General features: G+C 41.5%; 2 protein-coding genes and 1 pseudogene across 4 annotated transcripts; 1 reads left to right on the forward strand and 2 right to left on the reverse strand.

Annotated features, from left to right (window-relative positions):
• Positions 1-22355: 22355 nt before the first annotated feature.
• On the forward strand, positions 22356-84701 carry ZDHHC17 (zDHHC palmitoyltransferase 17; the record flags this gene model as incomplete). Of its 2 annotated transcripts, none has more annotated exons than XM_080935077.1 (17): positions 22356-22448; positions 44397-44500; positions 46773-46895; positions 52855-52932; positions 53399-53543; positions 58156-58220; positions 58849-59011; positions 65345-65470; positions 70061-70203; positions 71297-71397; positions 74942-75069; positions 75972-76034; positions 78273-78366; positions 79174-79257; positions 80206-80363; positions 80980-81074; positions 82000-84701. In XM_080935077.1, the coding sequence occupies 17 exons, from the start codon at positions 22356-22358 to the stop codon at positions 82136-82138; spliced, it is 1902 nt and encodes a 633-aa protein (XP_080791203.1). In that variant the 3' UTR covers positions 82139-84701. The 2 variants fall into 2 exon arrangements, with proteins under 2 accessions (XP_080791203.1, XP_080791204.1); XM_080935078.1 differs by having other exon boundaries at positions 74942-75066.
• Positions 84702-86291: 1590 nt separating this feature from the next.
• Positions 86292-103896, reverse strand: CSRP2 (cysteine and glycine rich protein 2). Its single transcript, XM_080935647.1, has 6 exons — positions 103832-103896; positions 93127-93239; positions 90017-90185; positions 87689-87818; positions 87058-87151; positions 86292-86559 (listed from the first exon to the last, which is right to left on the reverse strand). The coding sequence occupies exons 2-6, from the start codon at positions 93236-93238 to the stop codon at positions 86483-86485; spliced, it is 582 nt and encodes a 193-aa protein (XP_080791773.1). The 5' UTR covers position 93239; positions 103832-103896; the 3' UTR covers positions 86292-86482.
• A 21788-nt stretch (positions 103897-125684) lies between these two features.
• LOC308434949 (high mobility group protein B1-like) lies at positions 125685-126313 on the reverse strand (annotated as a pseudogene). The gene has a single exon. The product of its transcript is annotated as a high mobility group protein B1-like (transcript).
• Positions 126314-144179: the final 17866 nt, after the last annotated feature.

Genomic DNA, 144179 nt, shown 5'->3' on the forward strand with positions numbered 1-144179 from the left:
GATCGATGAAGGCAAGATGGAAGCCAACGTGTATGCTTCTCTCAGTGCTTTCTAGCTTGATGAGGTTGTAATGATTATTTCTAAGGGTCTCTATGGGTCTAATTTTTCTTTTCTGGATGGGCAGTTTATATCTTTGTCTGCTGGTTGTAAGCTTATTGTGTAGAGTGTTTGTGGATTGAGAATTTAACATATAAACCTGTTTGATAAGTTGATGGTTGTGAGTCATGTTTGTACTGGGAGGTGGAGGAAAGGAACACGCTGGGGTGGTCATATCCACCTGGGACAGAAGCAGCAGGGGCAGGGGAGTGAACCATGCCTGAGTTCTTAGAGGCGGTGTAGAGCACAAAGTTAGAGATCCCCGCCATGCCAGATGGCTCCGAGGGTGCTGATACTAGCTCGGGATAATAGAGATAAAACCCTAATTAAAAATTAAAAAAAAGAATTTCTAAAATCTTTCTGGTTCACAGAAGTCTTCTGTCAATTTTGCCTCTTCATTATATTTATCATAGTATACAAATGGAACTTACACATATGCAAATAACTAAATTGAAACTTCTATGTCCTTTCTGCTAACCCTCTTCTTGCTGCCCAAAGGAGGAAAGAAAGAGATGTCCGCTCAATTTAATACCGGTGATGTCGCTTTTAGTTAATGGTCATGTAGTGACAGGAGTATCAGTATTTCTCTAAGATTTCCTGTGATAGAATTATCAGCTGTAACCTCTGTGACTGGATGTCTGTCCCTCTAGGTGTGAAAAGAAGAGTTTCTTTGGGTTTTAGTGGCGCTGAGGTTGAAGGTGGGCTCAGTGATTCAGGAAAGTAAATGTCAGATACTGTGATGGATATACAGTGGAAGATCCTGAGAACACGAACAACATGTTATTTTGTGCAAATGTTGAGGGGGTCTTACTCAATGCAAAATGTTTTATAAGCAAGTACTCTGTTATTAGAAATAATGGGATCCTTTCTGATCTGGCTGTGTGGTTTTAATTGAGTGTGTACACTGCTTTCCTTAGGTTATACAAGGAAACAAGACTTCCCCAATAAACCATGCTACAGAGATGGCTAATGAGTCAAGTCATGTTTTTCTTTTCTTTTCTTTTCCTTTCCCTTCCCTCTCTCCCTCCTTTACTTCCTTCCCTTCTTTTTCTTTACTTCTCCTTTCTGTCTTCCTCCTCTTCCTCCTCCTCTTCTTCCTCCTTCCTCCTCCTCCTCCATCTTTGCCTCCCCAGTCCTGACATACTTTTGGGACCTGGATACGTCTTCCTTCAAATCTCCAGGGATTCTTCCTTCTATGGTTCATTCTTGAGCCATTCATTATCCACATCTATAGTTGATGAATGCCCACCATGAGGCAATTGTCACAGGGCTAGCTGAATCTAAGGAAGATGTGGAAGCAAATGGCTGAGCAGAGCTCTGATGTTTGGGGTTAAATTTTTTTCCCTCAGTATCTCAGTGCTTGCTGCCTTTTTCCTCATCCAACCTCCTACAGGTACACAGGGGGCAAAGTTCAGACTCCCTCACTGGGGGAAGCATATTGTAGTATCTTATACCCTCCTTATTTCTCTATTTACAAGACAGAGGACATTCACTTGCCCCCACCACAATGTAGGATTCTTTCCTCTTCAGACACAGCATTTTATCTAACCCAGGGAAAATAAAGACTCCAAATGATCTGTCTTCTAAGGTAAGGACAGGATGTAGGGAAAATTCCACATACCTTGTAAAATAGTTTCTACTGACCTACTAAAGATGGCATTAGAAAAAAAATAGTTAAGTCAAGACTTGAAGCCAAGATATAGAAACCCTTGAAATTATCCATATATATACCTATAGCCAATTAAGACCACCCGGATCTAAAACCTTCTCCTGCTCCATCTTGATTCACCTTGCTTCCTCCCCACCTCTCTCCTCCCTAGACTTTTCCCCGCCTACCCTTCTTTTTCATCCAATGGTAGGCTCCTGGACCTGCCTTGCTGCATAATGACATCATCCTATAGGTAATTTTAAGACAATCTATCCTTTTATTCTCACTTAAACTCGACTCCCGACATAGATTTGGTGGCTAACACCTGTAATCCTAGCACTAAGAGGGCTGAGACAGCCATGAGCTACCTTTGCCAGCATGGGCCATATAGTGAGTTCCAGGCCAGTCCTGAGCACACAGAGACCCCATCTCAGACAAAAGAGCAAGCAAGCTGACTCGACAAAAACATCTACTTTTCAGAGGTCAACAGCATTTCTCTGTCCTGTTGATGTTTACTCCTATACAGAATCCCCCCCCCCCCCACATAATCTTAGAGACAGCTTTCTCCACCTAACACTCTGCCCCACCACGCACCTCTTCCACAACATAAATTTCCTATATTAAACCATTTCCCTGCTGAAATACCATCAGAGTGAGTTTAGATTTTTACTGTGACAAGCTGCCATAATAAATAAGATATGGTGATATATAAGCTCTTTCGTGCGTGTGTGATGAATCTGTATATTTCTAGAAATGGAATTTCCAGGTCAAGGAAACAGATTTGTTTGAAATTTAGATAAATGCTACAAAAATGCCATCCAAAGAGCTTATGCTGACTTGAATTTTTCCCAGCAAAATATGTATCTGAGAGGGTCTGTTCTTGACCTTTGCCGATCTGTTAGTAAGATATAGTGTGCTATTGTTTTAATACATATTCTTATAATCCTGGTTGAGATTTAGTACTTAATCATTTATGTATAAGCTGTTTTTGTTTCTTTTTCCCTGAACTATATTTTTATGGCTATATATATGTATGTTGCAGATCACTTCCAAGGAATAATATACATGTTTTTGAATTTCATACCAACTTCAGGAGTTTTTAAAGCACGCAATTGAATTTAGAATTGGATTGGCAGCAAGGTCATATATAATGGATTTTTTCATACAAGAAAATATGCTCAGTTCACATTGGTCCCCAGGGAGTCTTCTCTTTCCCACAATGCACAGCTGTAGTCTTCTTGCCTCTTCTCTGTTGTTCTTAATATCCAAGGAACCACAGTCCCAAATTCACATGCTTTTAAAATTTACCACCTCTCCAAAAACACCACATAACAATATGGTTTACCGTAGTCTTGAGACTCAAAAATATGAGAATTATAGAGAACGGGTAGGCTGAATCCCAACGTCATACAGCAGCTTGTGAGAGGTTACATAAGAAAGAAGACTCCAAATGTGTTGCCATGCATGTCAAGCTGAAAAGCTGGGGTTGGTCCAGATCTTGAGCACAACTGAGAAATATCCCTGAGCAAGATCTGGAGCAGTGGGGGTGGGGTGGGGAGCCTGACCGCTGGAGCGCCGCGTGAGGACCAGAGGAAGGTCCTATTTAAGGTTTCTTTAAACCACGATGAATACATCTCCGAAGTGGTGTTGTGGAGTGTGACAAACCACTGGTTTCAGTTTTTGTGTGTGTTGGTGGTGACAGGTTTTGTAGCGATCTTAGAGGAGCCTGACTCAAACTAGCTGTGGCTAAAAAAAGGATTCCCCCGATTATGTAAAAGGAAGTTAGGGGATTAACCACGTTCAAGCATCAGCGACCCGGGCTGGCTCATTAGACCTCTCCTGGGTCTTCCAACTCTCACCTGCTGTTTTGTTTCCCTCTCAGCAGAAACTACAGGACAGCCTTAGAACTTTGCTGTGATGTTAGCCGTCTTAAATACTTTGAACATACAGTTTAAAAGAAGGAAAAAAATCAGTCTATATTCTTTTTTTGTTAAATAAAAATGTATGATTAAGTTTATTCCCAGAGAATTAAGACTGTTGTTACTTACCCCAGGGATTCCTTCACTTTGCCATGTGTTAACCCCCTCTTCACCTGGGAAATTTTAACGGAACTCTGGATGTATCGTTATATAAAATAGGTACACAAATCAAACACTGCTGAAAATAAAGAAATTTATTCCGAAGCAATTATTTACCAGCTGTGGTGGTGCATGCTTTTAATCTCAACACTTGGGAGGCAAGAGGCAGGCAGATCTATGTGAGTTTGAGGCTAGCCTGGTCTACAGGATGAGTTTCCAGACTGTCAGGGCTACACAGAGCAGCACTCACTGACACTGTATAGTGGAGGAATGAACGGGGCACAGCCTGTGTGTTGAGATTCCTAACACTTGATTTTGAATTAAGCTGTGGTCACTGTGCATTCAGAAACCTTTGGCTCTTACCACATCACTCTCTACCACCACGTTCGGTCACATGATCCCACATGGAGTTGAGATTCTCAGTTCAGGAAACTTTCACGATGAATGTTCAGTCTCTTTCCAAATGGTAGCACTATAGTAAATTCCAGGATATGTAGAATTTTAATGTTAAAACAAAAGTAATGCCTACCTATATCTATGAACTCAACCAAGATTCATGATCAAAGTACAATTTTCTTTAGGAAAATATATGTCTTAGAGTGAAGGAACTCTTCTAAGCAGGATATTCTGAATTGTTAAAGGAAAAGACGGTACTAGACAGCTTAAAACCTGCCCTTGCTTTGTCCCCCTCTCAAACATACATATACTGTCTTCTATGTGACAGGGAGCCTTATGCTAGGTGCTTAAGATAGATATACAAAAAGCAATATATACATATATATTATATAGATTTATATTTGTATACATAACCACATAAGTATATATGTTAAAGATTTAATATTCTTTTGGACATAATTTCACAGTATCCATAAAAAAACATATCAAATATCATTCATATATTTATTTTTTTTCTCAAATTCTAAAAGTTTTACTGTCACTCTGTATTGGGGATTTCAGAGACAATACCCTTTGTGCCTAATAGATCATGGTATATAAAAATGAGGACCTTCTCTAACAATCCACAATATAATAGAACAAATCAATTCAAAATACATTGTCTAACCTATAGATTATACTCAGACTTCATTGTCCCAATAATGTTTGTTTTGGCAAAACAAAATCCAGGCTTAACATCACATTTGCTTTTCGTTTAGTGAATCCCCCAGATTTTTGTCTTTCAGAACAGTTACATTAGGGGAAGGAAGAGCTCTTGTAGAAGGTATGAATTTTGTCCCTTGGTTTGTTTGCCAGACATTTCTTCCTGTGTAGTTCTGGGTTTTGGCAGGAGCGCCACGGAAGTGCTATCGTCTTCCCAGGGCTCCCAACGCCAATCCATCCCATGTTTCTATTTTTAATGTGTTTAGCGTCTGAGATAGGTGGCAGGCACAGAGGACAGCCGTCTGTCAACACAGTAAGGGAGGCATGAGTGTGTCGACTCCTTTGATTTTTTCCTCATATTTCTTGCTCCCCTCTCTGCCCTTTGCTGTGCCTTTGGTGCCATGGCAACTGTGCTCTGACATCATTTTGCAAGTGGATGAAGTGTCTCTTGCGTTTTACTCTGTGTCTTCTTTGACTGAACACGAAATGCTTGGCAAAACTTGTCTACTTCCTTTTCTTGCAGGCATCCAGTGGGTGCGGGGGTGGAGTGTGCCACCACCTCAGCACAGACGGTGTCCTCTTCTGTGCCACCCGCTTTATTCTGACACTTCTGAGGCACAGTTCACCTGGGTGTTCAAAGGTCCCCAACAGGCTCCAGGTGCCCAGTGAAACACATCTTTAGGAGTTCTTTCCTTCCCTCCATTTACCTTTTTCTCCTGTTGTTCTTTTCAATCATTTCCCAAAGTGAACCAATGATATGAAAACCTGTGTACCAGAGTCTGGCTTTTGGAGGGACTAAGATATTTGATAGTAAATGTAGACTTGAAAGCTTCTCTGCCTTACCCAAGGATTCTAGGGGTTGGAGAGGTGGCTCAGTGGTTAAGAGCACTAACTGCTCTTCCAGAGGTCCTGAGTTCAGTTCCCAGCAACCACATGGTGGCTCACAACCATCTATAATGGGATCCGATGCCCTCTTCTGGTGTGTCTGAAGACAGTAACACTGTACTCACATACATTAAATAAATAAATAAATTTTAAAAAGGAAAAAAAGAAAAGAAAAAGGACCATGGAGGAGCACTGCTTACTGGTTTGCTTTCTAGTTTGCTAATCTGGCTCTTAAATTTTTTTTTTTTTAAAAGGATTCTAGTACTAATGTCTCAAGGGTCAGAACTCCTTCCACTGCTGGTGGGAAGCATGTATGGGTAACCCTGTCTCAGTCACGTCACTTAGACTTTCATCGATAAATCACTGGAATAAGGTATAGGTTCACTAGTGTGGTGTTTGAATCAGAATGGCCCCCATAGGCTGACATATTTCAATTCCTAGTCATCAGGGAGTGGCACTATTTAAATGGGTTAAAAGGGTTAGGAGGTGTGTCCTTGTTGTAGAAACTATGTCTCTAGGGGTGGGGTGGCGGTGGGCTTTAAGGGTTCAAAAGCCCATTACAAGCAGAGAGACAAGCCCAGAGTCTGTCCCTGTCTCTCTAGCTCTCCGTCTCTGTCTCTCTATCTCTCCGTCTCTGTCTCTCTCCCTGTGGATCTGGATGCAGCTTAGTTACTGTTCACCTGTCACCTGTCTGCACGCTCGCCACGCTCCTCGCCATGATGATGAAGAACTAAACCTCCGAAGCTGTAATAAAATGCTTCCTTTGAGAGGAGTGTCCTTGGTCACAGTGTCTCTTCACAGCAACAGAACAGTGACTAAGACAAATAGGGACATCTTTGAACTTTTGAAGGTACAGGTAATTATGGGACCTATGGGGTGGCTAGCTTTGGACAAGGGAACATTTAGATTAAAAACAAAAACAAGGGCTCAAGTAACCAATTTGCAGTTCTGGGAAAGCCATGAAAAAAAAAAAAACAAAAAACAAAAAAACAGAAAACCTCTGTTTTAGTTTTATATCTTGATAAAAAGTGACCTGGGAGAGTAAAGAGTCTGCCGTTCATCTTATAGTCCGTCATTGCTGGGTTATAATCACAGTGGTAGGAACTTGAAGCCACTGGCTATTTCATATCTGTAGTCAAGAGCAGGGAGCAATAAATATATGCATGCTGCTTGCTAGCTTGATTTTCTCCTCTTAGACAATTCAGGGCCCCCTGCCTAGAGAATGGTGCTACCCACAGTGGGCTGGATCCTCAGATTAATCAGCTTGAGATAGTACCCAAACCTTTATATCCACAGGCTAAACCAAATGTAGACAATTTGTCACTGAGACGCTCTTCCCAGGTGATTATAAGTTGTGTAAAGTTGGCATTTAAAGCTAACCTTTATGGCTTCCGGGTGGCATTTAAGCAGATGCTTGTTTTCTGTATTGGTAGAGCAAACTATGCTGGCAGCCAGACTCAAGCCTGAACAACATAGTAATGGAACTACCAAGGAAACAAAATGAGCAGCCCAGACAAGGCATCGCTGGATCTATGGCAGAATCCATGTCAGAGAAAGAAAGAGAGCCTGAGGCCAAGCACGATAGTGTTCAGCCTGTGACATTTCTACTTACACATTCCAACATGCATGTTCTGTTGGGATAAACAGTTCTCTCTGCTTTGCCTAGAGAAGTGGTTCTCAATCTTCCTAAACCTGTACCCCTTTTGTACACTTCCTCATGTTGTGGTGAACACCCCATCATCATTATCTTTGTTGCTACTTCACAACTGTAGTTTTGCTACTGTTACAAATTGTAATATAAATGTCTGTGTTTTCTGATGGTCTTAGGTGACTCCTGAAAAGTTGTTGGACTCCCATAGGGGTTGTAACCCACGGGTTGAGAGCCACTGGCCTAGAGAGAACAGCCTCTTCTTGCCTGGGGCCTCTGCACTCACTCTGATAAGGTGAGAGGCAGTATTACTTGTCTGAACAAAGGTATGTGGTGGATCTTGATAGTAATAAGCCAAGGAGGGCAGGATATAAAAGTGGGCAGTTATCACTGACAACATAGGTTTTTATGGTGAAGTGAGACCATCTTACTACATGGTGGAAAAGGGTGCCTGGAGCATAGATGAAGGGAATGAAGGGGACATAACAGTGCCTCGATTTAAGGAAGGCATCTACAAGAACTTAGAATGATGGGGAAACATAGAAGACCTGAGACTCACCGCCTAACTGTGTTTCTCTAACTGAGCCCAGAGGACACACTAACCTCTAAGACAGAAATTCTGTGATGAGGATGCCTTTGGCTTCTTTGGGTTATTCAATGGTGGCTGTCTACTGTATTTGTGGTTTGAATAGATTTGACTTATAGACTCATGTGTTTGAATGCTTGGCCCCCAGGGAATGGCACTATTAGGAGGCTTGGCTTTGTAGTAGGTGTGGCCTTGTTGGAGGAAATGTGTCACTGTGGGGGTGGGCCCTAAGGTCTTCTTTGCTTAAGCTCCACCCAGTGCGGAATTCCAGTCTCCTTCTGGCTGTCTGTAGATTGAGATGTAGAACTCTTGGCTCCTCCAGCAATCTTTCCCGCTACGATGATAATGAACTGAATCCCTGAAACTCTAAGCCAGCTCCAATGAAACATTTGCTCTTATAAGAGTTGCCTGGTCATGATATTTCTTCCCAGCAACGAAACCCTAACTGTGGCTCTGCCACAGAACTGGATTTTCTTCATTCAACCAATCAATACCCATCCAAAATAGCAGAGGCCAGATGGCCACAGCCCTTGTCAGACAGAACGAGAGGGAACAAAATTACAGTAATGAGCTGCAAGGCCAGAGCGGCAAACACCGAGGACCTTGCCCACAGGCTTCTGAAATAATGGCTGCCAGGGTGGCGTCCCTTGGGGAGAGTTAAACGAGCATCCCCTGGAGTGCTATCTGACCCACATATGTCACTTAGAATGTGGACAGCTGGCAAGCAGAAGACCCAGGGCCAGCTGTCACCGCAGAAAAGCACAGCTCCTTACCCATTACATGGCTAAGCAAGCTCTGGACCCAGAGCTCATTCTGCGGAGGGGAGGGTGATTAAATAGCTTGTAGTTCCAGCACAGACATGTATCCTGCATGTTCTTCCAACAATCCCCAGATGTATCTATTTATGGAGACACTACATTGAGAGAAGGAAAGCAGGCAGACACTTCAAGGCCCGTGGAATACAGTTCTGAGCTGATGTCATATTGGAGACAAGAAGCACCGTCATAGCCTGTAGGTAGAGAGAGCATTCATGGAGACCAGCTAGCCCAGGCTCACCTCAGGGGAGTCAGAGAGTCATCCCACATTTATACTCCTAAGTGCCAAGGTGAAATGTTTATGTTGTGTATGGAGCAACTGGCAGAATTCTTGTATTGGTTTCTCTATTGTGTAGCAAAGAATTATTATGATAAAGAAAGAAAGCAAAAGGAAGCAACAGTGGGAAACCCTGAAACCTCATACCTTCCTCTGAGTAAAACAGTAAATCAGAATGACTACGGCAGCCCGAGGGGAAACAGAAACTCCTATCCCTGCAAAAGACTAGCATGTAGATTTGTTGGTATTCATTGTGTTCTTTTGTTTTGTTTTCTAAGACAAAGTTTCTCTGTGTAGCCCTGGCTGTCCTGGAATTCACTCTGTAGGCCAGACTAGCCTCGAACTCAGAGATAGCCCTGGCTCTCCCTCCTGAGTGCTGGGATTAAAGGGGTGCACCAGCACCCCCTGGCTAGGCATTCATTATATTCTTGTTCGAGTCAGTTATGGGGCCTGTTTGGCCACTGCCAAGAGCAAGCCCCACCAGAGAAAAACGTGGTAGACTACTGGAAATTCAACCCAAGAACAGCTCCAATTTCTTCGGCTATGCTGGGTGTGCACTACTTACTATAAAGTAAGTTGCCTGGCATCTGGCTGATGCCCTTGGGAGTAGATTCTTCTCAGTCCTGCCAATAGAGACAAAAGCTGCCTTTCATGCAGGAGGCAGAGCAGTGTACTTTATTGCCACCTAAGTGGATTAACATTCCTGTCCTCTGCCACAATATCGATAGTTCACAGGACTTGGAGCAACATGAAATTTGGTAGATTACCTTGTGACAACAATGTGATGTTGACTGGGATGCTCAGTGCCACCATGCTGAATGATAAGTCTAAGTGGGGAAAGGCAACAGTTCATTACTCAGTAAGGCTAATTGCTCCATGAGACAAAAGGCAACCTAGCCAGGCGGTGTGAAAGAAATAAAAACCCAGCCTTGAGTGAAAACAGTCAAAGCTTGTGCCTGTCTCTCCAGTGCTACCAGATTTGCTCTCTCTCGGACGTGTTCACCCGCCACGTTTAAGGTGCTGTGACACACAAAGGCTCCAAGCAGATTGAGTAAAACACACTGTGGAATGGACAAGACACCTTATAGTCACCTTGTATCCATAGTTACCAGTAGAGCCAAGATGACACAGGACCACTGCAGTGGGCATCTTTTGTTTCCAACCCTAAGGCTTCGTTTTCTATGCAGACATATAATTGTAAAAGCTCAGACAAAGAAGAGTGCAGAAGTATCTGTTCTTCTTTGAGCAAATAGTTCTGAATTTTCCGTGCTTGGAATCTCTCCAGTAGGATGCAATCTCCTTGCAAGTTACAGTAAATGCATTCTGTAACTGGCTGCCCATTTTCATTTCCTTTCTACTGGTTTTTAATTTTTGATCTCTCCTCCCCAATTCTTGTTCCCTGGAATCATATTATAAAGCAAATAAATATAAGGAAGTTCTTGTCTCTGGCTCCCCCCCCCCCCATCACCAGTGAAACCTTGCAAAGATAGCAAAGTGAAGTCGAATGTAAGGGATGTTTTATATGGTTCTTCAAAGGCAGTGGCATGTGAGTTGGGCCTTAAAGTTTCATCTAAGAAGTTCACCAGTTAGGCAAGAGGGAAGTGTGTTCCAGGCAGCTCTTTCAGAGGACCCGGCTTCAGTTCCCAGCTTCAACATGGCTCTTTGCTACCGCCCAAAACTTCAGTTCTAGGGAATCCAATACCTTCTCCTGGCCTCCCTGAATACCGGGCATGCATTCAGTGCTCTTACATATATGCTGGCAAAATACACACACACACACACACACACACACACACACACATACACACACACACATACACACACACACACACACACACACAAGAAATTAAAGTCTTAAAATTAAAGACACAACACCCATAGGTCATGGACTATGCAAAAAACAGAGACAGATGTAGACATTCCAGAAGCCCATCTCCTGTTCATTTGGCGTGTCTTCGGTTCCTTTGCCAAAGATTGATCTAGTATCCATGTGCATTTATATCTTGAGGAACGAGATCTGGCTCAAAAAGGAGACATACAAGAAGATACCATCTTTTTCTTGCCTGCCTATGCTATTGTGTGGTGAGTAGCAGCTACAGCTGCTAGAGTCATGTGGAGAACATGGAATCTCTCACTTTCTATCCAAGAAGAGCCAAGCAGAGAGGGGAATCTGATAGACTCTTCATGACAGCACTGAGCCGTTGATCTAACCTGAAAAATACTTGGATCTTCAAATACCATCAGACTGTTGAACCACATCGACTATAGACTGCTTGTAAGAAACAATAAAGGTTCCTACTCTATAAGCAACCTCAAACACGCTTTCAGTCTCTTAAAACCAATATACTCTGCTATCGATAAACGATGGACAAGATCTAAGGTGATCATCATAAACACTGAATTTGAATAATATCTCAGAATGAATAGAACGGTGGCATATTTTACACAGCTAAGATGCCATATTCTCAGGACACGTGTGCACAGATACATATGTACTTCTCAGACTGGGAGCATGTGGATCCGTTTCATCATTGGTGACCGTCAGAGGGCACTCACACAAACCTGGTATTACGTAAGTAGGCTATCTGGTACAGCCATGGTTCCTGTGTCACAATGGGTAAAATGGGAGAGCAAACTACTCAGGAGACATGAGACAGTCCAGTGTGACATACGGGAGATGCACAGCTGCTGGTGTGACTTGGCCTGCTAACTTGGCAGGATCCTTTTCCTCATCAGTGTCAGGAGTACATCCTATGGAGTTAGAGAGACCGCTCACTGCTTAAGAACCCACATCTCTCTTCTAGGACGCTTGAGTTTGGTTTTCAGCACCCATGTTGGGCAGCTAACAACCAGCTGTAACTCTGGCTCCAGAGCATCCAGTGCCCAGTGCCCTTGTACACACGTATACAGGCACACAGATAAAGAGAGACAGACAGAATTATACACACACTTTAAAAGACAAACATGGGGGCTGGAGAGATGGCTCAGTGGTTAAGAGCAGTGACTGCTCTTCCTGAGGTTCTGAGTTCAATTCCCAGCAAACACATGGTGGCTCACAACCATCTGTAACAGAATCTGATGCCCTCTGGTGTGTCTAAAGTATATTCACATACATAAAATAAATAAATAAATAAATCTAAAAAAATGAAGCTTTTTAAAAAAGATGTATTTATTTGTTTTACATAAGTACACTGTACACTGTCATTATCTTAAGGCACACCAGAAGAGGGCATGGATTCCACCATGTGGTTACTGGGAATTGAACTCAGGGCCTCTGGAATAGCAGTCTGCTCCTAACCGCTGAGCCATCTCTCCAGCTCGAAGCTGTTTTTTTTTTTTTTAAAAGGGTCCATTATAAAATAAGCTTGAACAGGGATAAACCAGTAACGTAGCAATCTCTCATCATTATTCAGTATTAATGACAACGGGCAGCACAGTTCATCCCTGCACACCACACCAGTGACACAGTGCATTGCAACTAGACAAAGGCCACAGAGCCAGTAGAGAAAGTGTTCAGCTCCCTCGGGATCTAATGGAACCACAATCATTCGTGTGTGTGTGTGTGTGTGTGTGTGTGTGTGTGTGTATAGATATGTACACTATGTAGCCTGGGCTAGCCTTCAGCATCTTTGTGTCTCCATTCCTGAGGGCTGGGATTACAAACATGCACCACCATACCTGGGGTCTTAGTCAGGGTTTTTATTCCTCCACATAACATCATGACCAAGAAGCAAGCCGGGGAGGAAAGGGTTTATTCAACTTACGTTTTCCACACTGTGGTTCATTACCAAAGGAAGTCAGGACTGGAATTCAAGCAGGACAGGAAGTAGGAGTTGATGTAAAAGTGTGCTGCTTGCTGGCTGGCTTCCCCTGGCTTGCTCAGCCCGCTTTCTTATAGAGCTCAGGACCACCAGCCCAGGGATGGCACCACCCACAATGGGCTAGGCCAGGGATGGCTCCACCCACAATTAGCCCTCCCACCCTTGATCACTAATTTGAAAATGCCTTACAGCTGGATCTCAAGAAGGCATTTCCCCAAGGGAGGTTCCTTTCTCTGTGATAACTCCAGCTTGTGTCAAGTTGACACAAAACCAGCCAGCACACCTGGTTTTAGTTTATTCTCTTTATATTTCTCTTTATATGTGATACTTTCAGCCACTCTATCCGCTCTGTGAATGTATCCCGGAAGCATATAAACCAGCCCAGGAAAATGGGGAAACCGGATGATACGCCCACAATGCTTAAGCTTCTCTTATTTCCCCCAGAGACAGAATATCCAATGGGAAGCCTTTGAGCACTGGATAAAACTGGGCTTGGTGGTGAAGGCCTATCATCCCAGACACCTGGCAGGGTGAGGTCAGGGGATTGTAGGTTCAAGGCTAGCCTGGGCTACAGAATAAGTTCAATGCAAACCTGGGCAACTTCGAAAGACCTTGCCTCAAAGAACTCCAGAGGGGAGGGTTGAGAAGGATATTAAAAGAACTAATGAAGAGGAAGAAGAAGAAGAAGAAGAAGAAGAAGAAGAAGAAGAAGAAGAAGAAGAAGAAGAAGAAGAAGAAAAAGAAGAAGAAGAAGAAGACTCACAGAATGAAGAATTTAAGATAGAAAGAGGAGGACTGGAGAGATGGCTCATTGGTTAAAAGCACTGGCTGCTCTTCCAGAGGACCTGGGTTCAATTCTCAGTACCCATGTCACAGCTCACAACTGTCTGTAACTCCAGTGCCAGGGGATTGGACACCTTCACAGAGACATACATGCAGGTCAAACTCCAAAGCACAAAAAAGTAAATAAATCTTAAAAAAAAAAACAAAAAGAAAAAGAAAAAAAAAGAAAAAACAGAGGAAACTTTTCTGAGAGCAAAACCCACAGAAGAATAAAAGTTGTTTGCAGGAACCATGGGCATCTCATTGTGGATGTTCAAAGGAGAACAGTCTAAGGGATGGTTCTTCTGACCATTAAACCCCCAGGCCTAAAAGGGACTCCAGAGAGCTCCTCTCTTGATCCCTTTATTTTACAGCTGACAAAACAGGCTGAGAAATCAGGTCAAATGACAGAGGTTATACTGCTAATGAGCTTCCCAGCCAGAGCCAGCATCCTATGATAGTTTGTCTTCTACATTACATTTGCTGAGGACTACTTGTCTGAAGACAACAGGAGAGATGACTTGTCAAAGTCCTTTCCAGGTTAAGGGCATTAGTCAAGAACCAAACTTGTAAGACATCACTTGGGGGAGGGGCTGAGATGGCTTGGCAGAGCTTCATCTCTGGAACTCACGTGAATACCCTCAAGTTTCAGAGGGGAAATAAAACACCTAACACCTCTGCATTCATTCTCTTATGCTAAAATATTAGAAAAGATCACAAGAAAGGCTGTTGAATTTGGGAACACTCGCTAGAGTGTCCAGGGATACTCACTGAGCTTGGGGAGCAAGTGGCTATCTGGAGATATTTTTCTATGGAAAGGACATAGAAACTTCACCTAAGTAGAGCACACAAACCTCAGAATGCAGGCTCAGGCTTTCTTCTTTTGTCCCTCTTTTTCTTTTGTTCTCTGTCTTTCTTTCCTTCCTTCCTTTTTTCTTTCTTTCTTTCTTTCTTTCTTTCTTTCTTTCTTTCTTTCTTTTTTGAGAGGGTTTCTCTATAGTTTTAGCTGTCCTGGAACTCTGATCCCACCACTCAGGAGGAGAGGCAGGGCAAACTCTGAGACCATGGACAGCCTGGTCTACAAATCAAACTTCAAGCCACCTAGGACTACAAAATGATACACTGCCTAAATAATAATTTAAAAAAATTCCCTGATTTTCGATTCTAGTTTACTCTCAGGTGAAGAGGTCAATCTAAGAAAAGTCTGAGGTTCCTAATATAATATGCTCCTCGAATAACAGAAGCATGGAGAAAGGGCAGTGCTGGAGAACTTTCTAGAAATGATAATGAGATCAGCTAGCAACCTGCAACGCTTCCGGAATATCCATACTATCCTAATGAAGTCTTGAACATGAATACCTGCAGGGGCCCAGCATGGCCAGACCTAGTCACCCTTAGCTCCACAGCTCTAGCACCTTCTACTCCTAAATTAAATACACATGCTTAAAGCTCAGGCTCATCCTGCCCTAGAATCATGAATAGTATGGTGGTTTGAGTAAGAACTGCCTCCATGGGTTGTTATTAGTTATTAGGGAATGACACTATTTGAAAAGATTAGAAGGATTAGGGGGTGTGGTTTTGTTGGAAGGAGTGGGATTTGAAGGTTCAAAAGCCCATGTCAAGTCCAGCGTCTGTCTGTCTGTCTGTCTGTCTGCCTGTCTGTCTGTGTCTATGGGTCAGGAGGTAGCTCTCAGCTATATCTCCAGTGCTGGCATGCATGCCGCCATGCTCCCCAACACTTAGTCCCTTCACAGTGACTTAGACAGCAGCGAAGAGAGTGGATGTCAGATAGCTTGGGGCGATTCCTCCAGAGCAGCCAAAGGAAGAGCTTTCTGGCTCGGTGATGGTTCATGGGCATTAGCTCTGTAGACCAGGAGTTATTGTGAAGAACACAAGTGACTAAGAGGCAAAAATAAAAGCTGGGTATTAGCTAAAGAAAGGGTGTGGGCAACACTTGGAAACATGTTGCTGCTTTCTCCTAAAGGTTTAGTTATAATGTGTATTTTGTTTCCTCCTAAATGGCCTTCTTAGGTGCTTATCTTCAGCCATACTTTGACTGCGGGGAGAAATGGCTCACGCTTCAGTGTTGGCCCCATGACTCCTTGCCTCCACTTGGTTCTCAGAGGCAGTATTTTCTAGTTCTGATGCTGGCAGTTGCAGTGACACACTTCTGTAGAAATCTTACCATCAATTCCACTTGAAAGAATTGAAAATATTATCATTACCTAACAGAATTCAGCCGGTCCAAATAATCTAAGGACCCAAGAATTTTAAGATTAAAAATATCTCTATGCTAAGGTTACTATTTCCAACATTTTGTGCAGAAAAAATGTTTAATTGTCATATGTTATACTAAAAAATAAAGCTGCATGGTACATAATCAGCAACTGAAAATCACTTGTCAAGTTGGGTGTAATGGCTCTAACTCTAGTAACTCAGGAAACGGAGGCAGGAGAATTGCTCTGAGGTCCAGGCCAGCCTTGGTTACAGAATAAGACCCTGTCTTCAAACAAACAAACATCAGTGTGTTTATATGCACTAACAGTAAACTATCTGACAGGAAAATTAAGAAAACAATACCATTTAGGACAGACATCAATAAAGAAAAAAAATGAAAACACTAACTAGGAAAATAAAATAAAATTCTGCTACACTAAAAAATTATAAATAATTGATAAAAAAATCAAGATAGACACACTTAAATAGAAAGACATTCATGTGTTTATTTTGGAAAAAATTACTACTGCTAAAAATCTCTATACTACTGAAAATGCTGTACAGCTTTAATGCATTTCTTAAAAGCCCAAAAGATTTTCTTTACAAAGTAGATACAGAAAAATCCTAAACTCATAATTCATATGGGACCCCAAAATATCTCTACATAGTCAAAAAACACTCCAGAGAGACAGAGACAGAGAACAAAGATGATTCTGGGAAAAGTGCATTCCACATTCAAAAAAGAATGAAGTTAGATTAATAGTTTGCACAAAAATCAACTTGAAATGAGAGGGACATGCAATAACTCAAGCTCCACAAACTTGTAGAAGGAAGCATGTGAAATCTTCATGATCTTGGGCTTGGCACTGACTCCTCAGATAACACACAGAAGCAAACAACAAAGGCAAAACAAGACAAGGAGGATTACACTGAGCTAAATGCCATCCTCTCAGAGGCAAAGAACAAAGCAAAAACAAACCCTTCAGAAATGGGAGGAAACACTGTAAATTCTATATCCAATATAGACAGTGAATTCCTCAGACAGCTCAGTGGAGAAACCCCAGACGACCCAGTAAAAATGGACCACAGAATACACATTTCTCTAAAGATATGCAAATGGACAATGGTTTTATGAAAGGTGCCCCAAAGTGCTAATTATTAGGGCTATTAATACGCACATGTTAGTGTGGACACTGTCAAACATCAAAAAGCAACTGGGCACAGTGGCACTCTCCTGTAATCCGAGCACTTGAGAGGTGGACAGAGGAGGATCATAGGTTTAAGTCATCCTCAGTTTCATAGGGAGTTTAAGGACACCCTTGGCTACATTAGACTCTGCTTCGAAAACAGAAAAACAGTGCTGGAGAGATGGCTCAGCGGTTAAGAGCACTGACCGCTCTTCCTGAGGTACTGAGTTCAATTCCCAGCAACCATATGGTGACTCACAACCATCTGTAATGGGATCTGATGCCCTATTCTGGTGCGTCTTCAGACAGCTACAGTGTACTCACATACATAAAATAAATAAATCTTTAAAAACAAACAACAAAACAAAACAGAAAAACAACCGTATGTGGGTGAAGTCGCTGTCAGTGTGGATACTTCTCAAAACACTCAAGATAAAACTACCACATGACCTGATTACTCTATCCTGAGCCTGCACTCAAAACGTATCAAAGCCGTATCCTACCACAGACATCCACACATCCAAGCTTACTGCTGCTCTATTCACAATAGCAGGAAAGGGAGACAGCTTAGATCAACAAACAGATGAATGGGTCGTGAAGACAGGGTATTTATACACCCCAAAATTTAAATGTAGTCATTAAGAAAATCAAACTTTTGAAATTTGCAACAATACGGATGGAGCCTGAAAGTATTTTTTATTAAGGTAATCTAGGATCAGAAAGACAACAAGTAACATACGTTCTCTACCATATGTGGATCCTTTAAGAGCTTCTCATTGTTAAATATGAATATGTGGGAATGAATGTGGATGGAGGCCAGGAAGCTAGAAAACGGGGAGAAGGAGGCTTTAAGGGAGGAAGGCGGAGAAAGCCATGGAGCACATGTGGTATGACAATGGAAGAAGCAGAGGGGTTTATCAGAGAGGTGGGAACAAGAAGTGGGACAGGAAGAGTGGGAGGGAAATGCTAGAAGAAAACCTGTCACTTTGTAGCCTGATAAATAAATAAAACACTTAAAAAGAAAAAACCTGTAAAACCCAAACAACCTACCAGACACAGAAACTGAAGAAAGGAACATGTGTTTTTGTGAGGATACGGAGAAACGAGAACCCTTGTAACGGCATGGCTTGGTTGTCAACTTGATCGCATCTGGAATAAATGAAAGTCCAAGCATCTGTGCACACCTAAGAGAATTTAAAAAAAAAATTATTTGATGTGGGAAGACCCGCTTTTCATCTGGATCTTTTGAGTGGGAAGATCACACCTTCTGTGGGCAGCCTAAAAGACATGAAGAGGGAAGCTTGCTCTCTTTGCCTGCTTGCTCTTGCTGGCCATTCCATTCCTTCACTGGCTTTATAGCCTCCTTCCTCAGAGTTCTGGAGGATACTGAAGACCAGCGGAGACATCCAGCCTCGTGGACTGAACAAGTGGATTCTTAGACCTTCCATTGGGAGACAGTCATTACTGGACTAGCTGGGCCACAGCCTGCAAAACATTCTAGTGTGTGTGTGTGTGTGTGTGTGTGTGTGTGTGTGTGTGTATTCTGTTTTCCACGTTGACTGCATCATTTTGCATTTCAACCAACATGGCTCACAGTAGCCAAGATATGAAGAGCATGTAAGCACTCTCTGAGGGGCATTCGTAGATAAAAAAAAAAAAAAAAAAGGAGCACATACAACAACATAGATAAACCTTGGGTTTACATTGTGTTAAGTAAAATAAGCCAGTGGCGGAAGGAATACTGCGGGCCTCTGCTTTCGTGCAGAATATGAAGACAGTCAAACCGATGGGAGCACAGCAGGGGGTTGGCAGGAGCCAGGGAAGGGTGCAAGGGAGCCGCTGTTCTGTGCGTACAAATTGTATCAGCTGCCAGATCTAGGGAATCCATCCCACAACATTGTGCTTAGCACAGGGCTGTGCTAAGCAGTCAACAGTTCAGACCTCCTGTTAAATGCTCTCACTATGATTTAAAAAACAAAACACTGAATAGGGGTTAGAGAAATAGCTCAAAGGTTAGGGTTAAGAGGGTTGCTGGCTGCTCTTTGAAGAGAGGACTGGAGTTTGGCTTCTAGAACTAACATCTGGCAAAACGTCTGTAATCCCAGCTCCAGGGGCTCCAATGCCTTTGGCCCCATGGACAACTAGACTCTCTCATGCACATATCCACATGCAGACACACATACCTACACATTTTGTTTTTCAAATAACCTAACAAATCAAACAATCCATTGCAGCTAGTTGTAAGAGAAGAAATAAGGGATGGCGGTGAAGGAGCTGACCAGGAAGTTCAGGCGGCTCCCTGATATGATTCTGTTACAGCCCTGGTTCTGTGACTTTCGGTGGGTTTCTAAATTCCCTATCATTTGCCCATTGTGAGGTGGTAAAACTGGAGAAGTACTAGGCGGTGGCTAAAGGTGTGTTTAGCTTGAGTTGTTTCTCAGGTTCCCTCCAAAGCCATGTCTACACCACCGGAGCCCATTCCTTCCAATGTCGCTCAATCTAAATTCACTTCCCCATTCTTCCCTTAATGAATGGATGGCTCTCTTTGAACATTGTTTCTTTTTTATCTACAAATGCCATTCTTCCATCATTCTTGGGATCAGTATACTTATCTGCTGTACCGACGTCTCTGGGGAACCTTATCAGATTTAGGCTGTGTAGATAAAACCCCGTGATTCACAAGGAGGAGTCTGAATAGAGCCAACTGCTGTTTTGCTCCCAACTAAACCTAGTTCAGTTTGTCAGGCTTTCTCAAGACCTGGTGCTCTCTTTTGTTCTTTTCATTGTTCTGAGACAGTCAAGCAACAAGGTCCAGGCTGGCTTGTAAAGACCACCTCTTGAGTGTGCCTCTCTATTCCTGAAAACGGACACGTTTGCTCCTGAATTGCTATGTGTTCCTTCAGTAATTATTTATTTCAGCTGTACTGCAGTGAGGACAAAGACACGGAGTTTTCACTTTCTGCGTTGTTTTCCCCTCAGCTTCTTTTAACAGTAATATTTTCACTTAGAAGCTGTAGGTTTCTCAGAAGTGACAAACACAATTGTCCCCAGTAGTTGGTCAGATAACAACAAGGAGTCCGGCAGTGGCTGAGCAAGAAGGCTCAGGTGCCCTGGGCTATCCGGATAGAGACCTAGACCTTTTTTTTTTGTTTCCTTTCAGATGACGATGGATTCATTTCAGGCTAGGGTTTCATAGGTTTCAGTCTTTGTCTTCATTGATTCTTGGCCTGAGTGAGGCCAAGCACTGTGGCGGCGAAAGACTCTGGGGAAGGCAGGTTGACTTATAATGGACAGAAAGAAGGAGCCCCCTCCCCCCAAATCCAAAATCTACATTAAAAAAATTGAAATCTTTTGATTTACTTAATTTTGTTATCTAGTTAAATTATGTCTTTTAAATGACCAAACTACCATGTGGGCTAAACAGTGGATTTTGCTGATTCAATTGACTTTGACCTTTCTACCAAAGTCTTCTGTGAACCCAGGGTTCCTAGGTTGAACACCTTTTACGGATATTCCCATCATATACCTGCACCAATACTTCTAACCCATGGGCTCTCACGTAATTTTGTTTGTTTGTTTTTGTTCTCCATGTCTAGTTTTGTCGTTCACTTCTGGTTTGTTTTAATGCCACAATCTCGCAACTGTTTCTTTCCTCTTTTTTTTCTTTCTTTCTAGATTTAAGTAAATGCAAAAAAGACCAAGGGTAAGGTGATTGTGCCTGTAATAGCTCAGTAAAACGGATTCTATCCATGCTGACACGTCACCGAAAAACAATTTTGGTGCTGTAAACGGAGAACTAGAAATTCTGTTTAGGTTTGCTTGGTTTCTGCCAGGACTAAAAAAGAAAAAAGAAAAAGAAAATCGGTCCGTGCCGGAAGGAAAAACCGAGCTGAGAGGACACAGAGATTCAGCCAGCTTCACAGAGAACAGAGATCGCTTCCTTTCCCTCGCCAGAAGCAGCTGTAAAATAGCATATTCATCCTCTTCTGAGTGATCGCTGCCTTTTTACGGTTACTAGGTCTACTTTGCTATTTTCATTTGTTACTGGGAGAGCCCAGTACTGAACTGTACTAGCCTCAGGATCTTGTCCAATGCCTTGTTACTCCCCGTTTTTCCTCACCTCCTCAGAATGGATGATGTCCAATCCAGAACCGATCTCAGCTCTCCCTAGACCCTCCTCAGATTCTTTTGGCGGGAACACAAACCTTACAAAGGGGTTTCCTCTTCCATCCCCTATTCTTTTTTTCCTCTGGTGTGTCTTCCTCCCGATTTACTATCAAATCTGGTTTGGTCCGACTGCAGGTTTTTCCTCCCTGGTTATCTTTGACTGATTTTTGCTTTGACAGGGGACTGGTTAGTATCAGAATCTCTCATCAGTCCTGTTTCACGATCGCTCTGCTCAATGCGCCTTGGCGCTGTAGAGATTTACAACCCCTAGTAGCCAAAACCAGAAACAAATCCTTTCTACAATTGTTCCATCAGCCCCCTCCCAACCCCAATATCCTCTTAGAGACGGCTTTAATCATTTTTATCTAGGTCACACTCTAGAGCTTTCATGTTAAAAGGTTTCACTTTTCAATTCCTGGGTCCTATTAAAATGTAGCAGATGGGAACGTGTGGGACTTTGACCTTGTCAAAACGGTGATTTAAAAATGTCTCAGCTCAATCGCAAGGAGGGCATCACATAACAAAAGCTTTTCCAGGAAGCCGGATTTTTTTTTTTTTTTTGTCCTTGTTTCTCCCGGTGTCCCCAAGGCACGCACGGCGAGGAGAACGCATCCTCGGCCTCCGGGGTCACACCCTAAGCCCACGGAGGGGTCCGGATCCTGCCCTGCGCAACCCTGGATCTCGGTGCTGTCTCGCGCGCGGCCTTTCCCGGGTGGCCGGAGCCAAGCAGCATCGGCCTGCGACCCGGACCCGCCCCCGGGCCGCTGCGCCCACGCCCAGCGCGGTCCGCTGCCCCGGCGCACTGCAGCAGAGAGCCCGGGCCGGGCCGGCGCACGCGCATCGGGACCCGAGCCCTCCGCGGCGGGAGGGGCTGAGGGGGCGTCCCGGGGGCTCGGGGGAAGAGGAGGAGGCGGCGGCGGGCCGTGTCGCCCTCATCCGGGCTCGCGCTCGCCCTCGCGCTCGCCCTCCGCCTTGCCGAGCCCCGCGAGGCTGAAACGCTTTCTCCCAGCATGCAGCGGGAGGAGGGATTTAACACCAAGATGGCGGACGGCCCGGATGAGTACGATACCGAAACGGGCTGCGTGCCCCTTCTCCACCCGGAGGTGAGGGACCGCGCCGAGCGCCTTCCCGGCCCTGCTGCCCCGCGGCCCCGCTCCCTCAGCCTCGCCCGGGGTGGCGGCCGATGCGCCCGCGCGGTGACCTGTGCGGGACCCGGGGAGGCTGAAGAAGCGAGTCCAGGCCCGAGCGCGGCGGCGAGCGGATAACGGGGGAGGAGATAGCGGGGCGGGCCCGGCCGGGGCGGGCTCTGGGACGCCGTCCCTGGCGGTGCCTGGAGGACAGAGGTGGGGATGGCGATGGTCCTGTTTTGTCGCTGCGCTGCCTGCGGGTGCAGAGGCGACGGGGGCCTGCTGACACTTTGGAACCCCGGCTGAAGCCCCTGGTCTCGCTCCAAGCCTCTCCAGGGAGAGGAGGAAGCCTGTCTGCTTTGGATTTTTCTCTTCCCCTCTTTCTTGGTGAATGACACTACCCTTCCCATTAGTTCACTCGTACCCGGGGGATAGTAGTTTCTTGGGCAAAGTGATGTCCTTCCAGGATCTGCCATAGCAACCAGCTCGCCGCTGGGGACGGTTTCCAGTGTTTTGAGTGTTTGCTCTTAAGCCATTAAAAAAAAGAAAGAGAGAGGGTCAGAACTTTCGGGAATAAACCCACGCACACATTAGCTTGTCACAAAGTAGCGCTGTTTTGGGACGGTTGGGGAGGGTAGACAGTGCAACACGTTTCCCACCGTTTCTTTTGTATCTTCTCACGGAAGCGAACGGTTTTCAGAGCTAGATCTGTCACGTTCTGCAATTGTGATTTCCCAGTTTGTAGCTGAGTTTGTGTTTAGTTAAGGCCTGGAAGCAATTCTTTGTGCATCCAGGTTTTTAACGGTGCTCGGTGAGATGCGGGGAGGGCAGGGAAGAGGAGCACAGCTTCCTGCAGAATTCTTGTTTTGAGGTTGAGCATTGTGCACAGATCCGTGGTGTTCACTACACGGTGAACAAACGTGGTTACTTTGCGTTAAATTGATTTTTATTTCTTTCAGGCTTTTATGCTATTTTTTTTATTATGAATAACAAGGGCCACTTTCGTATTAATACTCCGTTATCTCATAACTTGGTTACACACACATACACATAGATACATACATACAAATATACTACACACGTAAATATATACACATATACACATAATACATACTTACATACACACATTGAGGCAGTATCTTAGAAACATATGCCGGAACAAGTCTCATTAGAAAAGGCTATTTTGGGTTTCTGACACAGCTATGCAGTAAGTAGAAACTTTTTGAAAAATTAAAAATTAAAGTGGTAACAAACTTAGAATTGGCATTAGAGAGATTTCTTTTGGTTTACACTTAGGCCCTAAAAATATGTCTTGAAAGTTTTCTGATATTATGTTGTAATTGGGGATAAGGAATATTTCTGTTCTCTGTTCCTGTGGGTATATTTCAAGCACTTAAAGTGGGTGTTTTATGTATTTTGGAGGTGGAGGGAGATGGATTAGTTCAAAGCTATCTTTGCTAGTATAATGAGTTGGAGGGCAGCTTGGGGCTCAATGAGACCAAACTATACACAGAACAGAAAACCTTTGCTCTTTGTAAAAGTGTATGTTTTTTGTTACCCTAAATGTAATTTTGCAGGGCGTGGCAATTCACACTGAGTACTTGGGAGTTAGGAATGTCTCTGAGTTTGAAGTCGGAGTAGTCCACATAGCAAGTTCCATGCCAGCCAGGACTGCGTAGTGACAATGTTTTTAACCTAATATTAAATGTAGAGATTGCTCGGTATAACAGAGAGCTTTTGGTGTCAGCAGTTTGCTATTTAACAGATGGAATGTTACTAGAAAATCACCTTCCCTACTGTTCAGAGTTGAGATTGGTAAGTTTAGATTTTGTTTACCAAGTTAGCACTAGGTCTAGTTAAGTTTAAGTTCTGGAACTTTGGGGACTAACAGAAATTGTCATTATTTTCTGTTAGTTTCTTACTGGTGGTGTACCATTCCTTACAGTGTGTTAGGAGCAGAACTGGATATGCTGTTTGTATAGAGTTTGTGAAATTGGTACGATGATGATGATGATGATGATGATACTTAACTAATGGTCCATTAAGGAGATAATGGAGAACTCAGGCTTTTGTGTCAGACTGACTGGAATTACCAATCTGTTGCTGTTTCTGTTTTATCTCAATGTCTTCCTCCTGCTCTTTTCCTTCTTCCTCTTCTAGGTGTGGGGTCTTGTGGCCTTCCACTTCCTTTGTATCCGATAATGACCTTGAATTTCTAATTCCCATACCCTGATGAGCTATGAGCCAGCTTATGCAGTGCTGGGGATTGAACCCAAAGCTTTGTGCATCCTAGGCTAACCCTGTCACTAGCCTCTCATCCCTAGCCCTAGATTATAATTTGGAATCCTCAGTAATTAAATGGTATGAAGTAAAAACTTCTTAAAGCTTCGATTTTTTCATCAGAAAATATTGATGTTTCCAGACTTTGTTTAACCATACTGGGGTATTTGTCAGAATTCATGGACACAGGCACTCTTTCCACTCCCACTACCAGAAGTGATGCTTTCTTGTTGAGTGATTTAGAAATTTATGTGTGTTGACTTTTTTGCAGGGGTGGAGTGGGGTGAGACAGGATTTCTCTTTGTAGCCCTAGCTAACTATCAGGAAACTCACTTTGTAGACCAGGCTTGCCTTGAATTTACAAAGATCTGCCTGCCTCTGCCTCCCAAGTGCTGGGATCAAAGGCGTATGCCACCACCCAATTTAATTTATTGGATTTAAATTTTGTAGAAATGTTTCATTTTACTTTTTTCTTTTGGATTTAATACAGTCACAAAAATAGTTGCTAAGTATTTGCTAACTGGATAAATGATTCGTAGGATAGACAGTTTAGCAGTTAGCAAACATGGCAGAATACAGCTATAACACATGTAGGTGGGGAACTGTAGCAAGAGGGTTATAAGCTCCCAGCTAGGGGAGAGCCACACAGTAAGGCTGTGTCCCTCCAGGTTAGATAGAGTCTAGATAGGTTAGAATCAGCTATTGCTAAGTCACAGTTCATATGCAAACTGTCCACTACTAAAGCCTTTTAAACAGATATGCAGTCATACAGTGAAACATTTTTAGAGGTACTTTTGGTAAGAAAAATCTTACTTTTTAAATGAAATGCCACTCATTTAGTGAGTCATATAAATACTTGCTTATCAGATTTGGACCATGTGTGACACTGTACTCAGAAGTGTGTGTGTGTTTGTGTGTGTGTGTGTGTGTGTGTGTTTGTTTGTGTGTGTGTGTTTGTGTGTGTGTGTGTAAGGTCAAGAAGAAGCACTATAGGATACTTTTTAAATGTGGATTTTGCTGTTCACTGTCATCAAGGTTGAATTATATTTTCCTCATTTGTAAAGTTGGGCTGCTATTTACTAACCTTGTAGAGTCGTTATGAATATTTGTATTAGATAAGCTACAAGCTGCTGCTTGAAAAACAGCCATCACATTGGGACTGACAAGCCCATGGCCTCTCCCGTAGTGAATAGGATAGGGAAGTTGATATTGCTGTTGCTCTGTTGAAATAGGTGCTAATTCATTTTAGCACAGAGGGAGAATTAAAGGCTATTTGGAAATAGATAAACTGGCCATGAGGGATTAGGGTGCTGGTCCTGGCTCTGTAACCCTGAGTTAGCAGATGCTAAGCTACTCTTAGTTTCTTTGCTTGTTAGATAAAGAGGCTAGATTAGATGATCTCCAAGATTTCTTTGAACTCTGTTGTTCTGATTGAACTTGTGATTTGTTTTTTGTTTTTGTTTCATTTTTTTTGGGGGGGTAGGATAATCAACTTGAAAATCTAACTGCTATGCACACAATATTTTAGATGATGTGAGTAACTTGACGGAGTTCAAGTCTGACAGCACTGGACTGGAATTACCTGGACTCTCACTTTTCTCTCTCTACTTCCTCCTTTTCAAAACCGGTACTGCATCTTCCTGCTTCCCGCTTCCCCAACCCGACCCTACCTGCCGTCCCACAGGCTTGCTTCCTAGGCTCCTGTTCAGGCTCAAGTCCTGGTGCCTTCCTTCCGTTTGTACGTTTCATCCAATTAAGTATGTAGAGCTAGTGTGTGTATAAACTAATGTCTGCAGACAGGATTTTCTTCTGTTAGGCTACTGGCAGCTCTGTCACTAGACTCTTGTTTGCAGACATTAGATAGTATGCCTGAGGGTGGCTTTTCTCTTTTTAGGATTTTTTTTTTTTTTTAAATTGGGTGTGGTAGTACACACCTTTAAATCCAGCACTCGGAAGTCTGGGCAGATGAATCTCTTTGAGTTTGAACCCAGCCTGGCTTTACAGAGTTCCAGAACAGCCAAAAACAAACAAACAAAAAAGATTTATTTTTATTGTTTGTGAGTGTGTGCTTAGGAGGCCAGATGAGGGGGAGCAGGGCTCCCTTTTGCTGGGCGGTTGTGAACTGTGTCCCATGTTGGTGTTTGGAACTGGGAGGCCTCTGGAAGACCAGCAAGTGTTCCCAGCTGAGCTGGTTTTCCAGCCTCCCCCTTTCTTTTTTTTTAAATTAAAGCAAAAATGCTCTAAATTATAATTGTAATTTAGAGTCTAAAGACATGATAATGACTGAGTCTATATAAAATGAAAATAAGGATCAGTTACTTTATGGAGTATAATAAAGCCAATTAAAATTAAATTAAAATTAATTAAAAATTAGCAGAACTGAATTTTTTACTTTGAGGGTGAAATGTCATTTTCTGTCCTTTTTTTTTCAGTCTTAATGTCATTTGTTGTTAAGATAGCGTCTCCTGTAGTGCAGGCTGGTGTCTAATTCACTGTGTAGTGTTGGATGACCTTGAATTGTGGGTTCTTCTGCCTCTCCTAAAGTACCCGGGTTACAGCTATGGGCTCTGTGCCCAGGGTGTGGTTTATTTAAATTGTCAACTTGACACAATGTAGTGTCCCCCAAAAAGAGTCTCACTGAGGAACTGTCCAGATTAGGTTGGCTTTGCAGGATTGTCTTGACTATGTTAATTGGTGCAGGAATACCCAGCCTGAAAGTGGACAGCAGTGTTCCCGAGGGTTTGGGTCCTGGACCTATAAAGGAAGCTGAGTAGCAGGCAGGTACATGGGTGTCCATCCTCTCTCTACTCTGATTGTGTATGTCACTAGGCTTCAAGTTCCTGATTTCCTGATTGCTCTGTCACAGCTGACAGTAGCCTGCAATCACAAGCCACAGTAAACCTCCTCCTCCCCTAAGTTGTCTTTTTGTCAGGGCATTTTCTCAAAGCAACAGAAGTGAAACTAGAATATCTAAATTCTCATCATAGTAATCTGTGTGAATTTTCTTAAAAGTATTAGTGAACTGTGGGGCTGGAGAGATGGCTCAGTGGTTAAGAGCACTGATTGCTCTTCCAGAGGTCCTGAGTTCAAATCCCAGCAACCACATGGTGGCTCACAACCATCTGTAATGAGATCTGATGCCTTCTTCTGTTGTGTCTGAAGACAGCTACAGTGTACTTATATATAATAAATGAAATAAATAAATAAAAAAGAGTGAACTCTGGAGTACATGAATGATTTTAGGATGATTGTATCCAAATCACAGTTCTGTTACTTATTAGATGCCTGGGCAAGCTTCTGCACTCTTGTGTTCCAGCTGTCTAAGCCAACATCAAGTTATAATATCATGAGATTATTGTAATAACTAAATGAGCTAATTTATGCAAAGTTCTGTGTCTAGCCAGTGATAAACACAGTTCAGTTTATCAAAACATTGAGAAACTAAAAAAAATAGATCATAGCTCTTAATGTAATAATAGATATCTCAAATTGAGCAATTGTGTGTGTGTGTGTGTGTGTGTGTGTGTGTGTGTGTTAGCCTTGAGATAACAGACTGACTGTATGACTACAGTAATAGTCTCAAGGATAGGTAGAGGACTTTGCTGATAAGCCCCTTTGCTTTGCTTTATGGTCTCAACAGTGTTTGTAGAACATGTGGGTTTGGCTTTGTCACAGACTTGAAGCCACAAGTGATGAAGAAGACTGTAGGTTTTCAGATAGTTCAGGATGAAAAAGATGAGTGAGATTGTGTGTGTGTGTGTGTGTGTGTGTGTGTGTGTGTGTGTGTTAAAGGGATGGGCTGTAGGCTATTAGAGTTCGTTGAGGGTTCTGTGGTGGGACAGTTAAGGAGCATTAGAAATGAAAGAAGGCTGAGCAAGTGAAGGCACATACTACCAAACCTGACAGTCTAAGTTCAGTCCCGGGGACCCACGTGGTGGAAGGAAAGAGTTAACTCCCGAAATTGTCCCCCACATGAGGGCCATGGCACCTTGTCCCAAAATACTAAATTCATGTAACAAAAAAAATTAAAGATATATTAAATGTAATTTGCTTTACACAGAGCTCCAAGTGATCTCATTGTCAGTCACAACAGTGTTTTACTGTTAGGATGCATAAATTCTCTTTAAAAGCATCATGCCATTTATATCACTAGTGTAAGTGTTGTTGCAGGTGGAAAGTTTAAACGTAAATAAATCAGGTATCTTAATTTTGAGTTTTGAAGGTCATGCTTTGGGATGATATCTATAAAACATGAATAAGAATTTCCATTCAGTGGCTTATTTATCCAGTTCTAGGACAATACCTTCTTTTAGGGTTTTGTTTAAAGAGAATTATTAGTGACTGAGCTGGAAGAAAGTTCAGTGAGCCCTCAGCCTTCTGAGAAGGAAATAACTTCAAGGAAGGTAATGCCTTGAATTGCAAAGGATTTAACCATATGTGTTTCTATGTGGAAGAATTGCTACACCAATTGCCAAAATTAGTACCACCAAAAAGTAAAAATTAAGGGAAAAAAGAAAGAAAAAAAAACCTAACCAAATGAATTCTGCTTCTTTAGAGTTGACAGTATTTCTTGGGTAGGTCAGAGCACTTCCCCGTGGGCTCCGCAGTGTCCCCGTGTGTTGATGTGGAGCTAGAGGAGGGCTGAGTGGGGCTGAAGGCATGCCAAACAGCTTGTTTTTAGTTGTTGTAGGGGAAAAACAAAGGAACGATTTTCTGATTATAGCCACTTTGTAAAGTGAAGGCTTTGATGAGAGATGAACAAAACTAATGCTATTAGTGCGATTTTCATAGGGGTGAAAAAAATCTCGGTTTTACATGATTATGGAGTTGCTCTTACTTATTAGGAACTTCTGTTTGCAAATGTCAACAAGTTAAAAATTAGCTGGGTAAAGGGCGGATCACTGTCTGAGATACCCCGTAGTATCATGTCAGCGCAGAGCACTGAAGGACAGCCACAGCCTGGGCCGAGACTCACCTCCTGCTTTCAGCTCTTCCTTTCTGCTGGAGAGCAGCTTTCTTTAGTCTTGTGATACAGACGCGGAAGCCGGCTTCATTTATCTTTACTTTTTGGCCAAACTGCTCAGACCATCTCAGTCGGGAGGAGAGGGATTGTGTGTTGTCTCTTTTTCCACACTGAAAAGTAGCATTGAATGGCTCAAATTAGTTTCTGGGCCTACTTAAGACCAGCGGTGTAGCTGTTGCTGGTAAGGCCGACGTGACGGGAGCTGGGGAGGATTCTGGGCAGACACGTGACTCACCACTGTTGTGGTCTCTTGTGTCCAGCTGCCGTTTATCCTTTACAAGCCAACTCTGAGACATGTTATTTAGTTGTGCTCACTATATAATAGTTTCTCATGAACGCGTACAATGAATAACCTGGATCGGGAATTTGTAAACCTTTTTGTGCACTGCCACATAGTTATAATATTTTTTCAAAATGTCAGGCTGTACAGTTACCATAACAATTGCTGGACTGGGCTGCTGTATAGCAGCTGTAAGCTGTATACATGCCGTGTTCCTGTAGCAGTTGATCCTAAACTCAGATGATGGGGCCACACCTTACTGACCTCTGATTCAGAAGAAGATGCATAGAAACTCCAAGAAATTTATGTTAAAGAACAGTCAGTATAATGAAAGCTCTTTATCTTTCTATCTCTCATATCTGTGTTAGAACTGTGTTCATGGGGACATGAGTTTAGATGAAAAATATATGTGTATACTCAAGCTGAAAGGAAACTTTCCTACAGTAAACATGCTTCCCCTACAGAATTCTTTACTTTATGGGCTTGTGTTGTATTTGTCGTTAAAGAGTTTCAAGGGGATTCTTATAAGTGCCCCTCTATTTCATTCTCCACCCTTTTTGATACTCAGGCAAAGTTATATACAAAAGGAGGAAGGGTACTAATTTGACATTTAATGTATGAGGCATTAGCCAAGTTAATGTTCCTGCTTCAGTGTGATGCATAGTAAACGCAGTAATTGCTGACCCCGACATTAACCGTGAGCTAAGTGTAGCACAACTAGTTCAAGCTTATCCCCACCTAGCTTACAAATAGTTGAGGCTCTAGCTTTGGTTATTTTATCTGGCTTTGACAGTTACTGGGGGAGGGGGGCAACCCCTAATCTACTTTTCTAACTGTTGGGCTGGCTACTTCCCTAGTGGTGTACCCCAACATACTTGCTGTTTCTCCTGGCCATGTGCTTATGGTTTCTTGGAGACCTCTTCTCACCTCTCACTGATTGCTTTTCTACCCTCAACTAGGAAGCTCCAAACCCACCTATCTCTAGTCCTTCCAGCAATTGGCCTAAGCCAATTTTACCTAACTAATAATTTTAAATTGAGGAACAAGGTTTATATAACAAAAGCTTGTAAATGTGAGAATTCACTCTTAGGTCTAGACCTTCTGGAACAGAATTTAGCATTATAATACATAGCAACAGACCAATCCTTAATACTAAGCATTTTAAACACTTTTACATACGTGTTATTTAATTTTCACTGCTTTGTGTGCCTATTTTACAAATGAGATAATTGATGTATGTGAAAGTCAGACTTGCTGGTAAGCAGCAGAAGTATATATTAACCTAGGTTCCCTGTATTTATATCATCCTTCAGTGTGATAGAAATGATGGAGTTACAAAGTTGATTATTGTTTGGTAGACACCAGACAGCTGTGGTTGCAAATGTTTTCATCTATGCTGTTTTTAATCGTGCACAGTTTTTTTTCTTAGTTATTTTAGGTTTGTCTTAAGTTATATTCTACAAAATTGAGCAGGAAGTACAGTGAATTCCCTTGTCCCTTTTCCCCTACTTCTTTGTAATCTCTCCACCCCACCCCCATTATCAGCATACAGCAGCAGAGAGGTTCATTTGACAGTAGTTCAGTTTCTATTAGTGTGCCATTGCCATTCAGTCCATACCTTATATTCAAGGCTCATTCTTGGGATAGTATAGCCTATGGATCTTAACAGATGTATGTTTACCATTACTGAAGACTCTCTAAAATTTCTTTTTTGCTTACTGTGGAATGCACATTAACTAGAAGCCATGCTTCACATTTTGTTCCTGGGCAACAGTATGCAGGTGCTGGGTTGTGATGCTCTTTATAGCTATGAGCCCAGTCATCCCGGCAGTCATTAGGGCAGATAATTAGTGTTTAAGCTGGGCATGATGTACTCACATGTGCTGTAAGCACAGAACTCGGGAGGATATGATAGGCAAAAGTCATTGGAAGTTCGAGGCCAGCCTGAGTTATAGTGTGTTCCAAGCCAGCTGGTGTTATATAAGATCCTGTTTCTGTTCTTAAAAAATGGAATACTATTGAGGAGCTCTAAAGAAAAATGCAGTCATAAAATTTGTAGGAAAATTACTGGACTTAAAACATATAATATTAAGAGAATTTATAGAATCTCAGAAAAAAAGGCCATATGTTCTCTCTCATATGCTGAATCTAGCCAACAGCATTGGTATATTTATAAGTACATGGTACATGTGGGTACAGTATAATATGCAGAAATGAGAACAAGAAGGGTTAACTATTAGGGGATGAGAAGGGCTGAGTGCAGGAATGGGAATGAGTTATGTCAGAGGATAAAAAAACTCATCTTTCCTCTAGTTCTCAGTCTGTCTGGACTTTTTGTTTTTGGTGGTGGATGATTGCCTGAGAATACAGTGAGAACACGATATCCAGTGTAGAACAGTGTGGCCTTCATAGAATGACTGCTGCACGTGGTGGAAGTTCACTGACATCTATAGACTGGACCTAGTTCATTTGGTGTGTGATGTTTTGTGTATGTGTGCTTCCTAAGAGAGGTCTTAACTATATAGCCGTGGCTGGCCTAGAACTTAACTATGTAGACCAGGCCAGCCTCAAATTCACAGAGTTCTGTCTGCCTCTGCCTCCCAAGAGCTGGGATTAATTAAAGGCGTTTATCCCTATGCCCACCTAGCTTGCGGTGGTTTTTTGCATTTACCAACGTTTTTACAATTAACTTTATAAAATTCTTTTGAAAGGCAACCAGTTCGGTCAGATTGGTATTTTGTGTGTGTGTGTGTGTGTGTGTGTGTCTGTGTGTGTGTGTGTCTGTGTGTGTGTACAGATGTGTATGTGTGTTGCATGTGGAAACCAGAGGACTGTAAGTGGTATTTCTCAGGAACTGTCCTTGTTTTTTGAGAAAGGGTCTCATTGGCACGAAGCGCAATGGTTAGGCTGGGCTGGGCAGAGCAGTGCCCCAGGATCTCTCCCATCTGCGTGTCCCAGTGCTGGTTATAAGTGCACTCATGCTCCTTTGTTATGTGGGTCTGAGGGTCTGAGCTTGGGTCGTCAGGACTGCATGGCATGAGTTTTATCGACTGAGCATTTCCCAGCCCGAACTGCATTTTAAAGTTTTGATGTCAGTCTGGAGAGATGGCTCAGTGGTTAAGAGCACTGACTGCTTTCCCAGAGGTCCTGAGTTCAATTCCTAGCAACCACACGGTGGCTCACAACCATCTGTAATAGGATCCAACACTGTCTTTTGATGTGTTTGAAGACAACGACATTGTACTTACATAAAACAAATAAGTAAACCTTTAAAAACTTTTTTGATGTTGAGTTTAAAAAAATGAAAATGGATATTGATGGTCCAAATTTAGGCACTCTTGCTTGTATAAGCAACATTACTTGACCACCCAAGCCATCTTCCAAACTGCGTGCACAGTTAAAATGAGAAAACTATGAAATGGAAAATGAACCTGTGGTTACCAGAGGCTAATCAGGGAAAGAGAATTGGTATTAAAATCCCTGTGTCCTCATGTGCACACCTGGTGTAAGGATTTGCCAGACTACATTCTTGTACATAAGAAAGCATTGAGTTCAAGAATTGATGTGTTCAACTGTCATGTCCATCACTAGGAACTCTGTTCCTGAACACATTACTTTTTACCTTGTGTCTGGATTTTCTTTCCTGAAAACACTAGGAATAATAGAAAGGATAAGAGAAAACCTTTGTTTTAAGGGTTCCTAATAATAGAATTGAGTGAGTTAGTATACTAAGTGCTTAACATTTTCAAACAATTGAGGTTTGTGTTTTGCTGTGAACGGTGCCTTTTGCTTTGGGCAAGTAGTAGTAGTAGTAGCAGCAGCAGCAGCAGCAGCAACAAATGGCTACTTTTGATTGTTCCTCAGGGCATAACTGTATACCTGCAGGCCTCACTTGAGTCAGCAGTCCATTGGAAGAATATTTGAGGGTGTGTGAGTAGTGGTTATGTTCAGACTAATATAGATAGACTGTGTTTCTAGTAAGGTCAAGAGAATGACAGCATTGGAACTGCAGTGTGGGTTGTAGTTCGGAAGGAGGGTCCCCTGCTGTGGGATTTATAGGTGGTAGGGACAACTGTAGAGTAAACAGTGGCGGATGGAGACAGCTCTGACCAGGGAAATTTAGTAGAACAGTAACCAGTTATACCTGTCTAAGTCTAGGTTTTGTAAGCACTGTAGTCCTTCAGTTCAGATGATAAGGTTGTAAGTGGTTCCACTGGAAGGTCTCTCTGACATAGGATAGTAATGGCGTGGTTTCCAGTAGCATCTTTAATTGTTTGAAACGTTGTCAATGTCACTACCCAAAGTTCTGGTAATTAGACAGAAGCCAGCATTCCCCAGGAACTGTGCTTCCAATCCCTCTCTTAAAAGCAGTTTCCTTTTCACAAATGGCTCTCTGTGGTGCCTCTTGGCCTCTTTGTCCACATCACCAGTAGGTGGTTCTCACCTCCTCCCATACCAGAATCTTCTTCAGTTCAGGAGCTCACTACACCTTATAGCTCAGCTATATTGGCTACCCTCTTCCCATGGTTCTTTCTTGGTCCTCCTCTCATTCCTCATGTGCCTGACCCCCATGGCCTAGTCTAGTGTGCTGGTCATGTTTAGTGTACTACCTCATCTCTGTTCTGGACTCTCAGATGCCCCTGGCTGCCCTCTTCCTCATGTCTGTAATAGAAACCTTCCCCTCGGGGATACCTTGGAGCAGTCTTGTTGGCAGTTTATAGTATAGTACCTAGGAAGTAAAACTACTGATTCTTACTATTTTTGTTTTTATTTATTTTTATTTTTAATTACTTATTTTTAAAATTATGTATATATGTTGTATGCTGGGATGGGGATTGTGCATATATGTGCAACCATGTCAGACTCCTGGAGCCAGAGCTCCTGGACTTGTGAGTTGCCTTAAGACACTGGGGACAGACCTCTGAAAGCTCTGCTTCTCCTACCTGCTGAGCCTCTTCTGTCCCCTGAGATTGTCTTTCCTGTGCATTTAAGGTGACTGCACAAGGCTGGTTTGTTAATCTTGCCTTCCTCTCTCTTTTTTAACTTTGACATTTTGTTTGTGTATGTGCCTTACCTGAAATTGTAAATATTCATCACTCTTCAATGGTTTTTATAGGTTTAAGTATGAATGAGTTGTAAACATTGATTTATTTGGAACATTTGAACACCATAGTATAGATATGTAGGATCGTATTTATTTAGAAAGTTAATTAACTTGATTTCAAAAGTTTCCATTTAACTTTTTTGTGTGTATGTGAGACAAAATCTCATTTAGTTTATTTTAGGTTTTGAATTTGTGGCCTTGAACTTTTGAGCCTTTTGTCTTAAAGTGCTCAGATTACATGTGATTTATTGGGGATTGAACCCAAGGTTTTATGCATATATTGTAACTCACTCTACCAACTGAGTTACAGCTCCAAGGCATTGCACACACTTACTTGAATAATTGAATGTAGTCTAGTAGAAGAAAAGGAACATTCTTAGGAGGAAAGTGAAATAGGCTAGGACCTAGCATTATAGCATAGTGGGCCAAATATAAAATTACACTTTCTGAATGATCCATCACTCTAATGTATGTTTTTAAAAATTGGATAGCATATGAATTTTGAAGATAGGAGAAATTAAGCCACAGAATTTTCTGAGCCTTAAGGATTAGCCACATAGGGCTGGAGAGATGGCTCAGTGGTTAAGAGCACTGATTGCTCTTCCAGAGGTCCTGAGTTCAAATCCCAGCAACCACATGGTGGCTCACAACCATCTGTAATGGGATCTGATGTCCTCTTCTGGTGTGAAGACAGCTACAGTGTATTACTCATATACATAAAATAAATAATTCCTAAAAAACAAAAAGCAAAAAAACCCTAAAGAATTAGCCACATATTTTAACAACTACAGAAATTTTAACAACTGCAGAAGGGTGTTTGGAAGCAGAGGGAGTCCTGCAGTGCCTGTCCCCAGCAGACACGCCCTGATCTGGAGGCGATGCCTCCACCACTGGGGGCATTTGCTGAGGTTTTTGAGCAGACAAAAATATTTCAAGCACATACTTACATAAAGTTATTTTGTCAACATGTAAGTGGTATAATATGTTTTAGAATTTGTAGTGTTTTTCTGAACTCTATTTGGGTATAATTCTATTTCAGAGTGTAATAATCTTACTTTGTGGTGTTTGAACTGTATTTTCCCATGTAGTAGCCCCTAGTGCTATGAGGCTGTTTGAAATAAGTAAAATTGATAAAATAAAAATCCAGATTTCAGTCATAAAACTCAAATCTTGAGTGTGTATTAGTGTTATGTGGCTAGCAACTATTGCTTCTGACAGTGCGAAATTGAGGACTCTCCTCAGTGCACACGTTCTATTGCATAGCATGCACCTGTGTGGGTCTTCTACATTTTCTGCATCTTCCACGAATGTCTTTTGGAAAAGTTTCGTAGTTGGTGAAAGCTTGTGTGTGCAGGGATAAAGACCTGAGTTTGACCCTGGTACCCACGTAAAGGCTGAGCTGAGCAGTGTGCAGTGTCACACTGGAGCTGGAGAAGAGAGACGAAAGAGCTCTCAGCTTGCCAGCCAGCCTGTCTATCCAGGTTCACTGAGAGACCCTGTCTCAAAAAGTAATGTGGCTAAGATCTTCCAGAAGGCCAGAGTTCAGTCCCACCACCTACGGTGGGTGGCTCACAAGTTCATGTAACTCTAGTTCTTGGGATTTAGCACCCTCTTTTGGCATCTAAGTATGCCATAATTAAAAATAATACATTTGTGAAAAAAAGAAAAAAGATGGAGAGAGTTGAGGTAGACACCCCACGTCAACTTTAGGCCTCAAAACCCATATACACATCTCTATGCACACCCAAATATGCACACACACATACACATATACACATACAAGTAGTACATAACTGGAATCATGTAGACTGTAGCCATACAGGATTGACTTTTTCCCCACTCAGCGTAATTGTTGGAGATTGTCAGGTACTCGTGGTGGTTCATTCCCTTTTGCTGACTACTGCTTATTGTACGAATAGACCATTTTATACGTACACTGTAAATGACCTGGGTCCCCATCTTGTAGTTACCGTGTTTGTTTTGAAAGATATATAACATACCTGTCATCTTTAGTTACATGGATTTGTGTACAGATATTGATTGTAAGCAAATTTTTAATTCTCCAGGGAAATGCAGTCACTGGGTCACTGTTGTATATTAATGTTTTTTAAGACATCAAGCTGTTTTCCAGAGTGGCTATGCATTTTACGTTCCCATCCGCTGAGTATGTACGATACAATCTCTGTGTCCTCGTTGGTATTTGATGATGTTGCTTTATTATTTCATTGTTCCGGCTTCTTTCCGATCTGATCTGTCTGTCTGTCTGTCTGTGTCTCTGTCTCTCTGTCTCTCTCTCCCTCTCTCCGTCTCTCTGTCTCTCTGTCTCTGTCTCTGTCTCTGTCTCTCTCTCTCTCTCTCTCTCTCTCTCTCTCTCTCTCTCTCTCTCTCTCTGTGTGTGTGTGTGTGTGTGTGTATGTGTTTTGATACTGTCTTTCCTGGTTGCTCTCCACCTTATAGTTTGAGGTAGTCTCTTGCTGAAACTGGAGCTCACCATTCAGTTAGCTTGCTGGAGAACCTGCCCCTTGTTTCCCAAGAGTTGGGGATAAAAGACAAATTTACCATACTCATATGGCTTTAAGTAATCACTTTATCCAAGGAACCATCTTCTCAGCCCGATGCCTACCCCCTTTCTTTCTTAGATAACATCTTATGTAGCCAGCCCATGATGGCCAGGAACTTGTACTGCTCCTCCCCCAGTGTCCTGAGTGATGGGATTACAGGATTGGTATGGGCAGCCACACCCCTGGACACTTTTAACCTATCCTGTTGTTTGTAACACCATTGCCTGTCAGCCACTTCCTGAGTGGCTGATGGTATTAAATATCCTTTCTCCTGTATGTTTTTATTCGTGCATCTTTGGTAAAGTCTCTCTTGTCCGGGGCTACAGGTATAAAATAACACAGACCAGATGGTTTGCACATGGAGAGCCCCCTCCCCAGTTTTGGAGGCTAGTAAACAAAGGTCCTGATTAAGTTGTTGCCTGGTGTGCTTTTTCCTGAGATATCTTTAGTGTTTAGATGTCTGTGGTCTCACTGCCGTCTTAAAGGCTATCCTTTTTAACATTTAGTTTTGTAGGAAGTTTTGAGTTGATTTCTATTATAATTTGAGTTTTAAAAATTGGGTTGATCTTTTTTATTTAATCTTAATTTTGCCTATAGATTTTCATCTATTTCTGAAAACTCTTTCCTTAAATTGCTTTTATATTGTTAAAAAATAGTTGAGCAGATACATGGGTTTTAATTTCTAAGGTTTGTTTGCTTTTTGTTCTGTTTCTCAAGTCTTTTTGTGTCTAAAACTAAGCCAGCCTTGTGTGATGTTGGTAACTTTTGCTTTTAATAGTTCTTAAAATTGACTTTTTGAAGGTAGCAGGTGTCTTCCTATATAAATTTAGAATAACCTTGTCTGTAGCTACAAAGAGTCTTGAGGGATTTTGATAGAAATTGCATTAAACCTATATATAAATTTGAGAATGGCATTTTTATGATGAATATTCTAGTTCATAAATATAGTATGTATGTCAGTTTATCCAGATTTTAATATATTTCATCAGTATTTGACATACAATGCCTCGTGTGATGGCCACACTGACTTGTGCCCCTTTCTTGCCGACATTTCTCTCTCTTATGCACCACCAACTCTGGCCTCACCACACCATTTCTACCAGTGAGGAAAAAATTCTCCATTTTTGAAACCAAATCAAACACTATTATTTTCCTTAGGTCTCATTTCTGTTCCGACTTCTGCTCTTCTTAGTAACAAAGCTTCCCTAAAGGAGTTGTATGTAGTCCATGTTCTGTCCATCCTTTCTAAAACCATCTCCAGTCAAGCACATACTCTCAGCTTGTCAAAATAATCTGACCTGGAACTGCTGAGTCCCAAGGCCAGTTTGACAAGCTCTCTTTGTTTTGCTGCTGGGAAGTAGAGGGAAGTGGAAGGGTTTGCATTGTTAGTGAAGGTGTGAAGTGGTCCTGCAGTGGAGAGCAGATCAGTGAAGTTCAGGAATCTGAGCCTTTACCACTGAGTGAAGGAGAGCCAGGTGTGTGAGTGTGTTAGTCTCAGAACCTCACCTCTGGTGTGAGAGAGAACTGCTCTCTGACACACTTGGGTACATAGGGTATTTGGTACAGCTTTTCGTGTCCTCTCAGTTTTTAAAGCGTACTGCTAACCATGGGGCCAAACAAGGGTTCCTGCATTTTAAAGAGAGAGGTTGAACTTGCTGGAAGCAGCTATAATCTACCCCTCAACTCTTTACCACCTCCACCCTGTCCAACATAGAGACAATTTAATGTGATAGGATTCTTTGAAGAATTTAAAGTGATTCTCTCTCTACTGACCTAATAGTATTGTTGCTAAAATTGGGCTGTGCAACCAAACAAGGGCAGGAGTCAAGGTCAAGAAAGGGATTCTACTGAACATTGTGGCTCACCCCTGTAATACCCCAGCATGTGGGAAGCGGCTTAAGGTTCACAAGTTGGAAGCCAGGTTGGGCTGGTTAGCGAGACATTGTCTCTGTGTTCAAAAGAGCTTAACTGAAGTTTGCTCAAGGAGAGGGCATCTATGAGCCCTACAGTGTAGACCTCAGAGTTTTCTAGATGTCCCGGTTGAGAAGGCAAGTCCTTGAATATCTCCACAGGTATCAAAAACTGAGAGAAAACTGCACACAGTGCCAACTCTGCAGTTTAGACTGTGAAGGAAAGTCTGCAGAGATGACTGAGGCTGTGATGGGGAGTTCTTCTTGCCTTTAGCAAACAGGAACAGTCGTTTTGGATTTCTGATCCAGAAGCCAAAGATCATAAATTTGTGTTGCTTTAAGCCTCTAGGTTTGTTACAAAAGAGATAGCAAACTAACCTTCCTTCACACAATGCCTAGTGCTTTGTTTGCATAGTAACGGGAGCTGGGTGTCTGAGTGAGCTAAAGTGATACTTGAATTGTGAATTGAAGGATTTAAAAGCTGACCAAATACTGAGTGCATCTTCTAAGTAGGATGACTAAGACGAACCAAGGTCTGAGATCGCTTGTTTTTTAGAGTGCACAGCTTGCAGATGTGTGGGTAGGTAGAGTAGAATGGTAGACACTAAAGTTGAGGAGAGAAGTAATCTGGGACAGGTCGTTGGAAGATCTGTGAGATTGCTCAATGTGCTCAGTTACTTGCTAAACCCGATCACAGAAATTGGAAGAGAGTAATGGAGGCAGAGGATGGACTGAGGTGTGAGGGTACAGAGCAAGGCCAGCAGGGGTCCCTCTAGAGAAAAGCTTGCTCAGGAGTCAAGGCGGAATGAGTTTTCTAGCCACTACTTTTTTGTCTCATTTCTGTTTGCTCTGTTTTTGACACGGAGTTTCTCTGTATAGCCCTGGCTGTCCAGCAACTCTGTAGACCACACTGGCCTTGAACTCAGAGATCTACCCGCCTCTGCCTCCTGAGTGTTGGGATTAAAGGTGTGTGCTACCACCAGCTGGCTGCTAGGACATTTTAGCAAACAGAAAGGTGAGGAATGTGTTTGTTTAAAACAAATGGGCCAGCACTAGTCCATTTCCCCAAGACAGGAAGAACAAAGAGGGTGTCAGGATCAGATACCTTTGTGGTAGCTGGAAGGATTGTGTGTCTAATCCTGTTATTTCCTCACTTAAATCTTACTGATCAAGGCTTTGGTATGTTGAGAACTAGATGTGTGATACATTCTTCTAAGAAGGTACCCAGTGTTTCTCAGGACTTTCCCCTCTGTTCCTGTACCACTCAGTTTACATTTTGGTAACAATTTAAATAGCAATGCATGTGTGTGTGTGTAACTCTTGTATTTTAAAAGGAAAGACAACTTAAAATGCTTAAAAGGTACTTTGTCATAATCTCTCAGAACCATTTTGTATCTGACTTGAATTTAGGGTGCTGGTAAGTACTGTTGTTCAAGAGGAAGGAAATGAGACATCCAAGGTAACTCCAGTTAACTAGTAGATGTAGTAAACGGATGCTGTTCAGAATCTTGAGTTGGATGATAAAACTGGTAACTGTTGTCAAGTGAAAAGCCAGAAACATAGTTCTCACCAAATTAAGACATAATTTACTTTTTTAAAGATTTATTTATTTTATGTATGAGTACACTGTAGCTGTCCTCAGACACACTAGAAGAGGACATTGGATCCCGTTATAGATGGCTGTGAGCCACCATGTGATTGCTGGGAATTGAACTCAGGACCTTTGGAAGAGGGGTCAGTGCTCTTAACAGCTGAGCCATCTCTCCGGCCCCCATAATTTATTTTTCATGTAAGCCCGAGTGAGTTTAGCCTGGAAATAGAGATTGAGATCACCCCAGGAACTATGTTCTAAGGTCATAACAAACCTCACCAAATTTTTATAGGAATAGAATGAAAAGAATAAAAAATCAAGACACCTTTTAATTAACTTGTGAAAGCATCAAGAAGTGGACTCAGCACATCAGGGGTGTTTTCCCCATAGACACTCAGGTACTATCCAATGTCAGTCTTAGTTTTGAATTGACAAGATAAACCAGGGCTCTATTTATACATTTCAAAAGGATTTACCTAATAAAGTTAGAAGGTGTTAGCACAGGTAGAAAGGTAGGCTGTAAAGAGTCATTTAGGGAGCTAAGCAAGTCTAAGATGATCTGTCTCAGGACCTGCAGCAAGCAGTCCACTCCATACAATTATTGGTTAGAACCAATCTTGTAAGATGCTTAGTATAGGTAATTTGATAATTTTTGCCAATGCTTGGGTGTGAAGATGAGAAAACAGTACCACCTATTCTTAGGAAATTAGGTTGTTCTCTAGGCTGTTTGTTCAAAGAGATATTCTGTGTGTGTTTGTGTGTGTGCGTGTGTGTACTCTTTTATATATAAAATAATTAATTGCTCATACAAGAATAAGAAAATGTTCTTATAAGAAATCTGCGAACATAAATTAGCAAAACCATATAGTAGTTATAACCATATTTTTAAAATACAGATGATTTCTAGGGTTCTATCTGTGCAGTACACAGATATCCACAAAATACACAGCTCTCATGATTGTATTACTTGGGATAAACAGGTTCTGCTGGTCTCAACCTTGAATTGTTAACAGCTTCACTGTTACTGGTTCACTATATACATATGTTTTAGGGTAAGCAGGGGCTAACTTTGGACGCAGAATTACTATTTTATCCTTTAGAAGGATTGCCAGTGACTGTGACCCAGAGAAAGTGGGAGTGAGGTATATATTTCTAGTTAAAAATAAAAACCTATCATTTACAGATACTACTTCAGATGGCCAGGGTTGTAGAATCTAATATTTGGTCAATAGCACTAATGATTGTAGTTGTATTTAAATATAAAAATCAAAATCAGAGAAGCCCAAGGAAAAGAATTTTTAAAAAAGATTTGTTTATTTATTATATGTATGTGAATATACTGTAGCTGTCTTCAGACATATCAGAATAGGACATCAGATTTCATTACAAATGTGAGCCACCATGTGGTTGCTGGGAATTGAACTCAGGACCTCTGGAAGAGCAGTCAGTGCTCTTAACCACTGAGCCATCTCTGTAGCCCCAAAGCAAAAGATTAATATATGTGACTATTAGTTGTAGAATGTCAGAGATACATTGAAGTCATAAATCAGAAATATTAGAAATGGGACAGATGTCTTTAAGAAAATGGGTAATATCTAATCTTGCATATACAAGCCTAATTCAAACATGTTTTGAATCTGAGGACTCTGTAAAGTTCTTCTACTCCAAAGTAAGTGAACAGGAAATTTTCAAAAATAATACAGTAGAAAGATGGTTATTTTAATTAATTATGTCTTTTGTAGACAGGTATTCTATGCAGTCCTTGCTGTTCTAAAACTGACTATGTAAATCAAACTTGCCACAGACTCACAGAGATCCACCTGCTTTGCCTTAGAGACTGGGATTAAGAGAGTGTGCCACTACAACCATCATGAATGTTATTCTGAATAGGGAGAATTTTAACATAATGTCCATTGCAATGGGAAAATAGTTAATAATATATTACAAATATTGTCCTGTAGCTAGAAATACTTAATATCCTCTTCAAGAAATAAAACTGAGTTAAATGTTAAAATTTTGTTTTGTTTTGTTATTTTTGTTGTTGTTTGGTTTGGTTTTTTGAGACAAGGTCTCTCTAGTATGTAACTGGTTGTCCTGGAACTTGTAATGTAAACCAGGCTGATCTCATACTTACAGAGATCCACTGCCTTTGCCTCCATAGTGTTGGAGAATATGAGAAATGTTCAATATGAGAAAAAATTACATCCATTCTTTTATTTCTTTTTGGTGTTACATGTTCAGTGCTAGTACTTGGGAAGTTGAGGCATTGTGAGTTTGAGTTCAGTCTGGGTTACTCAGTGAGACTCTTGTCTTAAAAAGAGGGTACTAGTGTGCTGTAGATGCTGTGATGGCGTTTCTACCCTGTTGTTAGCAGGACTAGGCTTCGAGTGCGGCCATCAGGGAGGCAATGCTGCAGTGTGTTGCAGTATGTAGGCGCAGGGAAGCCTGGAAGCTGTAGTGGTGATAAGAAGAGATCAGTTCTAGGATAGGTCCAGGCAGCTACAGCTTTGTGTGGCCGTCTGTGTTGACTGAAGTGCTATGCGATGCATGACTGGATTCAGGCAGTTAGACCTTCTGTTACAGGTGCTTATTTACCTCGGACAGTTAGGAAAACCCAGTACCCAAGCATAGGAGAGTTTTGCTTTTTGTTTTGTGAGATAGGGTCTCACTATGTAGCTCTGGATGCTCTAGGACTTAGTATGTAGGCCAGCAGGCCTTGAGCTCGTGAAGATCCAACCGCCTGGGATTGAAGGTGTGTTTGCCATGCTTAAAGAGGAATGTTGTTGCATGTTGTTTTCCTCTGAGAGGCCATGTGAGTTCTGCCCTTTATTAGTGTCTTAGTGTTGGTCTGGGACACCGTGTTGGAGCTCAGGATGTTCTCTAGCTATAGACGATGAAGAGTTGGCACAAGAGAAGGAGACTTTCCCAAAACCTAGAGTTGAATGGTATGAGAGACAGTTTCTCATTTATCATTAATTTCTAATCGCAGAGCTTTTTAGTTTGAGGGATGTATACAAGGGGTAGATTTATCATTTGACCATGCTTTTTCTGTAGAATATGGATTCTAAGCATAATTACTTCAATAATGAGTATTTGTCAAATAACACAAAAATAAAAGTACTAAACTATTTTCTGTATGTTTTCATTTCTTGTTTATGTGCTGTCTCTCTAACAGGAAATCAAGCCACAGAGCCATTATAACCATGGCTATGGTGAACCTCTGGGGCGGAAAGCTCACGCCGACGACTACAGCACATGGGACATTGTCAAGGCCACACAGTAAGCTTTCCTTACCCTCTTTCTTCCTTGCTTTGTTCCCCATGCCTTGGGGGAATGTCAGTATCCAAGTTAAATTATTGTAATTCCCACCAACTGTTAGCTTTTGGTACTTGCCATTTTGTGGAAATTTATTATTTTATCTGCAGACAGAAGAAACATGAATTGAGTCCTTCAGCATTTTAGAATTGTTGACATATATATATCATAGTTAATAGTCACAGTATGCTTTGATCATGTCTTGACCTATTTGATCATTTATATATCCATGTTCAAAAGAAAACACCATATCATATGTTAATTTTATAAGATAATAGATTTTATTATGGTATACTCATATTTCCATATAATGTATTTTAACCCTATATTAGCTCCCTTATTATCCTTCCTCTTACCCTGATCTCCTTCCTAATGTGTTTACCTTCTATTTTCTTTTTTAAAAGTCTGTATATTGTGAATGTGATGATATGAAGAAGGCTTTTGTTTTATTTTTGAGACAGGGTCTCATTATATATCCTTGACTGGCTTGGAAGTCACGATGTAGACCAGGCTGGTCTCAAACTCAGAGATCTGCATGCCTTTGCCTCCAGAGCACTGAAATTAAAGGTGTGTGCCACCATACACTCCCTGAAAATTCATATTTTAATGTATCAAACTTCCAGAGCAGTTTCATATGTGGGAAACAAAACATTAAGAACGTGGTGCTTAAAAAAATCTGCTCTTCTAGCATATTGTCTGATTTGAGTTAGAGACAGATGAAAAATATCAGATGAGCAAGATCATTCTTGAGTCTTCTCTTCCTATTAAGTGTTTTTATTAGCATATACTTTTATACTAATATATACTGATTATACATAGTAGTGTGTGTGTGTGCATATTTTTCATAATTGGACTAAGTGACAGCAGGGATTAGAAGGTTGGTGACAGGAGAGGTGATTTTTGGTCAAGAGTCTGCTGCTCTTGCAGAGAACCCAGACTTTGGTCTTAGCACCCACATAAGATAGCTGTAACTATAGGTTTAGGGGAATCTGATTTCTCTGACCTCTGCAGTACCTGCACACATGCACGTGAACACACACACACACACACACACACACACACACAGAGTTAAAGTTAATAAAAACAAGTCTTTAATTAAAGGGTTGGCTAGATGGTGTCTGTGGGACTCAGAGTGTAAGGAGAGAATTGACCCCTGTGAGTTGTGCTCCGACTTGCACTATGACACACTTACACATTTGTATACAATGAACAAAATATACTTCAAAAAATTAGTTCAAAGTTGTTAACCTTGAGGGCTGGAGAAGTGGCTCATTGGTTAAAATGTCTTGTTCTTCAGCAAGCTAGTGAGCAGCATTTCCCCATGGCCCATGCTTCAGTTCCTGCCTCCAGGTTCTTGCCTGAGTCCCTTCCTTTAGAGTGATGGATGGATGTAGCCGTAAGCTGAAGTGCACTCTTCTCAGTTTGCTTCTGGTCAGTATGTAACCCAGCAACAAGAAGCAAACTAAAATAATGTTATTGAAATTTGAATGTTTTTATGCAATTAAAATTAATATGATTTTCTACCTTTTCCTGTTAGGTTGAAATCAGTAGCTCCATTGTCATATGGATTATTGGCTTGGCTTAATCTTTTTATTATAATTTTTTTCATAAAACTTCTTTCTAATATTTAAATAAATCAACTTTATATCTGAAAATACTAGTGAATAAAAACTTTCCTAGGGGAAAAATGTTCTTGCTTTTTCAGAGGAACCAAGTTTCCAAGACCCACATGACAGCTCATAGTCATGAGTCTGTAGCTCCAGTTCCAGGGCACCCAAGGCTCTCTGCTTCCAAGGTCACAGCACACACTTGATATAGATATATGTTCATGCAGGCAAACACTGACAACAAATCTGCAGAGGTTTGTAAACTAAGTTATAAAGAAACTGGCTGACTTATGTTTTTTTCTGAGATCTTTTTGTCTTGTACCTCCTAAAATTTTACATTGTCATGAGATATTTTAGAGTTGCAAAAAAGGGCGAGTAAAAACTGTTGAAATGCTGTTATTTTTTAAGTAATGTATGTTTGAAAATGGCTTTTATTTGTAAGTATGACAATGAAGCATTAAGCTAAGTGTGATGCCGCATGAGTCTAGCAACTTGGGAGATGAGGCAAGAGGTTGCTCTGGACCTAAGGCCAGCCTGGACCTTTCTGTCCCACTGCCAGAGCGGTACTTCCGAAAGTGCTCAGCTTTAAACGTTTAAGTGCTGAGCCCGTTACTCATTCTCTTTTCCAGATACGGAATATATGAGCGCTGCCGAGAGTTGGTGGAAGCCGGCTATGACGTACGGCAACCGGACAAGGAAAACGTTACACTGCTTCATTGGGCTGCCATCAATAACAGAATAGATTTAGTCAAGTACGTGTTATGTGTGTTTCATTCAGAGGCTTTTGGTTTTTTCTGTTGCTAGAACATTATTGAAATTACTTATCATAAGAACTAACAATTTCTAAAATCAATAGCTTTCATGGTGTTTATCCTGTATACCTAAAACAAAAAAACAAAACCCCCAAACTCATGTTTAGCTTACTGAAGATTTACATGAGTCGAGTCCTATAGCGTACTTTCCCACACATATTCCCTTTTGCCATAACTACTGAGATAACCCCATTTGAGAAGTAACAGTTGAGTAAGAAGCTCAAGTAGAAAGCTTGACTGTGCTACCAGTTCACATAGCTAATAAAGGGAAGTGTGAAGGAAGGTAGAATGAGCCTGGGATTTATTCTTACTGTGGATTCTAGGAGGGAAAAGAGTAATAGGTGACATTCTTACCATTCACACCAGGCAGGGATGTGTGGTGAGTAGTATAAAGTAGTTTCTGTCCTTTAGTGTAAATCTATTTATAATCATTAATGAGGAGATATGAACCCAGTGACAGGAGTCGAGTAAGATACGTTGGACTAAAGATATTTCAGGTGAGGATGTGAATCTAAAGCACACTGCTTTACATGGACAAGCAAATGCAGCTCGTAAGGCCAAGGGAAGCACTAGTCACTACGTCCTGGATGACACTAGGGACAGCATGGAAGGCCTGATGTCCCCGAGGGGCTCCTCCAGGGCCATGCCTGCCTGGACACCACCATGCTTCTTAACTTGATGATAGTAGACTGAACCTCTGAACCTGTAAGCCAACCCCAGTTAAATATCCACCCTTAAGAGTTGCCTTGGTCATGGTGTCTGCTCACAGCAATGGAAACCCTAAGACAGTGGGTTAGCATTTTTATCAGTTCTGGAAAAAAATCTTTTTAGCTATTGTTTTTTTTTAATTACTTGTTTGTTTGTTTGTTTTGTTTTGCCTTCTCTTTCTTCTAACCTTTTTTTCTGTACTTCCTTGCTCTCTAAATAAATAAATTCGAAGTGCTCAGTCCATACAGTGTTAGTGGTATGTTTGTGATTTCAGGGCTGGCCACTCTGTCTTGGATAACCAGCCAGTCCAGAACACTGTTTCTCTTCTCCCAGCATTCTTTAGTTTCTTAAAGTACTTTTAGGGTTGAGGTCTCATGAGCTTTTCCATGTCGGTGTGTCTATTGGAGTGGTCTGTTGTTTGGGTCATGTTTAGGCCATGTTGATGAGATTTCATAGGTCACCATCTCTGACAGCTAAGAATTGCCATCTCACAGCAAACTTCCTGTTCCTTTAGTTGTACAATGCTTCTACACTTTCTTCTGTTGTGATCCATGAGCCTTAGGAGCAGGCATTATATCAACTGTGGCTGGACACCACAGGATCATTTGTTTTCAGCTCTGATTTGACTAAGGCCCACACAAGATGGAAATCATGCTGGGTTTCTCCCTAGAAATCTAGCCAACTACCCAGGGCTAGCAGAGTTGTCCATCTTGGAGAACCTTTACTAAGTCAGCATAATTTAGAACTGTATTCTGATGCTTACCCTTATGTCCACAGTAGGGTATAGATATCTCACTCCTCATTAGAGAAACATTTTGCAACAGACAAAGGCCATCATAGAAGACAAACCACAATCAATCAAAACCCTGCAAATTTCATAATTTTATTTTTCTTCAGAGTTGAGTAGTCCACAGTACGTATGCACCACATTTTCATTATCCACAGACCAGTGGAAGGATTTGGGTTGTTTTCATCCCCTACTATTGTGAATGAAGTGGCAGTCAGCCTGGCCAAGGAGGTACCTATGGAGTAGGGTGTTGTGTGAGTCCTTTGAGCATAAACTAAGGAGGGATATATAGAGCTAGATTGAATAATAAGTTCATTTTTAGATTTTCAAATATTCTCCACTCTGATTTCCACAGTGACTGGACCAATTTGCAATTTTCCCAAAAGTAAATGAAAAATTCCCCCACTTTCCCCCACATCCTCCCCCACGTCCCTCTCTTTGTTCTTGTTTGCTTTGTTGATGTTTACCATTCTGACAAGGTGAATTCTCACAATTGTGTTGATTTGCAGTTCTCTAATTGCTGGGGACAATGCAGTTTTTGAGATATTTCTGTTTGCTTGTTTGTTTTTGGGGCAGTGTCTTTCTATGTAATTCTGTCTGTCTTGAAACTCACTATGAAGACCAGGCTGGCTTCGAACTCTGATCTCTTTTTGGGGGAGAGCTGAGTCTGCTCACCTAGATTACCAAAGAGATGGAGGATCTTGTTTAATGTGTGAAGTTTTAATAATTATATTTCTAGTATAGTTCCTCATGCTGTTCTTGACATTAGTTCCCAAGTCTCAGCTTCTCTGGAAAGTGTGCACTGGAAACACGCTTTGGATTCTGGATGTAAACGGTGAAGTCAACGAGACAGAGTGCAGAATCACCACTGTACAGTAATGACCAGGGATACACAATAAAAGGACTCTACACATTAGAAGAGTTTGCATTATAACTGCAGTTACAGTTTGTAGTCATGTTCTAAGATCCAACACTGCAGGGCATAAAGAACCTTCACTGACGTTTCCAGGAGCAAAATTGTTTTCTTATTGCTGAAATAAGAAAACACTTGTGATACTAACTAAAGTTTAAGTGACATTTATGTGATCCATCAACCATTGTTTTTGTTGCAGGCTAATATTTGATAATTGCTTTGGTAGCAACAGGTACCACCAATTCCTTAGCTTTTCTAGAGAGTTAAAAAATATGTTCTGGGTTGATTCTAGTAGGTGTCCCTTCTGGAGAAAATTTTCTTGTAGCTGTTGGCTTTTGTTTTTTAAATACTTGAAAGAACATTCTCTGATGGTGCCCTGTAAAATGAATTTTAAATTCTTGCTAGTTCACATAAAAGACACATAATCCAGGTATTTTATTTGCAAGCTGTAAGCCTCGACTGGGCAGGTTTTGGAGCTATTTTAACTTATATGCTCCTTGTTACTTGACGTTTCTCTTGGCTATGTGCTGATGGTCCATCTCCTCTCATGGTGGCCTCCTCCTTGGTCTTCTTTCTCTACCTGTGACCTTCAGCCAGGTATCTGAAAACCTGCCCACCTCTGTCTACTGCTCAATCACAGGCTTTATAGCCTTTTATTGACCAATTAATTTTGGGGGCAGGGTAAATAACATCATTTAGTTTATGGGAGGATCTCTTTCTGGGGGAAGAGGCAACCAGACCTTAGGGGTCAGTATTTAGCATTTGAATATATAGCAGTACCAGACCAACCCCTACAATAGCCTTTTTTGTAGTATTGAACAGAGGTTTGAATATAAAAGTAAATTAAAAAATCAGCGTGAGTTAGAAGGTGGAGAGATAGCTCAGTAGTTAAGAGGACATACTGCTCTCGAGAGGTCCCAGCACCTGTGTCGGGCAGGCTCACCAACCACTGCCTGCATCTCCAGTTTCAGGGGAACTGACATCTTCTTGTAGTCTCTTGGGCACTTTACTCCTGTATATAAAATTACACATGTACACAAAATTAAAGATGAAAATCTGTACAAAATAAGAGTTTAAATGCTGATCATTTTGAGCTTAGGTCTTACATCTGGGATAAAAATACTGTATTATGAATCCAGTACTCTCTTCTAGGAGTTTACAGTGAAAGAAAAGTAATAAAAGTCATTGAACACTGACTTGAATTTTATCAAATCTACCAGGTAAAAATGAGTCACAGGATATAAATTATCTCTAAAGAAAAGAAAGAAATTATTTAAAAAGAAATCCCAGTTGAGGTTTTGAAGTAGTTTTTTGGCTTTAGGTTCTAGTCTTTTCAAAACATTTTTAATCAGACCTATTTAAACTTTTGTGTTGTTTTTTTTTTTTAAGATTTATTTATTTATTTATTTATTTAGTATACAGTGTTCTGCCTACATATATGCCTGTAGGCCAGAAGAGGGCACCAGATCTCATTATAGGTAGCTGTGAGCCACCCTGTGGTTGCTGAGAACCTCTGAGCCATCTCTGCAGCCCCCTCATTTGTGTTCCTAATAGAACCCAGGCATGGTGATGACAGACCTTTAATCCCAGCTCCTTCTCTAGGTCAGGCTGTGCTACAAAGGAGCCAGAGAGGGGAAATCCCACATTCTGGAGCTGTTTTGTTGGGTTTCTTTAACTCTGTTGCATGATGGAGAACTCCGTCCCTTTATTATATAATGTTTTACAAGACCAGTTTAATATATATTTATATGAAGCAATGTTATATCTGAATTAAACATGGAAGTATGGTTATATTAAGAGTTTAGAACTGCATTAAGAGTGAATGCAATTGTTATTTCGAAATTTGCTTAGAATGGCTTTAACATCTCAATTATATGTATCTATTTATATGTGAAGTATTTACCTCATGCCTTAAAAGCATTTATATTTAAGATTCATTGTGTTGATTAGTCCATAATGGTTTAGTCTTTACTCATCCTCTGAGGAAAGTAAAGCTTAAAAAGTTGCTCTACTCAAAGTAAACTATGCCTTGGCTGTTCTCTGTTCAACTGCTCAATTCCAAAAGTTTGTGTGTTGTTCAAATCTTTGTGGTTGCCTAAGTATCTTTTTATGTTATTTGGCTTTTTTACTCTTTTTTTTAAATTTAAATTTTTATCCTTTAAATACATTGCATCCTAACTACAGTTTCCCCAACCTCCTCTTTTCCTCATCTTCCCTCTTCTTCCCCCTTTCCCCTAGATTTCCTATTCCTCTGTTTCCCTTAGAAAGGGGGCAGGGCTTTCTGGGATATTAATTGAACATGTCATAACAAATTACAATAGGACAGACCCTCACATAAGACTAGATGACGCAACCCATTAGGAGGAAAAGGGTCAAATGTAGGCAACAGTCACAGGTACCCCTCCCATTCGCACTTTTAGGGGCCCCCACAAGAACAACTGTGCAACCATAGGTGTATGTAGAGGCCCTAGCTCAGCCCCGTTCAGGGTTTGTGATCATTATTGCAGTCTCTGGGAGCCCTGCTTAGTTGATACTGTGATCTCATGGTCTCCTCATCCCCTCTGGCTCCTAGAATCCTTACTCCTCATCCTTTTGGGGTTCCCCTGCCTTCTCCCAGTGTTTGGCTGTGATCTCTGCATCTGCTCCTATCAGTTGCTGGATCACTGCCTCTCTGATGATAGATGAGCTAGGCACTGATCTATGAGTATACACAATATCAGTAGAAATTATTTCATTGCCTTTTCTTTTACCAGTCATATTTGGCTCTATTTTAGGTCTCTGGGCTTACCAGTCTCTGGCTCTTGGCCATCCACACAGTGTTAGGTGTGGGCTCCCTCTTGTGGTGTGGGCCTCAAGCTGTACCAGTCATTGGCTGGCCACTCTCATAAGTTCTGTGCTGCCATTACCCCAGCACATCCTGTGGGCAGCACAGATTGTAGGTCAGAGGTTTTGTGGCTGGGTTGATGTCCCAGTCCCACTGCTGGGAACTTTGTCTGGTTGTAGAAGATGGCCGGTTTGAGCTCTTTTTTCCCCATCAGTAGGAGACTTTAGGGTCACTCTTACATATATGGAGTTTCCATTGCATGGGAATTCTACTTTGCCCCTCAGATGCTCCCCAATTCCAGCCGTCTCTGCCCTCCTGTTCCCATTTCACCCTCCCCAAGTCCACTTGCAACGTCCTTCCTATCTCCTTTATTTCTCCTTCCTGGAGAGACCCACACATTTCCTCCATCCCTGTGAGCTCTTTCTGTGTTACTTAGCTCCCCTCCTCTCAGCTTTAAAAAACATTCCCTTTTTCTTCTAGAACAAAAGAGGAATGTGTTTAATATGAAATTGTACTAAACATATATATATATTTTTAATTTGAAGACTATCTTCAAAAGCACAAAGGTTGATAGCTCAAGTGGAGAATGTTTTATTTTTCAAATAATTTCTTAGTTTCTTTCCTGAAGATGAGAACTCTATAAATTACTATGAATTTTATATTACAGATACTATATTTCGAAAGGTGCTATTGTGGATCAACTTGGAGGAGACCTGAATTCAACTCCATTGCACTGGGCCACAAGGTTTACATTTACTTCTATGTTGCCCTTCTCTTTAGGCTACTTTAATTTAAAAAAAAAATGGTGATGCTAATATTTGATATAGTTAATCATTTATTTATTGCTCCCCAGTGTTGTCTTCACTGGAAACAAAGTTACAAGTTGTTCTAGGGAAGCATGCTAACCCAGCTGTAAATGTAGTACTTTGGAAGTATGCATGCATATACAATGAAACAGGTTCGTTCTTGGGGTTTTTAGCATCATATTGGAGTGAACTCACTTAGTAATTACTATGTTTTTATTAAATTATCAAAACTGTTGTTCCGATTAAGACTTTCAAGAACCATATACCCCTGTGTCTTGTTTTAAAGCAACGTCACAAAACATGTGATTTGACTTCTCTTCATTACCTTTTCTAAGTATACTCTTTTCCGGAAGACTGTCTTTGAAATAACTTAATGTCTAAATTTTTGTCATTCCATTTTTTTAGACAAGGCCATCTATCTATGGTTGTACAACTAATGAAATATGGTGCAGATCCCTCATTAATTGATGGGGAAGGATGCAGCTGTATCCACTTGGCTGCTCAGTTTGGACATACCTCAATTGTTGCTTATCTTATAGCAAAAGGACAGGTAAAGAAGTCTTAATGTGTGTCTTAATCATGTGCTATTTATAGCTTAAATGTCTGATGATTGCAGCATTACATTTTTAATACCTGAAAATACTTAAGTAGTAGTTTCTGATGATGAAGAGAGTAAAAAAAAAGTAGTTATTTTTATACTGAGTTTTAATGTACTTAAAATAAGAGCAAATACAGGCACAAATTAAGATACTTCTCTTTTAAATTGGCTTTTAATTTAAAAGTGTGATAGAAATAAGGAGTGGAAAGTAAGTGAAAGATATCTATAATCTATTTTTTCCTTTAAATATTTTATATATTGTCTTAATTAGGGGTTCTGTTGTTGTGATAAAACACAAGAGTAAAAGCAACTGCAGAGGAGAGTAAATAAACAGTTTATTACACATCACGTCACAGTGTTGCCGAAGTCAGGGCAGCAGCTGGTGCACAGGGCGGGAGCACTGCTCACTCCCTGTGTTTTGTTCAGCCTACTTTGTTATAGCTCCCAGGACTATGAGACCTGGTATAGCACCATCGCAGTGAGCTGGGCCCTCCCACACCAATCGTTCATTAAGAAAATGTACCTCGGGCTTGTCCACAGGCCACACAGTCTGGGAGGAACGTGTTTCTCAGTCGAGGTTTCCTCTTCTAAACTGGCTGTAATCTGTGTCACGTTCACATAAAACTGACCAGCACAATTAACCTTCTGTCAGCTTGACATAGACTTCTTACAATTCCACTAGAACCTTTTCCTTCCTCGTTTGTTCCCAAGACAAACGAGATGGTATGTTAACCTTATCACAGTATAAATACAAAAATACTTTAAACCTTCAAAGTCACACAGTCTTTAAAAAATTCACACTTTAAAAGTTGGGTTTCTTTAAGACATCCAGAGTGTAAAATAATTATTGTGTTAATATAGATTTTATAAAATTAGTACGACAGCAGTTTATTTCTTAGCCAACCGATTCTCCAATAACCACACAGCGAGACTAAGCTTTATTAAAACAGAAGTGAGTCAAATACTGTGTAGTTATTTCTCTGTGCAAAACTTCCAGGCTAGTCAGGCTTCCTCCCAGACAGTGTTCCCATCCTGCCGACAGTTTTTCATCCTCTCTTGATCTAGCTCTTCTCCTGATGCCTCCTTGGCCAACTCATGTAAAGGACTCCCTCCTTTACTCTGTGGCTCTCTCCACCCCTCGACTTTCTCTGGCAAGGCAGAGAATGAATGAAGAATGATGTTGAGACAGGAACTTCTAAGAGTAAACCTAACAAAGCCATGTCCACATTGAAACCAGATAGTGGGATAGAGAAGTCAGTGTTTGAAATAATAATCTTTACACAGTGTACAGAAACATGCCCACACCAGAGTCTATCTAAACTATATTAGGTCTCATAACTACAGGCTTCTGCAAAAAAAAAAAAAAAAAAAAAGTCAAGCTAAAATCTTTGTAACTCCAAGAAGGACAAACCAGGATGTAGTCACAGCCTGAACAAATTAGGGGAAATTTTTGTTAAATTGGATTTTCAAATATAAGTATGATAGAAATAAGTAATAGAAAGTAAGGGAAAGATATCTATAATCTATTGTTAAAATCAGACTGGAACAGTCAGTGTGAAGAGCTCAGTGTCAGCCACGAAGATTCCCTCCCAAACTTGTGGACCTCTCCAGAGGCTTTTCACAGCATCGCTGACACGTGGCAGTTTGTCTTCTAGGTTCAGGCTGGTTTCACCTCAGCCTGCTGCTGACCTTTGTGGTTGTTCCACGGTTCTGACTCCAGTCCCACCACACAGTGCCAAGGCTCTGTTGTTCTCTGTGACCCCTTCATGCCTTCAAAACCAGTACCAGCTGGATGACTCTTACACTGCCAAGTTCAGCTGCCAGCATAAGATGTACCTCAGCCCCCTCTGGAGCATAGCTTCTGTGTGCTGACCCTGAGGAAATACTCCTATGTTTACTATCCTCAGTGATGCTGGTAACTAGCTAACCAACGTAAATCATTCTAGAAAAGCAAGTATTTTACTTCTGTGGTGGTGCTGGTCTCTTGTTAACCATAGCCAGCTCTTTAGCTCCAGTCGACCAGAACTGCAGCTTCTTAAAGTCCTGGGCTGTGTCTTCTCTGGAAGGTAGTGACTGGTCAGAGCGTCGGTGTGGGCAAGATTTGGTCTTGCAAAAGTAAACATTGCTTAGTATTAATAATATTTACTCTCTTTGATTCTTAGTTATATTGGGGCCAAAAGCTGATGGCTTCACCTTGTGCGTAACAGCAGGGGATTAGGTAAAGGATTCATTGCTAGCACTCCTTTTCTGGCCAGACAGCCAGGAGCCCTTCACTGCCCAGCTTTGTGAACCAGAGAGGAAGGGAAGGAAAAGAATTGAGATACTTTATACACAGGCAAATATATTCTTTCTCTGGCCAGGCCAGACTGTCTGTCTCAGCCAACTACATGCATGCTTCGTGCATACACATTTACCTATATACATATATACAAACAAGCAAACATATACATTTGGATGGATGGATGAATGGACAGACGGATGGATGGATGGGGCAGAGCTCCCCAAGTCACCACAGCACACCACACCACTTTTGTTTCTTTCTTTGGCCTTTTTATAGACAAAAGTTCTTAGAAACTCATCTCGTAGATAAATGTGGCACACAGTGGGAATTACAGAAGGATGCTGATAAAGCAGTGTTTTATTCTCTATGCTCACGGAAAGTTCAGAGCAGCAGTGTCTCATGGCCTTGTCTTACAGTACATAGCTGTGACTTTATTCTGGAATCTGAATGCTAGTCCTTGAACATGAATTTGTTCTAGGCCTATATATCTAGTGTAATTATGAAAGCTCATTGTGTTTTTACTATTCTGAGGAGTAGGCATGTTCTATTCTTGATTCTAACTTTATTACATCTTCCTAGCAAAACAACTAAAACAATCTGTTAAAATTTTCTTCCTAAGATTATTTGAATCAAATCAGTTCTATAAAATCATTAATTCGTCTAAACAGCATTAATTCATGAAAGTATCTTGATCTGCCCAAAATCTAACCAATAGGGTAGGCTAATGCCCAGAGGTTATTATATTAACTTAATAATGACAGGAAGGCATGTCGGCTGCAAGAAGCAATCCTCAGATGAAATCTCTTTGGGACCTTGCTTCATAGAGCTCACCCATCGCAGACCTTGCCAAAGCTGGGGACCACCTCCAGGAAGGCAGATAGTCTTATCCTATCCCAGAGAGCCCTCAGATAGTCCTGTATGTTCTTTAAGGGACTCTGAGAATTTCTCTCTGAAACATCACAGGCCAGGCCTCCATCATTTGCTTTCTTTCAACATTCTTATTTTCCAAGCTTCCTCAGAACAACCCACTGAGCTCGGAACAGTCAACAACTCTTCCAGCACCAAGTACAGTGTCACCACAGGCCTCCCAAAAACACATGGTCAGGTCTGTCACAAGTACCCCATGACCTAGTACAATTTCTGTTTTAGTTAGTGCTCCTATTTCTGTGATAAAACACCAAGACCAAAAGCATCTTGGAGAGGAAAGCCTTTACTTTGCTTACACATCCAGGCAGCGGTGTATTGTCAGAGGAGTCAGGACAGGAACCTGAGGGGGACCTGGAGGCAGGAGCTGACGTAAAGGCCATGGAGGAACATTGCTTATTGGCTTGCCCCTCATGGCTTGATCAGACTGCTTCCTTATGGCACCCAAGGCCACCAGCCCAACGTAGCACCACCTACAATGAACTGAGCCCTCTCAAATCAGTCCTCAAGAAAATGTACCACAGGCAAGTCTGGGGACAGTTTTTCAATTGAGGTTCCCGATTATGATCCTAATTTGTGTCATGTTGCCCTAAAACTAGGCAGCACAAATACTGAAACTTGCCATCTAAATTGATGTGAACTTCTGAAGCTGAGTTTATCTACTGATAATTTTCTATTTTAGTAACTTTTTAAGGGCAATGATTTTACAAATAAAACATGTTTTATCTTTCTGCTGCATTAAATAATGCAGTTTTTGTCAGGAAACATGGAATTTTTAAGTTTTGAAGTTGATTTTTTCCTTCTTTTGAGCATACTTCAGTGAGCATAAAATCACATTAATTATATACTTATTCATTAATTATATACTTATCCATTAATTATATAACCTATTCAGTATATTGTGCTTTTCTAATAAATTTATTTTATTAACAAAAATACTACACAGGTTCACTTCTGCTTCTTTTTACTGATTATATAAAATCAGAATATGTTGTGTTTGGGAAAGTGAATATCGCAAAACAATATCATGCATCAAGTTTCATTCTGTGACAGAATAGTAAAGGTTGCCCTTTGTTCTAAATTAAGATTGTGTCATAATAGTGTTTGAAGACTACTGAGAATTCAAAAATTGCAAAGGTTGTTAAATGTAAACAGTGATAAGGGGAGGGTAAGGCATAGTTTATAAACCACTTAGCTAGCTAATGGCAGTACTTAGCTTCCATCAAAAGTTTTGAGACAAACTTGCATAAAGCATTTCCAACCGAATAGTAATGTATTAGATTGTATAATATATAAATTAGATGTTTCCAACTAATTTTGGCTAGGATCTTAAAATTGTGCTGTCTGGTTTATTATCAGGATGTAGATATGATGGATCAGAACGGAATGACACCTTTAATGTGGGCAGCTTATAGAACACATAGGTATGTAATTGTTATGGACTACTCAGGCCATTCAGCACCATACAGTATGGGAAGGAGGGACTAGAAAGCAGCAGATGCTCTGCCCAGTGCTGTGGATGCTTGTGCAGCAGTGATTCACTCGCAGAGCACAAGTTGCTCTCCGCCTGCTTGGCTGTCTGGACCTTGGCTCCATAATCTCCTTAGTTCTGACAGTGGAAGAGGTTACTTTCTGTTTTGTTTTTTGTTTTTTTTTTTTAAGTAATTATCTTTTTTTGTGATTCTGTTGTAAGTTTTATAAATTCATTTGTAAGTAAGTTGTCTTAAATTATTTTGGAGTACTCTTAATTGAAGTACAGTATTTTTTTTATTCTTTAAATACATAGGTGTTAATATTACAAATTCTCAGATTAAAAATAGGAAAGTTAGGTCCAAGTGTTCTGTCTCTCAGCACCATTTTAGCTTATCCAGGGTTGTGCATACATGACGTCCACGTTGGGATGTTCTTAATTACTGACTGTAAAGTGTCGAGACTAGAATAGATGTGTTCCGAGAAGATGAGATGCAGCCACAGTCAGTGTAGTCTCTGTAATGATTTCGATAATTGAAATTAGGGTTGTTGTTGTTGTTTGTTTGTTTTTTTCCTTTTCAGTGTGGATCCAACTAGATTGCTTTTAACATTCAATGTTTCAGTTAACCTTGGTGACAAGTATCACAAAAACACTGCTCTGCACTGGGCAGTCCTAGCAGGGAACACCACAGTCATTAGTCTTCTTCTGGAAGCTGGAGGGAACGTGGACGCCCAGAATGTCAAGGTAAATATGTCCGCTGTGCATCGAGAAGGAAGGCACTGACACCAGTCCTTCTGGAAAACATGGCCTTCTTTTAAGACTCTGGTAATTGGAAGAAACTATTTACTTTAATCCTTTGCTCCTTCAGAATAATTTGTTTTTAAAATTAGGTAATTTAATATCATCTTATGATATTAAGTTAGTTTTTAGTTTGTGGGTGGCCTTTTTATTAGTGAATTTGTACTGGATTTTAGAAATTACATGCTTCTAAGTTACACAAATGAAGGACAGTAGCTGTCTGGTTTCTAATACCATTTTGTGTAAATTTATAGTTACAGATACACTATCTGGTCAGTAAAATAGCACAGCTGGGAAAAATCACTGTTTGTAAAGGTCGGCAGTCTTTGAGCAAGTCCCCTAGCCCATCCATGTGAAGATGTGTCCTCTGAGCACATGCGTGCCATGGTACAGTGTGCACAAGTGCATCCTACTTTCACACAGGAATGATAGCAGCAATAGTGAAAACACATTCATAGGAAATTGGTGTCATGCTTTGACTTGGTCATTTTAGTCGCTTATCTTTAAAGAATAAGACTTTTAAATTTGATAACACACTTTATGATGTTTATAGAATAATAGTAAATTAACCCAGGATAAGTATACAAAATACTTATAAGTGCCAAGTACAATTTAATATTTACACTTTGAGTTTTAAGAATTTGTACACATCATAAAACATTTACAAACACAAGATTCTGCTGGGGGACTGGCAAGGTGACTCAGTGGACAAAAGGCGCTGGCTGCCAAGCCTGATAATCTGAGTTCCACCCCAGGATGTGGTGGAAGGACAGAACTGACTCTTTCAAGTTGTCCTCTGACCGCCACATGGGTCCTGTGGCACTGGTGCACTCACACAAACACAGCATCAAATAAGTGCCCCCCACCGTGGTTCTGGTTTTTGAGTAATCTTTTGTGTTTTTAAAGGCTTAGGACCCTTTAGCAGTAATCTGAGTGACTGCAGATACTATCAGGGAACACATCACGTCTTTGGACAAACGTTTCTAAGGATTAACTGTAATTTGTAGTATTTTCTGAGCCATGTTTTCTAAATGCCTAAAGGATATATGCTAATGAAATTTGAAGGGAGTTTAAGCTATGTACTAATCTGAAGTAGCCAATCAAAATGTAGGTATCTCTTGCTGGATCAAGGTATCTCTTTAAGTTCTAATGACAAATTTTTCCTTTACTTGGTTACTTTGAGAAGAGAAGGTTATATTCTTAAAAATGGGTTTGACTGTGTTTTGTTTTTAACTTTAATTCCACAGCTTAGTGAATTTTTAGAAACTAGCCTAATTACAAATTTTGAGTTAGTTTAAATATTATAAACTATAAAACTTAGAAAATCATGTGTTTTCTTTCTAATTTTTAAACTTTTAAGTCTGTTTCTACCCAGGATGATCAGAAAGGTCCACTAAAACCCTCGGAGAAAGGGAAGTTGGCGTACTGTAGTGACTGGCATGTGACTAGCTCTAGACTAAAAGAATGAGGATCGGACCACCTCTGGTTTTCCCAATGCTGGCATCTGTGACAGCCGGGATGCCATGCTGCCTCAGAAATGGTAGAGGAGAGTTTGCCTTTGCAGAAAACTTAAAGGGAATGCTCTGAAAATTCTTAACACTGGCATTGTAAACTATGCCACTCAGGACAAAACATGATGATGCTTAACTAAACTGACCAGTGTTCCTATAGGAAAAAGTAAAGAATGTCCTCAGTTTTAACATCTGCATTCCTTTCTACTTACTCTTTGACTTTCAGAGTCCCAGTCTTAAGGGTCATGTACTAGAAATACATTTCAAGGTATTTCTTATATCACTGAAAGAAAAATAGAACCAATTTCAGTACAGCAAGGAATTAGTCTCAATTTACTTTTTCTTGACTGCTATTATTAATTTATTTGAACTACAATGTACCATTATGAAAGCAAGATCACACAGTTCTGTAGTTTGAAACCAGTGCTGTATTCATATAAAACCTTAGGACAGTTTTCTTCAGTCATGATCTTTAAGTATTTGCAGTGTGTTTGAGAATTTTAACATCTTTTCAAATAATCAAAATTTGTGGTCTTCTTTAACCATTGCATATGCCTTTAATGTTGATAAGATATACAAGTCCAAAATGAATTTCATCAGTAAGGTAATGGTGAGAGTGGGGGTGCATGAAAGTATTCACATTAGTTCCCCTTGGCATCTGTTCTGGGTTCTGGCTGGCAGATTAGTGGTGTGGTACCAAGATCAGAACACCCTGAGTCTACAGTACCAAATATGGAGCTTAGTAATGTGCCTGTAGACATTTTATTTAAATTCATGCCCTTTTAAAACTACTCACAAGCTTTTCATTGATAACCTTATTTTATCCGGCACAGATTGAAAGTTGACTGTTAGTTAAAAAGAAAACATTAGAGACTGAATCCAGAACTTCATGCGTGCTAGGCAAACGTTCTGCCACTGAGTAGAAATATCCTCTAGTCTAAAACTGTGATTGAGGATATAATGTTCTTCTTGGAGTAACATTATAACTAAAGGAAATTAAGTCTAAAGCTCATTTGCTTATGCACTATCCACAGTTTTGAGGGGAAAATATCTCAGTCTACTTTGCTAAGAAAGATTTTTGTTCCTAAATGTTCTTTTCATATAATTAAATGTAGAAAGTAAGAATGAAATACTGCTTCTATTGGGATTTAGGATTCTCTGTATACTTGAAGTGTTGTCACCACTTTCAACAGAAACCATCTCTTCATTCATTCAGTAAATATTGGCTCATTGGTAGGTTGTCTGAATGTGCAAGATACATTAAGGTCTGTGTTGGTCTCAGAACATACATTCTCTTAAGAAATAAAATAATGACGAAATGAATAATGGGAATCAACCAAGTGTCAGGCCTGAGCTGATGGTGATCTGAGGACTCCCGAGGAGACACATTCCTCGGAGGTTGTGAGGAGAAGAAATCAGTTGTGTGGAGATAAATGCTAAACAGGGTTTTTCTATAGAGAAATCTATACTTTGCAGGGCCCGGGAGGGTAAGGCTGAGTTTAGGTGCAGATTTGAGGCTGGCTTAGAAGAACAACAAGCTGGAAGTGACTTGAGAGACAGGCACCAGATGAGTGAGACTCTGATAAACTTAGTTGTTCATGAAGTCCTAGGACCCACAGGTTGGTAAAGACTGTCACAGGGTGTGCTTTCTCAGGTAGGTGCTGTTTTGGCTGAAGAAGTGATGGAGTCATTAAGACAGGGCAGTAGAAAGGCTGGAAAGTCAATCAGGCTGCTGTTTGTGTTGCTTTTGAAGGACCATGGGAGTTTAGACAAGGAGTAGAGATGGAGCTAGCCGAGAGAATTTGGCGGTAATATCTAAAATATTGTCAGGTAGGTTAGATTTGAGAAGCAAAGAATGTTATCACTGATAACGCAGGTTCAGTTAACTTGTTTTCCCACACGTGTTGATTGTGAGTGCTGAAGTAAAAGATGATAGGAATTCATTCTGTTTGATAATGTTTAGCATGAAGGTGATGTCTTTTCTCTGTATCATGCAAAGCTAATTAGGTTACTGCAGATTTTGAAAAGGAAATTTTATTTTAAAATCTCCAACATGATTTTTTGTTCATAATTTTGACATTTATTATTTCATTTTTTATTTTAAGTACCAGGAAAGATCATTTTATTAAAAATGAATTGTAGGGGCAGGAGAGATGATGTCTTAGCCATTAGGAGCATTTGTTGCTCTTGCAGAGGACCTGGGTTCATTTCCCAGCATCTACATGGTGGTTCACAACCATCTGTAACTCCAGTTTTAACGGATCTAACATCTTCTGACTGACAGGCACCACACATGCTTGTGGTGCACACGCATACATGCAGGCAAAACACACATTGAATAAAATAAATATATTTTTAAAAAATTTTAAGTAAAAATAAATTATAAGGGTAGGATGTAGCTACAAACCTAGATTTAATTTTAAAAGCTATAAAAAGTTATTCTTCAGACAAGATAAAAGACATTCTCTGCTGCAATTATTTAGCTATTTGGTCCCATCCTAAAATAATTATTTTAAAATTATGGTTAATTTATGTTAACTAGAAATTGCTTTTGCTGCAAATTGCTTGTTTGAAAAATAAATTAGATTTCTTTAATATATAAAATAAAATTTCTTAATCAAAACAAAACAACTTACTTTGAAGACTTTTAATAAATAGATAAAGTACTTAAAGTTTATATTTGGAAGGGTAAGAAGTAGCTAAATACCTAGAGTAGGTCACCGATGGATCTAGGATGACATGGACTTGTTTAATTTGGGGAAGAAGATCCTTGTCTTTCATAAGATAAGTGTCAGAAGAATTTTACAGTCCTAGGGTTAAGGTTCAGTAGCAACCATTGGGTAAAAAGTAATTCTGTACTAGGAATAAAAAAACAAATTTATGGCTTATGTCATAATTTTTTTTACTGTGGTGGTTTTGTTAATTTTTAAGGATCTTATCCTGTAGTTACAGTCATACAGATAAAGTTAGAAATTTAATTTGGGAAAAACAATTAATGTGTTACCCAAGCATTTCCAAAATTTTCTTTCTAAAACTGTCAAGGGGTGTGTCAGTAGACAGAAGGATCCTGTAGTTTCTCGGAAGGAGGTGAGAATCGCTGGAGACAAAGTTGTTGATCAGCTCTCGAACACCCGACCTCGATGGTCTCTAACTTGGTTTAACAGTGAGATTCAGTCCCACGGAGACACAGCTTCAAGTGGTCTTCCACCTTAGCCATGTCTATTTGACCAAACCCCCTGAGGAATTGCATTTCTTACCTGTGACATAGTCTATAAATACTCCATGTGGATTCTGGCTGATGTTGCTGTCGTTAGTAATATTTACTGTTTGGCTGTGACATGGAGTGAGCATACAGACTGGATTCCAAACCCGGCTTTTAGTATAACTCTGGAATTGTTTGCTTATCTTACCATCGGAATAAAAGAACTATACGAACAGTCAGGTGACTAGAGAAGTTGGAAGGTTTTTTTTAAAGCTCCCTCAATCTTTCTGTCTAGGCAATCCTTAGGTGTCACATGGCCCTCTAGTGGAAGGGGTGCTCAGCTGGACCGAGGCAACTGCAGGATATTCTGGGAGTTGTTACCAAGGGATGGCTATTATTCAGGTAATATTTATAGTTTGGATTAATTAGCTGATTCTGAAAACTTAGGTGATGGAATTCTGGGATAAGCAAGGAATTTCTAAAATAAAATATCCCTATTTGTTGAAGGGTCACCTAGATTAGCACATTCCTTATTAAATACCATTGGTTTTTCTATTAACAATGTGCTTGGGCTTTTGAAAATTTTTATTATTGTTGTCTGTTTGTTTATAATTCTTTGTTGCTATATAGTAGTGTTATGTTTCATTTTTGTGTTTTTTAAAGTATACTCCATGCTTGGTAAATTATTATCTCTCCCCCAAATGGGATTCTGTTTATTTTTTAATCCAACATTTTAAAGTAAAATTTCAGTGGTTATTTTTTAAAAAAATAATTTGAGTATCATTCTTCACATTTTTGTCAGCTTTATCTTTTTTATTTTAAGAGTCAGTTAAATAGAGGACATTAAGTAGATTGGAAATGTAGGTGTCTAATTTACAAAAGTAATAGAAGATCTAAATTAGTAAAAGCACAAAAAGGAACGTCTAGGAGTGAGTTTTGTATTTCTTGTTTCTTGACGTGTTACTGTATTCCTGGCATTCTTGTTTTAGGGTTAAAGGACCTCCTAACTTCTAACCTGAATGGGATTCTTTTCTCTTAGTCACTCTCTTGTTCACTTTGGGAGTTTCTGTGTGGGTGGATGAGTTTATGGTAGTCGATGCCAGCACAGTGGCAGAAGTAGGGACTGACCTTTCTTCTTCCCCAGGCTCTTGTTAAGACCCTCGCCATCCCTGGAGTAGACAGATGCTGACAGCTTGGCACAGTGTTAGGATGTCTTATCACACTCAGTGGTAGGAGTATGCTCTAACTCTAAATTCATCCATAGCCTCTGATCCAGCAGGGACTAAAATACCTACTTTTTGATTTGCTCTCTAATTTGTCAAAAATGCAAACAAAAATAGAATCTAGAGTATAAGATAAGAAAAAATGTATTTTCTTTTGTGTTTTGAATGAGAAATGATACCAGGTATGTAATAATTTAGGATTTTTAAATTGATTTTATCCAATGTCAGAAACCATTGTTGATGAATTTATGTAGTCAATATATTTTATGGAATTTCTTTAAAAGCTATTAGTGAAAATATTAGTTTTGTTTTTAATGTGAATTTCTTGTATTTACATTATCAGGGTGAATCAGCACTTGATTTGGCAAAGCAAAGGAAAAACGTGTGGATGATCAACCATTTGCAGGAGGCGAGGCAGGCGAAGGGATACGACAACCCCTCCTTCCTTAGAAAACTGAAGGCTGACAAGGTAACTCCGTAATTTTACTTTGCATAAATGCTCATGTGCCTTAAGTTTTCCCTTTTCTATTGTAGTGTTTAAAGTATTATTTCATCCAAAGCGAGATGAGAGCATCTCACATTTAACACAGTTTCTTGGTACTTAAGGAAGATGGGTACATATATGTGGGTTTAAATCTCCACTGATGAGTAACATAAATCCCACCTAACTGGTCTTAAGTAATAAACGCATTCTGTGTGCATGTGCATTTGTTGATGTAATAATAATGAATTGTCAACCATCTTAGTCTTAATGTGAATTTTTCTAAACAGAATATTATAGCTCTAATTAATTGAGTGGGTTTTGTGTGTGTGTGTGTGTGTGTGTGTGTGTGTGTGTGTGTGTGTGTGTGTGTGTGTGGTATTATAACTTTTAGAGAGACAGCTTTTATTTTTGGCTGTTTCATAGAAATTCTGTTTTCTCTCATGAACCTTCAGTTTTAAAAATTGATGGCTGTTAGCTTAACTGTCTACTTATAATAGGATTTTAAAACTGAAAACATTACCCAAATGTAGAGTGTATATTCCTTAGAAAACATTTCACTAGAAAGGAAAATATTATTTAACTGTCATTAAAAATATATATGCTTAAATAAACAGTAACAGTATGTATTTTAGCTTTAGAGTAATCACAACTTGAGTGATGTTAACTTGTTCTTAATTTTTTTATAGATTGAGTACTTAAGCTTTACTAATGGCAATACTAAAATCATAGAAGTTAATATTAATCCATTACGAGTGTGATAGAAATAAATGAAGGTGATATAGTTGAAAGCAGCAGCTCATTACTGTAAGGATCCAGGCTTCCTTACTGAGTGGAGAGTCCCTGGTCCGTCACTGATGTTAGAATAGCTGTATCTGAAGTTTGTTCACTTGCACAGGAGTTCTGGCACTTCACAGATAAGGCGATGAATTGTTTTTGCATGTGATGTTAATGCTTTCAGTCAGTTCATAGCTGTGGTATAGAAACTTACTTACTTTGATTTCACTGTGTTGGCCACAAGGTAGAACAGCCTGCTCCACACATTGAAAAGTGACTATTAGACTATAGAAAGGACATTTGACTTATTCTAGAATGTTCCATAATTTGACTTTGCTGAATGTAAATATTTCAAACTTTTTTCTATAGGGTCAGATGAAAATTGTTTCCTAACATATTAATATATACATTTTCTTATTAACATATTTGAGGTTATATATTTGGGTATTGTTTCTATGTAAAAAGAGTTTTAGGGGCTGGAGAGATGGCTCAGTGGTTAAAAACACACGGAGTTGTTGCAGAGTGCCAGAGTTGTATTCATAGCAGCCATTCAGAGCAACTCACAGCACCCCGGCATTCCTGTCCCTCTGGCCTCCAGACACCACAGTTACTTGCTTCTTCCTCAACACATCCGAACAATTAAAGATTAAATCCTAAAACTGAGAGAGACGGAGCTTTAGGGGCTGCAGAGGCACAGCAAGAATGAGGGTGCAGGCTGGTGGGTGGGTCATGGTCTACAACCCCACGATCCCAGTGCACCAGAGAGAGGGAACCATGGAGCGGGCTAGCTGGTCAGTGCAGCAGAGCCCTGCTCAGTATGTAAGGTAAACGGTGACAGAGGAGGAAGCTGATTGTGCACACATGTGCAGCTGCATACTGTACACATACACGTGTGCAAAGAAGAGCTTCACCGTGCAGTACAGTGTGTATTACAGTGACTTCAGCTTTAAACACGTTAGGGTTTGTTTCTTTGTAGTCTGGAACTGTTTATGTATGTCAGGCATTTGAACTCACAGCCTTCCCAGTGCTGGTTAAAAGGCAGATAGTTACCTATCTTTCGGAAAAGGCCAGGAGGGAAGACACGGTAATTGAACTTGGCCATGTGAAGCACCACAGTCACAGGATCTCTTTCCCCACCATTGAAGTGTGTGCTGTGTGAAGTGGGGAGAAAAACAAGATAATGCTGGCACCGAGCCTTCACTAGCACTGTCCTTTAAAAAGTCACCTCCAGGGAGGATACAGTAGTGTAGTGGAAGTAGACAGATTCAGAGGGAACTTGGAAACAGTCTTAAAACTACTGAGATATTGAAAGTTAGAAAATCCCAGGCGGTCTCCCATCCAAGTGCTAACCAGGCCCGACCCTGCTTAGCTTCCAAGGTCAGACGAGATTGGGAGTGTTCAGGGTGGCATGGCCATGTAGGGGAACACCAAGTCACTGAGGTGGGAGTGGGTGGTTGGGAGTGGGAACACCATCATGGAAGCGTGGGAAGGGGGAAGGGGAGAGGAGGTAGGGGTTAACATTTAAAATTTAAGTCACCATTTGGTTGCTGGGAATTGAACTCAGGAACTCTGGTAGAACAGTCAGGGCTCTTACCCACTGAGCCATCTCTCCAGTTCAACATTTGAAATGTAAATACAGAGAATATCCAATAAAAATGATAATAATAAAAAACAGTATCTGTAATATGAAGTTTAAAAAAGAAAGAAAGTTACAAAATTGTCAGTATGTTTGTGCACATGCATATACATGCATGAAGAGGTATGCTCTGGCATGTGCATCATGGAGACCCCAGATTGATAGCAGATGCCTTCTTCAGTTACATCATCATCATCATTCTTCTTTCGAGACAATGCCTCGCATTTAACTCAGAGCTCACTGATTCGGCTCGAGTGGGTGGTGGATGATCAGCCAGCCCCACGATTCTCTTGTTCTCACTGCCCAGTGCCGGGATCACAGGCTTCTCGGACCACACTTGGCTTTTTTAATGGTTGAACTCAGGTCCTCATGCTTGTCTAGCAGGCACTTTAGCAACTGAGCCATTTTCCCAGGCCCTGAAGATGGAGGGTAGGGTTAGGTAGGGTTCAGTGAGTTGGAGGAAAATCTTTAGTAGTCTTTAAGAAATTTAGATCTATGAAGGTAGTACTCATTTTGAACATGCTACATGACGTTTTTATGGGGAAATGTAAACACTTTTGGATTCAACCCAGATAACCCAGGAGGCCAAAGGGAAGTTTCCAAGTTAGTTTGGTCCCCAGGGAGTTTATTGGGATTGCTTATAAGAACTTAATAAAAATTGTCAACAAGTTGCAAACTGGAAGAAAATACTAATATGTCATACATAAAACAAAAGGCAATCATACAGACTGTAGAAAGAACTCTTAATAAAACCCAACAATGAAAATTTGTCAAAATGTCTAATTTTAAAGTGAGCTTCGTGAATTTGGTGGTGTGTGCCTGCAGTCAGGACTTGGGAGGCTAAAGCAGGAGCATCGCGACTTCGTGGGCTACGTGGCAAGATGCTGTCTCTAGTGCACGCAGAGAAAGGGGAAGTCTAAGGACAGGTCTGACGGTGCGCAGACTGCATTGCTCAAATGTTTGCTGGTGGGATTGTAAAATCCTACACTGCAGTGCTACAGAAAACAACCTGTGCAGAACTGCATCTATCTCAGAGGCCCGATAACTTAAGCTCATAGAAATCTGTTATTTATACTTACTGCCTCACTATTTGTAATTCCAAACTGTAAACAGTTTGATGTTCCTTAATAGGTAAGTGGTTAAACAGACTGTGATGGATCCATGTGTGGTGGCACATGCATTTACTCCCAGTTTGTAGGAGGTAGAGGCAGACAAATTTCTCTGTAAGGTTGAGGCCAGCCTGGGCTATTCCATGGGATTGCCTAAACAAAACAAAAAAAGAAAAAGGAAACTATAAGAAAACCACAGTACCTTTATGTAGTTTTGTCACTTTAGATGATTTGGGGAAGATATTGAGGTTTGTGAAGAGCTAGTCTGTGAACAAGATCATGGGTACTGACTGCTTATTGCTGCTGTGAAGATACAGTTGTGATCAGTATTTCAGAGGTGTGTGGGTTTGTATGTTACAAGTGTGGACTTCTAACAACAACCAGCTCAGTTTACTAACTGTACAGAAGCGTCTCTAGAGTTCCGAGCGCTGATTTGATAGGTGCTCAGGGTCTATTCTCTATTGTGTGTGTGTTGCGCATACATGTGTTCGCATACATCTTTACAGATATGGTACACATGTAGAGGTTAGAGGACAAGTTTTGGGGAGTCAGTTCTTTCCTTTTGCTGTGGATTTCAGGGATCAGACTCAAGTGGTCAGCTTTGTGTCCCATTCTTTTACCCATTGAATCATCTTACTGGCCTTGATTTTATTCTTTATTTTATTTTACAGTTTCAGTAGACATGTCTTCTCCAGGTTAAGCATCTTTAGCTGTCTACTGTGTGGTAAAGTCATTGTGGTTGTCTCTATTTGCAGCTCTATTAAAATGGGATGTCGAGCTGTGAATATCCCATTTCATGGTAACCTGTTCTACTGTTTGTTGTTTTTATGGCTGGCTTTGTGGAACTCCACTCCATCATTTCAGCTTCTCATTTTTCACTGTCTTAAACTCCTTTTAAATGTTGATTTTGTATAGTACCTGAACACTGTAGGCAGATTGAGTACATTTTTCTTTTGGCTATGTACTTTCACAAAGGTAGTAGCTAAGGTTGAGATCATTGAAACATGCAAAAAATTTGTAACATTTAGGTTTTCTGTTTTTTGTTTTTTTAACCAGGAATTTCGGCAGAAAGTAATGCTAGGAACTCCATTCCTAGTGATTTGGCTGGTTGGGTTTATCGCAGACCTAAACATTGATTCTTGGCTCATTAAAGGATTAATGTATGGTGGTGTTTGGGCTACAGTACAATTTCTTTCCAAGTAAGTGTGTTCTTTTTAACTTTAATTTTATGAAAGAACCAAGTTGTACCCTGCTATGTCGAATTAATATTTTATATGTTTAGAATAATGACTATGAAATTATTTTTAAGCATTATTAAAATTATTCAAAAGGTTTCTTAATGACAGAAATCAAGCATGTGATTTTTAAAGCTAAAATATATTCTTAGAAAGTTAAAATATTTCTTTAGCAGTGAATTTGGGTTTGTTACCCTTCTGTGGTATTGCTTTTGGTTGTTGGCATTGGACAAGTAAGAGTTCTGGCTTATCAGCAGAGCGGACTGTGCTCTGCACAGCCACAAAGCAGTCCTCTCCATTTCTGCAAACACCGACCACTTCCTTTCTTGTTGAGTCTTCTTGCCCTAAATGTTGCCTGGTTCAGCCATCCTAGGACGGTATCTATGACCCAAATCTTCCTATTAACTTTCCTTCTTTAATCATCTTATTTTCACTGGAAATTTAGAAAGACTTTGGGAATAGTTCACACAAGAATAACTAGTCATAGGCTAGTGTTAGTTCTCAGAAGGGGTGACTGCTGGTAATTAATCTCTAGTATTTCCAGGAACTCTGACAGGTTATTAAATACTAAAAAGGAAATCACCAAGGCTACTTGGTCTACATGGATAAAGGGTCCTGTTTTCATCAGTGAGATTCATTGGTATTTCTTCCTAACGTTAACTATGACAAACACAAGCCTTCGGTGCACTGAGTCAGCTAGTTTGTTTTACTTGAGGATATGTGCCCGGGCCTAAACCCAACTGGGAAGGCTAGGAGAGATGTGCACGGCCTTGTTCTCACTTGCCAGAACTGTAATAATGTTCTTGAAGAATGTGCTGGATGACGAAGGTGCAGTATATTAAAGTGCGTGACTGATTCCAACAAGTTGGAATACACTGAAGTTCTAAAGATGCAAAGGATGTGGAATATGGTTATGTTCTTGGTAGGCTAAAAGAATCCTGATGTACTGTGAAACAATCAAGGTATTTAAATATCTTTGACTTTTGTGATTCTAATCTCAATATTCATTTTATAATGAAATATGCCACTTACATTTTATAAAATCTGTGTTTTACAGGTCTTTTTTTGATCATTCAATGCACAGCGCATTGCCCCTTGGGATATATTTGGCAACCAAATTCTGGATGTATGTGACATGGTTCTTCTGGTTTTGGAATGATATCCTTTGTTGTGGAAATGTGTTTAGTGCAGTCTGACTCAAGCATCCGGCGATGTGACATTATAAGTGAGCTTGTGCTCCTGGGAACGTGGGAGCTAATATAGATAATGTTTGTGTTCTATACTTAGTGTTTTAAAACTGTAACAATCACAAACTAATTCAGCCAATATTAACTCAATTTAAAAAATTCACCTATATCTTGTAAGCTAATGTTATTTCATTTTGTTGATGGGAAAATGTAGGCCTTAGGAGCCCCAGGCTATATAATATAGCTGGTCTTTGGAAAAGGTCGATTGAAAGCTGTCGAAGTATTTCTGACATTGTCAGAAAATGATGGTCATGTTTTACATGTTTACAGTATACAACTCTCCTAAAGACCTTCATCTCCATCCCCGCCTCCACTCTCTCATTTGCAATGGGATCTTGTTATATATTCACAATAATCCTCCTGCTTCAGCTTCCCAAGGGTTAGGGACTTTGTTAAGCTTCCATTTTGTTTTGGTTTTGGTTTTTTAAAGTCTTTACTGAATATCTTTTGCTTCATTAAAAAAAAAGCAATTAATGTATCAAGCATCCGTTTCATACATTACCACATTATCAACATGAAATCTAATTTTTCTTTTTTGAATTTTTGAAACAGATTCTCTTTAAATAACCTGTCCTGGAACTCACAGTGTGGACCAGGCTGGCCTCAAATTCATAGATTCACCTGCCTCTGCCTGCCAGATGCTGGACTGAAAGATTGTGCCAGTACATTCCGCACAAAATACTTTTTAAAAATAGCATAGTTTATAACTACTGGGCTGGAGAGATGGCTCAGTGGTTAAGAGCACTGACTGCTCTTCCAGAGGTCCTGAGTTCAATTCCCAGCAACCACACAACCGTCTGTAATGGGATCTGATGCCCTCTTCCAGTGTGTCTGAAGACAGCCACAGTGTATTCACGGACATGAAAGGAATAAATCTTTAAAAACTGGAACTCATTACACACAAACCTGTTTACCACATCATCTGGCTCATTTGGTTTTGACAGGGTTTTATCTTGTAGTCTAGCCTGTCTTGGAATTCTGTCGTCACGGGGGCTCTGCCTCAGCTTCCAAACCCTTCAGCCTTTGGCTGAAGGCCTATACTGCTGTGTTCTTTTTTAACTTCTTTATTTGTTCTTTGGTTCCTTTACTTTTTGTAATAGCAACAAGTTAAAAAGTAATACTCTGCTCTTTGAGCACATTCTGTACATAAGACCAGTGTTCTGCTTCTTCGGGTCATTTTGTCATTATGGAAATGCAACTGGGGAGAATCGTTAGGTTTTCCAGCGTGTTCCTGTGTGTATGTAGTCAGTCCTCATTGCCAGTCTACAGGCATTGCTATGTACTTTGGTGTGGGTTTCTTTTGAATCCATTGAACCTTAGCATCAGTGTGTAATGACTGAAAGCCAAAAGCTCTAATACTTATTTTTAAAATCAGTATTTTATTTTATTTTTATTTTCCTTTTTTTAAAAAAATTGTTTTCTTTTAAGCTTTGTAAAGTTGACCTTTAGAAATGAGTCTTGTACTCACGAAGCTGTAACTATCAGCTTTTGGGAGTGGACTCAGTGATTGGCTGTGAGTGAGCTCTCTGGCTCTAGTGAAGCTCAGAAGTGCATTCAAAAGGTAAAAAGAACAAATAAAACCACCATATTCAAGAAGGAGGGCATTAAAGCTGAAAGTTTTCTGGAAGTGATTGCACACAGCTGTCAGCACCGCTGGGGAGGCTGAGGGAGGGTTAAGAGTTCAAGCATGGCCTTGGGTATTAGCCTTTTATGCTCTAGTTTTTCTTGGTTTATTGTTATGGTTTCTTGGTCTCAGTTTGTTTTCTTATTTCTGGGAGCACCTATTTGTCTGTCTTATTACTTTAGCCTTACATTCTTATTTGGTAAGATTTACATTTCACTTTTGAGTATTACAGTTGTGTATGCTGTGGGTATGTGTGTTCCTGCCGTGGTCACGGTCCGGTCACACTGGGAGTTGCTTTTCTTCTTCCATGCAGATTATGTGGGTTGGATTCGGGCTCATGTTTTCACAGCACGAACAGTGTTTTTACCTTTACCCACAGAGTGTCTCACTGGTCCTCCTGTTTAAATCAGTTCTGGAACAGTTCGTTTGCTTCTGTCTTCAGGTTTGGTTGTCTTCAAGATAGGATTCTTTGTTTTGTGGCTGCTGTAAACTTTGCTCCTTTGATTTTTCTTGAGAATAAGCTAGTGTAATTGTTTTGCCATTGCTGTTCATCTTTCATCTTTTCTATGATTAACTGAAGTGAATTTACTCAGACTTTGATGTTTTCTCTGATAGTCTTCAGAGTAATTTTTGTGTTTTCCTATAGGCTTTGGTGTCTGGATAATACCACTTCACCATCTGATCTGGCTGTTTCTATCTACCAGTGTGTGGGTGTGCACGTGCGTGTGTACGTGTGTGTGCATGCATGCACGTGTGTGTGTGTGTGTGTGTGTGTGTGTGTGTGTGTGTGTGTGTGTGTGTGTTTTGAAGCTCATAGTTAAAAGAGTAAAATATAAAATAATCCTCTGTGAGACGAATTGGCGGTGTTTTTTTCTTAGTGCTGGTGCAGAGGTCAGAGTGTCACCGAAGGGCTGTATGCTGGGATTGCTTAACAGAGACAGATAATGATTTCCCTTTCTGCTTCTCTTATGTTGAATGTGGTTATTAAGTGTTCAGATTAATCAAACACATGTATAGTTATCTCATTCAAGTTGTATTTTCTATAACCGACCTTCATGGAAGAGATAAGCATGCTGTGTTTACGTCATCTTTCAGCGTTCTTGTATGTTAATCATCTCTACATCACATCTTAAAAATGCTATTGAGTAAACCAGATATTCTGTATGCCAGGCTGTCTTTAGCAGTGTTTTTTATAGTGTCTCGTTCCTTTATATTTATAAATGCCCCGTACAGTGGTTGTAAACCTTGCTATTTTAGGAAAGTTTAAAATGTTTTCTAAAGCTAACATGTTTACCTGCTCACTTGCTTGTGTTCAGCTTTGTAGTTTCACCTTTACGTTGTTCAGCACCCCTGCTATTGGATAGTGCTTCTCACACTGAGCTAGATGTAACCATATCCCCCATTGAGACACCTCCCCAGTGAGTCTAGCTTATGTCAAGTGAACAGTTAGAGCTAATATAGCAGATATCTGAAGAGTTTGGTGTCTGTACATATTTATATAATATGTAAAATTTTTGATGCAAGAAGAAAAGTATGTGTCTAACTTTGAATGTGAAAATTACTTTTGTTAAAAGTGATATTGATCACCTAATCTACGGAGGTTTTAATGATGCCAACTTTTAAAGTGTCATGTAAGGTTTTGTGGATTAATAGAAAGTTGTAGTTTTTCCTTTTGTACTTAGGTATGAGTATAATGGGAAAGTATAATCGAGTTTAGAAAATGTACCTTTTTGGCCAATAGGTAATTCTTGTGTGGTAAGAGCATATGGTCTATAAAGTTCTATATGAGAGCTTAGTTACCATTGCTGCCTTAGATCCTTAACTTGGACACATCTCAACTTCTTATTCATCCACCTCCCCTTCCTTGCCAACAGTGTTGCTCTTTTCTACAATTTTGGAAAGTCTTGGAAATCAGATCCAGGGATTATTAAAGCTACAGAAGAACAAAAGAAGAAGGTGGTGATGTACCCACTTAACTGCCAGTTTATTAATATTTACAGCAGAGACTCAGATAAAGGGGCAGAAACTGTAGAATTGGGGACAGTTGAAGCAGAATTGTGTGCACATCTATATTTTACATGGTGTCAGCTGGTGATGCCACGCTTTATATCATGTGATGTAACATCCCTTTCCTTTACCAAAGGTGCTCTGGTGTTCTCAGAGGTGAATGTTATATCGGAAACATCTCTTTAACAGCCACCCCAAGGACATGGTTCAGTGACCCACTAAACTAGAAACCCAGTCAACTGGTCGCTCAGATACCCCACTCCAATAGCCAAAATACTAGATATGACTGGTGTAGGGCATCGTTTTCTTCAAACACAGGGGTTTGAGGCTAAATGTATGTGAAGTTTTCTGTCAGTAGGGAACTGGATTAGGTATTTCAGATTTTTTTTTAAAGAGTTGTTTTAGCTGAAATACCACATGTAATCTTGGCCCCTGGGAGACAATAGCAGGAGAACCAGGAAGTATACCTATCGGTGCTATGGAAGGACCATGTCTCAAAAAAAAAAAAAAAAAAAAAAAAAAAAAAAAAAAAAACAAAACAAAACAAAAAAAAAACCAGAAAGCTCTTTTTTAAAAGGAAACAAATCTTTTTTTTTTTTTTTTTTTTTTTTTTTTTTTTTTAAGGAAATAAGTTTTAATGAATCATTTTTGTCCACATAGAGATTTCTGTGCTGATATTTTCAGCTCCTACACAGTGATGGTGTAGCAAAGGCGAGTCACTCAGCAAGTCTCACTTGAACTTAAAAAGTTTGAGTAGAATGGCATGTTTTTTGATTCCTAGTAATAACAAAAGAACTGCTGAGCGTTATTCAGTTTTGAGTAAAAAAAAATGTTTTTTGTTTTTAAATCCACAGACCATAGTTGAACTTGCAGAGACTGGCAGTCTGGACCTCAGCATATTCTGCAGCACCTGCTTGGTAATATTCCTAACTTTCTCTCATTGTCTGTCCCCTCTTCCCGCTGACAGCGTCATAGCACTGAGGGAGTATTGGGTAGAGCGCTCCACACACCCTGTAGTCTGTGGTAGAGGGTGAAGGGGAGCGATACCTACGTCTGGGCTGTGTCTCTTCCCAGGAACAGCCCCTGACTGCACCTCAGTCCACTCACGTCTGGTCTTACCCTCTGTATCCTGCCAAGTGTGACTTAATGAAAGCCCACAACTACTTAACAGCAAGCAGTGTAGCTAGGGCTTAAAATGTTTTCCTTGAGTTTAAAAGTCACAGAATGAAAATTTCATAGATTAATTTTTTAGACAGATAGTCTTAAATACACTTGGAGCATTTGTCTGGAGGTGTCTGTGCAACTTGGAGTACTATATTGTCTTTAACTGAAAAGTGGTTCTTTTCAGTCAAGGCATACACTAAAACTTAAAAGTACTGTTTACTAAATCAACTAGTTATCTTATGATAGACATTTTAAACTTAGTTTTTAGACATTTGTAAAATACTATAAACATTGCCACAAATGTTAAAATTCCCCAAACCATACATCGAATTAAAGGCATTTAAATTATATACAGCAAGTGTAAACTAATGTCTTGTTATTAGTACATAATAGTAAAGACATAAAATGATTGATGTAACTTAGGACTGTGGGCAGGTTTAGACAGCTCAGATTTCCATTTATAGGTGGAATATGTTTGTGCCTGTTCTTTTCATTTCCTGTCAGAAAAGGGAATTCCCACCCGACAGAAGACAGCCACCCACCACACACTTCCATGTTCTTCATTAACTAGGTGATTTTTGTTTTTGTTTTTTTTTTTTTTCAAGTTGCTCAGAATTTTTTTTCTCTCTTACAACTTTATTTAAAAAAAAAAAGAGGGATACATGTACAGATTTTAAAGGCATTTTGGCATAACACTATATGAATATATTTTTTTGTCAGTACTTAATTCTTTTAGAGGTTTGATAGCATGCATTGAAATCCCACTAGTTACCATAAGCATAAAGTACATGGAGGACAGAATGTAACATGGAAACAGTTTTCTTGGTGGGTATAGATTAAGCATAATTATCTTTGAATACCAAAAATTGCCACAAGGCTATATTCTTATCTCTTGAATTATTAATGATTTAAGGTCCAGGTGTACCACACTCTGAGAGGGTGCTATACACTTATTTTTTTCTAAGGACTGAGGCTTTCACTATTTGGCCTTTGTTATTCTTGAGCTTCATATGGCCTGTGAGTTGTTCTGGGGTGTTCAGAGCTTTCTGGGGTTAGTATCCAATCATCAGTGACTGTATATTATGTCTGTTCTTTTGTGAGTGGATTATCTCAATCAGGATGATATTCTTTAGATGCAGCCATTTTCTTAAGAATTTCATAAAGTCATTGTTTCTGATAGCTGAGTTGTACTCCATTGTGTAAATGTACCACAATTTTGTATCCATTCATCTACTGAAGGACATCTGGGTTCTTTCCAGCTTCTGGCTATTATAAATAGGGCTGCTATGAACATTGTGGTGCATGTGTCTTTGTTGTATGTTGAATCTTCTCTGGGGTAAATGCCCAGAAGTGGAATAACTGGGTCTTCAGGTAGAACTATGTCCAATTTTCTGACAGATTTTTTAAGTGGTTTTACCTAAAGGAATATGCAGTGCTGGAAGCGCTTGAAGTGGGAGTAGGCTTTGATGTGTGATCTGCCTTCTTCATAGATTTAGTCACATCTATGAGAAGGAAGAGCTCTCCTTTCCGTTAGTCCACAGATGATTCTTGTTGGTTTAAGAGCTGCAGTCTACTTTTCCCGGCTACATCAGGATAGCATATAACCTATGAATTAAGTTTGCAATCATTTATTGTAACAAGTTTATCTTTAATTCTTAGTTTGTAGAGCTGTGGAACACTTCCAGAACTCATACTATTCAGTCTGAAGAAACAGTGCTCAGTTGTCACTCAGTAACACTCTCCGTTCTTTTCTTTCTTGTTAACAGATTGTTTTAAGATGTCTTATTACAGAGTACTTTACCTTCTTTGTTGCTATAGTTTTTGCTTTAAACAAATTAGCAGTAATTTTGTTTGATTTTCTTGTTTGGAAATGTTGATATAACTCAAAAAACACAGTACTGTCTTTTCAGTTGTATTATGATAATATAAATGTTCATCTTTTACTTTCTTATATACAGTGCTTTTTATAATACTTCCCTGTCTATTATTAGATTCGGAAGCCGGTGAGGTCCAAACACTGTGGTGTGTGCAACCGCTGTATTGCGAAATTTGATCACCATTGCCCATGGGTGGGTAACTGTGTAGGTAAGTTACATTAGCAACCTTTTAGGTGTGCTGTTAGTTTAAATTACTTCAGGTAACTAATGAAATACAGTATTTAAATAGATAGTTCATTTTCACACCCCACATGCTTTCTAAATTAATTTCTGGTTGTCTGTATAGCAACTCATTCAGTGCATGTACTGTATGGGGTGTGTGTGGAAATCAGTCTGAAGAGTCTAAGTGTTTCACTGTGCATTCTTCTGATGTCTGCTTTGTCCTCCTTTCTCTATTGAGTAAGAAGAAAATTCATCTGATGAGGCAAATTTAAGCATTAAGCAGGAGAGAGTACAGCAATAGTTAATACTTGAAAAGTGTGTGCAGAGGCAGGGAAGACTGGCAGTGGGAACCCCACTAGTCTGCAGTCTGAGAAGAGTACTTTAGCCATCTGAAAGTAGCTTCAGATGGACAAGGTGATAGAAAGGAAATGCCTACAAAGACTGCATGGCCATGGGAGAGGAGCTCTTGGAAATCTCCATTGCAAGGGTTATAAAAGGAAGATGGAAAGGTTTAATGGGACCCTCGGATCTGAAGAGTAGGATTGAAAGCCACAGTTACATTATGTGTTCCTTTGGGGGACTTCCTTGCCTTCAGAATGAACACCATTGCTTTCCTCACGAGTGTATTCTTATTTTAAAACTGTTATTGCAACAATTTTCTTGAGCCGTCTTACAAAATAAATAATGCATGTGATTACCATCCAAGTCATGCCACACCCCTCATACATTCCTGGTGAGGTGTGACTAGTTGTTTTTCTCTTAGCTGAAAACACTTGCTTCTGTGTTGTTCTAGGTGCGGGCAACCACAGATACTTTATGGGCTACCTGTTCTTCTTGCTGTTTATGATCTGTTGGATGATTTATGGTTGTGTTTCTTGTGAGTACATTTAATTTCTGCCTTCCTAAAACATAAATGTTTATATACTTGGCTTTTATTGTGTTAACAAACTAATGTAATTACTAAAAATCTTTTATAAAAAATGTATTGTTTGGGGGCATTTAATGAAATGTAAAGGAAAACAGCAAGGTAACCTGTTTATCAACTGTATCCAGTGTCTAGTTCAAGCAAGCACTGGTCAGTGAGTTCCCTCTTATTATGCCTGTTCTTTGTTGTTCTAATAAGCTTTGAAAAATTTCTGGGTCAGATACGCTACCACATGCTTGCTCCAGCGCCTGTGCTAGCTGCTCTTTCCCACCACACGGTTGAGAAAACAAACTGTTTAAAGTACTGCCCGCTGGGCAATGGTAGCGGGTTTCAGAAGTTACTGTTTAAAGATAAATCGTCACTTGTTTTATTATGGGCTTACTCCCTTAAGAGTTTAGAGGAAGATGCTGGTTCCTGTGATTCTGGACTTGGAAAAATAGAGGTAGCAATAAATAAAAGGACAGTCATAAATACAGTCCCCAAAGAGATTGAAAAAAAGATGTGGTCCAGGAACTTCACCTGATTTCTAGATCGACATACCTAACAAAGAACACTTTCCTACCCACAGACGTCATTAATAATTCTTCTGCTAGTTTGTGTGGGAAAAATCCTTCCTTACGAGTTGCCTTGTATCATGTATCTTGTTTACAGACAGTGTTCCCTCCAGTACTGGGAACTTGAACTAGCAGTCTGACACTGTTCTTATCAGACAGGAATGTGTTTTAAGTTTAGCAGCCATTTTCTCAGTTTTTGCTCTGGTATGTTTTTATTGATGTATTATATAGAATTACTGAGACTATGGAAACAGTTGCTGTTTATATCATGAGCTATTTAGACTGTTGTCAGCATACACCCGAGGAGACCGGAAGAGTGAAGGTGTCACTTGTCTTCTGATTTTAGACTGGGGACTTCACTGTGAGACCACTTACACAAAGGACGGGTTTTGGACATACATTACTCAGATTGCCACATGCTCTCCTTGGATGTTCTGGATGTTTCTGAACAGTGTGTTTCACTTCATGTGGGTGGCTGTGTTACTCATGTGTCAGATGTACCAGGTATGTGCAAGTGCTTTTTCCTTAATATGTTAACAGTAGAACTGCAGAACTTCTCTTTCCAGCCCCTCTGGCTTGTTAAGGGTCAGCTTTATTTTTTATTTGCTTTTCCACCTCCTGTCTCTTTTATACTCTGGTTTCAGAAGAATCTTTACTCTTAATTCGGGTATTTGCAAGTGGGACCTATGTAAACTTATATTATGAGACTCTTAATTTTGTGTATATTTTAATGATACTGATTTATTGTTTATAAAAGTACTTATTCAAAAGTCTTTCACGGATCTTCTCTTTCTCTTTGGCTTTTTTGGGACGATATCCCTTTGTAGAGCAGGCCAACTCTGAATTTGGGGTCTTCCTGCCTAAGCTGTCTGAGCGCTAGGATTACAGGCATGTGCACTGACTTGCAAAGACTCCGGGAGACTGACTGTTCACTGTCCATTGGTCTGTGTGCAGTGTTCAGCCACCTGTCTTATACTTTGATGTCTAATTGGCCACTATTCACAGGTGAAGATACAGTGTGAAGTAGCTTGATGTTCTGTGGAAAACCAGTTTTCTGTGCTGGAGAATTTTGTTTTTATTAAATGTTCAGAAAGGATAATGGGCTGCTTTTCCTTCTTAGATAACATGTTTAGGTATTACTACAAATGAAAGAATGAATGCCAGGAGATACAAGCACTTTAAAGTTACAACAACTTCTATCGAAAGTCCATTCAAGTACGTATATATTTATAAATGTAATGTTTTCCTTTGTTAATGCTTTCTTAGAAAGCAAATGCAGTAATATCTAGTAAATACATCAAAAGGACGTATTTTCCATAGGTGTAAGTGTTGTCTATAGAGCAACATCTGAAGTAGGGGAGTTTATTTTCGTTGTGCTTACACTTGGTTTAATTATTACTGAGTTTAAGGTTTTGTAGAAGTGACATTAGTTCATCAGAACTATGATATAGAATCTGTCACATTAGCTCAATATACAGTTATAGTCTTAATGTAGACTGTAATGTTCACCTCTTACCCAATGCTTAGAAGTAACTACACTAATTACATGAAATATTTAAAGTTGAGGGTTTTTGTAAGACTAGTACGGACCCTCAAACATCTGTGGTATGACTAGTTATCATATACTTCTGGAAGGGAAACAGACTTTTACATAAAAAGGAAGACTCGTGGTAGAGGTGTGAATATAATGCTTTCTAACTGTTACTGAAGTCTCTGGTCCCTGAGCTTACCGGACATCCTTCATATAGACTGGTAATTTTACTAACGCCCATTGACAAATTTAGACTGTATGATTCATTCATTGGTTTTGCGTTTATTTCTTTTCTCAATTTTGAACCTAGTCTGGAAACTAATTGATGAAGCATGGCTTTTGTTGTGTGTTTTAGAAGCAAATACTGTATATAGCTCAGAAGTGGAGCAGTTGGGTCACTATAAAGTATAATTGCGTAGTATCTTAAAAAGAATAAAATAAGTGCTTATAGAGATGTGGATATTCATTTTGCAGTGATAAATCACTTCTTTCTTACAAGCAGCCTAAATTTTTAAGCTTAGAAAAAAAAATGTTATCGTAAGAAATATACAAACTCATTAAATTATTCATACTAACTGAATTCTCCTTTCTTTTGGGATCTGATTTTAGCCATGGATGTGTAAGAAATATTATAGACTTCTTTGAATTTCGATGCTGTGGCCTCTTTCGTCCTGTTGTTGTGGACTGGACCAGGCAGTACACTATAGAGTATGACCAAATGTCAGGATCTGGGTACCAGCTTGTGTAGCAGCCTCTTACGCCGGGAAACGATGCTGCTGAGTGGTGCCTGAACATTGTGTCTGCCCGTCTCTCCCTGGAGTCCACGTCCTTGGAACAATTAGCATGCTATGTGTAGGGCTAACCGTGAACTTTACAGCCTTTGTTCAGTACTTTAGTAACAAAAGCAAACATGGACAGAACACACTGCCACGTCTAGGAAGAAAAGATCATAAAGAGAATTCACGGTTCTTAATGTTTGAATTCACATCATTCTCAACTTTTTGGTTTTGTTCTCACAACATTTTTCATGAAAAACTGAACTTATTCTGTTACTAGAGATGGCGTACCAAGAATATATGTTGTTATAACTAAAACTAAATTTATGTTATACAGCTATATTGTATTATGCAGTACTTACGAGTATTGCATTTAATTCCAAGAAAATTGTCTTAAATTGATGCCTAGTATTATGTACACTTTAGATGTACATGTAAATACTGTGATGAAAATCATGTGGTTTTATTAGAGGTCTGCTGTACTATGTCCCAAAGGCACGGGAATAATGTTCATGGAAACGTGCTCGCTCTTCCGTTGCCGCCAGCTCTCGAGATGCTGGTTTATTTCTAGTTCAGTGAAATAATTCCTAGTAACCTGCTCTGAGGTCTCACGGTCTGACAATACAGCACTTGCATGAGTATACTAAGTCATAATATTTTGTTGAAATTTAAAGCCCTACTAAGTGCATGATACACTGCATAGAATGTTTACTAGCAGATACTGTCCAGTGAAGCATAAATTAGGATTTAATTTCATGTGCAAAACAGCCCAATTTTTTAAAGAGTTAAGGTGGATTTTCAACAAGAAGCAAAACAAATAAGCTAATGCAAAAATCTTTATTAATAGAGATAAGTGGTTAATGCTTTTTAAATTCTGAGCTGAAAAATAAATTGTAAACAAAATAATGGAGTCTAGGCTAAAGATGGAGCATGATCTCTGTACATAGCACATGTGAATAAACGAAAAGCTAGGAATATTCTTTCTAAATGACCTATCAGAAAGAGGAATTTAAACCCCAGGGTTGTTTTACTTTCTCCAATACTGAATATGTTTTGAAGTTGGTAACACTTTCTGAAGCCTTCTCAGATCTTACTGTTAAGTGTGACGCACTGATCAAGTTCTGTTGCAGCGTTTCCATACCCTCAGGATTGATTTGTCACTGCTTCCATGAATATTGTTTACAGGGAGACTCGGGCTAGCCCTCATACATGCTGTAGCAAACTGTGGTTCGAAACCTGTGGGAGGGGCTGGGGCGGGGTCAGACTGACATCCTAGACCAGTGTAAAGATTGTGTATCTGTATATAAATAATTTATCAAATAGTTTTCTCTTTGTGTCTATATGTATTAGTGTTTTTAAAGCTGCTCATTTCATTTTGTCCAACCAAAAAGAAAAGGGAGATATTAATGAGCTTCTAGTGATGTTCAATAGCTGTTAATAGGCACTATACTCTGCAAGCTCGCTGCATGTCCAGTGCTAGGTAAAGTTAGTATTCCCTGTACGTGCTGCTTACAGGTGGTAAAGCAAGCTAGTGGTCCACCCGCCCTGCCTTAGTAAGAGGAGCAGCGACATGTCATAGGCGACGCTCAGTATTTCCAAGTACTACCATTTTATAGTAACTTCTGTGACCATACGTCACCCCACAAAATACCCTTATTGTACTCAAGGGTTTTAATATTAGAATTGGCATATGTACTTTATTTTTGAAAAGGGAAGAGATGGGTGTGGGGTGGTAATAGCATTGTACCATTTTGTCATAGAATGTAAAAAATTGGTCAACTGTACAAATGTCTGCTAGTTTTGGCTATTAATGGGGGAAAATTTTAGGTAATTTTTAAATTCAAAGTTTATAAAATGCTAGGATTTGTTTTAATTTTGTATTTCGAGTCACTTCACATGAAGACTCAGTTGCAATTTTTATCAGATACATTTTTATCAACAGTTAAAGACTATGGTGGTTTTCTCAGTTTGAGTAAGAATGTTGTTACCATGTTCTTTCTTTGTGGTACAGTATTCTTTCAGTGCAGGAGCTGCTTCTCAGTAAAGCAGACAAACCCCTGTAGATGTGTAACTCCATGGAAGGTATTTTCGAGGAGCGCGTCTGGAACAGGATTGTCAGATGGTCTCCAGGCAACTCTGCAGCATGTTTCCTTACTCTGTAGGTCGTGTGGGTAGGGCCAGTTGAATCCCGTTCTCAGGCTGTTTGAAGGGTTCCCTTTGAGAGACAGTTCTTACTGGTCAGTTGGATTCTTTAGGAAGTAGGGACTAAGTTCTTTGGAGTTTCTCACTCATACTTTTGTTGTTGTAGGAGTTTATTTTAAATACCAGGCATTAAGAAGCATCCCACGTAAGCCATGAGTGTTTCTGTTTTTTGTTTTCTTTATTTATAACTGTGCCAAGTATTACTTGCTACTTACTGTGTTACTCTGTGGAAAGAAAAACTTGTAAAGTGTTTAATAAATCAGTCCTCCTTACATAATTTAAACCTGTCAAAATTTTGTAAAATATTAATCAAAATAAATATTGACTCTTAAATGTGGTGTCTGCTCAGTTCATTTAGAAGAAATCCATAAAACTGATATGAAGATTCTATATTTCTGTTTTGATCAGATCAAAGTCAAGTGCAGGATTTATAGGGATTTGCCAACGTAAAACTGTTGGTAACTGTTGTCGAGTGTGTAAATCTTTTCCAATAGAAAGACAACCTTTTTCTGTAGTGTATTTGGATTCCATGAGGGTAATAAGAACCTCGGGGGAAACAAATCTGAATTTTGAATGTATGGATGTCTAAAGCATTATTTTTACAAAAATGATTTCTACCAAACTTTGATCCCGGTTACTTCAAATGCTAGGCATGGCCAACAAAAGCATTTTCTTTTGCAAATTTGGAAGGCAGAATTATCAGTCTCATTTCCTGAGGTCTGAGGCTGGGGCTATCAATCGGGTTGTTTCAGGCTGGACTAACATTTAGTTAATAACTAACTTTATGTGTGAGATAGATGAGCTACAGAACTACCTAGAGCTCAAGTGACAATGTTTGAACTCTGTGTTCATGTGATGCACTCACTCTCTTCATTGGTCACGTCTTTGTCCTTGTCACATCAGTGGGTCTTTCCTATCAGATGTCTGGTTCTAATCTATAGGAATATCTGAAAAAGCGGTACATCTGGGGACAGGGCTTGTTAGGAAATCAGCCTTCAGCTTCACAAAGTGCTGACACTTTTGTTAAATATGTTTGGCTTTTAAAATACATGAGGCTTTTAGAATAGAAAAGCTGTAGCTGCAAGTAGAACATACAATGTTGGTCTAAGTCACAAATTCAAGGAGGCCAGCTCTGACCTGGATGTGTGCTTTGCTAGAGTTGAGGAGCTTCTGCTTTGTCTCCAGCTGGCCAGTAGCAGTGATTCCTCAGTCATCAATTACTCAGTTTAGCCAAAGCTCCACTAATGCTTTTATAGCCCTGCCTGTGGGGAGTGGGGCCCTTGCTACCCCCACGTGAGTAGCAGAGGTTGACTTGAGGTGTTTTACTGTTGAGACAAGGTCTCTGAACCGGAGCTCATCAGGGCACTGGGGACTTGTGATCGCACATTCTCCAAGCTACCTCCCAGCCCACGACTCATACCCAGGTGTTACTGATGTAGAGAATTCCCATCTACATTTTGGAGAGCTGAACCGACAATGAAGTCACCACCAGCAGGCTCAATGGGACAGAAGGGGAAGAGGTACTGAGTGCTAACTGCCGGCTGACAGCTCTACGGAGCGTAAGTGGTGATGGTTGTATCTTGACAACTATGAGTGGAGCCATCTTGACAGCTAAAATCTGCCCATTTGTGTATGGGTATGGAAGCCTGCAAAACCGCTAGTGAACATGCCTTTAAAAAAAAAGATTGTGTTGTTGTGTCGATATGTATGAAAATCTCAAGTAAAAATGTTTTTTAAAAACCTTGTTGAACTCCCTAAGTGCAAATGTTAGCCTACTGCATAAAGGAATTGATCGTTTTTTTTTTTTTTGTTGTTTTTTTTTTTAAATCAGGAGACTGCTTTTCACTGGAAGAAGGAACCAGATAACTTCTCAGCACCTACAATCTCAACAGCTCCTCCAAAAGGTTAATTAAGAGAGGGTACTCAAATCAAACCAAAATTTTATTCCAAATGTAAAAGAATGCTCTGAAAGGCTAGTGAGTCGTCGGGAGAGTGCCCTGCTGTCCTGCCCGCCTGTGCAGGGAGTGTGTGGTGCTGAGTGCTGGCCGTTTCCCAGGGGCGATGCCGCAAGGCATCTCGGTAATGGAGATTCTCCGCTTACTGGGTTTACACCATTACTGAGCATGAACAAGGGCCCCCGCTCCTTGACCATAGCCGAATCCCTTGGGCCCAAAGTTCTTTGCGTAGCACCCTACAAAGGAAAGGGAGAGTTATTCGGAGTTCATTTACAAATGTCCATGAATTTAAAAGCAAACTGGAGGCTCTGCCAGAGGTCAGCTGAAGATATAAAACGTGCTTTGCTACGAGCATCCTTGTTTGAATCAAGTCCAAGAATTCCCACTGCAGTGTAGTTACGGTCCTGCTGAGTTGTGTGAGATCCAGCTAACTCAATGTGTGTTACCGTCATATGCTCATATGCTTGGCTTGAAGCAGGAATTCTAAAGGCTTGGGGACGCGGTGCTGAGCATGGGAGCCTTGTGAATGTGCTATGTAAGCTTTACCATTCCTTTCCCAGCCCTGTGGGAGTTATGCACCTATAGGAATGGAAGGGCATAATCGCCATCCTAATATACCAGTCTAATTTTCAAAAAGTGTTGATCCACTATGTCTCCTTTTCTGTTTCCAGCAGGCTCTGTATCTGGTGCCTCACTAGCTGTAGTTCTAATGGACGGCAGAGATGAGATTTTACCTTTACAGTAGATTTCACCTTCTTTCTCGGTTAGAGTTGTAGACTCCAGACTCTTCCCACACTTGGCGCATCGGAAACAGTTTTTGTGCCAGGGCTGGAAGAGACAGCAGTGTTAGGGTGTTTAAGAGGCAAGTGGCTGAGGAAAACCAGTGCCCAAGCAAGCTCCTCATGCTACGGTTTGGCTCAGAACCAAACCGTTCTAGGACGCTGGCTCTCCTTCCTGCCCATATCCTAGCCGCCCATCCGCCCATATCCTCTGCTCCTTCGAGGTTGCCACCTTCCTGGCTCAACATTTAGCAGCTCGAAGGAATTCAGTGGTGATTTTTCCAAGTCCACACATCTAACAGCCATCTGGTGTTCTGGCCCTGCTTAAACTACAGAACCTGCCTGCACACGTCTGTTCATATCAGTTTGGCCTTTTAAGAGAAAACAGGTTCTTTTAAATATGACTGACTGTTCGGCATGGCTCTCACTTCCAGAGATTAATGATTCCATGGAAGTTTTGTTGGAAATGTTTAATATTAAACCAGAACACATTGCCTAAGTGGGAAATGGATGCATGTGTGTATATGTATGTGCATGTGTGTGCAAATGCGTGTGTTACAGTGACCAGTTAAAGACAGCAGCCTACCTTTCCAGCACCAATGATCTTCTCAGCAGCATATACAGAATCTCCACACCTGGAACACTTCTCAGCACCTCCATATTTCTGGGCAAATTTAGAAGTGTTTGGATTTGTTGTAGGCCTGTGAGGTTGAGCACTAAAGGAAAGGAGAAAAAATGAGGCAATATTTCTCCAAATATAAGCTAACAGGAGCTTCGGAACTCCACTGCACTCCAGGGGCAGTGTCGGAAGCTGCCGAAAATAAAGAAACACCTCCAAGTACTCACAGCTGGACTAACTTTACCTGTGTCTAGATTCTAAAAGAAAAGTCAAGCCGAACCTGAAACTTAAGTATCTTTCCCTCTGAGTGTGACCACAATTTATAATTATGTCCCTAGCATTGGCCTGACCTACACGGTTATCTCTCCCACATGGGCATAGCAATATGACTTATACAGAGCTTTGTGCTTCACAGGACACTGGAAGCTCAAATGTAAACAATTCTGGCATTAAAAACACCCGCAGACACACTGGCTGACTTAAGTGGTTCACACTAGGGAAGGCAGGCGTGTTTTCCTGATGATTTGCTCACCAGGTCTTTAGCAGGTGAAGCGTGACTCAACTTTTCTTCCTGGGAAATAATTGGGAAATCTACCTATAACTCTGCTGTTTTGTTTTACGATTTCTTGTGGCAGGGAGGTACTTATATCACTGTTGATGGGTTATGAGGATGAGCCATATTTAACAGGATTGGTTTCCCCCCACTAATAAGCAGTCACACCTGAGCCTGAAGTCAACAGCTATGCTGTTTGACAGTTCTGCACTGTGCCATACCTGTTAGAGTACGAACAGAAGTCAAAATCATAATACAGAAGTGCTGATTTTTTTTCGTTAAATCAATTTTTACCTCTCTTCACTATGTTTGAGTCATGCACAAGTTTTCTCCAGGATTTGTTGGCTAGACTTCTGTCTTGGAGTCAACTGTGTGGCTGCTTCAAAGCATGAATTCACAGTATGTTTTCAGTTGTACCCAACACTGGCGTATGTTCAAATCATTTCAAAACCTACTGATATTATCTTTTAAAGTGATCTTTAAAAACTTGCTAAAAATGACATCTTAACATTTGAAAGATTAGAGTCCCAAGAAAAAAGAAATTGCCAGTATGTCATTAAGAACTTTACACAGCTCATCTCCCCCTGGTTTTTTTTTTTTTTTTTAACAACTTCATGGGGTATGGATACTTCCTATTACAGATTTAAAAATGGGATAAATTAGTTAGTTCTAAATGTGCCTTAATGACAGTGTCATTGCCTCAGAGCTGCCTCTCAAGGAACCCCTTGTGAAGCTCTTTAATCTGTGTATTAAAAAAAAAAGCAGGCCATGGTGTTGAGTCACAAAGACCTCTGGGAGAAGGAATTCCTGAGACCTGATTCCAGAGGAAGAACAGAACCAGGCCCAGCCAGAACAGATAGGATTGCTGCACATAGGTTACCATGTGCATAGGTCGTGCACTCAGAGCTTGCTTACTGCTGGAAAAGGTGGAGACAGCAGCAGGAAGAGCAGCTTCCTTCATCATCGTGATTTTCTAGTTCTGGCTACAAACACTGACTTTTGGGGGTCTTGGAAATCTAGTTTTCATTGACGGGAAGAGTTAGAGGTGATGTGCATTTTGAAAAATTTGAAATTAAACGTTTGGAATCACGCACTTAATAGGAGGACATAAAAAGTACAGTACATTTTACCAGTGTCCACTCGGGCTCTATTAGCTATGTCTGGACAGGGAGAGCCTGTCTCATAAACAGGGAGGGAGGGAAGAGGAAGAGGACATTTCAAATGAAGTCCCGAGCATGGGGACAAAGCATTAGGTAACCTGAACAGATTTACACTCCGGTGCTTTGGTATCGGTACTGAAGACAGGCTTCACATTTGTCCCTCAAAGCGACAGAAGCAGGAAATTGCTTTAATTTCTAAGTTGGATTATAATTTCCCGAGGAAATGGTGACTAAGGACTTTCCGTGGACGGCTTAATTGCATACGAGAAGCATCTCATAATTCAGACGCTTGTTTCAAGATATTTGATCTCCAAAGTGCTATGGAATGTTAATTTAAGTCATGTTCCTTGAGACGTGTGTCTTCCTGAGAGCAGTTAAAATGCTAGGAAACCAGGACTAGAAGTCCCTGCAATACTTACTAAGATTTTAAACAAAAAAACTGTCAATATTAAAGAACATCATGGTGTTTAGTAGAAGCTACATTACATTTTGCTTTCTTAGTTCAAACTATGCAGGCTCCTGGCCCCTGAGCGACCACAACTGTTCTACCTACTTTTAAGAGAGTAGCAAAGATGTTCTCACCTCTCTGGCTTGATGCCCAGCCTTTCACCACGGTCCATGTTGAGCGTGCCAGCACCCTGGCCATAACCGTAACCTTTTGGTCCATACTTCTTTCCGTAGCAGGATTTGCAGTAGATCTCTTCATCATGAATCGCCACTGTTGTGCTGTCCAAATTTTTCCTGCAAACCACTAGGCCCCGGGGAAGAGATTTTAAACATTGTTACAATGTGTATGTGTGTGTATGTGTGTGTGTGTGTGTGTGTGTGTGTGTGTGTGTGTGTGTATCTCTTTAACTTAAGAGAGTGGTGCCTCCAAATGACAAAGGCTGTCTTGTTCCACAGTTTATCCTGAGGTTTCCCAAAAGCCATGAGCCAGCATCCGTCTGCACAGCCCACTTCACCTGAAGACTCAGGAGCTTTCCTCTGTGATGCTTGTGGTAGCAGCTTCACAAGGTCAAAGTTTTAACATCAGAGACTCAAACTTTCTTGACTGATAGGAGAGAAGGAAGTTTTAGAAGTGCCTACTAAAAGAGTAAATTAATAATGCCCTGCTTGCAAACCCTTCCTCTCAGCTTTTAATACCCCTCCTTTCTGCCTTGTCACACCAAAAAATTGCTACATCACAACCGGGTAAGAACCAAAGAGCTGTAAAAATTTAAGTCCAAGATTCTAGTTCTCATCCCTAGTCTAGAATAAAAAGAAAAGAAAAAAGTCATCCTTCCATCTCTCCCAGCTTTCCCGGCAGTGATGAGTGAGTCTGAAACTCATCAAGTGGTTTGGAGCAGCATTTGCGTCCCGCTCTCAAAGGACACTGCATTCTTTGTTGATGGATTTCTTCCCACAGGACATTTCTACGGACCCCACTTCATAGAACTGCCAAATGCCATCATGCTATATCCAGACATGATTTCACTTTCTAAAACTTCAAATTAGCTTGAGAGAGGAAAAAAAAATACACTGTGAGGGAACTCACTGGTGGCAAACCGGGTGGCTAGAAATCAAACCTTAGTGGAGCAGAGCCAAGATGGTTGCCCCCTCCAAAGAAGGGAGGGGACATAGACAAAAGAGCTGGTTTAAAATAAAGTTAAATGCCGGGCTTCTACCATCTTACACTGTTCTCTAGAAGAATAAATGGCAGCTACCATTTACTCAACTTTAGGCTCAGTACTAAAATGCAGTTGCTTTCCTTTCCTTAAGGCCAAACAGTCTTAACACAGTGTAAATGTATATAAAATCTGTTCTCAAAAACGTGTCAGGGCTGGTGTTCACTGACAGAACACTTGCCTAGTAAATACAAGGCCCTACGTTCAAACTCTAGACTGCCAGAACCCAAAACGCCCATGTATGTTACCACTGCAGGCTGAGAAACCACAACTTGGTGCATGGACATCCGTCTTCCGTCCAAAGCCCTGGCCTCTACACATAACCCTAAGTTACCTTGTTAAGACTTCAGACAGCAGGGACAAGTATCAGGAGAGTAAAGCTGACAGTGAAAGAACCTGACAGGAAACACTGGTTTTGTTAGGGTACAACCATCGGGGTTTACCCTAGAAGAAAATGAGAACTTTTTCTAAAAAGTATTTGCATTTCAGATTTCCAACATTTTTGCTTAGTTACGAGCCTGTTGAAATCCAGATTCCCTTAAAAAAAAAATCAGAGAAAATCCACTATCTTGAAAAACAATTCAACCAAATCTGAGCTACCAAATAGTAGCCATTATGAAGTTATCCCCTCCCCCCAAAAAAGCACATGTAATAATTTCACTTTTCATAGCCACGGCTTTCAGTTTTTACTGTCTGTGAAACACACATACTGTCCATGGGTCCAGACAGACTGACTGCTGGCACCTATAGAAACAAGACAAGCCACATTTGAAAGTTTCTTTCCTAAAAAAGTTTAATTCTTAATGCAGGCAGCTTTTGGAGACAGGATCTCAATATCTTCTCACTGTCGCCCAACTGGCTTGGAACTTTCTCTGTAGACCAGGCTAGCCTCAGACTCACATCCGCCTGCCTCTGTCTCCCCAGTGCTGGCTTGAAAGGCACTCACCCCCCCCCCAACACTGGCCCACAAATTTATGTTTAAAATGTAGCTGTTTACAGTACTTCTCACTGCATAATCTGTACAGAAGACCCCCCCCACTGGCCCACAAATTTATGTTTAAAATGTAGCTGTTTACAGTACTTCTCACTGCATAATCTGTACAGAAGACAGATTTCTACATGCATGGATTCTTCATGAAAGAAAGTTCTATCTTTTGCCTCGTGAGTTTCTCAGGCTTTTGAAATGACTTTTGTGTCTTCTGAAGGGTTTTGTTTTGTTTTCCTCTCTCGTTTCTCTCATGGGATGTGTTTGTTCTTCAGAACACACAGACACGGGTTTTTACGCCCAACGTCCTCGTACCCCACACAGCTGATAACGATAACCCCAGTGAGCCCCGTAGGGACCTGTGTATCCCATATTCTTCTTCCAAGTTAAGATTGCCAGTTGCCATGAGCAGCTAACAAGCAGTACTGTAGAGCAGAGATTCTCAACCCCATACCCCTTATCAGATCTGTATATCAGCTATTTCATTACGATTGGTAACGGAAGCAAACTTACAGTTATGAAACAGCAACTAAAATCACTGTGGCTGGGGGTGGGGTGGGGTGGGGGATGGGACGCCACCACAACATGAGGAGCCGTGTTAAAAGACTGCAGCATTTGGAAGGATGAGACCCTCTGCCATGGAAGGTCCAATTAGAAGGTTCTGTAGAAACTAAGCCTGTAGACGCTGTACGTCAGTCCTTGGTGTGGCAAGAATATGTCCGAAAGGAAAACTGACAAAGATCAACTTATTAAACAAACCGAGCCAGACACCGCGTGTGCCACACTATCCCGGGGACACAGAAGTGACAAAAGCAAAGGCCAAATGGCCAGAGCTGAAGGGTCGGCTGTTCCTCCCACAGGCTCAGTACTCGGTGCCTTAAGATCAAAGACAAAAAACACCTATCGGGCTGGAGAGATGACTCGGGGGTTAAAAAGGAGAAAACCCTGTCACTCTAAAACTCTTAGCCAGTGGCGGTTTTCTTCCAGCGGTAAACTGGAGCGTTTCACAGACCAGTTTGGAGGGGGGAGGGGACCATACTCACTGCACAGAAAGCAGCAACGGTGGAAGCTCCGCCCATCACACTGCACCTCTTCCGCGTGGTATACGGTTCTCCCGCAGGCCCCGCATTTATTTCCACCGCCCCAGACAGGCATTCTGCGGAGCAAAGGATGCATTAGGATGCTTGCTTTACAAGTTCCCTACGGGCTGTTGAAGTCCAGGAGACCATGCAGATTCTGTTTCCTGAACCACCCAAACCACATCTTTCAAAAGCCTGCGTTCCTCCAAAATAGCTCCAGCTCCACTCCCAAATTATAGCTCTCATTAGGAAACAGGCTCAGACAGCCTCTTTGTTTCTTTTCTTTTTTCTAGAACACAAAGGAATCCTTGCATCCAGTGGAAGAGACAGGTCACCAAAGTACAATGCAGAATAAGCCCCTAGGACCCACAGGAATTAATACGGGAGTGGAGAGGCAGATACTGCCCTGTCCCACACCCAGTTCTTAACGAACCCTTTGAAAACTCAGCTGGAAAGTTTACATTTGAGTACAGCCCTTTGCTACACGTTTAATTCACTGCAAAGACATTACATCCTGAACATTTAATGAACGTAAGCGAAGAACATACTTCTATGGGCCTGATAGTGTCAGTTCAATTACAGCTCACATAGCTTGCTGTGGCTAGCACGGTTGCATGGAAGCCCTACTCCACAACAAACATGTCGGATGGCTGCCAAGTAAGTTTCTGTGTGCTTCACTAACTGCAACCCCTTAGTCCAGCCAACAGACGGCTTTCCCACTCTGGCAGGTCTGACAGGCCTACAGGAAAGACTATCAAGACCCTCCTCGGCAGTGACTGTCAAAGTATGTGGGGACAGCCTCCAAACACTGTCTGATGTGATGTGAAACCGCAGACTGTCTATGATGTAGGGACAACAATCTTTAATCCCCATTGACAAACTGGCCTCCTGGGACAGCTCAGCCAGCTGATTTCTGAATACCGACGTTCTCAGATGCCTGAGCCACTATACCAAGCCAGCCTGCTAGGAAGGGACCTTGTTTCTGTGGTCCCCTGACTGGTGTCTACCAACACAGTGGAATACTCTCTTCCCAACGCTGTTTTGGGGCTTCCTGTCTGCGAGGGGTATTTGCAGCCTTTGCCTGCTAGGTTTCTGGAGGTGGCCCTTGCATCTTTAGAAAATGGCTGGTTAGCAAAGCTGACATTTCCTTTACAAATATACACCTAATTAGAACACATGGAGGTGCTGGTAAGCAGGGAAAAGCTTCATTCGTTGCCCTTCAAAGAGGGTGATTTCCCATACAACCATCAAAGTGGGTTCAGACCTCTATTCTGTTTCCTGACTAGACCTCTATTAAATATTTATACAATCAGTACAAGGTGCTTTGTCGCTCTTCTGGTTACCCCCTATACCCCCCCCCCACCTCCCCTCTCCACACAGAGTGGAGGAAACATCTCTCTTAGGTCACCTAGATTTGAAACGACCAGTTCAAGCCAAAATTCAGGCAAGCATTTAGAAACTTGAGTTGTCTGTCATTAGTGTTCGCCAAAACCCATGTTGGAATTTAATTAATGTGGCAGCATTAGGGATGGGGGCCTCGTGGTAGTATCTGTCTCCTGGGGGTTCCACGGTTCCACAGACAGAGGGGGTGAATTAATTCTCACAACAGAGACCTGTTGGAAGGCACCTCTCCTCCTAGATGTGTAAAAGCACCGTTTACCCTTTCGATTTACCACACGTGAGACAGCAGAACTATTAGCCAAAACAAACTCTCAGGAAAACCTATTCCTGGTACACAATAACATGTCAGCAAAGGGGCCAGGAGACAGAGGCAAGGCAGACAGATCCAGCATTGTACAATGCAGGCTTGTGGACAGAAGCATGTCTTAGGCAATATCAAGAAAGGATGAGCCCCACACCCCTGAGGCAGGAGGAAGGAGCTTACGTGCTGAGCTAGACAAACCCAGGGCTCTGGCCAACCAGAATATATCTGGAGTTTCTCAAGAGCTCTGCTATCTACAGTGTCTGCTAAGAAATAATTTGGGCATCTAGTGTCTTGTTTATGCTGTAGGAGTTTGGGCTCGTGGTCGGTCACTTGGTGAGCAAAACAGGTCACATCAGCAGGATCCCTGCATCGCTTCACCACATACAGCTTGGAAGCACCGATCTCTGGGGCACTGACTCTGCTGCCTTAGCCTGTGTCGTGCTGCGCTAACAGCTTCAGGCTGGGTGATCTGTAAAGAATGCATTTCTTGGAGTGATCAAGGCAGCAAGTTCAAGACCAAGGTACTGGTAGGTTTGGTGTCTGGTGAGGGACTCTGGTTCCTGCATCAAAGATTGTCTTCAACACAGAGACAGACACAAGACAGAAGGGCAAGAAAGGAAACCCACTCTCACTCCTCAACCAGGTATGAACACAAGACCTCACAAGGCCAGTCTAGCTCATGAAAGGCAAACCCAGAGCCGTTCCTTAGCAGTGTGAATAAAGATCAGCGCTGGCTACAGTAAACAAAGACCCGGTGCCCCATGGTGACAGAACTAGGAAGAGACTTAGTGCTGAATCTTGGAGCCCCTGAATTGGCTGTACTCAGTTTCTCTGGAACGCCTTAGTTAGATGAGCCACCAAATTTGATTTTCAAACTATGTTGAGGTTGGAGCCTGTTCTTTGAAATAAACAGTATTAACACACAAAGGTCTTCCACACAAAGACCTGACTGGTATCACTAGCTAGAATTAAGTCGTGGGTATCAATTTGCAAAAAGAAACGAGTTCTGCCTAGACAGGGAATAAAAAGGAGTCCAAGGGTCTACAAGTGTTACTAGGCTGACCATGAAGCCATCCACACTGGCTTTCCCTTTTGATGCTGTGTCCGTCTTTTATGCCCGTCTGTGAAAACAGGTGCTTCATTGTTTAAACTCTGATTGAAACACAAGCCTGACTATAAACTTAAGACACAGAACACCAGCCCCAACAGCCTGCACTGGTTTGAATTTGCAGCACAGTCAGCAATTGCTACCGATTGCCCTTGTCTCTATGGTTACCTGTGTTCTGCAGTGCTCCTGGATGTAAGAGGCATCTGCTGGAGGGTCCCGAGTGAGACCTAAGGAGACCAGAGGTCATAGAAGACCAGTCTTATAGGTAATCAGTTGGCTCTTGAGGCACTACTGTTATCCAGGTGTGCACAGGCAATTTAATAGCCTAATAGCCAGCTTTTTTTTTTTTTTTTTGATCCAGGTTATCTGTCTTTGGAGCAATCTCAGTGAGGAAACAGAGCTCCATCAAGACCAAGGTTAGATCAGCTTGTCTTTGAATGACACTCAAGACATATTTGGCTGGCCGTTTCTGTTGTTCTTTGCAGTGAAAGGCTGCCTGGATTTTGTTTGAGTTGATGTCCCTTTCTGTAGTAGCAGTTACCATAAATTCACTTGTAGGTCTGCAGATGTGCACGTCACTGCAGCCGAGTGGACATACCTACTTTCAGGAAATAGCTGGGCATTTTACAGCATCCTGGTCACCGTGTTCTTAGCTTTCCTGCTTCTACTACGTCTCGGTTTTCTCTCACTTGCTACCAATCTGTGTGGCTTGTATCTAGACAATAAGGTCCCATCCCCCGTAAGTGCCCTTGTAAAGATTTTTGAAGAACCTCTTCTTTGCTATAGGCAAAAACAAAACAAAAAACAAACAAAGCCCCCCAAACCCCACTGTCTTAGGGTTTCTATTCCTGCACAAAATATCATGACCATGAAGCAAGTTGGGGAGCAAAGGATTTATTCAGCTTACACTTCCATATTGTTGTTTATCACCAAAGGACCTCAGGACTGGAACTCAAGCAGGTCAGGAAGCAGGAGCTGATGCAGAGGCCATGGAGGGATGTCACTTACTGACTTGCTTCCCCTGGCTTGCTCAGCCTGCTTTCTTATAGAACCCAGGTCCACCAGCCCAGGGATGGCACCACCCACAATGGGCTGGACCATCCCCCCTTGATCACTAGTTGAGAAAATGCCTTCCAGCTGGATCTCATGGAGGCATTTCCTCAACTGAGGCTCCTTTCTCTGTGATAACTCCAGCTTGTGTCAAGTTGACACAAAACCAGCCAGTACAGCCACGTCCGTAAGAAAGCCTCAGTCAGACTTATGTTCTCTGTTTCAGGGCAGCTGAAGGGTAGTTATAGTCAACTGATATATGTTCTGTAGGTATAAACATTCTGAGATTGAGGAGGAGGGTAAGCAGACAGACTGCTTTGGGCTCCCCCCGCCCAAGGTTGCTCTTGTCTTATAAACCTGAAGGGTAACACCACAGAGGTGTTATAAAGAGAAAATCCTGCATCTGTAAGAAAACCCAGAGAACAACCTTCAAACAGCATAGCTGCACAGCCTTAGAGTTTAAAAAAAAAAAAGTTTAGCTAATTAGTCACTCATAAGCATCTTTCCTGAACATTAAAATGTATAACAGTCCAACTTACAGCACCGGCTGTCTAAAGAAATGAAGTTCAACTTCACACATTTAGTCTGGACCCCTATGGAGGGGACCTGATTTGGCAGGAGAACACATGATAACCTTCCCTTCCTGTCACTCTTGGCATTGCTGTGCGTATCTTTAAGAAATGCAAGGCTTCATTTTTTTTCCTCCGAGTCGTTGGCTCGGCTCCTCTCCAACAGCTGCCATCAATCAAAGCAGTCTGGTCTGCACGGAGCAATCTGCGCTGCGTGCCTTCCCCAGGCCCGTGCGCACTCACAGACCGTTAAAACGCAGATAAACTCCCACTTCCCACACATCTTGCAGCGTAGGCCAAACACGAGCTTTTCCTGCTTTTAGTCTTGTTCTTGGGTTTCAGTGTGAACTTCAGGAACTAGAATTTTCCATTGCACTGGACTAAACTGCTTGGTTTACATGTCAATACAAAGATAAAACCTTTCCTCCCCTTCCTGCTTCTCCTCTGGCTAAAACACCAACCCAAACCCAAGAGACCTACCCTTCTAAGACGTGACTGGAGGCTAAATCTGACTCACCTGGTGTAAAGTTGAACCACTAAGACCTGCAAAGTGATCTCAAGTGTGTGTGTGTGTGTGTGTGTGTGTGTGTGTGTGTGTGTGTGTTAATGAGCACATATTATATATTTATTTTATGTATTTGGGCTGTTTGTCTATGTATTGGGTACAGTCCCTATTGAGGTCAGAAGAGGTCAACAGACTTGTGGAACTGGTATTTCAGCTGCTTTTGAGCCATCGTGTGGGTCCTGGAAACTAAACCCCAGTCCAGCCCTCTGCAAGATTAGCTCGTTCTCTTAACCACTGAGCCATCTCTCCAGCCCCATAGGCCAAGTCATTCTTCTACTGCTGGTCTGTATTTGGCACCATAAAGGAATGAACCTGTGCACTTAGTGTGCATGTCCCCAGTCAGGAGTTTAAATCACCTGATCCCTAATACTAAGAGTTCGGGTGTCTCTGTGAATAAATCCAGATCTTAAACTTATATGCTTCCAGCTTCAACACCTCCACACCAAAGGTTTCATTTTTACCCTTAGAAACTTTTCTATCCTCTCAAAAGGGAAAATTTTTAGAAACCAGCCTCATCTCAGAGCCACATCTGGGGAAGAGTGACTTGTTAAAGGACGCTCATTAGTGGTACTGTCCCTAATACAGTGGCTCTCGGCAAAGCTTGTATTTAAAAGTTGTTGTTAACCAGAAACTAGGCTGCAGCTCGGACTAGTCTGGAGATTTTTCTTCTGCTGCTCCAGGTACATATGCAGTCCAATTCTCTCAGTTAGTAAACACAGCCGGGCCAAGAGGCCAAGAAGGGATCCTTCATGTCCTGTTACTACTCCTTCTAGCAAGAGAGCCAGATCCTCCCCCTGGCCCTGAGTAACCTTGTAGCGAACACAGTCTAACAATGTAGCATAGCGTGTGCCATTCGGCTGAGAGCTGGGAACAGCAGTGCCTTCTTTATAGAACTTCCAGAACTTGTCAGGATAGTGCTTAGGTAGCCGACACTCAAGTGACAGCGTCTCTCTGTGTTTCCCAATATTCAGCCTCTGTACACACAGAACAGAGTTACTGAGAACTCAACTCCAGACCCTGCACAGACGAGGGAACAGTTCTGTGACTGAGACAGCCCCCCAGCCTAAGTTTTACTTTTAAAAATGTTGAGACTCGTCACTTCTGTTAGCCACGAACCCTGCTCTTAGCTCTGGGAGGCAATGAACTGCGATCCTCCCGACAGCCTCTCAGGTAGATGAGATTACAGGCCTTTGCCACCAGGCCCAGGACTGTGTAAACTTCATTATAAATATTCGACTCTCCCTTTATCCTTCTAGCCCTTGCCTTCGATGGCATCTGACCTCTGTCCCTCATCCAGGGACCAACTACTAAATTCATTTCTGTATATAGGTTCTTCCGGGGGAGAGGTGGATTATATGTGGTGTGTAATTGCAGTTTATGATGAACTCAATATAAACATAATAAGCATAAACATAATTCAACACTATATCTTGGGGACTGAAAGTGAACCTCCACGAGCACCTGTGTCACACAGACGGGACTGGTAATCTGGACTCCAACCATAGCACCAAACAATGCATTATAAGCCATATCCCATACACTGGCCTGGAAGCTAAAGATAAGGCGTTAGGGGCTAGAGAGATGCTTCAGTAATTGAAGAGTCTGCTGCACAGAGCCCTGAGTTCAGATCTCCAGTGTCCATATAGGAGGGATGGCTATTCTCAGAGCTAAGGGTGTAGGAAACAGGAGCATCCCAGGGTCTCTCTAGCCAGCCAGTCCATCCAAAACCCAAACCAACCAAACAAAAAGCACTGCGGTCCATGCTTGGTGAGATCTTGTCTCAAAAAATAGAAAACAGTTTAAAGACATCCACCATGGGTACACACAGCCTCCCAATGTACACACACATACAGACACACGGTTATAAGGAAGAACGGCTGTTTCTTAGGGACTTGTTCTTCGGTGGTAAAGATATATAAACAGGCTAGAGACTGTGGTTAAAAGCCCTTGTTGCTCTTCTAGAGGACCTGGGTTCAGTTCCTAACACCCAAACAGCAGCTCACAACCTTCTGTAATTCCCCTTCCAGGGAGCCTACACCATCTCCTTGAGTCCTCAGGGACCAAGCACACCTGTGGTACACATACACCCATGCAAGCACAACACAGGTGCACATAAAGTGGTTTTTAAAACAATCAAACAGGGCTGAGACCGCACAGTCTGTCAAGTCCCTGGCAGGACAAACTCATGAGGACCTGACTTCGGATCACCACTATGGACATAATTGGCCATAGCAGGGTGTATGTGCGGCCTGAACGCTGCGGTCGGGTAGATCTCTTGAATTCATTTGGCTAGCCATCAGAGCTCAGTCAGAAGCTATCCCTAAAACACCCCCCCACCCTGTTTTTCTGTTTGTTTGTTTGTTTGGATGGTTTTCTGTTTTTGTATTGTTTCCCCACAACCAGGACTTTAAAGGTTGAGACCATTCAAGTCACCGAGGGTTCTCCATCTCTGAATTCCCATATTTCATGCACAGGAATAGATTCCTGCCCACCCAGGTCTCCTCCATACAGTGAGTGCAGTCAATACGTTCAAACTGTGACATTTCAACAAGTTCCTTGTCTTCTCTGCTCACCCAAATCTGATTTCACCACGGAAAGGAACATCCCTTTGGACCTTGGACGGAGTGACCTTGGACGGAGTGACCTTGGATGGAGTGACCTTGGACGGAGTGACCTTGGACGGAGTGACCTTGGCCTCTTTAACTAATGTGCACGTTGTCACCACAATGCCTTCAATGGAAGGACAGCAAAATTCTTGACATGGACGTGGGCGGTACCTGCCCAGTCCCATTCTGTAACTAAACAGCTATGCTGTAAATTTGGTAATCTCTGGACCCAGCATATCTTGGAGCGATCCTTATTTTGTGACTATGACCAGCTACTTGTTGACTATTCAAACAATTCAACATCTTCACCCTCTTTATCAGTTGTACTGTTATCTGTGGCTATGCCCAAGATTCGGAGTATTTGCTATACTGGGTTCAATTCTCTCTTCATCTTTCTTTTGTGAAGCCACCAGGAAACCTTTCCTAGAGTTAACTGTCAAGGCCCAGACTTTTATTACTAGTCAGAAGCAATTAGTACTGTTGGCACAAGGAGCCCCTGAAAATGCAAGGCTCCAGCTAAGTCTCTGCAAATGATTCACACACAATACAATACAGTTCTTCCTCTACAGCTTACAACAATAAAATTTAACAACCAGAAACCGTGCCTCACTTCCCTAGGATGAGGAATGAGAAGCAACCCTCTGGATCTTGATTTTCAGTGTAAGAAATCCAACTCTTTTAAATCTGGGGACTGGTGAGCTCAGTCACACATGCTGTATCTTATATATTTAAAAACATTGTGGACCAGGCAGGGATCTGTAATCCCAGCTAGTTTGGAGACTCTGATGGAATGATCTAAAGTTCAAGGCCAGCCTTGGAAACTGTGAAACTTTGTCTCAAAGTGATAAAGGCTAATAGTGGCTCCAGAGTCCTAGCTTGGTATTCACAGGGTCCTGGGTTCAGTCCCCAGCACACCGCAAAGAGCACAGGTTTGGAGAAGAGGTACAGATATCTCACAGGACTGTAAAAAGGCCTGTGACGCACACAAACAGGGTTCCTTAGGTGTTACCCTACAGACAGAACCCAGGAGGTGGCGAGCAAATGCCAGTCCAGGCAGCAACGGCGTCCTGAGGAAACCTCCGAAGGTCTGAAGGTTGAGGGAAGGACTGAAAGATGGTGTTCAAGTGGAAGTCATCTCTCTCTCTTTGGGAAGACTTCCACCAAGAACCAGCTCACGTCAAGTTTCAGAAAGCGCAGAGTGCGGTCTAAACTCACAAGGAACCCACCACACGCATATCCCTAAGGTTGCACTTTGTACTTACACATTCCTTACACATACACCCCCCATGCTCCCCCTCCCCTGCCCCCACCCCAGCAAGGATGCTATTAGAGCTTTCTCCTAAGAGGAAGCAACTGAGACCAGATAGTGTTAACTTGTTAAAGGCACCAAACCAAGGTACAGACTTGGGAGTCACATTCCAGACTTGATTTCTGCCCCTCCCCACGCTACACCTCCTCTTCCTTAGGGGGCCCCCTCTCTCCATTTCATTCTCATTTGTGAAGGGAAACCAAAGGCTTGAGCTCTCCATAGCTGTGCCTTGACAGGGCCATGCTTGGACCTAGTAGCCTGCCCTCATACTTGATAAGGAACCTTTATGCTATCTTTTAATAAAGATACAGTTTCTCCCAAGTCCAAGACTGTAACCTCACCAGGATGGTCATCCAATCAGTTCTGATTGGAGCGTGGTCTTGAGCAGATTCCATACCAGCCAAATTTTTCAAAACAAAATTGGGAAGAATCTGTTGATAATTTAAGATGTTAAAAAAAAAAAAAAACACGTTGGTTAAAATCTGTTAATGAATATCTACTGCTCCCCATAACTACACCTCATCTGTCCCTTTCTCCTTCATTCAGCTAACAAGTGCTGAGGTGTGTTCCAAACACAGTCAAGATAACTAAGCAAATAATGTTCCAGAGACTCATGGGATGTATACGTCCATGGCAACCTGGCTATAAAAAGAATACCTGGGTCAAAAAGCCTTGAGAAGCAGTGAAAGGATTATCAGTAATAATGACAAGGGAATGGCAGAGAATAAGACCCCAAAAATCACTTGTATGCAGTGAGATTGGATGAGTCTTTCTTTTGAAATCTACCATTTAATTCTTTATTGAAGAGTCTGGGCACAAGATTCTCAGTCCTTTAGGGATCCTTGGTTTTTCGTAAGTAGGGATTTAGCACACATTAGGAAAGTCAATAATTTAACTATCTTTGTAGTTAAAAAATTACTACATCCAGTATGTTTCTCCCCACCCCCACCCCCGTACAGAAAAGTAGTTACAAAGTAAGGATGTATGCAGCCCAAACAAAACAGGTCAAACTTTTGAGTAATCATGTTAAACAAATAAAGTTCAAAGTTCCTGCTTCCAAGGGGGCAGAGATTTCAAAAGCACTCTCCTCACCCCTCCCCGCCCCCCGGATGCCTATACCAGAATCCAACTCTGAACCAGACTTTGACTTTTAGGACCTGTTGCAGAATTTCAGAACCAAGCAATGTTTCATCCTTGTCTGTACCTTATATAGAAGGTACCAGAAAAAGCTAGGAATGTTCAACTGGAATTTCACTATGGTTTCCTCTGTATTTAAGATTCTGTGCCGGGTGTGTAGAGACCACGGAACAAAGGCGATGGCCAGGAGCTCCGTTTCTCCACAGGATAAGAATTGGAGCTCGGCGGGTTATGGAGACGCCCACTTCCACAGAGCACCCACCCAATTCCCGAGAAGGTCGTCAAAGCTGGGCATGCACACTCTTGGGGTACAGGAGCCCCGAAGCCTCTAGCCCCCCTCCCGAAGGCGTAAGAGGGAGCCCGAGGCTACAAGAAGAAGGATTGGCGGCCACCAGAAACTTCCAGCTCGCCTCTACCCTAGAGAACAGGATCGGAAATTAAAGGTCACCGGGGATGGTTTACCTGCCCCAAGGACGCGAGGTCCCGGGGCAGGGATGGCCTGTGGGCGACAGGAGGTGTGCTAGTAGACCACGCAGTGGGGCAGAGGTGGGAGGATGGGTGGGAACACGATCAGGAGCAGGGATGGAGATGACAGGGACAGCGGGCTGCAGGCGACTCACCCGAGTGGGAGGCCGGAGCACGCGGAGGGCTGAGCTAGCGAGTGCAGGACAGAGCAAGCCGCTGGCGGATCCGGAGACTGGCGGGAGTGAGCGCGCCCGCTTTTAAAGATCTATGCTGGGCGTGGCCTTGTCAGCCACGCCCACCGTTTGGGCACGCCCCTCGAGATGTCCGAAGGTCTCCGCCCGCCGCTCTGAGCTAGTCTCCTGCTGCGGGTTCCGAGCTCTGGCCCCCAGACAAAAGACCGGAATCCCGCCTCTTCCTGCGGCTTCCCGCGCGTCGCAGTCTCCCGCCATCCCCGGCTGCTCCTACCCGCCGGTCCCGGGGCCTCCCGAGCACTCTGGACCGACCCGGAGCCACCGAGATCCGGTGTCGCCACCCAGGGTTCCTGCCACCCTCTGTGGCGCAAACGCCTTATGGTGGCCTCTGGGGTGCATGGTCCCCAGTGCAGGATAGTCTCTGGTCAGAATCCCAGCTTCTGGAATCCACAGCTTTCCTGTCGTGAAAGAGCCACATTCCTCATCTAGACTAAACAAATGACGTTATGAAAACACCTCATTCCCCAAGTGTTTTGCTTTCCCCACCACTCATTGCTGAGCGGGAAGAAACCCACAACCCACGCAGAAACCCTGGCGCCAAAAAGCTTCGGGTTTCAGTTTGCAATTGTCAAAAAAGCCCAGGGAGGACTCGTCAGCAGTGACAGCAGAGAGGACCTAAAATCTGGGCTTGGAATGACGTATTGTTCTAGACAAAAAGGAAAATCATGGCATCTCTACCTGGTTTGTATTCTAGGACATCTGGTGATCCACTTCTCTGTCATCAATAGTGGGTTGGCCTAAGAATTAGTGTTTGAAGAGTGTCCCCCTCCCCAGCCAATAGGCAGTGACCAAAACTACTGCCCTCTGTCACAAATCCATCACCCCTTTCATCCAGGCTCAACGTCTTGCTGTTAACAGGCTAGTTGATCCTTTGGTGCGGGTTAGAATGACGTACCTGCTAGATGGCAGTACCCTCACGTTGCTACATTTTAAAAAATGTCCTGCTTATGTTGCCAAAGGCCCTTTTGGGGCGGAGACCGGGAGGCAGAGTTGAGAAACGCCCCTCTAGGGTGTAAGTCTGGTGACAAAGTACAGGCCTGGCTTATGATGCTGTTTTATGCTGTATGCTGGGCTCAATCCAGAATAAGCTCATAATTGCAGCCAGATTCTCTGTCCACTAAGTACTGAAGGAAAACACTGCAAGTAGTAAGTGACATCTCTCCAGATTGCAGCAGGGGTTCCAAAGCCTGGGTGCATGCTGTGAGCTTTTCTAAACAGCAGCAGTTCTGACATTTCAGGATTCCAATCTGATTGCCTTACCTCCACAGCTTGCTGCACTTCTCACCTGAGGAGCTTCTGGTTGTTTTCACGGAAGGAAGCAGGGTAGTTCATGTTTGCCTTTTTTTCAGCAAACGATTGTCCTTTTTCTGCTACTCCTGAGGTCGACTAAAGTCTCTTTGTGGAAGGGGCCTCAGGACCCGACCTGTTGCCTTTCCATCCATCTGTCCCTATATTGTAAGATCAAAACCTTTCATGTGAAGCAAAGCTATTTAGGAATGTTGTGGTGGGTTTGAATGAAAATGGCCTCCATATGGTCACAGGAAGAGGCACTATTAGGAGGTGTGGCCTTGTTGGAATGGGCGTGGCCTCTTTGGGGGAAGTGTGTCTTTGGGAGTGAGTTTTGAGGTTTCAGAAGCTCAAAGTCCAGTGGTGTCTCTTCCTTCCTGCTGCCTGCCTGCCTACATGTAGAACTCTCAGCTGCCTCTTCAGCCTTACATCTATCTGCCTGTGTGCTGCTGTGCTTTTTGCCACGATGATAATGGACTGAACATCTAAACGGTAAGCCAGCTCCAATTAAATCTTTTTCTTTATGAGTTATGATGTCTTTCACAGAAATAGAAACCCCGAGACAAAAGCAGTGCTGTTGTCTCTGTATATATTTCAGTAAATCTGGGACTGGCATACATTGATATTTTTTTTTAAGTACTTGTATTTAACTATCAATATTTTAAAATATTTACTTTAAAATTTTTTAGTGGATATAAAATATCATTTACTTATTTAAATGTTTAAACTTGAATTTCAGTCATGAACACGAATACATTCTTCTAGCTTTTAGAATAAAAATGGTGGTAAGAAAAGGCGTGGCTTTTGAGTAGAATACGGAGTTTTAATATTCAGCTCTGAAGTGGGCCAGCTTGGTTCTGAAACAGCCTTACAGGCAGTGGTTCTAAACCGTCCTAATGCTGCAACACTTTAATACAGTCCCTTCTGCTGTGATGATCCCTAACCATGAAATCAGCCCCATTGACATGCTTCTTCCAACAAGGCCACACCCCTAATCCTTCTCAAATAGTGCCTCTTCCTCATGACTAAACAGGCAAACATGTGAGCTTTTGGTAGCCATTCTTATTCAAATCATCACAACTATAAGATAATACTACTCAGTTTGTGGGAGAACAAATATTTGCTGTATGTCAGATACCAAATGGAGCACCTGGCCCAAGGTAAAAACTTGCTAAATGATAGTTATATTAGGAATGGATATCATAACATCCTTTTTTACTTTTTAAGAAAGAAACAGATGGTGTCTTCTGCTAACCAGTCATGATGCCTTCTTAAAGGTTTTAAAGTAGAAATGTATTAAGTGTTCTCTAAAACAACTAGGAGAATTTACTAGAAAGAGATTCATGTGCCTGGAGAAAGGCTGGTTGGAAAAAAATCTGCCTTTGTGGATAAGAATAAGTCCTCCTTACTGCCACATCATTCTTGTGGGTTTGACCTTTTCAACCTTGAAAGCAAAATGGAAGGTTAAAAATTGTTTAGAAGAAGGGTTTCCAACTCAAAACACACAGTACCTTTGTAACAGATCCTTCAATATCTGGAATCAATTTTCAGTCAAAATTCTCTGTCGAGGTCAGTGTCCTGAGGCAGCTTGAATCCAAGCTGAGTTTCTTTATAACCTTGTGCTTGAAGCTTAGATTTTTTCAAATGGTCTTATTGTTTCCATTTCCAACCTCCTCAAAAGCTGTCAATCAAATGGCTGTGACCAGAAACCCAAAGCTTCTTCAAGACCTCAGCTTCTTTCCTAGGAGCCAGTTAAAGTAGAGGGAAGGGAGTTTTTATAATCCATATCAAACAAAGCAGAAGGTTCTTATCTTGCTGATGAACAACACAGAAAACAAACAAACAAAGCTAGTCTTTGACTTAAGTAGCAGTGGTGAGGATTTCAGCATGTTCGAGAAAGCCATGATGTTCTTACAGAAAACACATCCCCCACATTTATACTCTGAGAGCAGAGAATCTCATTCTTAGTACTTGTCTTAGTCACATGTTTTTAAATCTGCTATAGACTCCATGATTATTTTTTTAACCCGTGCTCATTAGTGGTACAAATCTTCTTTTGTATCATTATCTTTTCTTAACCATGTTTTTTTATGTCTTCTTTTAGACCAGGGTTCCCTGGCTTTCCTAGTTGTGTGCATACTTTGTTATTGTTGTTGTTGTTATAATTGATTTCTTCTGCTCCACACATGTGAGAAGGCAACGTATTTCACCTGTGTTTCGGCTTCTTGAATTTTGAGTCACCTTCCCATCTTTTCAACTGGTGGCATCAGCCTCTTCATTGACATTCACAGTCATCTGATGTTACCTCAGCCTTCCATCCACTTCGTCTCAAAATGTCTGCCTATATTTTCTCGAGAGCTGGTATTCACCGTCCCTGGGCTTGGGAGGATGGATGATTCATTTCCACTTCACAGATGCCCGTTGGATTGTTTAAGGCTTTGTCGTCTCTTATTGTCTGATTTGGTTTGGTTTTGAGCCATGTCTTTGTTATGGCATACAGAGTGGTAGCAAGTTCCTGGGCTTAAGTGGTCCTCCTGCCTCCGTCTCACCAAATGCCAACAACGGGTGTCTCCCATCATGCCTGGGCTATTTTGCATTTTTTAACCCTGTCCCCTTGCTTGTCAACTTCTATTTCTGGGGTTTCTTTTCAGATGGCAAAAAATAAATAAATAAATAAAATAAAATAAAAACAACAAACAAAACAAAACAAAAAACCTACAAAAGTGTTCTCAAACCTTGTGTTAGGTATTGGGGGGGTGTCTCTTCTCTGTATCCACTCCCCTCAACCCATCGAGGGTCTGAATGGTTCCGGAGGTGATCTCACAGACCTCATGTAGGGTGGAGCAGCATCACCAACCAGTGCATCCCAGCCATCAGTTTAGATGAGGACAGAATGCAGAAGGACTCTCAGAGCTCCCCGGAAAGTGTTGGGGTGCAGAAAGGAACCCTAGAGCTGTTACAGCTTGCTAGGGAGCTGTTACTCTAGAAAACTGTCCCAAGAATGAGTCTACACAGAGGACAGAGAAACAGAGCTGAGAACAACTTCTCACAAAGTTTACCTACCTTCAGTATCACTTCATGAAGACAGCCAATGAGTTTCGTGAGTTAGTCTGTCTTATCGTGGGTTTTCTGAAGCTTCAAGTAAAGGCTTCTGACTGACGCATGGTGGTGGCTGGAAACCATATCTACAATTTTTCAACACCATTACATTTATTTATTTATTTAAAAATTTTTTTTTAATTTTTACACTCCAGATTTTATTCTCCTCCCAGTCTACCCTCACACCATTACCTTTAAAAAGGAAGGCTAAATATTTCCACCCTCTTATAATTTGCTTCTAGAAAATAAAGTATGTGGTTCTGAGATATAAATAAATAAATAAATAAATAAATAAATAAATAAAACATACTTCATAGTTAGACATGGTGGACAAGCCTGGGGAGTGGAGGCAGGAGGATCCGTTCAAAGTCATCTTCAGATACACACATTTAAAGGCAGCCTGGATTGTGTGAGACATGACCTCAAGACAAACAAGAAACAGAAGACTTCTCTTCACTCTTCCCCTACTCTCTTATTCCTGCCCCCTTACCTCTTTCCTGATCGTATAACCAATCCATTCGGTTTGGATCTTGGTGAATAAATGGCCTGGAACAAGTGTGTCTATGAAATAAAAGGGGAAAATAATGTAATACCTATAATAAGCCAGTAAAGATTGCAAGTGAGTTTCAGAACACTCTCCCAGCCTGACCCTGTTCTATTGCTGTGAAGAGACGCCTTGGTGATGACAATGCTCATAAAAGAAAGCGTTTACTTGGAGTTTGCTTAGTGTTTCAGAGGCTTAGTCCACTGTCATCATGGCGGGGAGCATGGTCACAGGCAGGAAGGCATGGTGCTAGCTGGGAACTTTACATCACCATCTTCGGGGCAGCAGGAATGAGGGGAGGGCTAGAGTTGGAGTCTGAAACCTTAAGCTCTTTAAGACACACCTCCTCCAATAAGGCCACACCCTCTCCAACAAGGCCACACCCTCTCCAGCAAGGCCACACCCTCTCCAACAAGGCCACACCCTCTCCAACAAGGCCACACCCTCTCCAACAAGGCCACACCTCTTGATCCTTCCCTAAGAGCTCCTCAGCTAGGGACTAGACATGCAAATATACGAACCTATGAGGGGTCATCTCATTCAAACCACCGCTTCTCGCAAGAGGAAGGATGAGGATTTTATTCAGATAGCCTATATACTCACATAGGAAAACATCTTAGGGTAGGCACAGTCCTAAGCTTGCTCAGTTTAAGAAAGTTTGAACTGGAAAGTTAGAAGACACGTTTTGGGACATGCTCAGCCGACTGTCACAGAATACATATTCAGAAGGTTAAAATGGCAAACAAGAAAACGCTTGGGCATGGTCAGCCTGCATTATAAAGATGGCTGACAGAAACACATCTGGACACCCTCAATTTGCCTTACCAATATGGTAGACAGAAATGACGTTGGGCATGGCCAGCCCCCGCCCCCCACCCCGGAAATGTTTAGTTAAAAAGAACTAAAGGATACTAAAGGGTACATGAATACAGGACTTGGTGGTTCATCATGCCTTGCCTTGCTTAGCGATTGACCGTGCTTCTTACATATTCTATAGGAGATGACCATCCACGTTAGGAAGACACTAGAGTACCCTAAGGAGGGTTCACATTGTGAGGAACAGAGACCCTTGGAAGGGAGGCTGAGAAGTGGAAGTCCTTAGTCAACAAAAACAAGACTGAGCTTGAAAGACCACTAGTCCTGATAAATGAAATGATTTAATCCCCAGTTAATGCTTTAGTAACCTTGGGCTCAGAGACCCTGAGCCATTTGTTGAGGCCATCACAGAGTTTCTAGCTACCAGACCAGTTGCGTTTTTTTTTCTTCTTCAATCTTTCCTCTACTCGACTCTCTTGTTTTTTAACAACCTTGAGTAAAATACAACTGAATGTACACGCTCTTCTGAAGTTTCACACAAGTGTTAACACCTGTCTTTAAATACTGTTCTAATGAGACATGGAAATAAATTCCAACCACTGGGAAATCTCCTAAAAGATCTGTTCTGTGGGGGATGGAGGACATTAGAAAACATAGCAAATAATTATTATCTTACTTATTACTAGAAACACCAGAAATATTTTTTAAATAAGATTTGTTTCATCTATGTGAATACACTGTGCTATCTTCAGACACACCAGAAGAGGGCATCCAATCTCATTACAGATGGTTGTGAGCCACCAGGTGGTTGCTGGGAATTGAACTCAGGACCTCTGAAAGAGCAGCCAGTGCTCTTAACTGCTGAGCCATCTCTCCAGCCCCACCAGGAATATTTTAATTCTTTTATTTTACTTATTTTATGAGTGTTTGGGCTGCATGAATATCTATGTACCACATGCATACCTGGTGCCTACAGAAGCCAAGAATTGAGCATTAGATCCTGTGGAACCAGAGTTACAGATGGTTGTGAGTCATTGTGTGGGGTCTAGAAGTCAGACGCAGGTCCTCTAGAGTAGCAGCCAGTAATTTTAATCTCTGAGTCATCTGTCCAGCACCAAGTAGCCAGAGGAAGAGAAAAATCTCTTTATTTTCTTTTATATTATATTTTTATTCATGCTTAGATTAAATAAAAACATATTCATTTATACCAGTTTTTAAGGAAAAAGTCTTTGAGACTGTGTAGTAAATCTTATCACCAAATAAAGTATTTTCCCCACTCAGGAAAATACTAGAAAAATTAGTGTAACTCAGAGTTTTTAAATTAACTTATAGGTATATGTTTCATTTTAAATGTAGGTAATGAGATTTCCATATATCTGGGGCCACTGAGAGAAAGCCCAGAGAAAACCTCATAAAAATGTCCACTTAAGGTGTGTGTGTATGTGTGTGTGTGTGTGTGTGTGTGTGGTGTTTCTGTGGGAAAGAGGTAGGGAAAGTTGCCTCAGCTCTAGAAACAGTAATGAATTATGTAATTAATAGGAGCTGTATTGTCTAGGGTATATGCCTGCAAGGACTTTTGTGCAATTCTCACACATGGGATTAAAAGTCATTTGTAAAATGAGCCTTTCTTTCCTTGTAAAAGAAAATAAAATATGTCATATCTCTGCCGTTCTCACGTCCTAAGAAAAGTGCTGAGCTATGGAGGAAAAGTTAATGCTTAAAAAACGGCCTCCTACAAATGGTGCAATTATGTGCTTAAAAACAAAACTACGGGCTTAGAATTTACTTTAAATGTTAGGAGACTGCAGTGTTCCACAGAGTGTAGGACAGTAGTCCTCAACCTTCCTAATGCTGGGACCTTTTCACATGGTCCTTCACGTTCTGGTGACCCCTAACCATAAGATGATTTTGTTGCTCCTTTATAACTGTAATTTTGTTACTGCTGTGAATTGTAGTGTGGATATCTGATATGTGAGCCCCCTGGGGTCCCCCCATCCCAGATTGAGAACCGCTGGTATAGGATGATGTCATCCCCAGTCCCAATTTATGGGAATTTTTTTCTTCTTTAGTTATGTTGCCCTTGTTTTTGTGTTTGGAGACGAGAATTTTCTGTGTACCCCTGGCTGCCCCGGAACTACTTGCTCTGTAGATCAGGCTGCCCTTGAATTCAGAGATTTCCCTGCCTTTGCTTCCCGAGTGTGTGGGCACGATTGCCAGTTCTTAATGTTATATGCTGACACACTCAGGGTTTTTTTTTTTTAATTTCCTGTCCATACTTTCACTTTATTTACATATCATGAAGCTCTTTAGGAAGACCAACAGCACTGGATCCCAAGGGTGGAATTGGCTTTGTCCGTTCTCTACTTTTGTATCAACAGACAAAACAGAGATGAAGTTCTCATAGGTCTGGAGGCTGAGATTCCAAGGTAAAGCCTTCTGCAGAGGGCTCAGGGCAAGAGAAGGAAGGAGAGAGGTGGAGGGAGAGAGAGAGGAAGGGAGGGAGAGCGAGGGAGGGAAAGAGAGAGGTCCTTACCTGGGCTCGTTTTTTAAAAATCAGGAACCAAATCTTCTAATAACTAACACATTCCCAAGAGAGTAACAGGAATGACCAAACCTTCAACAATTATCTTCTTTATAAACTTCCTGGGTCTCTGGAACCCTCCTACAACATCCAGCACATGACAATGGAATCCAATGTGAGAGGGTGTTGAGCTAGGCTGGAACCTTCTTATGACCTACTTCATCGACTGCAAAATCATAAATGAGAAAGGACCACACGTCATGATTGGCTGTTCCTCAGGCCAATGATGTTTCAATAAAATTACAATAATGATTCTTTAACTGCTGTTGTAAAGATAGTTTTTATGGTCCTTTGGGTGCTCTTGCAGGTTTATTATTTTACGTAAGAAGGTGAGATATTGAACGGCTTCTCTGAGCTCATGTAGTAACTAAGGGGCAGGGATTTAAGTCCAGTTTGGATCCAGCACCACATTCTTCCCACTCTTAAAATCCTTTCGACAATGGCTATTTGATGTCAAGCTGGAAGAACTTTATAAAAAAAAAAGTTAGGTTCCTCTTGGCTGAGAGAACGTATTGTAGAGCTATAGCTTCTTCTGGAATCTGGAGCACCCTTCAGAGACCTCTCTATGGTGCACCAGATAGCTGCGAAGACTCAGAGCACAGGTGTCAGGCAGCAGTCTAGGCTCCAGACAGGGGAGCGAGGGTGGAAATAGGGCCTCGGTTGTGGAGGCAGAGGATGAAGTGGGTGGAAAAGGGAAGTAAACTCATCACAAAAGCATCAGATTCCATTTATCCTCTGACTAAAGACAGCAAGACAGCAGATGAACACATTAGGCTAGCACACACACACACACACACACACACACACACACACACCCAAGTGTAACTGACAGCATAGCCGCTGGCCATTTGTCTCATCTCCTCTTTGGGCATAAGGGTAGTATAAATTCTTTATGTAGAGCCAGAATAAGAGGACTATATGTTGTTTGGCCTCTGCCTCTATTTGTGGGAGCTTTAGTACGTTAGTGACTTGGTTTGAGATTAATTTAAGTAGACTTTATTGCTAAGGTTCTACTTAGCTTTTAAATTCTACAGCTCAACCAGTAGTACCAATTATATATCACATTCACATGTTTTTGAATAAGGACATATACTCACATGAATCCACCAAAGTTGTAAATCATGGAATTACTGTAAATAAGAAAGCAAATGGTGGTTCAAGCAGGGTGGCACACACCCTTAACCCCAGCACGTGAGAAGCAGAGGCATGCAGATCTCTGTGAGTTCTAGGTCAGCCTGGTCTACATAACAAGTTCTAGGCCAGTTGGAGCTACATTGGGAGATGAAGAAAGCCATCGGTGCCCAGCCCAGGATGACCCTTCTATGAATGCCAGACTGTCATTACCTATTCTGCCAGATGTAGATAATAGCTCTTCTTTAGCTACTGGTGGTTCACTGTCCTTGATCATAACCAACTCTTTAGGCCTTCTAAATGTATATCAGAGTAGACCTAGGTGAGGATAGGTTACGTATGGAACTTAAGCTTCAAGGGAGTCTTGAACATGTTTGCCTTTCCATCTAGCCTTTGGAGTATAGAAGCTGTGTTTAAAGAGAGAATGGATGTAAAGAAAGCATGTGTACAGTGTCTGTGCATTACAATGGTATACCAAAAAAGAAAGAAATATGGATATCATAGCTCATTCTGATGTATAAGTCATGTTTTATTTAATGATTAGGTCATCTCTGGAGGAGTACATAGTTGGGAGTTTCACTGCATGCGCATGGTAAAGGGCAAAATAAGACAGCTATGATGTCATCAGGTAGTGGAATTTTATTAGAGCATCATTGTATATGTGATTTATTAGAATGCATGACTAGGTAGATCACTTGCCTTCATGTTTAAGGTTCCATGTTCAACTTGCAAACTGCAATTTAAGAAGTACAAAAGTCTGATTTTTAAAAAATTTTAGTAATGCTTTTCTCTTAATTAGAAAGCATTGGGTGTTTTAATCTTCCTTTTGCATCTCAGCATTGGCTGATTTTTTTTTTTTTTTTTTTTTTTTTTTGGACCAAAAATGTTGTTTGGTGCTCAAGCAATGGCTTAGGAGTTCAGAGTGTTGGCTGCTTTGCAGAGGACACAGTTCTTCTCAGCACCCATACGCTGGTCCACATGCGTCTGTAGCTCAAGCTCTAGGAGATCCAACCTTCTCTTCTATTCTCCGTGGGTACCAGGCATGCTGATGGTGCACACACATGCATGCGGGCAAAATGCTCATACAGATAGATACATCTAAAGTATTGAAAAATATTACTTGCATAACTTCATAAATGAGTAATACCTATAATTCATCTACCTATGATTTTATGTACCATAAGGTTAATACCCTGCTTTTGAGTATTTTTATAGACAACTGTCTTTAAGACATAAACCACAAGATTAGTTGTTGAAACAAATTTAAAGAGCATTTAAGACATTATTTCAACTCATAACATGTGCACAAAATCCTATGTGTTTAAATAAATTTCCTTTAAAAAAAGCATTTATTTATGTATATGACTACACTACCACTGTCTTCAGACACACCAGAAGAGGGCATCGGATCCCATTACAGATGGTTGTGAGCCACCATCTGGTTGCTGGGAATTGAAATCAGGACCTCTGCAAAAGCAGTCAGTGCTCTTAACATCTGAGCCATCTCTCCAGCCCCTGAAGACATTTTCTTAGCGGTGATTCTGAGAAATTATAGTAATGTTGGAGAGGGAGGAAAATTTAAGGTGTAGAATTTTTACTTGTAATATTTCTCTTATTCATCATAGTAAAACATACCAATTTATCTAATGAAATAAAAAAGTCTGTGGTATTGTGTGTTAGTTTTAAACAAGTGTAGGTAGATTTGAATGGCATATTATTTACAGAAAGACTGCACAACCCTGTTCACAGCAAAGGAGAACTGAGTGACCGATGAAGCTGGAAAGGGAGTCCTCAACACGGGGCTAAGGATTTGAGGTGGGAGCCAGCATTGGTCCCTGTACTTCCCTAAATAGATGGCAATTTATCTTTCCTACTAGAAAATGCTAAAATATGTTTGGCATGTTGTTTCAACTTAAAGTCTCAATTTAAACTTGGGAGAGCAGCTTACAAATCTGCTGAAAATACAGCTATTTATTTGGGTGTGAGAGCTAAAAGTCATTTTTCTTTTAAAAAAATTTTTATTAGATACTCTGTATTTACATTTGGGATGTTATCCGTTTACCCCCGCCCCGCTCCCATCCCCCTCCCCACTTCATTTGCCTTCATGAAGGCGCACTACCTCCTGATCACCCTCTCCACCCCTTAAAATCCTCAATTTGATTAAATCCAGGGTTCTTTCTCTTTTAAGGAATTATTTATCCTCGTTATTATTAGTGTGTATGTGTGGGTGTGTACATACACGGTGCGCATGTCACAGTCAGAAGTCACCTGCGTGGTGTCAGTGGACTCTTTTACTTTGGTTCTGGGACCAAACCCGGGTCTCTAGTATTACACAGCAAGCACTTTTACCCCTCAGCCACCTTGACCACCCAAATGTAGTCTTTTCCAAGTGCGAGGCTTGTCAGAACAGGGGATAGGTTGTCCGGATAAAGAAAGTTTAGTTTGTAGAGTGTGGGAGGGTGACATTATCCGGAAGTGAGCAATATGAGCCGGTGGCCAGTAGAGCCATTGAGAAGCCATTTCCGTAACTGTGAGTTTAATCCCTTGCCCAAGGAGCAAAGTCACTGAAGTGTTTATTCACTAGCCACTACCAGCTTTGGGCCTGGCTCTGTTCTGGAGAAAGCCAGCACACCCGCCTGCTGCCTGCCGTGGTCCTCCCCAGCTTGGGAAGAAGTCTTCAGTCTAGGACAGATGGCTGCCGTTTGCAGTTTGCCTGGGAGCCTCGAGCGCCAAGATGGAGGCTTAGGCGTGGGAATTTCCCATGTACACTTACTTCGGAAAGAGATCGATTCCAAGCACGGGGACATAGACATCTTGTCATTGCTTAAACGATGGAATGCTCCAAGGAAGCTTCAATGTGATAGGGACATCACTAGTGAGGGCAGGAAATGTCATCCCGGATGGAAAGGATGCTTAGTCTGAAAACCGAGAGAAGCCCAACTCCAGGATATGCTAGTCGGTCCCTTAGACCTTTTAAACTATTAATTTTCTACCACTGCTTAATAGTTCATGATGTTAGCTCACGCCTCCTTCAGATTTTTCCCGCATGTCAACATCTAGGTTGTTTTCAAACTTACAGTTAATCAGTAGGCATGTGTTTTACAAATACAAAGGTGACTAAGACTGATCAAATCCACCCTTTTAGGGGAGACATTTTAGCAGGGAATGGGGCCTGTCTGGCCACAGAACTTTCCTGTAGTTGTCTCCTGAAAAAAACATGGCGGTAAGACAGAAGGCCGGCTGGGAGTTCCTGTTCTTCACATTGGAAACTGCTATGGCTCTCACCCTATGTGGCACATAGAGACTTCTGGGTAAAATTTGTTAATTAGGAGAAAGAATTCATAAAGTAGAATTCAAAAGAACAGATGGGACGGCTTCAGATCAGATCCATAAAGAGTAATTTTGAGTGACATCACATTCCCTTCCTAACTTTCCATCAAGTTTACTTCTCTGATTTTTTCCCTCTTGGGAGGGATTGAGTTCAGGATCAAGTGTCTCCATGGGATATGGCCAGTTCAGAATCAGTTAATATCAGAATGTATAGTGAAATTTCTCCTTTGAGTTCTAGATGAAATATTATTTCTTACTTGAGCATATTTACTGTCCATAATTTTGCATTGACACTTCCCGGGGAGTCTGGCTGCATCTTTATGTTCCTGTGAGCAGTAGCATACATCGTGTCTTATTTCAGGTTTTATCTCTGATGAAAACAGATTATAGATCATCTTCTATGATTTTATGGATGTATGCATTTGCATATAGATCCAGTTGCCTGCCAAATTTGGGAGACTAACTTTAAAGTGAGTCTCACAGTTGTTTGACTCCTGTGACGCTACCCAGTGCATGAACAGATCCTGAGCCATAACGAGGCTAGCCTCTCGGGTTTCTGGTCTGGAAATAGGCTGATCCCATCATGGTCAAGAGTAGCCAGAGGGAGACTGAGGACCAAACAGGCTTCCTATACCTCAACTGGAAGGACAGAAAGGTTTTTAGCATGGAACCTGTGTGAGGATAACATACAGCTCCCCACATCATCCCCCAGTTTTCCTTTCATTGAAACAAAGTCATAACGTAGAAGACACTGGTCTGTGTGGTTTCTAAGGAGTTGGTTTCCTAGATCTGCCTGTGGGAAGAGATGAACTTGTTCTGTGCCTTGTCCACTGGAGCCCAGCAGCACTGTTTATAAGTGTAGGACTCTTTGACTATTGGCAGGCTTTCTCTTGATTTGATTCTTGGTGTGGCTCCCCCTCTACTGCTAATTCAGTGATGAACGTTGGTGTTTCTTAGATGAGTGGTTTAACATAGTGATTCTCGAAGTATGGCCCTGAGTCATGCAACTTCTAAGTCACCTCAGAAGCTTGAATCCGCAGACCCCGTACTTGCTTCAGCAGAACTGGAAACGAACATTACTTGTTGGTCTGCTTGTTTGCTTTGTAATTCTGGCCATTGAACCCAGAGCCTTGCCTAATGTTAATTAGTCAAGACTTTGGCTTTCTGTTCAGAAATGCCAGTGACTCTTTTCTTTATTATCATTTTTTACTGGATAATTTCTGCATTTACATTTCAATGTTATCCCCTTTCCTCCCACCTCCATCCCCCCTCTCCCCTCCCCTTGCTTCCACGAAGATGCTCCCATTCCCAACCACCCTCGCCTACCTCAGCACCCTGGCATTCCTCTACACTGGGAAAAGGAGCCTTCACTGGACCAAAGGCCTCTCCTCCCACTGATGCCAGACAATACCATCCTCTGTTACATATGCAACTGGAGCCATGGTTCTTTCCATGTGTACTCATTGGTTGGTGTTTTAATCCTTGGGAGCTCTGGGGGGTTATCTGGTCCAAGGGAAGCACTTGAGCAAATATCCGAATCAAAGGTTCTTAGAGGCCGGCCTTGAGGCAGCACGGATGGTTGTTACTGGGGAACAGTAAGCGGAGGCGGTGCTTATGGGGACTCCAACTTTCTGGGCGAGCAGAAGACAGGAAGACAAAACCTTGGCAGACTATCTTAGTCAGGATTTGTATTGCTGTGAAGAGACCCCATGACCAAGGCAACTCTTACGAAGGAAAACATTTAATTGGGGCTGGCTCAAAGTTTCAGAGGTTTGTCACCATGGCAGGGAGCATGGTGGGTACAAGCAGACATGTTGTTTGGGAAGGAGCTGAGAATTCCACATCTGGATCTGCAGGCAGCAGTGAGCTACTGAGTCTGAGCATCAAAGCCCACCCCCTAGTGACACACTTCCTCCAACAAGACCACACCTACTGCAATGCACAAGGCCATCCCTCCTAATAGAGGCACTCCTTATGGGCTAAGCATTCAAACATGTGAATCAGTGGGGGCCATTACTATTCAAACACCACACAGACCCAGGCCACCAATGAACTATAGAGATGTACTGAGAATTTAAGAAGACCAACGTGGCCAAAGTTAGCAGGGCATAATACTAGACTCGAAAATGCTGCCTATACTGAAAACCCAAGAGCTACAGAGGGTCTCTTGAGTATCAGTTGGTATGCAGGGGAAATGGGTGAGACTGGAAAAGATACATTCCAATGGAGCAAATAAAGCTTCTGTGTGTGTATGTGGTGGTGGGGAGAGTGGGAGGGTGAGGGGTGAGGAATAGTTTCATTCTCCACCAGCCAAGGAAGATGCATCTCCTCACTGGAGGCCTCAGCCTTTTTCTGCTTGAGACCTCATTTTGTCAAATCAATTTTTACACAGTTTTGAACATACAGGTACATAAAATATGGGCATAAGTCTAACACTTATTACTAATGAATAGTTAAACTATTATTTAAAAAGAATTCTTTGGTATACATATACTTTTTATTGCCATTTTATTACCATGAAATTGAAAGCAAGTTTTTGTACCAACGAGATGGATGTGTTTGTTTGTTTTTGCATAAAGAATCATATCTGGGATGAATCTTTGATATCATAGGGAACGGAGCTTGTTCCATAGTTTTTAGAGTTGAGACCTTTTTTTATTCTAACCCAATTTTCCATGGCTCCCATGTTAAGTCATGTGACCTCACATGGAACTATAACCTGCAATTCTAATGCCTGGAGCTGAGTTCTAATTCATGGAGCAATGGCTGAGTACTCCGAGGTATTGTTTTAGTGATGGAACAAAATTAGCTTTCAAAGTCTTTATTAACCCCAATAAAGCTTAAAACGAGTCAGTCTTAAAAGGATTAAATAATTTCCAAATGGCATGCCTACATCTCAGGACAAAGCTCAGGAATACTAGAGAAAATAGTGATTGGAATCAAATAAAAATTCACTAGAAAAATAAAACCCATAATGATAAGAAGACAAAAGTAAATAAGTAGAAACAGGTTGACAAATAAGAGAAATTTGTAACAAGGGTGTTAGCAGTAATTGCCACTTTCCACGTGTTCATGTGATAAGGTAGAGAAAGGATTTAGCATGCATGGGAAATACAAGGTAGCCTGAATGAAACGTGTAGAGTTCAAAGATCTCTGAGATGAAATATAATTGACTCAGTTCTGCAGGATGAAAGTTTAAATAGAGATGTAGCTGTGGAAACCATCCAAATAAAATGCATAGAGAAAAGCCAGGAAAGATGGGTCGAGCTTTGGGGGATCAGTAGGACAGTTTCCAATGGCCCAATGTGTGTATGAAGAGTCCCTAACAAAGAACGTCAGCAAGAGAATTAATAAACAACTGGAAGAATATTTCCAAAAGGCACAAAAACCAAATTGCCAAATTCTAAGAACAAAAATCCATGAAGGGAATATAAATTCTTAACAATGAAAATCATTAAGAAGCAGCTGAAGAGGGGCTGGGACAACGGCTCAGTGCTTAAGAGCTCTTGTTGCTCTTGCAGAAGACCCAGGATTAGTTCCTGGCACCCACATCACAACTCACAACCACCCATAACTCCAGTACCAGGGGATGTGATGGCATTTTCTGACCTCTGGGTACTAGGCGTACACATGATACACATGTATGTGTGCAGGCAAAGCACTCATTCATACATAAAAATCAATAAATCCTTTAAAAAAGCAGCTGAACAGCGAATCACTGGAGTACATGCAGAGCAGTAAAGGACAGGAATGGTGTCCAACATCTTGTTAGAAACAAGGTGCTGGGTGGTGGTGGGCAGCCTTCATTCCCAGCAGTAGGAAGGAAAGTAGAGACCTATGGATCTCTGAGTTGAAGGTCAGTCTCGGCTACACAGAAAGAAACCCTGAATTGAAAACAACTAAACAAACAACAAAAAGAAGAAAGAGAGGAAGGAAGGAAGGAAGGAAGGAAGGAAGGAAGGAAGGAAGGAAGGAAGGAAGGAACAATTTAACAGAGTTCATAATAGAGCAAATACCTTTACTGAAAAAAAAAAAAAAAGTTAACTTCGATTTCAAAGCCCAGCGAAAATGCCCTCAAAATTGAATGTGAAATCTCACATGAAAGTTGAAAAATTCATCACAAATGAACTGAAGTACAGGAGATATACAAAAACAATTCCTTCTCAATGGAGGAAAATGATCCTAAGGAGAAACTTGTGCCAACAAAAGGAGTAAGATCTTGTTTACAGGGAGGAAAAAGGCAGATGAGTGTAAAAAGATTGTTTTCCTTGTTTAAAATAAAGTCCATAGGTCCAGATACACATGTAGCAGAGGATGGCCCTTGGTCCTGTGAAGGTTTGATGCCCCAGTGTAGGTGGATTCTAGAGTGGGTGAGGGGGGTGTGGGGGGCTGGGTGAAGGAGCACCTAATAGAGGCAAAGGGGAGGGGAAGGGGAAGATGGGATGGGGGATCATGGAGGGGTAACTGGAAATGGAGATATCATTTGAAATGTAAACAAATGAAATGATTAATAGAAATAAAATAAACAGTTTCAACGGTATTTAGGTAGTTTAACAAGATAGAGCTCAACATGTATACAATGTACTGTCTAGAGTGTTTATAGTATAATGTAAAATGTAAATATAAAGTGAGAGTGTGAGCATCACTTTAGAAAAGCCCCAAGTTGGGAGAAGAAAGGTCTGTTAGAAGGTTGTCGGGCTACTTATACAGTGATACATTGTCATGTGAGGTAGATTGTAGGAAGTTTAGGATAAGCCCAAAAGCAATCACCAACACCAAACAACACAAATGGTCTTAGCTAATAGGCCACCAACTGGAGGAAAGAGTATCACGGAAGTATCTATGTAATCCGAAAGAAGGAAAAAATAAGGGAAAGGGATCAAAGAAGAGATGAGTCACCCCCAAAACAGATAGGAGATGAGTTTGTGTAAATCAGGTTGCTTGGGCAGCAGCCTAAACTCTTACGAAAGTCAATGAGTTGGCTTTGATCTTTCTGCATCAAATTTCTCTCCCAAAGTTGAAGAGCAGAGAGGATTAGAAACTTGCATTAACTGTGGTTACAAGAGCAAAATGCTCTTGGCAATGATTCCTTCTCTGACTAAAGCATTTCACAGAAAGATGCTTAACAGGTTCAGCCAAGAGATGCACACAGAGCCCTCAATTCTGGTTGCTATAGCAGAACCACCCAGGCAGGCTTCAAAAGGGAAAGGCTTTCCCTCTGTCCTCTTGAGGTTCTGAGACTCTGTAGACCTGGCCACATGGTTGTTTTGTGGGGCAATGCTTACTCTTTTGCAATCTACTACTTAGGGATTACCCCTAAGGAGCCTTCTCTGTGCCTTGCCATGCGCCATTCAGGGTTCTGAATCCGCCAGTTTCTCTTCCATTCCTGGCTTCCTTCAGTGGCAGGGTCTTATCTAATGCTCTGTCTGCTTCACACAGTTTTATCTTTCCCCGTCTTTCTCATTTACTTCGTTCCTCTTTGCTCTTTGCATCGCCTTTTGTGATGTCTAGAGGTCAGACAAGGCCTTGGGCAGCACATGCTAGACGAACTTTGCCACTAAGGAGCTGGATGCCAGCCCCCTCAATAGCACTGTGATTCAGATCCTGCCGATGCCCAGCCTGTAGCTTCATCTGATCCCAGATTTTTATCACAGTCTGAAACTACAGAGTGAGAATGTGATTGGATGGCAGAGGTGGAGGCAAAGACACCCCGAGTGTTTACTACCCGCACAGATCAGTCTTCTGCCTCCAAGTCGCTCCTAGGACCACTGTTCAGCAGTATTGGTGGGCTTCATCGTGTAGATTGGGCAAATCAATGAAGGGAAACTTGAGAGACAGAAAAGCTTAGAAACCAGAGAGAAAATATCAAAGCTGAGAGAGTATTGGAGTCAAAGGGAGTTGAGGCACCATAAGGACAGCCATCAGGGAGGTGAGTCACATTAGGGAGGTGGGCAGGGCCTGGGTAGAGCAAGGAAGGGGGATGTGCCTCTAGGCTGTCTGTACTGGCTGGTTTTGTATCAACTTGACACAAGCTGGAGCTATCACAGAGAAAGGAGCCTCAGTTGCAGAAATGCCTCCATGAGATCCAGCTGGAAGGCATTTCTCAACTAGTGATCAAGGGGACAGGGTCCAGCCCATTGTGGGTGGTGCCATCCCTGGGCTGGTAGACCTGGGTTCTATAAGAAAGCAGGCTGAGCAAGCCAGGGGAAGCAAGTCAGTAAGTGACATCCGTCCATGGCCTCTGCATCCAGCTCCTGCTTCCTGACCTGCTTGAGTTCTAGTCCTGACTTCCTTTTGTGATGAACAGCGATATGGAAGTGTAAGCTGAATAAACCCTTTCCTCCCCAACTTGCTTCTTGGTCATGTTTTATGCAGGAATAGAAACCCTGACTAAGACACCATGGAATCCCCTTTGATAGTATTTTGAGAGGCACCAGGAAGGACAGAACTTGGTGAGCTTGGTGAGGAACTCGTGGTGCTGGCTGTGTCTAGGCTTTCTGACATTCTTTGTCACCTTGTGGCCTTTTTTGAGGTCCACGGCCATGGGTTACCACAGGGCCATGCCGGCAAGGACAGGGAGTAGGGGAATTGAAGGGTTAGGGGAATGGGAGAGTGGGAGGTGGGGTGGGAAGCAGAGAGAGAACAAAACAGGGCTCACCTTTGCCAGTTTGTAATTTTGTAATATCTTCTATCTGTTCCATCTTTTGGTCCTTTCTTTTCAAAATGATGGGCTAAAAAGCTCACAGGGTTGAACAGTGCCATGCACAGATAGCTCATATTTCATAGGTTGGGTTTATCAGTTAAAGCATGGTGTTGTTGGAAGATGTGCTTAATTAATTCTTAGTGCACTGAGCTTAGTAAACAACTCCAAACTCTGATCTGGCTTTTTTTTAATCTTCTTTTTTCTCTGCCTCCTTTTCCTCCTCTTCCTCACTGATAAGACTAAGTAAATGGGGTAAGGTGTGTAATTCTCTTAACAGGGTACCTAGATAGTCCACAGTTATCTGAAATCTGACAACCTTCTTAACATTAAAGCATAGCAAAAATTTAGCTTTAAATGCCAACATTAATGGTTATTCCCATAACTCATACACAGGAAATATTGTTTCTTCAAGCAAATTTTGTCTATTTGCAAGGACCTTGTTCAAGTTGTTTTTATCATCAGCCAATATTTCAAAGTATGCACTCATGAAAGAGAAGAATTAGCTACTCAATTATTGGGTTTGAGTAGTTTCTCATCTTGACTTTGATGGTGCAGATTTAGGTAAAGAGAGGACCAAGTATGTGGAGACTTCCCAGATGTCACTGCACTAGACCCTACCCTGAAAACTGAGATGCTGTCTCTCCTGCTATCTGAAGGTGGGATTCAGGTTTCTTCTTGGACCTGTCACCTGTGGCTATCCTGAAGTTGACCCTGTGTGACCTCATAGGTTAGATCATAAAGGTGAAGCATCTTGCCCTTAGGGATTTGAGACCCAAGATCTTCAAACACTACCACTGTGCTGTAAGAGCACACACAGGGATGTAGGTAGACATTTCACATCACAGCTTTGGCAGAGCTTCTAGGGAGCACTCAGAATCAATGGAGATGTTGAGCAAGAATGATTCAACGTGCTCCCAGCGGCAAAAGAATCAAACTGGCTAAGAAAGAAAGCTTGAAAGAGATTGCCCAGCTAAATGAAGGACACCCCAGAAATTTAAGGAGCTGGTAATTGTGCTGGATGGTTTGAAGTCAGCTTGAGACGAGGTAACATCATTAGAGGAGAGGGAGCCTCGAATGACAAAAGTGCCTCGGAATGATTAAAATGACCTGCTGCGGTCCAGCAACCTGCCGGATCCTGCCTCACCTGATGCTGCTTCCAGAGACTTGCTTTCGAAACAAGCTTCAGGAATGGCTGCTAATGTCCAGTGCCTTTGGTTCATCCAGCCTTTCGGATGGTTCCACGCAGGACTTCAGTAAGCCCTGAACTTTCTCAGAGACTGGGCAACAAATACGATGGGTAGCTTTCTTCAGACTAATTATTTTTTCCTAATTTTCCCTTCCCCAATTCAGCAGGAGGCAGTTATAGAAAATTATTGTCCCAATCCCTTAAGTTGGGGTGTCTAGTTTTGGTTACTTTAGGAATTATAGATTTGTTGCCATTTAAGGGATAATATGGAAATAGTTATAATTTTGCGCAGGGAGGAAGCTAGAAAGATTAGACTCTGGGATTTTTCTTTCCTTTCCTCTTTTCTACCCTTCTTTCTTAGGTAAATGGAAGGGGCTTGAAAAGGGGGATGTAATAATATTATAGAAACCAGACAAATAGGAATGGATTATTTAATTTACTCTTAAATAAATTTTATAGCCATAATCTTACATTGGTAGAAATCTTTATATTTTGATGCAGAATTGAAGCTACATTTTTTAAATAAAAAAAATTGTATTTACTTAGAAGCATTCAGAATGTCAACAAAACAGCCGCAATTTTTTTTGCAATTACAGAGTGGTACTCAGTTAACAGAACAACAATTATCTTTGTATAAACCGCATCAGAGACACCTGAAGATGAAAAGTTGAAAAAAACAAAACCAAAAAACAAAAGAAAACAAAAACGTACCCCCCCAAAAAGAAACCCAACCAAACTACTGTCCCCATATATAACTAATGTGTGCTGTGCACCAACAAAAAGCTGCTTTAAATATCCATGCCAATTTACAACCCCAGACTGTACCAGACAAGGTTAGTGGCTATTGAAAATACCACCAGGACAGGGCTATCTAAAGACACATTCAGCAGTGTGTTAACTATACAAAAACAAAACAAAACAAAAAGACACTGTACAGTATAAAAACAAATCTTACACAGCCTTATATTTCAATATTTTTCTTTAAAAAGAGTTGAGTTGTGTGCAGGGGGTTTAGATGCTTTATAGACAAGAAAATAAACCTGTGCTTGAACCAACTTATTCATCATAATCATCTTCATCTTAGTCTTCCTCTTCTTCCTCCTCTTCCTCATCCTCTTCATCCTCCTCCTCATCTTCTTCTTCCTTCTTTTTCTTGCTCTTTTCAGCCTTGACCACCCCTTTTTCGCTGCATCAGGTTTTCCTTTAGCTCTGTAGGCAGCAATATCCTTTTCGTACTTCTCCAGCTTGGCGGCCTTCTTCTCACAGGGCTGCTTGTCATCCGCGGCAGTGTTGTTCCACATCTCCCCTAGTTTTTTTTTTTTTTTTTTTTTTTTTTTTCAACATCACCAATGGATAAGCCGGAATGCTCACCTTTGATTTTTGGGCTGTACTCAGAACAGAACAAGAAGGCCGAAGGAGGCCTCTTGGGTGCATTGGGGTCCTTGTACTTCTTTTTGGTCTCCCCTTTGGTGGGGTGAAGCTTTTCATTTCTCTTTCATAACGAGCCTTGTCAGCCTTTGCCATATCTTCAAATTTCCCCTTTTCTTTAGCAGACATGGTCTCCACCTCTCTGAGCACTTCTTGGAGAACTCTGAGAAGTTGACAGAAGCATCCGGGTGCTTCTTCTTGTGCTCCTCCCAGCAGGTTTGCACAAACAATGCGTACGAGGACATTTTGCCTCTCGGCTTCTTAGGCTCTCCTTTGCCCATGTTTAGTTGATTTTCCTCCGCGAGACACAGAGTCGCCCAGTGCCGGTCCTGCTCTCGCTTGTCCCAGCGCTGTCTATAGAGCTCAATGTACTTACTGCAAAGGCTGTGAGAGCGGGAGCCACATGCTCTAGAAGGGCCCTGGGAGAATCTCCTCCTGCTTTAAGTTTTCCTACACAAAAAGGAAAATAGAGCTCAGTTTGCATTTCAGTTTGGATTGATTATTCCTAATTGTAATTACCTAGAAAGCTCTATTTTTAAAGTTTTATTTTAAAGTTACACCTGATTGATTAGTAATGTCTGCTGTGGAGCATAGAAGAGAGGAAGGTATCACTTGCCTTGTGATGCATGCCTTGGGCAGTTTTTGCTGTTTTCTATCTTTAGAAAACTGTGAGCTTGATTAGCTTCTCGGGAGAATTAAAAATTTAATAGGTGTTAGCACATGAGTATGAGTTTGTTGAACTGGTTGACAAAGACATAAAGCAAATTTGAAAATACAGAACTTTTATCTCTTGCAATCCAGAACTCAATGGTTCAGTATGAGTTTTGACACATATAAAAAAAGAGTGTGACATTTAAGACAGTTCGGTGTGATGATACTGTTAATAATGGGGTTGATCTAAGTATAAAGAGCTGATAATTTACAAGCACAGAGAGGCTAGAGAGATAGCTCATAGATTAAAACAGTGGTTCTTCGCCTTTCTAATGCTGTGACCCTTTAATATTGTACCTCATATTGTCGTGACTCCTCAATCATAAAATTATTTTTGTTGCTACTTTATAACTGTAACTTTGCTACTGTTATGATGTGTAACATAAATATCTGTGCTTTCCAATGGTCATAGGTAATCCACACGTTGAGAATCCTGGGTTAAGAGCACATACTTCCCTTAAAGTTGACCTTGGTTTAATTTTCAGCATCCGTGTTGGATGGCTCACAACAACCTGTCACTCTAGCTCTAGGGACACCTGTCACCTCTGGCCTCCACTGAATACTAACACTGTAGTTCACACACCCACAGTAAACTGCACACATAGGCGTAATTATAAATAATAGAATAGTTTCAAAAGCAAAAGCCTAGATGATGGTGAAAGCCAAATGTACTGGATCAGTGTTCTAAATTTCATGTAATAGATGAAAATTTCACACATATCCCCCTTTTTTTTGGAAGCAAAGTTTTAATGTAGTAAGGCAGACTAACGCCCACCTTCTCCCAACCAAGGATGCCTATTTCATGGTTCTTGGACTTGGAATATAGTAGTCAGTCTTGAAGGAACTGAGAGCTGGCTGTTCACTGGCTGCTATGTGATGGACAATCTAGTTTGACTTGTCTTTACATTGTTGTTGCTATATACCTGCTAGGTCATGTGACAAAGTGAAACTAAGAGGGTGGGTGAAATACAGTTGCAAATCGTTTAAGACAAAAGTAGGGGAAGAACCTTGAGTTCACACTAAAATCACACGAGTCTTTAAAAGTAGAAGAGAAAGGCAAAACAAACAACAAAAACCAGCCAGGGTGATGACTTTTTTTAACTGGGAAAGAGAACCAGGAGAGAGGGAGCTGGTTGCCAGAGCACTCTGCTTGAAGGTCAATAAGGGGAGCCACGAATTAGGTACTAGACAGCATTTAGGAAAACACCACAAAATTTACTCCAGAACCAGGGAAGAAAAGGTAGCCTACTGCCACATTGGTATGAGCTCTCTAGGATCCATGGCAGACTTCTAACCCACAGAACTATGGAATACATTTCTGTTGTTTACTCCATCAACTTAGGGCTGAAACAGAAAACTGGTGCATAAAGTACTCTTGTTTTACTTTTAAAAGAAAATGATGGTTGTGCAGCCCCTTCCTCTTGTCTTTTGTAGCTCTCCCTGTACAAATCATCTCTAGTTGGTTCTAAAAGTTTTAGGATCAAGTCTCTTATCTTTGACTGTTGCATGAAATGAAAGCAAGTTTCAACCCTGCTGGTAAAATGGTCTTTAATCCTCTTATGTCTATCCAGTAAGACCACAAGTCATTGCGTAATTGCAGCTGTGTGTGGCATAATGATGGGGCTATGTTCTGAAAATGCTACTTAATTGTACCATTGTGTGAACAGGAGAGCATGCTTATCCTAATTATGGAGCTAAATTGTCACAGGTGATGTACTCCTGCAGGCCTATCGTTGTTTATGATGCTGACCAAAACAATGTTATTTGGCGGGTAACAGAGGCATCATACTTACCTGCTGACCCATCTCTGATCCATCTCAGCCGGCTCAGATGATTAGTCCTTAAAGGTGTAATAGTCCTAATATTTAGTGATAGCCAAAGCAATGTCTATAGAACTGCTTTTTTTTTTCGGTCATAGTCTATCTTATCTATCTTATCTATCTATCTATCTATCTATCTATCTATCTATCTATCTATCTATCTATCTATCTATTTTTAGACAGGGTCTCTTGTAGTCCAGGCTGTCATCAAACTCCCTAAATTGTTAAGGAAGACTCTGAACTCTTGAGTCTTCTGTCTTTTCCTCCAGAGTGCTAGAATCATAGCTGTACGCCACCACATCTTGCCTGTTTGTCCAATTTTAGACACACATGAGAAACTTTTGAAAATGAGTGTCTAGGCAATACCTCACACCAACTAAGTCTGAATTCTTGGAGTGAATTTAGACACCAGCATTTTTTTCTTTTTAAACTTCTGAAATGATTCGAGGATTGGAAACTTCAGATCTGGAGTTGCAGACTAAAGTTTGGGTAGATATTGTCCTAGCCTTTAACTGTTTTTTTTTTTGGGGGGGGGGCTATATTGTTTATATCCATTTTAGTTTTGTATATATGTGTGCATATATGTACCTATACAATATATGACTGCTGTTTATTTATTTATATAAAACTGTCTTATTTTAAAATTTACTAGAAAGTAAATTCTCAGATAATTTGAACTTAATGACATTCAGTTTCTCTTAAACTTTAGAATTGTGTGTGTGTGGTAATGTGTGTATGTGTATATGTCTATGTGTGGTGTAGTATGTGTGTGTGTCTGGTGTGTGTTTATATTTGTGTGTGTGTAAGGTGTGTATGTGTAGGTATGTATGTGGTATGTGTGGTGTATGTGTATGTGGTAGGTGTGTGTGTATGTGGTATTTTTTGGTTTGTTTGCAGTGTGAGTGTGTGTGTGTGTGTGCTCACACTCGCACACCTATGCATGGTGTGTATGTAGGTATGTGTGGTATATGTGTTTGTGGAGTGGTGTTTGTGTGTTGCAGAGAATTAAAACCAGAAATATGCCCCGTACACACCACACAGCTGCTTTATATATATATGTGTGTGTGTGTGTGTGTGTGTGTATACATATATATATATATATATATATATATATATAGCTGCACTATATCCTCGGCTCACAGGTTTGTTTATCACAAGTTTCTTGAGTCTGCTGGGGGGTATTTATGACTTTTCCCCTTAAGTTTGTATATTATGTTTTTCAATTGCAATTCTTTTATTGCTAATGCATTGTCTATATTACTAGCATGTATTTAAAGACTCTCTTTCTAGTAGTTTATTTCTGTTGAGCCAGCCATATTATACTGATACTAAAGCAAAAACTCAGAAGCAGGAAACCCATTTAAACTGTTCAGTAAATAAAGGAAATCCCCACAAAGACAGATTCTAGCCTTGTGACCTTGCATCTTTTAGCTGGTCTGGAAAATTCCTGTTTTCCTGTTTCCTGGGGCTAAGCAGGAAATCTAAGTAAATGAAATGGACATGCATTTAAGGTGGGGTGAAAGAGGAGAAGAGGTAGACAGTGTGCTGGACAGACCACTTTCAAAACCCATTTAAAATATTTCAACATTCAAACCAAACATGTTCGAGCCTGGGACTTCATCTACCGAGGTCCAATTTGTTTTAACCACAGACAATGGTGGATGGGTGGGGTAAGCATCCTGAAGTTGGTCTCCTTGGAATTCAGCCCTGCTCAGAATGGAAGCAGATGGTGTAATCTTGCTATTGTTTTCTTCTTCCCTTGAGGAATAAGAAGATTTGGGGCTCCTTGACCTCAGTCACAATCACAGAAAATCATCTTTATTTATCATGCTCGATTTACACCATCACATAATCCATCCATTTGTGAAGCATGGCTATCTGACTTAATAACTCGAGATATTATCCAAGACACAACTGCTTCATGTTTAGTTAATGTAGTTGCCTAAAGTACTGACTGCATGCTCTGCGTAGCTAATTTTTATTGTCTTTTAGCAGACTTAGTTGATAGGAATCAGGGATAAGCCAAACCCATGCCATCGTTTGAGCAGCTTTATAGGCCCATTCAGGGAACAGTGTGTAGTCAAAAGAACGGAATGTCAGCCTGGGTGGAACCTAACATTGCTGTTGGGCTAGGTCAGTCACCTGCCCAAGGGACCACCCCTGGCAGGTGGACTCACCTTAATCTATGCTAAAGAGACAGCAATCAGTGAGAAACTGTAATTTTATCTCTCTAAATTTCTAACCCCTAGCAAAGTCCTTAGGAGTGACCTTGAGTTTGGCTGGTTCTGGGTCTGACCACGACTCTGAGGCCACCAGAAAAGTTCAACCTAATTTTTTTTTTCGTCTTTGTTTTGGATGCTGGCCAGACATAAGTATACTTTTGCTAGTATTTGGGGCTCCTCTTCCCACCATGGAAGGCAGGGGCCTGCTCTTCTGGTGTCTGACCTCTGGACTGACTCCAAAGACATGGCTTTTTTTCTACCTCTCCTCTCCATTCTCCTTTTAGCAGCTACCAAAGTGTCCAGCTTGCCTGCCCTGGGAGTGTTTCTTTTCAACTCTAATAATGTTCTTGAGCTTCTGCTCCAGCCCACTGTAAGATTTGTTTATTAATGAGTCGATGGACCGTAAGAGAGGACCCTGGGTTTTTTGATGTCATGATGTAAGGTCTCATGGCGTTGCATCAACAGCGGCTTTTGAGAAAGAATAACTTTGGAAGGGGAAGGTTCACACACGGGCAAGAGCGGCATGTGCCAGAACAGCCCTTGCATTGCCAGCACCTGACAGGCTGTAGGATTCCAAGTTCAAAGCTAGCCTAGCTTACACTGCAGTTCCAGGACAGCCTGAATTGTAAAGAGAGACTTTTTCTCAATAACATATGTTGCAGTGAATATATAAAAGACTGCACGACTGGTTTTTGCGCCTCACTTCTCTGTGCTTAGGTCCTCTATGACCTGGGCGGTCATTAGTTGCTGCATTGGAAGGCCAGACGGAAATAACCTTAAGTTATCTCAGCGACTGGTTAGTCTCTCTCTCCTGACTGCCTCGCTGCTAGCTGGGAACTCCATTCACATTCTCTGCCACCGCCCTCACAGTTCTCTTGGCGTCGAGTCACCACGTAAAGGAAAATACCACACAATAAACTCTGATCCCATTGGTATGCTGTAATTTGCCAACGCAAACAAGTCAAACCATCCTGTATGCACCCACCCCTTATAAAATATTCATAGCAACCTGTATCTATGCAGAGATGCTCAGAGAACAGCATCTATGTCTGCCTCCATCTCGACTCCTCCTCCCTGCTTCTCCCTCCCCTTTCTAAAGCTTTGCTCCCGCCTATCCTTCCTTCTCGTCCAATGACAGGCCTTGTTTTATCTCGAGTCTGCCTTCACCTGCATAATGACATCAACTTACTAACATAAAACAGCAAAAGTACGGAACTGGTGAGATTGTTTACTTAAAAGAGGTTTTAATGAGGGCTTAGTCGTTGAGAGCAATCACTGCACTTCCTGGGTACCTGAGAACCTACCCAGCACTACAGCAGGGGGTTTATGACTGCCTGTAACCCCAGTTCGAGAGGGATCTGACACTTCGGACTTATGTAGGCATTTGTGTTTATGTACGCACATCAACCCTGCACCCCCACATGCACATAATTAAAATAATAAACATAAGTTTTGAAAAAGATTTTAAAATGGGCCTCCTGCCCCTTTTCAGCCTTTAGCTGTCAAACTATACACAGGTATTCTTCTTCCCCTTGACTGATACCTGCTCAAATTCAGTGCATCTCTGAAATTCTCTCTTTTGGCTTTCCTTTCTTGGTGCTATGCTTTGAAAGATATGCAAGGATCCATACTGATTACACTTGGCCGATTCGAAGTTCTAAACAGTGTTTCCATAATTACTTGCCACCCAAATTCTTTAGAAATCTAACAGTCTTTTTGTTTTCTGTTTCTTGGTAAAAAAAAAAAAAAAAAAAAAAAAAAGACTACTATCTTCCTTTCGGCTTAACCTGGTGGCCAGGTTCCTGAAGTGTGTTAATGGTAAACTTTCAATTCCATATCATATACTTGATAAGACCAGCTTGGTTTCCCCTTTTGCTACAAACAAGGAAGGAGCTTCTAACAGTGAGGCACTTTTGGTGGTCTGATTTTCTGCTGTATAGCTGGCAAGGAATAAATCTACAAGTGGGAAAGTCCTTCTGTTTACAATCTGGGCAGGGACTTGGTGACAAAGGTCGTACAGCTGGCCAATGGGGATACTAGCTTCTAACTCACATGTTGTGACTAACACTTTGCTCCCAACATAGTCTTAAAGACATTTCTGTGTTTGGTACTTTTAACAACAATGTACAGTATGCAGGCTGGGAATTATTTTAGCTTAGACATTATTAAACTGGATTCCAAAGTAGAAAGTATAGACCAATCATTAGAAGCCAGAATTCTCTACCACTTAGGATCTTTGAGGTATTTATTGACAAAGCCCAAAATAATTTTATTTCTTGGGGTCTCCAAAGCAACTTCATTGTTATAGCTTCTTGTTTCAATGTTGGGATCCACTCATGATCTTCTGGGGTCCTCTAAAGGACTGACTTCACTTCTCCATCTCTTCCCTCTGAAGCACTCTAAGCTCAGGTTGATCCATTCCACTGCTGCTGCTATTCTTGGTGATCAGCCCATAGTATCTCTAACATGCTGGGGTCTTTCACTGCAACTAGGCTTCACCAATAGCCTCTCATAGGCTCTCTTCACGGTGCCAAGCCTCAACTGCTCTTTATGAGCAATTCATGCCTTCAGAACCACTACCACCAGGGTGACTCTTGCACATTACTAGGTACAATTGCCGTAGGAGGTACGACCTTGGCTAAAGCTTAGTCTCCAACTTGTGCCACCACTGGCCGAGGGAAGAACCTTTTGAAGGTGGGACCTATTGGAAGGGAGGTAGGGTTTGGAAAGCACGCCCTTGACAGAGACATAGGGCCACTTGCTTTGCTTTCTGGTTGAAACAAGATAAATATCTCTATTCTGTCACATACTATGTGCTACAGGCCCAAAGCAAAATGCTGAAATAATCCTTTTCTCTTTATAAGGCAATCGTCTTGTAAAGATATCTTGTCACAGTGATATCACAGCTGACTACCACACAAATTATCTTGTTAAGCATGGCTCTCAGCCTCTAGGACATCAAGTGTAAACATACATGTTATACTTTAGTCACCATGAAGCCCAGGACAATCAATCAGGGGGATGAGCTCTGGCTTTGGTTTAGAGGGTGTATAGAAAGATGGTCAAAGAAGGAACCGAGAGGCCCAAGCACACCAATAGAGATGTCCTCAGATCATAGAGACTTTTCATTTGATGCCATAGCACTTGCTAAATTAAAGCAGAACTTTGAGTTTCTTTTCTTTTTAGTATAGAATAGAGTTTTATTCAGGGCATGGGGAGGGGAGTTGAGAGAAAGGCAGAGATAGATAGATAGATAGATAGATAGATAGATAGAGTAGAGAAGTAGTCATGAACATGTGGAGAAGAAGGGGAGAGAAATAGAGAGAGGGAGAGCAGGAACAAGAGCAAGGAGGCACGAGAGAGAGAGAGAGAGAGAGAGAGAGAGAGAGAGAGAGAGAGAGAGAGAGAGAGAGAGCTTTGAGTTTCTTACATGGTTCCAAAAATGCTATTCAAGGAGCAACAGTGGCTGGGATCCTAGGCTTGGAGATGGCATTTGCGTTTTAAGGTTAAGAACATTCTTCAGAGAATAAAGGTGAGAATGGGTCTAGTGGTCTAGTAGCTAGCAGGGATAAATGATGGTTGATGGAGGGGTGGGAAGAACAAAACAGATATTTGGTAGTTTTCTGCATTCCCTGGTGCAAACACATAGCACTTAAAACTCATGAAATATCCAGAATGCTCAGGTATCTTTTACTTGTTAGCAATATGCTGGTTGCTATCAGAAATGGGGCATAATCATGGTGAGTTGAGAAGTTGAATTTAGTAGTAGAGGCTGGCCATGAGCGTGTGGAGAGAGAAGGGGGGAAAGGAATGGGGAGAGGAGGGACAAAGGGGTAAGAGCAAGAAGGCAAGAGCAAAGGAGAGCAAGAGAGTGAGGAGGGGGCAAGTAGCCCCTTTTGTAGTGCCAGGTAACTGTGGGGCAGAGCATACCTGGCTGTTGCCAGGCAACTGTGAGGTGGGGTTTACAGAATCCTAACACTAACTCCTTGAACCAATTGCTTTTCTCTTCTGCTCACGCATCATTGTTCCCCTAGACTTCACTGAAAACATAGGTTCAAGGACAAAACATCAGGGCCTTTAAGACAAAGCAGAACATTAGAGTGAGCACAAGCCCTACACAGAGGCCGCTTACCTGCTCTGGAAGCCACGTACCTTTGAATTAACCCTTTCTGAGTGAACGCTCTCCGGCCTTCTAGTCAAACAAGGATGCTTGCCAGTCTTTGTTTTGCCAAGCTTAGTGATGCTGGACAAACCACGCCCCCACCCTCTCCTCCAGGCCTGCCCCATCAAAGTTGATGGCTACCTCAGACCTTCATTCTAGCTTGCTTAGTTAGCATGTCTAATCACTGGTCTGAGGGCATTGTCCCTTTTATCAGCCCTGTCAAAAGACTCGCTCCCTCGTCTGCTTCACTAACTCTGGTTTATCTCACTCATCTCTGATGGTTGGAGTCACCTTGTGAGCCGACAACCTGCACTTATGACCTTATCTCAAGATCTGCTTCAAGAGGATTCTTGAATGAGGCTAATTTTACTAAAAGGCGATCTTCTCGATGGGTAAAACCTGTGGGTCCATCTTCGGATTCCAACTCAAATGGCTAAGCCACACTGCTAGTCTGAATGCCTCTAGCTAGAGTCAGAATGGGAACATACCCATGGATGTATCTTAGGGAGGGAAGGCTTGCCATTTTAAGTAGGGTGTTAGGAATAGCCTTAGTGGGTACCGAAGGACAGAAAGAACCATGGTGTGACCTGAGAAAGAGTCTTCTCAGTAGAGATGAGGGCACGTGGTACAGCCCTGGGGGACCGTAGCTGGCCACGTTCTGAGAGCCGCATGGAGGTCGCAGAGTAGTTAAAGGCAGAACTGTAGAGGAGATAGAGAGACAAGGCCAGTGGAGTAGGTCCTGAAGGATGCTCTCAGGGAGATATTGACAGGTATTCCAAATGGAGACGCGATCTCCCTTGTGGTCAGACACAACAGCTTTGCCTGTGGGAACCGTTTTACCCGGGTTCTAAAAACTCAGCTGCTTCCTACTTTCTAAAGAGAGTCAAGCAGGAATATCTAAGTGTTTTGGTTTGATATGATGTTTACATTTTATTCCTCATATTGGTGTGGCATTCTGACATTAAGAAATTTAGTTGGTGTACAAAATAGTTATTTCATGCCATTTTCGTGTAGATGTATGAGTAAGCATTTTTAATTGTACTTTGCTCATATTTGTCTTGATTTCTTAGTAACAAATAATTTGGGGATCATTTTCTTTATGTTTGCTGAGAAAAGGGAACTGCATCCCTCACTGTGTTTCATCTTAAAGAGATCTGTGGCTTACTGAAAGAAATATTTTATATCAACCATTCTCTTTATTCTTCAAAGACCAGCCTTTTATGTTGTATATATGTAATTATTCTTTTTGTTTGAAATGCATAGTTTCCACCATTAGAATTTACATTTTGATTTTTTTCTTTTTTTTAATCAAATATCATTTTTTAGCAAAGTATGTAAGAGAATACTAAAATGAACCTCTTTAGCAGAGAAGTATGTTATGAACATAACATGAAACTTTATATGGAGTCAATTATTCCCCGTCCTGCATAATCGAGTCAAGATGGCATAAAATTCGTTTTCTGTGTCTTCAGTCAATAGTACTTTTGTTCAAAGTTTGAAGATCGTTTGAAATATTTACTGAACCATTCAAAGGAGACGTCCTTGCAGAGCTCCGATGCAGAGGTGGATATTTATCCACGTTTCAGAAAGCAGGAATTAACCTGTCACCCACCTTAAACAAAAACCCTTCACCCACCATTCCCTAACTTTCTATTGCTCTTTTTTTTCCCTATTGCTCTTTTTATGTTTCCAGTTCCTTGTCCTTTCCCTCAGCCTGTTCTCTTCCCCAGACCACCCACCCTTCAAAGCCCATTACGTTGCACTTGGGAGTGAACTGTGGACTAGGATCTAGATTACAGGCTGGACAAACTGTTCTAGTTCTCCTAATTCTCCAAGGAATCGGGCTAAACACTAAAGTCACATTTCACAGGGGCCACGGACCTTCCCACTGGAACAGAATGTCCTCACTTGACCGGATTAACGACCCATGAAATCTGCAGTGTGAACTGTTAGGGAGGAGTGTATTCTAGTCCTGGGACAGCTGGACATATCTTTTGATCTTCAGCTTGTTACTGTGTCTGCTCGGGGAGGGCAAAGGTCAAGGCTATGAGAAGGCAAAAAGTAAGGATTCAGGCTCTGCCTAGGCCACTGTATCCCAGCAGCCCCCTCTTCCCTTCACAGATCCAGACAGGCACTCTGCAGAAACAGTGACCCACCATCACCGACACTCATGGAGCCGCTGGGACATCTTATCTGAGAAGTTAACACAAACGTCACATTCCTTGTTCCCTGCTCCCTTCCCTGTATCCTGCAAGGGAATCCCGGAGCCTGGCTTCAGCCGGGGATCCTTTCTCACCCTCAGAGGGGGGATAGAAGCTAGAAGAAGCTTGCTCCTGTGCAAATTGGCTATGGCTGGTTTCCCCATAGACTCTGCAGGTTTGACTATCATTGCTGCTCAGGTGTGAGCATCCCTCAGAACTGTTACTTCTGTCTGTCTGTCTGTCCATGGCACCAATAAGTCTGTTAATAAACTTCCCATTCCCTTCTAATCTGTCTGTTTTACTCCCTAGTAATCTGCCACAGTGTCCTCTTGAACACATACCCTACCCCCACACAGGTCCCCAAATAACGAAGGTTTGTTTTTGTTTTCCCAGCTGAAAATGTAAGGCCCAGATGAGGCAGCACTAAAGGAGAGTTTTCAGTACATATACAAAGAACTAACTTCACCGGGCACTGTGCTGATTTTAAGCAGTCTGTTTTTATAGACAAATCTGAAAAGGACACGGTGACTTTTAGAAAATTCGACTCGGAGAACATTTTGTTGGCAAATGCGTCTTCAAAACAATTCAGAACCAAATTTAACCAAATCCAAACAGTCATTTCTGGCAAGCCGTTTGGGTTTAGGTAGAGAGGCAAGTATTGTTAGGGAAGCAATAAAACCCATTAATGAAAAATTCCCGGTCAAGAGAACACTCTGGTCTAGCGGCAGAGTCAACATTCCAAACATTCCAGTGAGGTCAACTCAATTGTCTGGTCAAGGAACCACCCCTAGGCAGGCAGGCTCACCTAGACAGGCTAAAGAGATAGGAAGAATACATTTTCCTTTAATGCCAGCATACGGCCAGAGTCAGCAAGGCACGCCCTTTCTTTTTTTCTGTCTCTGTCTTTCAGATCCTGGCCAGAACCTAAACCTGCCTTCCCTCATACTTTGAGCATTCTGTTTCTCCAAAGCTTCCCACCCCGCCGTACTGCGGCCTATGGTCCTTGGTACCAGCTTAAACAGCCCCCTAGTGTCTCTGTTACTCTCCTCGGGGTCATGGATGGGATTTGCAGCTTGGCTGCCCTAGGAGCTTTTCTTTTAAACTCTCTTGAAATTGTCCTTGAGCTTCTGTTTGAATACATCCTTAAATGATTTTTACTAATGAAACTAAGAACCTAAAGTTATGGCTTCAGTTTTTCCGGTATCATCAGGTGATGGAGGGAACCCCCTCGAATTCCGGGAACAGTATTGGCTCATTTCCTGTAAAAGATCAGGTTCTCTTGGAGAGCCGATAGCGTTGGAGCTTGCTTTGAAATTAAATATTTGTCCAAAGTCGTAGGCCAGCACACAGCTGTTATCTTTGCCAGTCATGGTAACTTGCTCCTAGTTACCTAGAGGGTAAGGCAGCTCCTGCTCTCAGAAAGTGTGTGATACAGGCTCAGCCAATCAAAGGAGCACAGTCTTGAGTGAAGAGGCGCTCAGGCAGGCGCCAACCAGAGGCACAAGGACCCATCTACTGAGCCACTGAGGTTTTACACTTTGCTCTGTGTTAGGAAAAGAATGAAGAGTGTGTGTGTGTGGGGGGGAGGTATGGTCCATGGACTTGCGGCGAGGCCTGGGGGGCAAGGAGGATGTCTCTGAGGGGGCCCATGTTGGTTCCCTTCCCCCTGAGGGACCAGCCACACAACGGTATAGTACAGAATAGTTTATTCAGGGAATGGGGGTTTAAGAGGGTAGTAGAGGCAGAGAGAGAAAGAGAGAGAGAGAGAGAGAGAGAGAGAGAGAGAGAGAGGAGAGGAGAGGAGAGGAGAGGGGAGGGGAGGGGAGGGGAGGGGAGGGGAGGGGAGGGGAGGGGAGGGGAGGGGAGGGGAGGGGAGGGGAGGGGAGGGGAGGGGAGGGGAGGGGAGGGGAGGGGAGGGGAGAGGAGAGGAGAGGAGAGGAGAGGAGAGAGAGTAGACGCTAGCCATGAGCACATGGAGAGAGGGGAGAAGAGGAGGAGGAGAGGAGGGGCAAGGGTGGGGAGAGGAAGAGAACTAGAGAGTCAGAGAGAGGAGGGGCAAACAGCTCCTTTTGTAGATAGTGTCAGGTAACTATCTACATATCTGCTGCCAGGTAACTGAGGGGTGGGGTTTACAGAATCCCAACACTCTGGAATGTAGTTTTGGAGAAATTCTACCGGGAGAGTATTTAACAGCAGTGACACTTACGAAAAGAATAGATGAGAAGGTCTGAGAGAAACAGGGTCAAGTTTAAGTTATGGTAATAAAAGTTTGGATCTTTCTAGGTGGAACTGCCTGTCCCCGAAACTTCCTGATGTGACTAAGCAAGTCTAGCATTTACTGGGGTGAGATTTTGTTTCATCTATTTTTTTTAATCAAAAATAGCCAAAAAAGTAACACAGAAGATTCAAAGGAAAAGTCTACAGGCCCCTTTTAAAACTTCCCAATATGCTAGCACAATCTATTTTTTTTTCCTCTTAATATGTTTATCAGGATTCCTGTATGTTCACTGCTTTTGTTTTGTTAGCTTCATAAAAACTGTCAGCTTTGGTTCTCCGGCGTTTAGTTTTAATTTCTTTTATTTTAATTATTTACATTCCAAATGTTGCCCCTATTTCTAGGCCCTCCTCCAAGACTTCTTCACCCCACCCCTCTTCCCCTTTGCCTCTGAGAAGGTACTCCCACCCCTCCCCCAACACCCCCCCCATCACATTCCCCTTTCCTGGGGCTTGAAGTATCTACAGGATTAGGCACATCATCTCCCACTGAGTCAGACGAAGCAGTCCTCTGCTATATGTGCCTGGGTCCACAGACCATGCATACTCTTTGGTTCCTGGTTCCGTCTCTGGGAGGTCCCAGGAATCTGGGTTAATTGATACTGTTGTTCTTCCTATTAGGTTGTCATCCCCTTCAGCTCCTTCAATCCTTCCCCTAACTCTTCTATAGAGGCCCTGACCTTAGTCCAGTGGTTGGCTGTAAGTATCTGCATCTGTCTCAGCAAGCTGCTGGGTAGAGCCTCTCAGAGGACAGCCATACTAGTAGGCTCCTGTATGCAAGCACATCAGAGCATCAGTATTACTGTCAGGGTTTGGTACCTGCGTGCTCATGGGATGGATCCCAAGTAGGGCTGGTCTCAGGATGGCCTTTCCTTCAACCTCTGCCCCATTTTTGTCTCTGTATTTTTTTTTTTTAAATTGGGAACAACTCTGGGTCAAAAAATTTGAAGTTAGATTAGTGACCATTCCCTTACTGGGTGCCCTGCCAGTCTACTGGAGTTGGTCTCTTTAGGTTACATCTTCCCACTGTTGGGCATTTCGATTAAGGTCATTCCCATTAAGTCCTGGGAGCCTCTCACATCCCAGATCTCTGAGTTTTTAGAGGTTCCCACCTCAATGCTCTGCCCCCCACCTCCCACAACTGCATGTTTCCATTCATTCTCCTGGCCCTGTGGGCTTCTCTTCCCTCTCCCCCCATACCTGATCCTGTCTCCCCTTTCCCCTCCCCGACTTCTCTCCCACCCAGGCCCTCTCCTCCCTCTGCCTCATATGATTATTTTGTTCTTCCTTCTAAGTGATATATAAAGGATCCTCACTTGGACCTTCCTTCTTGGTAAACTTCTTACTGTCTGTGAGTTGTATCACGGGTACTCTGCACTTTATAGCTAATATCCACTTACCAGTGAGTACATACCATGAATGTCCTTTTGGGTCTGGATTACTTCACTCAGAATGATGTTTTCTAGTTCCATTCATTAGCCTGTAAAATTAATGGTGTCCTCATTTTAAATAGCTGAATAGTATTCCATTGTGTTAACGAACCACATTTTCTGTGTCCGAGCTTTGAGTGAGAGACATCTGTTTCCAGCTTCTGGCTATTACAAACGAGGCTGCTATGAACATAGTGAAGCATGTGTCCTTGTTTGGTGGAGCATCTTTTGGGTATTTGCTGGGTCTTCAGGTAGAACTATTTCCAATTTTCTAAGGAACTGCCAGATTGATTTCCAAAGTGGTTGTACCCAGTTTGCAATCTTATCAGCAGTGGAGGAGTGTTTCTCTTTTACTACATCCTCACTAGCATGTATAGTCATCTGATTTTTGAGCTTGGTCATTCTGATAAAATTTCAGGGTCATTTTGATTTGCATTTCCCTGATGACTAAGGACGTTGAACATTTCTTTAAGTGCTTCTAGATTATTCCAGATTCTTCTGTTGAGAATTCTCTGTTTAGCTTTTGACCCCAATTTTAGTTGGGTTATTTGGGTTTTTGGAGTCTAACTTCTTGAGTTCTTTATATTTTGGATATTAGCCCTCTATCAGGTGTGGCGTTAATGAGGAACTTTTCCCAGTCTGTAGGTTACCATTTTGTCCTATTGACAGTGTCCTTTGCCTTACAGAGCTTTTCAGTTTCGTGAGGTCCCGTGTATCAATTGTTGATCTTAGAACCTGAGCCAATGGTGTTCTGTTCAGGAAACTTTCCTCTGTGACAATGAGTTCAAGGCTATTTCCCACTTTCTCTTCAAGTGGGTTCAGTGTATCTGGTTTTAAGTGGAGGTCCTTGATCCACTTGAACTTGAGCTTTACATAAGGAGATAAGAATGAATCAATTTGCATTCCTCTATATGCTGACTGTTGAAAATGCTGCCTTTTTGCCACTAGATGATTTTAGCTCCTTTGTCAAAGATTAAGTGGCCATAGGTGTGTAGGTTCATTTCTGGATCTTCAATTATATTCCATTGATCAACCTGTCTGTTTCTCTACCAATACCATGTGTTTTTTAATCACTATTCCTCTGTAGTACAGCTTGAGGTCAGGGATGTTGATTTTCTTCAGGAGTTCTTTTATTGTTGAGAATGGTTTTTGATATCCTGGTTCTTTGTTTGTTTGTTTTTTCATATGAAATTGAGACTGATCTTTCCATGTCTGTGAAGAATTGTGTTGGAATTTTGATGGGGATTGCATTGAGTCTGTAGATTGCTTTTGGTAGAATGGTCATCTTTGCTATGTTAATTCTACCAATTCATGACCATGGGAGATCTTCTGAGGTATTCTTCGATTTCTTTCTTGAGGGACTTGAAGTTCTTGTCATATAGATCTTTCACTTGTTGGTTAAAGTTACACCAAGATATCTCATATTATATGTGACTATTATGAAAGTGTCATTTCCCTAATTTCTTTTTCAGTTCGTTTATCATTTATATAAAGGAAGGCTATTGATTTGTTTGAGTTAATTTTATATCAAAGCTACTTTGTGGAAGTTGTTGATCAGATGTAGATGTCCTCTGGTAGCCTTTTAGGGGTTGCTTATGAATACTATTATATTATTTGCAAATAGTGATACCTTGGCTTCTTTTCCAATTTGTATACCTTTGACCTCCTTTTGTTGTCTAATTACTCTGGCTAGGGCTTTGAATACTATACTGAATAGGTAGGGAGGGAATGGGCAGCCTTATTTAATCCCTGATTTTAGTGGGATTGCTTCAAGTTTCTATCTATTTAATTTAACGATAGCTGTTGGTTTGTGTATATTGCTTTTATTATGTTTTGGTATGTGCCTTGATATTACTTACTGCTTTTAGGATTCTTTCTTTGTTTTTAACATTTGGTGTTTTGACTATTATGTGTTGGCAGGTATTTCTTTTCTGGTCTTATCTATTTGGAGTTCTGTAGGCTTCTTGTATGTTCATAATCATTTCATTCTTAAGGATAGAAAAGTTTTCTTCTATGATTTTGTTGAAGATATTTAATTACTTTTAGTTGGGAGTCTTCACCCTCTTCTACACCTATTATCCTTACGTTTTGTCTTTCTCATTGTGTCCTAGATATTCTGGATGTTTTGGATTAGGAGTTTTTTGGTTTTTGAATTTTCTCTGACTTTTGTGTCAATGTTTTCTATGTTGTCTTCTGCCCCTGAAATCCTCTCTTCTGTCCCTTGTATTCTGTTGGTGATGCTTGCATCTATGACTCCTGATTTCTTTCTTAGGTTTTCTATCTGGGTTGTCTCTTTTTGTGATTTTTTTGTTGTTTCTATTTTTGTTTTCAATTCCTTCACCTGTTTGGTTGTGCTTTCCTGTAGTTCTTTGAGTGATTTTTGTGTTTCCTCTTTAAAAGTTTCTATTTGTTTACAAAAGAATCTATTTGATTCTTCTGTTATTGTTTAAAGGAGTTATTCATGTGCTTCTCGATGATCTCCATCATCATCATGAAGTATGATTTCAAGACGAAATCTTGTTTTTCTGGAATGTTTGAAAATCCACTACTTGCTGTGGTGGAAGAGCTGGGTTCTGATGTTGCCAGGTTGTTTTGGTTTCCATTGCTTAGGTTCTTTCACTTTCCTCTTGCCATCTTCTGATTTGTGATTATAGGTGATCTTGTTGTCTTTGATAGAAACTTGTCTCTCATGTGGGTCTGGGGGCCCGTGGGCTCAGGAAGGAGATTGCTCCTGGGTGTTTGGCTCTTTGTGGGCAGGCAGTGAGTTCTGATGGCAGTGACTTGGTTCTGTCTCCGTGGGCTCAGTTGGGAGAGCACCTGTGAGGCTGTTCTGGGCAGGTCCTGAGTCCTTATCGAGGTCACCTGACCCTCTCTCTGGGCCAGAAGAGGGCCCCTTTTCATTTTTAAACCTGTATGTTGAGGAATAATTTCCTGTACGGCGGCCCTCAGAAAATTTGACATAGTACTTCCTAAGGACCCAGCTATACCATCCCTGGGCATATACCCAAAAGAAACTCCAACAGCTAACAAGGACACATGCTCAACCATGTTTATAGCAGCCTTATTTATAATAGCCAGAAGCAGGAAAGAACCCAGATGTTCCTCCACAGAGGAATGGATACAGAAATTGTGGTACATATACACAATGGAGTACTACTCAGCTATTAAAAACAATGAATTCTCAGTGAGCCATGGATAGGCAATGTGGTATTGATGCTTTTTTTGTTGCAGGGGGTTAATGCTGAAGGGTTGTATAAGGTCAGGCATTTTAAGTTTTTTCAATGTTTGAAAAGTTGTACTTAGGATTCATATATAGTGTGGTCTTGT

Source organism: Micromys minutus, assembly GCF_963924665.1.
Source record: "Micromys minutus genome assembly, chromosome: 22".
Classification (NCBI taxonomy): domain Eukaryota; kingdom Metazoa; phylum Chordata; class Mammalia; order Rodentia; family Muridae; genus Micromys; species Micromys minutus.

What these genes read in the sequence shown, in the direction of transcription:
- CSRP2 (XM_080935647.1), bottom strand. Translation starts at nt 93,238, where the DNA reads ATGCCTGTCTGGGGCGGTGGAAATAAATGCGGGGCCTGCGGGAGAACC. An exon ending in CTGGGCATCAAGCCAGAGAG is followed by an intron (nt 87,819 to 90,016) that starts GTGAGAACATCT and finishes CCTTTCCTTTAG; the next exon opens with TGCTCAACCTCACAGGCCTA. An exon ending in AGGTGAAATCTACTGTAAAG is followed by an intron (nt 86,560 to 87,057) that starts GTAAAATCTCAT and finishes TTTCCTTTGTAG; the next exon opens with GGTGCTACGCAAAGAACTTT.